Source organism: Brachionichthys hirsutus, chromosome 5 (assembly GCF_040956055.1).
Source record: "Brachionichthys hirsutus isolate HB-005 chromosome 5, CSIRO-AGI_Bhir_v1, whole genome shotgun sequence".
Taxonomy (NCBI): domain Eukaryota; kingdom Metazoa; phylum Chordata; class Actinopteri; order Lophiiformes; family Brachionichthyidae; genus Brachionichthys; species Brachionichthys hirsutus.
Window position 1 is genome coordinate 5,308,216 of NC_090901.1, and position 121,896 is coordinate 5,430,111.

The following is a 121,896-nucleotide window of genomic DNA, read 5'->3' on the forward strand; positions in this document are numbered from 1 at the left end:
CACTGCAGGGAAAGAATCCGGATGCGTCCTCCGGCCTGTTTTTCCGAGACGGGAAAAAGCGCATCGACTACATCCTGGTGTACAAGAAGTCCAGTCTGCAGGTGGAAAAGAGATGCACCTTTGAGAAAAATTTCCGTGCAGAAGGTCTAATGTTGGAGAAAGAGGTAAAAGAATTGGTTTAGGATTTAGTTGGAAGAGTTGATGTTCCATCTTAAATATCAAGCGTCTGTTCCGTTTTGAATTTCAAAGCCCTCGTTGACGAACAACGACATCATGTTTGTGAAGGTCCATGCTCCTTGGGACACGCTTTGCAAATACGCAGAGCAGATGAACATCCGCATGCCTTTCAGGTAACAGTTATAATCTGGTGTTTACGTTAGCTTTACCGTGGTTTAAAACTTCAACAAGCTCTAACTTGTTGTTTTTTTTTCTTCTGTTGTTTTTAAGGAAAAAATGTTACTTTACAGACTGGAAGAGCAACGCGTTGGGCAGGTAGGTAGATATGAGATATGGGATACCTTTTCTCTGGTACCCTCTGGAGGCAGGAAGCTGTAAACTCGGTGAGTGGTGGTGCAAGGCTTCAGTGGCGAGCTGGAGCTGGGAGCTGTGCTGGTGTTTTAAGATTAAAGCTATCAGTCACTTCCATGAGGAATGCAAACAGGGGAAATGTGAGTCAAACAGTGATCGCTATTTTTATCGCAGGATTCATTAGTCCAGCATTAATCAATCCTCTACGCTGTCTTGGAGTCAAAAAAAGGCTGTTTACATTCTGGGGATTAATTTAAGGTGGTTTGAGAGTCATTAAAAAAAAACCTGAAATTAACTGAAGTAGATTTTGTGGGGAAACATCGTGTTTTCTTTGTTTGAATGAATTTGACAAAGATTTTGTTTGCTGAGTTACGCATTTGGGTTCGATATATCAAGAAAAGTCCTCTTTCAACAACACACACGCACACACACACACACACCTACACACACACAGGGCTTATGTTCATGCAATGGCGAGAGAATGGTGGAGTAATGAGCAGCCGAGTGGCGCCGGTGAGGAGCAGTTTGTGCTTCGGGGGCTTTCACCTCTGCAGTGATCAGTGGACTGAGCTATAGATGCGTTTGGGTTTTGAAGCTGCACCATTTGTCAGCCGGCGCTTCGGTTAAAATGCTCCATTTGTGTTTTAAGTCTGTCAAATCTAGGAAGCATTATTAATCTCGTTAATGTTATTAATCTTAACATCCTGCTATTATCGACGCAGGTCGTACAAGAGCTCAGTCTCTTCTGTTAAACGCTGAGATTGATACAGTGACTGTCAATCAAAGTCACCAGCGCTCCACATACAGGAGCTCTCAGGGTGGAAGTGGAAACAATAACGCTTTTATTGATGTTATTTGCCCTTTCCATTATCTTAACATTTTAATGACCTCCTCAGAGGGTTTGCACACGCACTTCCTCCCCGAGCAAATGATCACATGGGTAATTGTCACTCATGCACCCATCCAAGCACTTCTGTGAGAGTGATCTGGATCATTGTGAACTGCGACGGCCATTATGTTGTCTGCGGTCTTTCACTAAAAGCTGCTCTGCAGAGAGCGATCTGCCCGAGTCGTGAAGGTGCTTTTTGTGTTTTTGTGAGAGTGACTCACGGCTGCTAGGGTGAAGACATTCAGAGGTTTCTTCTGCCGGCTTGATGTCATTACTGTGTGTTCGGTGTCTGCCCCATTCATCAGCACTCGTATGATTGTCTCTGGCGTGTTAACAACATTATTCCCATCTGCATTCATTCAGTCGGCAGCGGAGCAGAGCCTTACCGAAGGGATAAATTCAGCTAATGTTGAGAAGCGGCAAACAAATAGTACCTAAACCGCTGACTTAGGGATACTAGAAAAAAAGAGTGAATGTGGAAAGGAACTATAGAGATGTGTGTGTGTGTGTGTGAAGCGTGTTCAGCAGTGAGGCAGTGGAAAAGATCAGAAGCCACAGATCCATATCAAAGAAAGCAATCCTCATGTTCATCCGAGCCGTTAATCCAGCACCTCTTCTGCTGCAGGTTTAATTTGAGATGGAGTCAAATGAAAAGTTGGCTTCCTAAGAATCCCATGAAGCTGGACAAAGAGGCTCTGCCTGACCTGGAGGAATCCCACTGCTTCACAGCCCCCTTCAGCAGAGCCCGCATGCACCAGTAAGGAGATCCATCCCTCCTGGTATCCCTGCTTTCCTCTCTTCTATCCTATCCCATCATATCCTGAACTCGTCAAATTTAGAAGCCAGCAGTTATAAAGTGCGCGGCGACGTCTTGTATATTTTGTTTCTCTCAGCTAGAACAATAATGCCATGTAGATGATAAATAAGATATTGAGCTAGAGCAGCAGATGTCCATGCAATAATTACCCCCCCTCATTCCTTCCTGTTTTATTTTTTTAACTTCCAAAAACTCCTCTGTCATTTGATTCTCCCTTTTATTTGTCTGTCTTGATGCTTTTTCTTCTTTACTGCTGGAATGAATATTTTAATTAACTTTCCATCACTGGTTCAGCTGCCAATAACATAGAAATAGAAAGCCTTTATTGTCATTGCATAGTGGATATACAACAAGATTAGCAGTTTCCCCCTCAATAACGGGAGGATATCGACGTGCTGAATGATGAATGTCTGAATCTGTGTCGTTTCCCCTCCAGCTTCACTATCAACAACAGAGAGACCTTCTTTTCCAATTCTACCAGAAGCAGAATAGTTCATCATGTCCTGCAGCGCACCAAGTACGAGGACGGGAAATCTAAGATGGGTAATTCTGCTAACTCGACTCACTTCCCCGCTATCTAAACGCATACTCATTTTAATGGACGCATAGCCATCGTTAGAGTCCAGATAGTTTTGATCTGTGGTTTTACTCACTAAAAACTTTGGTGTAAAACTTGATAAATAATTCAGGCCAGTTTAAACAAATAGGAGGGCTGGAGAGGATTTCACATTAATATTTTAATGTTGTTGACCACTCTACTTTCCACCAAATAAGAACAGCTCTGCCCCCAAGAGTGGAAAATCCATTTCAGATCCAGCCCTCCCTGCTCCTACCCTCGCCATCAACGGCTGCAGGAAGGGGATGACAAGCAAACAAACAAACAAACAAAACAAACACCCTCTTCTTCTTCTGTGGAAAATAGCATTTTATTCATTATTGCTTCACATGCAGCACATTTAGTGTATTTAGCGAGGCTCTCACCACATGTTTAATGGCCCAGGTTGTTAAGAGTGTTTTTAAGTCTTTAATGCAGCTTACAGATATATAATGCAGTAAATCGTAATGACTGTGGAACGCAATTGAATCTCTCTCTCCGGACTGCTCGCTCAATTGATACAGACTTTTTAATGTTGTGGTGGCGTCTTGTGACATGACACGCTTTATGCCGCTGCAGGTATCAACCGGTTACTGGGCAACAGCACATATGAGGCTGCATTTCCTCCTCATGAGGTGAGAAGATTTATTTTTTCTTTGTGTGTGTAGAAAAGCTTCAAATTGTCAGACAACATCCTCTCCTCGTTGTCTCTTAGGGCGGTTACAAGAGCAGACACCCAATTAAGACGCATGGCGCCCAGAACCACAGGCACCTTCTCTATGAGCGCTGGGCCCGCTGGGGAATCTGGTACAAATACCAGCCTCTGGACCTCATCAGGTAATCAGCTGGAGACACGGCATCAGCAGCTGCTCTTTGAGCCTCATTCTACCCTCCGTTACTCACAAAGATGTGTTGTATAAATAGAACAAACTGCAGCCCAGTTGGTTTCACTCCCCTTCCGATCGCAGCTGTCTGAACTGTCTACTGACAATTTATTTTATTGTTCTCTTGGCACAGTTTGGTTTCCTCCTTTTTATCACCATTTAAGGACGAGGAGACAGAGTGAATTATAGTTACTTCACTTTCCTGCAGTTGGATGGGAAATTTAACACCTCAGTAAAGAGCTGGAACCAGGAGGCGATGAGTTTTGAACTTGCATAAGGGACTGGCAACGTGAAACAATGCTGCAAAATTCATATTTATATTTTTGGTGCAAACATATAAGTGTGAATTTCAGCTGACAAGTTCAAGTAGTTGGCTTGTTTCCAGACCGGATCTCAAATACTTCTGCATATCTTTCAACAAAAATAAAAAAATCTACACAAGTTATTTATTTAGTTGTTTATGTTGGTTCTACGGTTTCAAGTTGTTTCTGTGACTGGGATTTATTTAATACTTAACAGGGTTGCTGGGATGCTGCGTGCATGCTAACATGCTAGGAGCTGCTTCATTGGTGCATTTGTGAAATAAGAGTTGCTCGAGGGCACATTGGCAGCTGTGGTTTTAGAAGTCGCTGCAGCCATTGATTCATTCCCTCCACAGCTTTATTCTGCGTGACCTTTAAGTCTATCCCTATCCACTAGATTGCCAGGACTACATCCCAGCACACTAATTACAGCCGCAGCTTCACTGCAAGTGAGGATGGCCATATTTCATTCACAGTTTATCGGAATATTCTGACTGTTTCATCTCTCTATCCGCCATCCTTTCATCTCTTCCAGGAGGTACTTTGGTGAGAAGATCGGCCTTTACTTTGCGTGGCTGGGCTGGTACACTGGCATGCTGATCCCTGCCGCTCTGGTCGGTGTTTTCGTCTTCCTCTACGGGCTCTTCACGATGGACTCCAGCCAAGTCAGGTCAGCTCATTCAACCTGCAGCCCACCGGAGAACCTTTTTCTATTGATACGAATGTAGAACATGTAACTGAGAAGATGTGTATCCCCGACTGGTGCCTTCGAATCGTGATTCATCGTCTGATCAGTAAAGAGATTTGTGAAGCCAACACCACCACCATGTGTCCGATGTGTGAGAAGACCTGTGAGCCGTGGACGCTGAGTCACAGCTGCGTCTTCGCTAAGGTCAGATTGGCCGTCCGCTGTCCCAGAATTGTATCTGCCGACATTTAGCTCCATAAATTACAGACTCTTTATTCCATTTAAAATAAGATGATCACAGTGTTCGTGGAGTTGAAATGGATGTTGCTTAAATAATGTTGTTTATTTCCATTTTATATAGACAAAAAAAAGAAACGGGGGCAACTTTCTTACAAAGCTTCCTCCATAATAAGCGCCACTCTTTTACCTGCCGGAATGAAACCGCAACCAGCAGCCCTTTAGCTCATGTTAGGAACTAATTAATTCAATAAGTAATTCATAGCTATCACTTGTTTTGTTTTCCAGAATTGAAGGGTGACGCATCCTATTCAGTCAGCCATTGTTTCATAAACTGCTTCTCATGCTTGCTGTTTCTAGGTGACCCATCTCTTCGACAATGGCGGCACCGTGTTCTTTGCGATCTTCATGGCTATTTGGGGTAGGTGCACCCCGTTTTAAAAAAACAAACAAACACGCAGATATTTATTTTATAGCAATTGTTACTCTCTTCATGCAAACTCTCCGGGACGTCAGTTCTTTTATATAAGAATTTGTCAGGCCTTCTTTGCTTTGATTTGAACCAGTTTTTGAGGCAGGGGGGGGGATGCCTCGTAGTTTCTGAAGCATCCTTCTTTCCATCATCCATTATTGCAGCTATTGTTCTCACAGCTCTAATAAACTAGGAGCAACCAGAGCTAAATAGTTGAGGGGAGTCCAGCTGTGTTGTGTTTGTGCAGTGTGTGTGTGTGTGTGCAAGATGGAGATGATAAATTTTCTAGCCCTCGGGACTGAATGCAGACTGCTTGTCTCTCTCTTCAAAAGTGGGTCAAGTTATATTCAACTTCCACGTCTTTAGCAGCAGTGAACGTCGCTCTGACTGAAGAGTCATACTCTGGCACTTTTTTTAAGGTCATACTTACAAGTGCCTCTTAGAAGCAAATACCCAAAATGAAATGCCTTCAAATGGATTTCAGAAAAGCACATATAGGGATGCAGCCATAGGGATTATTGGTATATGTTGTTTTTGTTAAATGTATTCATAGAAATGTCTGTCACATTTCCTGAGCTAAAATATGCCACGATCGTGTTGTTCCAAACAGGAAATGATTCGGTTTACCATCCGTTCTTCAACCCCTGGGTTCATATTGGAGAACTAAAAAGCCAAAGTGAAACTATCACTTTCACCTCCACTGGAATCACTGCTATTCGTGCTTATGATAATTAATTGCAATAATCTGTTTCCGGGCAGTTAAATCCTTCCTATATGTATCAGAGGACAATAGATTTTAGATTTAATGATTACTGAGTAGTGTCTCCCTGCAGAAATTAATCTAACCGGTATCTCCCCTGTCCTGTTTATATGAATGTAGGACAGACAGGTCCAGCTCTGGACTGCTGGAGTCCAACCGCTCTTCAAGTAGGCCAAACTTTAATTGGAAAACTTACTCAGCAGAGCATGCGACTATCTTCCAGAGTCCCTACCCTTCATGTCATCATTTAATTTCACACATCCCCTATATGCACTCTCTATTAACCGAAAGCTTTGCCAGCACTAAACTGTGTTAGCGAAATGCAACGGCTGATTTTTGTCTCCTCAACATTTAAATAATTGTAATCGCAAACTAAGCATTTTAGCTTCCACAAACTGATCACGTACTTTAATGCATAAATTAACTAGAAAAGCATCTCAGAGAGTGCAGACCTCCGCCAAGCAGCTCATTCCCCTTCTAATTGGATTTACACTGTCCACATGGTGATCTGGATGCTATGAATAAGTGTTGTGCAAATGAAGCTGCTGCCAGTGATGTGACATTTACAGTGATGTTTTGCTAATTTTATTGCTCTCCTCAGCAGCCTGTGTGAATTCTCTTAACTTTTTATGTGTCTGTCATAAACCAGAATGTTTGAAAACCCGGAGCAGGAAAAGCTCACAAACACACATCTCTGTTGTTGTGTGCAGCTCAGACTCAAAGGAAAGGAAACACCATCTTCAGACTGCATCCTGCCCACAGATCCATTTCCCTCTGGAAGTCTTTCTCATGAAAGGGTCACTGTCTGACAAAGACATGATTTTGGGGGCGGGGGGGGGGGTGAAATTCTTTTTCACTGAGACCACTTTTCTTTTTCTTCAAAGCTGAGATGGAGTCAGAAATAATGGCGGCAATCAGCGTCAGTAATGGGCCCAGCTTGTCACTGCGGCGTTCCACTCTGGAAATACGATTGCAAGACCGTTTCCAACCACATGTTTATCAATCATACTGATCAATAATATGTTCTAATCCTGGCTACAGCCACTGTGTTCCTGGAGTTCTGGAAAAGGAGGCGAGCGGAGCTGACTTATGACTGGGACCTGATCGATTGGGAGGAGGAAGAGGTATGTCAGCAATATCCTCAAATAATCCATGTTCATGCAGCACGCCTACTAAATTACATGATATGAAAGTATTGGTCAGGCAGTTTAATCATTCACACTGGAATGCATGTTGTGAAACAGGAGGAGCTGAGGCCCCAGTTTGAAGCCAAGTATTCCAGGATGGAGAGATTCAACCCCGTATCTGGCAAACCAGAACCGTTCCAGCCCTTTTCAGACAAGCTCAGCCGGCTCATGGTGTCCGTGTCCGGAATATTCCTCATGGTAAACCTTTAGATTATTACCTGTTTGGATTCGGTATCACAGTGAGGCCATCATTTGTCGTTTTGCGTCCCACCTTCGAAGCGGCGATTTGCTGGTGCTGGCGTGAGCGCCCCATCTGGTGGAGAAAGGCTGTAACGATCTGGCTGTGAATTTCACCTCATCCGTGATTACATTTGAATATTCTTGCGTTTACCTGGATATTTTTAATTGACTCTCAGCAGGTTTTCCTTTTTTATGCTGCAGCGTTTATCTGCTCATCGTCGTCATTGTCATTCCTTCCTCTGTCCTTCCTCCTTTTCACCACCCGTCTGCTTAGATCTCCCTCGTTCTCACAGCCGTGTTTGCTGTGGTGGTCTTCCGTCTCATTGCGATGGAGACGTTTGCATCCCTCAACTGGGATTTCGTCAAGAAGAACTGGCAGTTTGCCATCTCTGGCACCGGCGTCTGCATCAACTTCATGATGATCATGTCTCTCAACGTGGTGAGTTTCTGGACGAGCATCATCTAGAACATTTCAATATGGTGCCTTCGTCCCAGGAACTATGACATCTGCAGCCAGAAAGCTTTTCCTCACATCTGCCTGTTTCTCTTGCCCATTTCTCTCCTCAGCCATTTCTCTGTTGATATTTACGAGCGCTCTCATTTTTCAGGTGTATGAAAAGGTGGCCTATCTACTGACAAATTTAGGTGAGTGATGTCAACGTGCTGGATACGCTCAAACCTTCGCTTTCTCTCTCTGTAATAGCTGGCAAGAATTGCGTTTCACCCTGGCTCACCCGGTTTCTTCCCCCCTCAGAGCACCCACGGACGGAGTCTGAGTGGGAGAACAGCTTTGCACTGAAGATGTTTCTGTTCCAGTTTGTTAATCTGAACAGCTCCACCTTTTACATCGCTTTCTTTCTTGGGAGGTAGGCTGGCGGCCACGATGCAAAGATGTTTGGGTTCGGACAGCCGAGTCTTCTTGTTGCAGAGTTCATTTTCGACCATTTACAAGTGCCTCTTTAACTATAAATGTGACCAAGCTGTGAGGTTTATTGGACATAATTAAGTCCTTTGATTTTCTTTTTCTTTCTCCCCCAGAGTTCATTAGTTTTCCTCTAATTGAATTTTGTGGATAATGTTGCCACTCTCACTCTGTCAGGTTTGCTGGCCGGCCTGGAAAATACAATAAACTCTTCAATCGATGGAGACTAGAGGAGGTGAGTGCACCATGATCAGCGTGTCTAGAATTATAGTCTATCCATCTAATGATCAATTTCTAATGATTGGTACGAATAACCAGTACTATAAAATGATCTGTCATGAAATATGGTCACAGTTTTTAATCTATTTCTCTCAGTGTCACCCGAGTGGTTGTTTAATAGATCTGTGCCTGCAAATGGGAGTCATTATGTTCTTCAAACAAATCTGGAACAACTTCATGGAGCTGGGCTATCCGTGAGTAATTTATACTAATCTGTAAACAAATCTAGATCCAGAAGAAACCGCCATTACTGAAAGTGTGCTTTTTGTGAGTGACTCCTAAACTAATAATGATGTCAATGTGAATCCAATTGCTAAAGGTTTGTTTTAAGGGTTAAATAATCTAAAAATATGGATAAAATAAATGTAGGACAATCATTTTTGATTTAAATTACAATACAGTATAGGGGGACTGAGATGCTTGGCGGAGGTCTGCGCTCTGAGTGCTTTTCTAGTTGGCATATGAAGAGAATTCTCTAATGCAAGGAGCACATTGAATGCAGTAGAATGGTCCCATTCAGTGCTCAGAGCGTTGTCAGAAATAATTGCTGTGAGATGACAGGGAGCCCCCCCCCCCCCCCCCCCCCGTCTGCATCTCCAGTCTGCTGCAGAACTGGTGGTCTCGTAGGAAGATGAAGAAAGGAGGAGGCGGAGGGCAGAACGTAGAGAATAAAGCGCAGCTTCCTCAGTGGGACAAAGACTGGAATCTGCAGCCGATGAACGCCCATGGGCTGGTGGACGAGTACCTCGAAATGGGTAACGCACCACAGCCTTTTTGAAGTGACCTAAGGAGAGGAAAGGAAAGAAATATCAAAGTGATGTTGAGATGGAACATCCTCTTCATGCTGCAGTTCTCCAGTTTGGCTTCACCACCATCTTTGTGGCAGCGTTCCCTCTGGCTCCTCTGCTGGCTCTGCTCAACAACATCATTGAGATTCGTCTTGACGCGTACAAGTTTGTCACTCAGTGGAGGAGGCCGATGCCCGCCCGCGCCACAGACATAGGTCGGTGTGATCGCTGATGTTCCCCTTAATGTTCTCGTCTTCTGTGTCTGTGCTGCCAAAATGCTCCGCCTCCCTTCACCCCGTGCGGCACCCTCCCTGCTGCCACATAACACAAGACCATATGTGTCTGGTGGCATCCTGCCCGGTCAATAAAGGAAGAATTCACCCTGAATCAGAAAGCCTTAAATCAACACTCGATATTTATCCTGGAGAGAATCTCCTGAGCGTCTCTGAAGGACTAACTGGCCAATGAAAAATCCAATGCAGGAAAGACGGCAATGGCTTTCCTCTGCCGTCAGTAAAGTGGTCTCAGCAGACTTTATTTTAGTGCCACAAGAAACATTCAGACTGTTGAAACTCATTATGGAACGTTATTAACAGGAGAGAAGCGAATGGAGCGCGCTGAAAGACACAATTCATGTCATAATTAAAGGGTAGAATTTTCCTGTTCGGTTTGCCAGTCCTTCTCTTCAGCCGGATGCACGTTAACGTTTAACCAATAAGAAGCTTTTGCAGCTTTCCTCCTTGACCTTTTCTAACGTTTGTCCTCTGGTCTGGCCGTCAGGTATCTGGCATGGGATCCTGGAAGGCATTGGCGTGCTGGCAGTCATCACCAACGCCTTCGTCATCGCCATCACCTCAGACTACATTCCACGCTTTGTTTATGCCTTCAAATATGGGCCGTGTGTGCACAAGGGACACCACCACGGCAACGAGTGAGCTCCAAATGTCACGTTTAAAAGCAGATGCAGCGGTTTGTGGTTTGGCCTGATAGCTTCCCCCTTTTTCCCCCCCCTCAGATGTTTGCGAGGCTACATGAACAGCAGCCTGTCTGTGTTTGAGATAAAGGAAGCGAACAGCAGCCAGGTCCTACTCTGCAGGTACCGGGACTACCGAGCTCCGCCCTGGAGCACGGGGCCGTACGAGTTCACCCTGCAGTTCTGGCACGTCTTGGCTGCCAGATTGGCCTTCATCATCGTCTTTGAGGTCTGTCGGCTTTGTTTCTTTCTTTTCTGTCCTCTCGAGTCTGTTCATGTCTTTTTGCTCACTTTTCCTCGATAACTGACTCGATACCAAAAGATTAGGAGTCATGTTTCTTCGTGATAATTTCCTCCTGACCATTCAGCCTCCTGCACTGATTAGATTGTACAATGAGAATAACTGGCCTAATATGCACCTACAATGCATTGCAGGTCCTATAAATGTCTTTATTGAGGTGCACGCAGTGTAAAATGTTCCATTATTCACCTATACAGCATGTAATGGCCAATAAAGTGTGTGACTTCTTTGTAAGGTAACTCATAAATGACCGATGCCTCCTCCAGCACCTGGTGTTTGGAATCAAGTCCTTCATAGCGTACCTCATTCCCGACATGCCCAAGGATCTCTGCGATCGTATGAGGAGGGAGAAGTACCTAATGCAGGAGATGATGTACGAAGCAGAGCTGGAGCACCTGCAGAAGGAGAGGAAGAAGAACGGACGGCGTTATCACCACGAGTGGCCTTAGTTTCCCCCTCACACATCGCGCAGCGCTTCTAGCACAGCCTTCCACACATGCTACTTAATGTTAGTCCGGCTTCACTCCGCTGATTCGGTAGACCAAAGACAACCTCTCCAGAAACCAAATCCTGTTCCAAACCTGCCTGTCTCTGGGCTGTCATCCCGGCCAGTCCCTCGCCATCTGCTCGCACCTTCAGCGTTGCTCGCCGCTCCCACCTCCCCCCGACCCAGATCCTTCACCCATCATGGCCCTAATCTGAGCTGTGTCATGATCTATCCTGGAAAAACCTGTGTAATTGTAACGTCTTCTATGCAGATCAAGTAAACCCAAGCCCTCCTGCACTCTCTCTGTATGTACTGTATATGGCAGCTCCCCCCCCCCGCGCAGTCAGGTGCAGCTCGCAGCATGGTCGCGCATCAGCACGGCTGAAAGCTCTGCTGGTTATGTAGCTTTTCTTTTTTGCAAAAGTTAATTCTGCTGATGTTGCTACCAAATAAAATGTACACCCTTCTTGCAAAGTGACCGTCTATTGCCCTTGAAGCATGCGAATCAATATCTGCGGCCCTTTTGTCAACAGCAAAGAGAAAAAATAACATGTCGTCATCTGCGTTTGACCTGACGAATCCCAGTGACGTCATATAAAGTGCATGCTTGTATTTTTTTGTACCTCTTGATAGACGAAGCCCCCAGTCTCGATGCCTGGACCGTGTGAGTCTGTATTCGTGACCTGCGTGATAATGTTTTCTGCGTGATAATGTTTTCTGCGCTACTGCTGAGCTTGACTTGCCGTGAGTTGAGGAAATGTGAACTTGATTGTGCCTACAGTTGTGCTCACCACAATTGTGTCACCAACATCACGTGTGCCTGCTTGTGCTGCACGTGCTTCAAGTGCAATAAATATTCTCTCTCTCTCTCTCTCTCTCTCGCTTCACCCTCTTTTCCAAGCTCCTGTAAACTCTCTGAACCTTTCTGTAAAGGGTTGCTTTGGACCGCTGCACCTTCTCGGGTCTCAGCTAATGGCTCTGAAACGTTCCGATGTATATGTTGTAATTCTACTCCCGTTGTGCACGCGTTCGAATGCTGGGGCCACAAATGTGCTATTCCGTTTTGCACTGGCAGCCTGTTTTTCATTTGCTGCTGGGAGTCCAGAGGCATTTGGGTAACAGTTGGATCGCTTCGACATACCTGTGGCTTGGATGTTTGATTTTGCAGTGAACATCCATCCACTGTTCCTCATACCAATAAACGTCAGTTCTAGCCCTTTGCTAAGCACACGGAATGAGTTTTGGCTCCTCGCTGACTGTACTGATGTGACGTTGTGGAATTGCGCGAGTGCAGAGTCGTGATTTTTTTTTGCCTTGCTTTGGTCTGTTCTGATTTAGAGTCTGGTTTGGAGAACTCAGGAAACGAGCGGCTGACTCATCTACGAGTCAGAATCACAGCTTCCTTTGTTATTCATACTAAGATGGACAGCTGTGGCATGAAAACTGTTGAGGGGGGGCTATATGTCAGGTAGATCAAACAATGGTGAATAAGAGTTAGATTTAGCTACATTATGCACAGTAAACATGAAAAAGTCCCTTAAGTGAAGATATTACTACTCTGAGTGTACATTAGTTACCTTATTTTGCATTCTTTATTTTGCCGTTGATTGTAAATACATCTTATGAGGTACGTTTCTATATTTTGTATGTCCTCAGCATGTTACGCAAAGCAACGTCCCCATTCCTCAGGTGTCCTGTGAATGTTTGTAGATGATCGACTTTTCATCATCTCTTTTATCATCCTGCTTTCTTTTTGTAGAGATCTATTTATGCACTGCAGCGTATTTGCATGTCTTTAACTGCACACTCACAGTTCATGCAAAACAATCACACAGTTAGATATCGTAAAATATATATATATATATATATATCGCAGATTTACCGCGATGCTTTCAAGTCCCGTCTAGTAATCATTTCTTTTAAAGAGAGAGATATTTGTTGCAGCGCTTTGGAAACTCATCCAAGTTTTCTTGCTGTGTGACTACTGAAAATCTATGCATGTTGTAATCTTGGAGTGATGCACTTATTTTGGACAAATGCAAATGTGAATGTACAGGCACATCTGTACTGTAGAGTATGCATGACCACGCCTGCTTTGAGGATAGCTGACTTCTGTTAACAGCGTCTCAAACATATCACCTCCCTTTCTTTGGTCATCTTTTGGTCTGGACAAGACATTGTGTTTCTTAACGTGGGATAATTTTGTACTGTAAGAGTATTTTCTGAAAAACAGCTTGGACTCTAGAATGATTGATGGAGCCTGGTCTGGACAGTCTGATAAAACTGGGATTCTGAGTAAAGTTCAACACCCAGCGGCTGAAATGTTCAAGCCGATGGCATGGGGATAGTTTCATGAATGAAAACCCACATGACTGCCCAGCTTCTAATCATTCCTGCTATCGTCTTCTCTCTAAGAGCATCATTACACCCTCTCAATGAAATAAATAATGCACAGTGGTGGAACGGTGTTTCTCACACCTTCTACTGTTGGTGATAGCACAATAAGATATTACATAATAACCTTAATATAGCAGCCCTGAGGGGGGGGGGGGGGGGATTCAGCTTTCTGTTCTGGACTACGCCTCCTAATAGGATTGTGCTTGAGCAAGAGATGTACTTGAGGAAGAGCAGTGATTGACTTGTGCAATAAGAGGGTATCAGTGGTGACATGAAGTGTATCAATAACATTGTTTACTTCATTCCTGTTTACATGAAGAAGAAAAAACATGTCAAAATGTATAAAAAATAATATTGTAACATAAAATCATTTGGATATCACTCTTTTCTGTAATAAACCATGGATTGTATCTTTTAAATCGAATCTGCTGTCTTTGCTTTTGTGACGGTTTTCATCTGCCTCCAGAGCAAACCGGAGACGATGAGTGCAAAATGATTTCCCAAGACAAACCACTAATCTCACCATTTATGTAACATAATTATAAAAGGATTGAGTTTCTATTGCAAAACCCGCTATTTAAGAATGTTCGGGTTTTCCCCGCACCATTATGAGGTTATGCCTGCCACTGCTGCTCAGCCTTCACTGCTAACTGCTTTTCCATTCATGTCATGTCGGTTAACATGGACGTCATTTTATTTCAAGCCAAATTAAAACACTTCAAACACACAAAAGTTTGGTTCAGTTTGACAGAAGACAGATGTTAATTTTTTTTTATAGTTCTGTGGTTTGTCTGACCGCTGGATGCTCACAAGATATTTCCTTTCACCTCTTTGACCAACAGACGTCACATAATAACATAAAAAGATGTGGTTTTACGATTAGATTAAAGCATTTCTATGTTGTGGTGCTCACATATAAAAATAGCATAAAGGACAGAAGACGTTGTGTGGCTGGCTGGAGAAAACTTTCAGCTGTGAGCAAAATCTATATAAAGAACATTGTATTTGTCAGAAAATGAAGAAATTAAATCACAACCAAATTGGGGGGAAATGCCTTACGAAGAAGTCATACAAATCTTCCAATCAAAATCCAGCATAAGTTATCAAACACAAAAGTACTTTTTCAGCAAAATAAATGATTTGACTTCTCTTTTTGTGACCTCTTTGTGGGGGAAATTGTTATTTGGCATCTTTATTAAAAGTTCGTAATCAAAGAACGTACCTTTCACTAAAATCTGAACGTACAGGCTTATCCTGATCATGCATCTTTTTCAACCGTTGTCTTATTCATCCCTCTTGCTGTTGTATCGCTGCATTGGTTCTTCTGCTAAAATGTGTGATGTGACTCTTTTGGTCAACAATTCCACAGGGTATCTTAAATAATTTAGTACAAATGACCTTTTGATGTTGGGAGTGCACTTTGGGACAGCAGGATTTGCTCCTTGCAAAAAGAGAAAAGCTCTGATTCAGCTCAGAATTAATTCGCCAGTGCGGTTTCACATAGCTGAAGCAGTTGGGCTCTTTCTGCAGGGCATCTGAGTTAAACCTTTGGGTTTGTCTGGGCCACAAAAACAGAGTCATTAGTCACATTTTGAGCAGAGCGGTTTTCCAGAGCTGACACGATTCTAGCCACTGTCTCGTATATCAGTTATGTTAACCGCTCTCGCTTTTGTGCAGACAACTGCAGACATTGGTTCTCTGGGCGCCGCCAGGTGACTGATTCATACAGAACTGATTTACAGAGTAGGTTAGGGAAGGCAATCGTTTCCACCGAGGCTGTGCCCATAAATCCAACGGCACAAAGGCGGGCATTCAAGTGTGGCCAGCAGGGGACAACGGAGTCGCTGGACTGACCTCCACAAATCATCAGATTGCTCAGCATGCAAGGAGCCATTTCCAACATTACAGAAGGGAGGTGTTCTCCAGCCCATAAGCTGCGTTCAAGTTAGCATGCAAAAGATCTCTTATGACAAACACTTGGCAAATATGGCTAATTAAAATTCTTTCCAGTGGTTTCAATGAGTGGAAGCAGCGTGGCTTGATGGCAGGCTGTGACAGTCCTTCAGTCGTCCACTAGACTGCAACAAAACATGCATGCATGGTACCCAGAGGTTAAACCCTACCGACTACTAGAGGGACCACATTTCCCAGAGAGGTCACTTTTCTTCCTTCAGTAAGACCTATATACTTTTCACCAGTCATTCCTTGCTTGCCATTGGCTCAGTAGATGTCAGCAAAGACACATAACTGAATCTATTATTTCAAAATTACGACATTATCAATGTTGAAAACATTGTAGGTGAAACTTCTTCAATTAGCTAAAGCAGCATTCCCCAACCTTTTTGGTGGTGGCAGGAATCCAGAAGGATTTGAACCTGTGACCTTCTTGCTATGAGGCAACAGCGCTACCCACTGTGCCGCCGCGTTGCACATTCTTTCAAATTATTTCTTTTTAGATTCCAAGGGCTTATCTTTTAATCCCGGGTGCTTGGTCTCCGTGTGCCAAAGCCGTTTTGAAGGCTTTGTTGCCGCATTTGCTAGCTTGTTGCGACAGAGTGGACTTTGTGCATAAAAAAAAATCTGCTATGATCACCTTTATTATCATTTTCATTCGTTTTTGCAGTAGCGATAGAGCACTGAATAATAAATGTGTGCTGGCATGTTGGAATATATAGCTCATGTGGCGTGTAGAGGCGGTGTGACAGTTTAGTAATGTTTGCATCATGTTAAAGGTGAGATAATAACCTCCATGGCAGAGGCACTTATTGGTTAATAGATTTCATTTTAATGATTGGCTCACAACTAAACTTGGCCTTAGTGCTAATAACTAGAAACAGAAAGTGAAAGGAATTATCCAGTCCATTATTTGACAATCGTCAAATAATGAGATCGTTAAGATTCAGTAAGAGACGGTGAGTCCATCTGCCTGGCTCTGCAGCCTCCCACGCAAGCCTGCAAGGCCCCCCACCCATCCAGGCCTCACTGAGCGGAAACTCACCACCATCTGCAAGGCATCCGTCCAGACGACAGCCTTATATACACGCGTATACACGCACAGTATACAGCAGGGGATCAGCGTCCCCATCCAAGTCCAAAAATATTTGCTGCTACATCTGTTTTCAGGCAGCTTTGCCCTCTGCGAGTCTCCTCCCATTCAGCTTTGGCGGGCTGGTCGGTTCACTCCATCAGCGTTTATTTTGAGTGGCGTTGTGTTTATCCAGGTGTTTGGCTTCAGGAGGAAAAGGGAAAGCTTAGTTAGACGCTGGGAAGCCTCAAGCTGTCTTTGCTTGTATCCTTCACTTAACCAGTGTGTTCAGCAGTACAACTGAGGTTCGTGTTTTTTGGGAAACTCCTCTTCAATGATCCAGTTACACAAAGCATGTTCATTTACAGGGTTTCCAGCACGTCTGCACGCAAAATATTCCCACGGCTTCTGATTGATTATTATTATAGTAGATCTATCATGAGCTACTGTTGGGCCACGAGTCTGAAATATTACAGTTACAGATTCAGCACAAGGGTGCATGCGAGGATAAAACTGTAAAGTGGTAATAATTAACGCGTTAATATTAATGGAGAATATATTGGATCACGTTTAAGCCTTTTAATAAGAGGGGTTTTGTTTGTGGATATAAAACCACAGATAAATATGACCCTGCAGTCTGGAGCATTTGTCTCTTTGACTGTTTTGGTTCTGCCGTCTTGTTCTCCTTATACACACTCCTTACACAAGAAATATATATTAATACAGCACCCACGAGTGAAACCATATTATTCATGCTGCGAATTCTCTTGAAACTTGTCTGAATGAGCCGTTTTTACAATCTTCCCGCGGTAGGGGTCGTCGGGGCCCTCTGGGGTCCCCGCAGGATCTCTCCTCATCTGAACCAGTAGTCTGCGCCTTTTAGCTGACGGGGGGGGGGGGGGGGGGGGGCTGGTGTAACATGAGCAGGAGGTGAAAACTGCGCCGGAGCCAGCTCCCAGCGCAGATGCTGTTTGCCGAAGAGAGAGAGAGGAGGTGCACGATGATTCCAGTCCCACTGCTGCTCATCGTGGTCGCATCTTTGCCATTGAACACAGCGGCCTACAACGGGCCGCTCCAGCCGGAGATCTCCAATGGCACGTTCCACCATTACTTTGTTCCGGACGGGGATTACGACGAGACTGAAGATATGGAGGAATGCCAAATGTTATTTAAGTTCTCGGACGTGTATCCGTGCGGTGCATCTGAGGAGAGTGACTCGGTGATGCGGGACGACTTCATCATCACCAAGATGCAGACGGAGGACGCGGCGCGGCTGCTGGAGGGCATCGGCCGGACCGTGACGCACGACCTGGACGGAGAGGACACCTACGGCGAGCTCCTCCAGAGGGAGATCGCCCAGATCGGCGAGGCTTTTTCAAGCGTGGAAAAGTCTCTGGTGGAGCTGGAGGTGAAGTTTAAGCAGAGCCAGGAAAGCGAGCTGAGAGAGGAGCAACAGCTGAATGGCTCCGTGATGAAGCAAGTGGGCGACATCAGGGACACCCTGAGAGGCACGGCGGATGTCTCCGCGGGACTGAAGGACAGACACGAGCTGCTGTCTCTGATCATCCGCAGCCATGGGACCAGGCTGAACCGCCTGAAGACAGAGTATCTCCACGTCGGCTCGTAGAGCTGCTTCTGCGCCAAATGAGTTTTAATCGCTGCAGGGTTAAGACGAGTTCAGGGACCTGGTTCTGGTAAGCAGCCAAGTGGTTTAAGGGGTGATGAGAAACATCAGATATTGCTGATTTGGCTTATCCCCCCCCCCATTCTTTGGACAACGTGTTGTCAAATAGAGATGGAACAAAACAAAACCAAAAACAATCTACTTGGTCCTTTGAGTCAGGATGATAGAATAAAAGTTTTACCGGAAGAGATTATGAATCTAAGTGGATTTATCAGCCTTTTAATCAATAACATGTTTGCATATGATGTATATAACACTCATTGTACAATTGTAGGTCATTACTGATGAAATCAGTGCTTAATGTTAATCATATTTCTTCATTTTCCCTTACTTTGGAGTTTCTACAGCAAATCCTACAGCACTGTAGGATTTGCTGTAGAAACTCCTACAGAAGAAAATGTTGAAAATGTTAAAAACAAAAACTCCATCCTTTGAAGCTCGGCATGACCATAAACACTGACAACCTTTGAACTTTTGATTGTCCTGTCATGTCGCCACGTCACTGTGTTGTTGTTGGCGCTATAACGTGACACAGCCGACCCGTCCTGAAACGTGCACGTGGACGGTCGGGGTCTGAAGCCTGCCACTGCTTCCCACTACCATCTGGAAGCCATCTACTCATGTTAGGAATCTGTTTGCCTGGAGGCAGCCACCCTTGGCTTCAGCCGCTCTCTTGTCTGTCACGACCTATAAAGTTTGTAGTGATCTACGAAATGGTTCGCTGTTGAAAGTTATTGTCTCTTACTGGCCGATGTTTTGTTTAAACCTCTGAGGGGAAACTGCTCATTTTCTCTTCTGCTGTGTCGACATACAGCATCTTATTTCAGACATGGAAGGAAAGTTGTTTTTAATTTACTAAAGATATTAACTCTCCAAACTGACCGATCAGCAGAGTGAACTTGGTAAGAGTCTGTATAGCTTTAAGTCAGGATGATTTAACAAGCCTGTTCCAGCCAGCTACCAGAAGTGCCCTCTTTTTTTTTACAGCGATAATCTGCATATTTGTGGGAGCCAGATGGGCGAAACTGGGTGTGATTTCCTCTGTCTGGTTTTCCTTGCAGCCCCGCCTCCCCTGAGGGACCCCAGTTTAAAAACAGCTCTCTGTCACTAGCCAGAATGTGAGCCGACCCTGGTGGGATATCTCTGTGTAGGCGAAACTCTATATGGCCGCATGGTTCTTTGTTTTCAGGGCCGCTGGAAGGTCCCAAAGGTTTTGATTAAAAGATTTGGTTAAAGTTTGCTGTGAGGAAGTGAAGAGATTTGTTTCTGAAGTTTAGAAAGGCCTGAGTTTTGGTAGAATAAGGTGATGTCTTCTCTTGCATATTTCACAAGATGGTCAGGAATGGCCTTGAAAACACAAAGCCTCATGTCTCTGCTGTGCTGTGAGATTATATTAAGATTAGAGCCACTTGAATACTGCCAATATAAACTCCTGTTTAATATTAACACCACTGCGATCCTTCTGATCTGCCGATGGACTTGATTCTGTAAGAGTCCATGTTTGAGCTGATAAATAGAATAGATAGAATAGCATTTGACTAAATAACTTTAACTTTCAGAATCCACTGAGTATTGTTTTTAGGAGGAACTGTTATGGTTTTCATTAGATGTCAACATAAGAGTCTTTCCAGGAGCTTTTAAAACAACTCCTCAACAAGAGAGAAAACTGCTAGTGATGAAGACCATGAGATGAGGTAGTTTATTTTTAAAAAGAGAGAGAGAGAACCCCTATTTTTAAACAACAACCTTTCAGTTATCAAGGAAAAATTATCTTGAAATGAATATACATCTTTATAGTGTCATAGAAACAGCTCAATATTAACTTAAGTGAGTGCTGATCCCAAGTAGAGGGTAAAATGGTTTTACAAGTCATATTGTGCAGCGTCATTTGTTGGAGGATTTCATTCTCTGGCTCCATTCATGTCCAGCCTCAGCATCACTTTAGTCTATAACAGTCTATAAAAGTATGTTTATATTTTGAATGCTTAACCAGGACCTGAGAATAAATTTGTGGCTTGAAAACAGCAATATTTGCTTGGTATATATAAAAAGCAACCAAAATATGGTCAGTTTTTATCAACATTAAGTATTTAAAGTGGTGTGGGGTTTTGTTAAACATGAATATTTCTTTTAGTGCTTATTTTTATTTGTCTATAAAAATGCATTTGAATATTAAAGGATGATATTCATGCTTTACTGAGGAACTCCTGTTCATCATTCACCACTTCAGAATGTTCCTTTTAATATAGACTTTCTTTCTGCATTTATTCATATTAAGGATTTAATTAATGGCATCATGAAGTTAATTAAAAATGTTGCTTCCTTAGAGTCATTTATTCTTTTTCGTTCAGTTTTGGTCGCTGACATTTTCACATTTAATGGTTAACAACAGAAATAGCAAACAGCTGCAGGTGAAAGGTAACACTGTGAAGGCGGGTTGGGTTCATGTCAAATGTGAACTCTTGCATGGATGTTTCATTTTTCAAAAATATTTTTGATGGGATTAGACCTCAAGAACAACAAAATATTTCCCTCAAACACGGTTTGGTCTTAACGCTCGATATTTTTCATTGAATAAACACAAATGCATCTGCATACATACAATTCAAACAGCACATAAGCCTACATGTCTTGTTTTGAATGGGTATATAATGACACGCCGTTGTCCCATTGAAATGCGATGGCACGCATCCACAATTCGATCTTCAATACAGGATCTCAAAGCTGTGCTATTGATTTTCTGCCGGTGTCTCTTTTCTTTCTTTTTTTTTTTTGTTTCTTCTCGACCCGGCAGGATTTTACGAGAATTGTTTTTGTATTTTCCTCTTGAAGAGCAAGCAAAAACAATAAAGTTCATTAATTAAGAGGGAATGAAAAAAGCACAGAGGGAACTGAAACTGTCTTCAGTCAAATGTCACCTCCTTTTTCATTGTCATGGGAGTGTCCTGTGCATTCCCTGTGTCAAGCTGTGAGGAGGTTCTCTCCCTGTGCTCCGGCTCCCGGGTGAAACTGTCCCTGGAACAGGGCTCGCCACCGTTCCAGGGATGAGACAAGTGTCTGTTAGATGAGGGCTGGCCCGTCACACACAGCCGTTCTCCTGCCTGGGCTTGTGCACCACGGGGGTTTGTGGAGGATAGAGGGATGGAGCAAGGGTGCACAGGAAACCCGCCAGCAACGTGAGGCCCAGACCGCCCCACGCACAAAACATGGACCAGCCGTATCCATGACTGATGTCCTCTGGAATCCCAAACATGTAGCGAGGGTAGCGAGACAGTTCAAAGTTGATCCCAGCCACACATGTGCAAAGGGAGATTATGCAGCATGTCCCTGCCAGAGAGAAATGTAAAAACAAGTCAGACTTGAGAAACAGCCCCTCTCCTCCTGATGCATCGTCTCACCTCACTCTTGTTACTAAAGCTATTGCTGCCCCCCTGTGGCGATGCCGCGCAGTGCTCTTTAAGTCATCTCACCTCCCATGAGAAAGAGAAGTCCAGCGACATACTGCATCAGATCGTGATCCTTAAAGCAGCCCAGCATCCCTATGATCCAGCCGAACAGGATGATGGATACGGCCATGCCTATGAAACTGGCAGTCATCCTCTGGAGATCTGCGGAATGCAAGGAAGACGTAGCAGCGATGGTTGGAGGATAGTTAATCCGTCAGATTATGGGTTACAGTATTTAAAAACTGAGTGGGGGGGTGACTCACGGAGTGCGTGCCATTCATCCTGCCTTATAGTCTTCGTCAGATTGATTGGCAGATTTCTGGGCAGCGCTGAGGAGGAGTAGTAGTATTTTATTGGTGTGCACCGCGGAACCAATCCTGTGGATGTAAACAACACAAAGAGGATGCCACATAAACCCCCAGATCAGATGATGAGAGTATCACAGAGCTCTGCTTCCACCCCCTCCCTAAACACAAAGCACCATCCACCCACACCACCGTGGAATAGCTATTACTGCAGCTTGCCATTGTGTTTTGCGTCGATCACACAGAAAGTGCGTGCGCTCCGCGTTATCGCTGCGTAGGCCTGAGGCTCCCTGCGCAGCATCAGCACCTTGGAGAGCGCATTCCAACAACGATGGCGCCTCGCACAGAAACAGCACACAATGTCCAAACCAAGCACATTACATCACGGACAGGTGCTGTCCCAAAATGCAAACCTTTGAAGATCAAATCCTCCGTCTCCAGGTCGAAGCCCTCCCGGTGGCACTTCCTCCACAGCCCGGTGATGGTGGAGTTGTACTGCCGACTGCAGAGGGACTCCATGGCCGCGGCGGGAGGCAAGAAGTGCCGCTTCCCCCGCAGCAATAGGCGGGCCCCGACCCCGGAGCCCCCTCTCTGTGCGCCCGCATCCTTCGGTAACATGCGAAGTGGAAGGTTGTTGTTGGAGATGTAGATGTAGCCCGGGTCGTTTCTTTTGTTTGAGTAATTCTTGCAGCGCTCCCGGTGCCTCCTCGCGTCCGTCTCGTACCAGTTGTCAGTGCTGATCGCGACTGCGATCAGTCCCAACGCGCAAAACGCCAAGAAGAGACCCGCCACGGTTAAAGTCCTCATAGCAGCCATGCTCCATGCGCGTCTCTCGCCCCGGCGCCGCGATGATTCCACGGGGCGGCAGGAATCCGCTCCTGGGCAGCTGCTGTCAGTGTTTGAGGTGGAGAGGAAATTCAGCGACGTGTCCAAATCTGAAAGGCAGACAAAAAACCACAGCCTTCATTTCTTTAGATTTGTCAACCAGCGATGAAAAAAGGGAAATGAATTTGGGGCTTGAGGAGCTATTTTTGTTGTCTCCTCTCAGTGTAGCCTGGATGCTGGTCGGTCCAACATGTCTCTCCTGTAGATGGAGACAAAGCAAATGTTTGAAAGCGCAGCAAGCCCGAGGCCTGCAGTTATGCGCATGATCCAAAATGGAACCAAACATAAAAAACAAAAAATTATAATTAGTATTTGATTAAATGTACCCCCCCCCCCCCCCAAAAAAAAAAAAGAATTCATGAATTCAAAAATGTCAAAAGATGATTGCTTAACCACAACCAGAGACTTACTGTGTAAGAGTTCAGCTTTATTTGCAGCTCAATCTTATGGCGATGAGTTTTACTCAACATGTTTGGAGGTCAAGCTACGACAACACAATAAAGTTACTGCTCCAGATTTTTCCGTTTGTTACGATGGTTTCATCCTCTTCGTGGTCGATAGTTCCTCAGTTGAAACCGTAATGCTCAACTGAAAGAGGAACAAGCCAGATTCCAAACTTCACTTTTGCTTTTGTGTTCTGTGTTCAGTAACTCTTTAAAATTTCCTGCTCAAATACATCTGAGGTGGATTTTCTGTGACTGAGAGAAAACACAGCACAGCCTGATTTTCTATTTTGTGTTTAAAGTTTTAACGTGTTTAATGAGGCATACCGTATCTAGGTTTTATCTTGTGTTAGAATAGAGCAAATGAGGCTCATCAATGAATGTGTTACAACAAATAATGGACATTTTAAATGATGGTGACTTTTGCAGTTTGTGGTGGATCTTAATAATCACTCCAAAAATTCAAATTTAAAAAGGCAGCAGCACAGTTGGTGTTTTTATGCTTTTCTCTGGAACATATTAGAAATATATTTGATTAATTACCAATAATTATTCTGGAATATTGTGCGTTTGTACCTTTTAAATATGCAGATAGATTTATGCAAGTATGATTTGCTTACACTATCCATGGTCACCAGGAACTGGCTGATCACTAGAGTTTGAGAATTGGATGATGTACATAAACATTTTAGAGTCCAGCTGATTGCCACTTCCCATTTCTCGGGCGAAGCCAGTGCTCGGCAACCGTTCGTGTTTTTCTGTGAAGCATAAAGGAAGAGTGAACGTTCGCCACAAGTTCAAGAGCCAGGATTCTCATGTGTCCCTCTTTACATGATGGACAGGTATATTTCATCAGCTGTAAGTGTTGTGATTTTTATCAAATCAAATGAGGAGCGCAGTTTTTAGGCATTTAAACTTATTTCTGTTTTGTCTGAATATGTTGCTAAAATAAAAGCTACCCATGTAATTCTAAGTCGAATTGGAATTAACAATGTACCATGTAAATGTTAAAAGAACAGGAAGACTTGCTCTTTTCAGTTTTTCAGGTGTTTGAGCGAGCATTCATGTGGATATAAATTTATGTTTATATCTCCTGTAGTAACTGAGATGTTCCCATACTTTATTCTAATCATTTTCCTGTCTTTATATTTGAAGCAATATAAACAAGCTTTAAAAAAGGATAATGAGTAGAATTTTTCCAGTGTAACAATTAATGGATGTATTGGGCTTAATGTCTGCAGAACAAAGAGACTCCAACTTTTACTTTCTCTACAACTTCAGAAGAAATCATTCCACAAATCAATCCAAATGAAAGAGAGGATTTTCGACCGCCTGCAGAGCTGTACGCCTACCTCTCTAATGTGGGGGACATTTATGAGGGTGAGGCGGCTGAATTAAACTCTTTTAAATAGCAAAAATCACAACAGGAAACAGCGACTTACACCCCGTCTCGCATTTTAGACCACAAATGCACCTTCCACTTTGACCGAGTCCAGCCGACAGACATGGATAATCACCTCACAGAGCTCCAGTCTGTGTCTCCTCACCAGCTTTTAGCGCCCTACTGCTACAGCAACGAGTTGCTGCCCCTTCACCTGGACCCACCACTCAGGCCGCTCTCTGTCTCACCACAGGTGAGTTCTTCTGTATAAATGAGTGATGTAACAAGTGTGAGAAGACACAAACCCTCGTTATGTGATTTGAAATGCTACAAAGGTAGAATAAAAATGTAAAACACGCACAGATGCAAGAAAGTGTGTGGGCAGCATTGAATTTGGCTCTATTAATCATATCTGCAAGGTACATAATATGATTTACATAAGTGGTTTAATTTAATTAATCTAAAGAACAGCAGCTAAAGTATTTTATATATTAAAATTATTTTACTTATGTATTGTTTAACTACATTTAATTCTGCCTTTCTGTGAGACGATTATCTCAAATTAACATGTTGAGTTTTGTTTGAATTCTTTGATCAACAAATCGATGGTCAATCATCCAATTCTTTCATTTCTATTGTTAACTTAAATGTCAACAGAATTGAATGTTAGGCCAGCGTTCTATTGATGTGAGCAGTCTGCAACACGTGTTCTGGCTCAGCATTGAGTTCTATTTTGGTAGTTACTTCCTCTTTTTGACCAATAACAAATGTTTAAATGAAAATACCAGACAATGAGTAAATGTCACATGCCATTACAGCTCTATCTCCATGACATGCATTTTATTTCTCTTTAAGATCCCATATTACACCCCGTCCCTATACCAGTACCAGCCCTCTGCCATGCCTGACCATTACTACTCAGAAGTGGAACAAAGAAGAATGAGCCCTCCGCTCGAAGTGTCAGACGAGGAGGAGGAATTTGAAGTTGACAAGGCCTCCTCCTTCTATAAAGATACCAGTGAGTATCTGCAAAGTACATTTCCTGAAACAGAATGAAAGTCATGTTACAGTCTGAAAAACTGAAAGCCACATAGTGGGGCTTGAAAAATAATTGTGCTTTTCAATTAAGGCAACAAGAAGAAAATCCGGTTGTACCAGTTCCTCCTGGATTTGCTAAGAAATGGTGACATGAGTGACAGCATCTGGTGGGTCGACCAGGATAAAGGCATCTTCCAGTTCTCCACCAAACACAAAGACGTTCTGGCCAGCCACTGGGGTATTCAGAAAGGAAACCGCAAAAGAATGACTTACCAAAAAATGGCCCGAGCCCTGAGGAACTATGGCAAAACTGGGGAGGTTACCAAAATAAAGAAGAAGCTAACCTACCAGTTCAGTGAGGCTGTGCTGAGGAACTTCTACTTCGGTCAGCATCCTCACTGATGAGGGAACACCGGTTGTCAATAATGCTGAAATCACTAAATGAGCCAAAAATTTAGTTTTGTTAGTTTACAATTTAACTTTTAATTTAAGTTATCTTGTCTATTTATTTGTGATGTACCCTTTCTACAATATTTTCTTCCGTATAAACTGCTTACTTTGAGACTGTGTCTGTGTCTGTGTATGAGGATCAGAGGCAGAAAAATTATATAAGTATATGAATAAATATTGTGTTTCAAATGTTTGTCAAATTACTCGAATGAACTAAAACTGCTTGCAGACAAGGAAAATGTTGACACCTTTTTATAATTCATGAAAGTGAGCTGAAAGGTTTATACATCATTGTCAAGTATAGAATTAAAAGAGGAACGGCAGACATGAGGTCCTCATTTAGGGCAACCTGCTGTAATCTCACATGGGCAATACAGATGTTGATGAATAGTAAATATGATACACAGTCAAGAAAGACAGAGCAGAGATGTGGCAGATAAATGGAGTTGTGTGAATTCAAGACACAACAAAGAGTTTAAATAATATACAACTACATACAAGTAAAAACAGAATTAGATCAATCAATTGATAATTCCATTACCAATTACATAATTTTTTGAAGAGGAACTTTAAATACAGTTACATAAACACAAAGGATGTGCAGAGTTAAGTTTTATTTTTAACCTTTATTTAACCAGGGTGACAGACTCTTCTTTGCTGTCGCTTTTGCTGTAGTTTTTTGGCTCGTTACTGCCACCTGTGGACAGCACTTGAGCGTCTTTTATTTTGCAGGAAAAAACTTAAGATACCGCCCCCCATTACCTCTCCTGGTGACGTCATCAATGTCAGCCATTCAGCGGGCAGATACTATTTCTGTGCAACATTCAAACGTCGGAGAGTCGACACACGAACTGTTAGCGTTAGCCCGACAACTCCAGCTGCCAGCTAATATTTAATCGCGTTTGCGTTACGGACGCTTGCTTTTTCCAGTGCAGTTTATCCGTCTGAGGTGGCATCATGAGAATGAGGTTAGTAACATTATGTCAGCTGTTTATTCGACGTACGATACAATAGTATGCAGCCTAATGGGTCGTACAGGTTGTAGTTAGCAGGAGCTAACTTAGCATCGCCAGTCTCAAGCCCGGATAAATGCAGAGAGTTGCGTCGGGAATGGCATCCGGCGTAAACATTTGCCACAACAAAACATGCAGATCAGCGTAGATAAGAAAGTCATGCAGCATCGGTCGAGGCCGCAGCTAGCCGCGTCGTTAGCCCACTGGACGCTGCTGGAAATTGGGCTAAGACGGAGACGACGACGAAGAAGAGGAGGAAGACAGATGCATCAGCAGCGAGAGAAGAAGGAGTGGAAGAGTTTAGGACTGAGAGAAAAGCTAGAGGACAGGTGGACATGATGATGAGGAGGGAGGTTTATGTGTTTGTGTGTGTCCAGGTGGAAAGGAAGCTAGGCTGGAAGCTTAGGAGCAGGATTCAAGTTGTTTTATAACGGAGGAATGGAGGTGAAGAAGTGATGGGCAAGTTTGGTATTCAGAACAGGAACCAAGAAGGACAGATGGCTTTGCCAAAGGGATGGAAATGGCAGTGGTTAACACTTATTTTCAGAAAAGACTAGAACTACTTTTAAGTCAAATGATGGTGTGTTTTTTTTTTTTTCCTCTTTCAGTGAAGTCCACGCAGCAGAATCTGTTGCCTACCTCAACAGAGCCCAGGTGAGGCTGCAGGATATTTGGGAAGAAATTGGGATCTCAGAAGAGCAGCGCCTGCAGAGAACGAATGAGGTTCACAAGCACATTAAAGTGAGTTCCAAACCAATTAGTTTGCCTTTTGTTTTAACAAGCCTATTCAGAAATCACGTGTTTTTTGCCATTTCTACTCCGACAGGGTTTGCTGGACCTCATGATTGCGGAGGAAGAGGAGCTCAAGAGGCGACTGCTTAAAGACCTCGAGTCCCACCTGAAGGAACTGCAGATTTTATACAGTGAGCTTCAGATTCCTGCATTTGAGGTATAATCTACTCGAGAAACATTTGGTTGCTTTCTAAATCCGCTCTCGGAGACACATTGACACATTTTTTTTGTGTGTGTGTGTGAAGGAGAAGGGTGGCTGCACCATGCTGCAAATGGAGAAGAATAGCCGCACACGTCTGGAGGCGTTGGTGGAGCAAAAGATGCAAAGAATGAAAGAACTCAAGGGCCTCATTGCCGAGGACCGAGAGCTGTGTGATATTATGTGCACCACCCCATTTTGCATTGACCAGAACTCCACCCCATCGCTCCAGCAGCTGGAGGCCTACCATGACTACCTGGAAGAGCTGACGAAGAAGAAGGTGTTGCCGAGTCTCTGCTGTTCTTATTTACTTTCCATTTTCCCAGTAGAATTATAACCAATCCACCTTGTCTTTTCAGGAGCGCCGACACGATGAATTCATGACTATCAAACGGGAGATCGTCACATGTATGGCCGACCTGGAACAGGAACCGGACACCAGTTTTGAGAAAGACGTCATGTGTGAGGACGAGGAAGCATTTTGTCTGTCGGAGGACAATATTGCTGCTCTTAAACTACTTCTCAGTCAGGTGTTTGGTTTTTTTTAATATAGAAATGTGCATCCAAAGTTTTGTTGACCTGATTCATTTATGTCTGTAACACCATAATGTACCGGTAATGGCTATAATCGTTACATCGTGCAGTTACAAGTCCGCAAAGCTGAGAATGAGCGCTGCTGTTCAGCTTTCCGTACGAAAATCCAGGAGCTCTGGGAAAGACTCCAGGTTCCCCAAGAGGAGAGGGAATCCCTCTTTGAACATATGATCAAGTCAAAGAAGAGAAACGTGGAGGCGGTAAGAAATCCCTCCAATGCATTTACACGAGTGGGTTCAAACACCTCAAACATCACTTTAACAAGTTTACATGTGCTTCTGTCTATGCAGCTCCAGGCTGAGGTCCAGCGTCTAGAAGTGCTGAAAGTTCAAAGCATGAGACGCTTCATTGAGGCCATCAGAGCTGAGATTGCAGTCCTTTGGGAGAAATGTTTCTACAGCCAGGAGCAGAAGCGAGATTTCATTTCATATTCTGCTGGTGAATGTTCTTTTGTGACCTATGATCTCAAAAAACCTTAAACTTGGATGTGCATGGTAGCTCATTGTGAAAAGTTTTCTTTCACCAGATGATTTCACCGAAGAGCTTCTCAACCTGCATGAGGCTGAGGTCAGGAATCTGGTGAAGACTTACGAGGACCATAAAGAACTCTTTGACGGAGTCACAAAGTGGCAGGAAAACTGGACCTTGTACTTGGAATTTGATGTAAGTATAATCTGTATACCGTAATTGCTGAACTATTATGCGCACCTGTGAAAAAGCCGCACCCACTGAATTAAAAAATATATATATTTTGTACTAAAATAAGCCGCACATATTCGTAAGCTGCAAGTGCATTGAGACAAATGATATTTAACGGAACACGGCTCGTAACGATATCCGCAGCAGGTCTCCAAGGTGAACAGCCTCTGGCATGTTAGAATAAGGGAAGTCGGCAAATCAGATCCGTAACTTCGGGATAAGGATTGGCTCTAAGGGCTGGGTCGGTCGGGCTGGGGTGCGAAGCGGGGCTGGGCTCGAGCCGCGGCTGGGGGAGCAGTCGCCCCGTCGCCCTCCCCTCTCCGCCCGTCGGAGGCTGCGCGGCGCGCGCGCGCGCCTGGCGGGGTGTCCCCGTCCCCCTTGCCCCCGTGCCCCTCATCCTCCGTCCGCGGGAGCGTGGTGCGGCAGGGGTGGGGACGCCCGGGAGGTCGAGGGGGTGGGTTCCTTCCCCGCTACGCGGCGCGTCCGACGCCGCGTAGCGGATGGCGGACGCGGGGACCGGGGAAGGAACCCACCCCCTCGGGGACCGGGTACGGCGGTCCGGCGGCGGCGACTCTGGACGCGCGCCGGGCCCTTCTCGCGGATCTCCCCAGCTCCGCGCAAGCGGGGCTTTCCCTCCGGGCGGGCGGGCGTTAATTTTGTAACGAAAATAAATAGGCTTTAACGAAACACGGCTCGTAAAGAAAGTGGGAAAATATACGTAAATTTGCCGCGTCGTTGCATAAACCGCAAGGTTCAAAATATTGGAAAAAAGTAGCGGCTTGTACACCGGGAATTACGGTAAATGTAATGTGGAAGGCAATCATCATTTGATGATGTAACATGTGGAGAAATGACTACATTCAAATCTTAGAGAAAGGCTGATGACCCCACAAGATTCAACAACAGAGGTGGGAATCTTCTCAAAGAGGAGAAACTGAGATGTGACCTCCAGAAGAGTTTGCCTAAGGTGAGAAAATGATTTAAAAGTGATGTTTAATGATTTAAACATAATGTTGAATTGCAATTTATGGAGTTTACCTGTAAGAGAAGCTGATAGTCATGATTAAAAAGAAAACATTTAATCGATACAAGAGAAGCTTAAATGTAGTGCATGCTTTACTGAGTTCAGCCACCAGCTGGAGACAAGAAACCTTTATCATCTCAGTAGACATCAGTGCAACAAGTGTCTCCTGTATGTTCCAGCTGGAAAAGAGTCTGAAGGCCCAAATTGATATCTGGGAGCATGAGCATGGCAGGGAATTCCTGGTAAACGGACAGAAATTTCTTGACTATGTGCAGCAACAGTGGGATGATCACCACTCTGAGAAAGAGGAGAAGAAAATGGAAAGGGTATGCTATTTAATTTGGAAAAAAATGATCCAGGCTTTAACGTCATCAAGCAGTGTTGGCAAAATGACTGCATTCTTTTTGTTTGAATAGCAACTGAAGAAAACCAGGCAGACGCAAGAAGAAATGTTATACGGTGCTGCAAAGAGAACACCGTCTAAGTGGCGCACAGCAGGGACCCCCACACCTGTAAAAGTGAGAAAGGTAAGTCGCTGAGGCAGTTTTGATAGTTGTGTTGTGATCGTTGCATTTGAAGCGATGTCGACTACCTGGATTAGCAACCGTTTTTCTCCTGTCACAGTTCAATGGCACTTCAACCATCTCCACTCCAACCAGTTTACTGAATTCAGGCGTCACTGGAAGCTTGTGCCTGTCCTCCATCCAGAAACCGCCCCTGTCCGCCAGCAAGGTAACCCGTGTCCTGGCATTTACAGCAGCTTAGACATAGACATTTAAACTATAAATTCTGAGTGGATTCCATTTATTCTGTGGTTGGTCTTGTAGGGTCTTGGCCTGCGAACGCCTGGACATGGAAAGACTTCCCGTGCACTACACCGAAACAAGGAAAACATCTCCTGTCAAAATAGAAATACTCCAAGTGGCGCACTAAGGTCTCAGGATACTCAAGATTGCACCTTCACCTTTAATTCTGTTGCTGCCTCCTATTCGGAATTTGCGGTAAATTTGGCTTCTCTTTATTTAACCTTTTATTTAACCAGGTAAGTTAATTGAAAATTAATTCTTCTTTGCAATAATGACCTGGACATAAGTTGCATGTTTTTAGTGGTGGGAGAAAGCCGGAGAACCCGTAGAGAACATGTAAACTCCTCACAGAAAGGGCCCCAAGTCGGGTTTGAACCTGCGACCTTCTTGCTTTGAGGCAACGGTGCTATCCACCGTGCTGCCCTATATCGTTTCTAACTGCAAAATACCAACAAATCAAAGAAAACAAGTTTTCTTGAATATTAGCAGCAAAAATGGGGAACAATTAAGAGTACGATAATTGGTGTTTTATTTCCTTGCTTTGTAGAAACTGATCTCCATTTAAATCTGGTATCAGACTACATACACACAATGTTACACAAACCAGATTTTATTCCCCATGTCGGTTCGATGCTTTCCACATTAAAGCGGCCCAAGCGGTTGACGCTGACTCACCAGGTCACGTTCAGGTTTCCCCTGTTGTTGAGCTCCCACGTCACGCTTTGTGTCGCCGATGCAGTAACGCGTTCCTTCAGTGGCCTGGCCGACGCGATGACATGAACAAACGTACTGATGGTTCCCTGTTTTTCCAGAGGAATCTCTCGGAGGCGACTGTTAAATCAGGACAGCTGAACTCCACCGTCGGTCATCAGTGAGTCCAAGCGGTGGTTCAGCAGCAGAAGCGAGTTTCACCGCGACGACCAGGAGGGACTTGAATGTAAACTTCCAAAAATATTTAATCGGTTGTGTTCTCTTAAAATCTACTTTTGACATACGGTAACTTTATATTTGTGTCAAGGCTGTTGTGACCTTTTAGTTGACACATTGTTTTACAACCGTAGCGTTGGTTTTATTGCACCGTTGGAATGACAGCTCAATCTGTTTTTCAGAATCTAAATATTTTGAATGCTTTTTATGAACTGTAAATAAATTTCAAAACTAAATCTGTTGGGCTTTGTTTATTTTCTTGTCCGAATTTCATGTTTTTGGATGAGCTGCGCAGGTTTTTGTTGAAGTTAAAGATGGATTGAGTGAAATCTTTATTACAGGTTTGCTATTTTCATTGTCTGTTGATATTTTTGTAAAGATAGCTTGACTTCAGTCCGCGATGTGCTGGAGACGCATTCAGCGTGTGTCTCGCCCACAGCGAACTGGGATTGGCTCCAACAGCATAACCCACAAAGCAGGAAGAAAGCAGCAGCAAATGAAGGACTCCAGTTTTCAGATATTCACTGGGAATTAACAATCACTGTTTTGTTCATTGTTTCAATAAATACAACAAAAATACTTCCATAGAATAAATCGGACCCAAGCTTTATCATTGCTCTTGTCCAGTTTGAGGAAAACAGCATACATAGAGCTCTGGACATGAAGACATGTATGGTCAGGAAAAAACTAAATTACTGCTGCCACCTGCAAATGCAGATTATTTCCAAATCTTTGTAATATTGCTAATGCAGATGCTACAATAAATTTAACATAATTACATTAAACATGCAGAAGCCCTGGTTAAGAGTAAAATGTGACCACTTCTTCGTCTTCTCCATTTGCAGCATGGTTCAGCCACCCTTCTCCTTTAAACACACACACATATAGATGAGAAACTAATACTTGATCCACGCAGACTAGAATCAGTGAATGTTCATTTTTTAGGCCATGCGTGTCATGAGTTCTTCCAGCGCTCTCTCGCGGTGATTTTCGTGGACAAGCAGCACTTCTTTGATTCTGCTTTGCTTGAAGCCCATCTCATTAAACTGAGTCAGAAGGCGCAGGAACTCAGCAGCCTGTAACAGAACTTAAAGTGAGTGCACTCTATGCACATGAGGCTATGATGAGGTATGCCTCGTGGTGTTTTCCTTCACCTTGCTTTCACAGTTCTGAAACATCTCCAAGGCTTCCTCCACCTGCGCTTCATCGTAGCCCAGCTTACACAGACGATCACTGGCCATCAGGTATTTTAGGATCTGAGAACAGGATCATGAGTAAAATGAGTTTCCATCGTTCTATCGTGCCTGTAGGTTATGAAGTATTCTATTATCATTGCTTTACGAATCCAGAGTGGCGTCTACCTTCTCTGGGCTGTGGTAGCCCGTCTTCTGGAGCGCCAGAATAGCCGTGCGTAAAGGGTATCCTCTGTCTGTGACGGTCTCCAGCAACTCCCTCTCTTCCTGGCTGAGCGCTGACAACAACTCTGCTGCCGAATCAAAGAAAACGCCACAGGGGCCGCCCGTCCTCTGGGCCTGGGGGGGTCGAGGCAGGAGGAGACGAAGACAGTGAGTTAGGAAACACAAGTATGACAAATAATTTTTGAGGTTTAAAAGAAAGTAGACCTGTCTGCGGTTTTTAAAAATGGGCCCTGCAGAGGAGGGTCGCTGCAGCCTGCAGGGGGAGGGACCGTCAGGTGGTGTGTTTTGTGAGAGCGTTCTCCCCACAGTGGCCTGTGGACGCCGCTTCTTCTTCTTCAGGAGGGCAGGGCTGTGCTGCTCCAGCGCTCGCAGATGTTTCCTGTCCCGGAGAAGCGGCGAGGGCCCTCTGAGGCCCCCGGAGGAACCAGGGTGTACGGCTTTCACTCTGGAGAACGGGTCTTTGGGGGGCCTCTCTCTGCTCTTGGAGGGGTGAGGTGCGTCCTCAGCGGAGGAGCCTTCGGTGTCCTCGTTGTAACCTTCTTCATCATCGGAGTCGGACAGGAGGAACCTGACAGTGCGATGGCGCAGCCAGCGAGTGTCTACAGAGTTCAGGCTGTGACTGCGGGGCCGAGGGCTCGGGCCCCACGCGTCGTCACTCCTGTGGTTGGCCCTGTGACTCTGCTGGGGGGTGCTGAACATCAGCCAGTAGGGGGGGCAGGATGGGGCCGGACAGGCCGATTGATGTCCTGATAAAATACGTTTCTCCAAGTTGAATCCGTACTGCAGTAAAATGCCAAGAAGAGGTTTTCATTTCATTTTACACAGCATATATCTGTGACAGAAGCATTAATATTTTCAATAATAATGTGAGATTCACGCATCCCAGTAACGACAGTAACACCCAGACACAGAAGCAGTCTCATTCCCATGATAAAAATAATTAACCAATACAGTAAATCTAAACTTTCACAAAAGTAAAAGACTAAAGTGATCTAACATCCAAAATACAATCAGTAAGAAGACATCATTTCAAATTTTATATTTCCCTTAAATTGCCTCTTGACCATCTTAACATTTTTTAAATACATAAATATAAATGAAGTACCGTATGTTAAACACGCAGTAAAAAATACTGCGGTTGATAATTTGATGTAATCTCATCTGCGCTCCAGTGAGAATCACCTGGAGTGTTTTTGACAATTATTTTAACAAATCAAAGTTTTCATTTACCAACATATGAATTGGTAAATAATAAGAATGATGATTATAATCAAGACTTAAATCAGTATTCCAGATCACAACAGATGAAACTAGAGAAGCCTGACAACTCATTCGGGGCGTGCGACCTCAGTGGCTTGCAGTATCTGCCGTCGGTCCGGTACGGTGATATCTGGAGCCGTCACAAGCTGCACCTCCTCCTCCAGCGGGGCCAACGGGGTCTGGAACGGGACATCCTCCAGAGTGCTCATTGTGATCAAAATACACCAGCAACCTGCAGAGGAGTCGCGCAGTTCTTCAGTTTGAAGGTGGAGAACCAAACCCCCATTAGAACCACGACGAGGCTCACCTTGATCGGGTCCTCGGCTCCCTGAAGCGCTGACGGGCGTTTGGGCTGAGACGCAGACACCTGACAGATAAACCTCATCACCGCTAAGCCTCTGACATCATCTGAGATGTTTACAATAATAGGCCAGGTGCCATTTGTAATCCTTCCCTCAGAGGTGCAGTAGCAAATGGCATTTGAATATAAACACGCAACTACTTAAAAACAATTTACAGTAGCAATAATGATCGTGATTTCCCATCAGTCTTTCCTGAATTTTTTGCCCACATCCAAACATTTCAAGCCATGTGAATGTGGGCGTAAAGAGGGATCAGAGAAATGCTGAGGTGTTTGGAAACGGGGAATATCAGGAACGTTAGAGATTATCAGATTATAGAAAGGTGAGGGAGCAGTCGCGTGAAAACATTTCACCGAAGTGACTCCAGCAACCAGATGACAAGGAAGCATGCATTCTGTCGACACCCAACCTTAAATGGGAAGAACAACTGAATTTCTGTACAGATATACATTTTATTTATGTATTTTTTTTTAAACAATCACAATAGATTTAAGATGACAAACTGTGGGGAGGGGTGTACAGGCTTTTAAACGCACGCACCTCACAAAACAGACAAAAGAAGGTTTTGAACCTCTGCTAAAAGAAAAGGAAACAAAGCAAAGAGATCAGATCGATTTTAATCCGATTAGCAAAACTAAATTCAGAATACAGCCGCGTGGTTCCGTTCAGTCAGAGCATATCAGGTGGAGGCTCGATTACATCCGTGTGTACTGAAGAAACATTTAACGACCGGATATTTGATCACTGAGGGCGAGGCGGGTTTCCAATATGCCGGGACACAAACAGAATAAAACCAAGACGAAGCTTAAAGTAGCGAAACACTAGAAAGTAACCATTCTGGCTGCTTTTAGACCTGCTGTGTTTCGTGTGCTGGTGCATTACAACACAATGCATTCCAAGTAAAAAGTCGTGTCGCACAAACTGCTCACAAACTGCTCACAAACTGCAGTGCATCGCACTATTTAAAGGCCGACTCTACCGTGAGCACCATTATCACAATGGTGGTTAAGAACATCAACGTATTGATGTGCTCATGGAATATTACACCCTCATAATAATATAAGGCATTAGTTGACATCTACACTTCGTTTGCACCCTTCCTCTTCAAATGTACAGTATGATCCCATCATTTCAACACACGCCCGTCACCACAGAGAGAAAACTACTCAGCTAGCTACAAAACCATTTTATTGTATTTGTTTAATTATAAAATCATATTGTCTTTCTATTGATAAAATGTTAATCCCCAGAGATTTAAATATTGGATAAAGGTCCACCCTGCGACTGCTAAGCTTGTGAATTAACATCTGATGAATGGGACCAAATGCTTGTGGGAAGAAAAACGCCGCTCAGAGAGAATCTGTAGCTTTCATCATCTCTACTAACAACGATGTCCGTATCATTTGTCAGGGGTGATCATAATACCCGGTTTGGTATCCAAGACTTCATAATAGTTCTAATGATTTCTGCGACTGGCCTCCGGTGAAATGAGCGATGTGGTTCAGTTGTTGGCAGCGTCTGCCTGCCGAGGCCAGTTGTCCTCCTCGATGCCAGAGTCGTATTCCTCCTCTGGAGACTCCTTGGCCGGAGCTCTGAAATTCAAACAGAACATCCGCTTCAAGGTTTCAAGCCGCGGCAGACTCGCTGATCTTCAGGAAAACGATGCCTGACATAACAGACAGGAAGCACTGTGCTGCAGGTAAAGACGCTGACCTGATGTATCGGGGCTCTGATTTTCCCAGGACAGCATCTTTGTCCAGCTCAACAGCCATGATGTCAGAGTGTGGCACCTCGAACATCGGCTCCAAAAGGAGCTTTTCCTTTAAAAAACAAAAACAAACAACAACAAAAGGACATGTTTAAAGCTTGCATTACACCCGCTAATGGGTGAGCTACCCACAACAAAAACAGGAAACCAACAAGCGCCTACCATGATGGATCTGAGGCCACGAGCTCCAGTCCTTCTCTCCAGAGCCATCCTAGCTATGGCCCTCAAGGCATCTTGATTCACAATGAGTTCACACTGAAACAGAAAACAGGTGTATTCTAGCTTCGGTATAAACAGATGCATTCGGTTTCTGGAGATCTGGGACATGAAATGTTCCGGGAAGCGTGAGACGAGAGAATAATTAAATCTTGCCGCACATCCAAGAGTGTTCAGGCTGCATGGACTCTGCATGGCTGTTTATAATACTGTGAAAAAGGGATTTACATGTCCGAGACGTGACCTGAAGGTCAACCTTCGGTCAGAACATTTTAATGTAAACAGCAGAAACACAGCGTTTACAGAGAAGTCTACCAGGAATGTAAATCCAGCGCTGTGTCTGTCTGAACTGTGATTTCATGTGATCTCACCTTGTCCATGCTGAACAGCGCCTGATACTGCGGCAGCACGGCGTTACGGGGCTCCGTCAGGATCCGGACTAGCGTGTCTTCGTCCAGACTGTGCAGAGAAACGACTACAGGCAGACGGCCAACAAACTCTGGGATCATTCCGAACTCGATCAGGTCCCTGGCCTCCACGTGTCTCAGCAGCCGGTCCTTCTCCTCTATCTCCGCCACAGTGTCCATCTCGCCACTGCTGTTAGCCAAATCTGCAGCAGCTGCAGCACGGCGACCCTGCCCCAGGTTGGAGGGAGTTCCAAATCCTAAGTACTGAAGAGCCGAGAAAACATGCGGGTGAAGAAAAGCAGCCGAGGAGTCTGCAAGTATGAGCCGTGTTCAATTGACCTTTTCATTCTTCCTTCTGCTAATGATTCTGTCGAGGCCGTTGAAGGCGCCCGACGCGACAAACAGAACGTTGGTGGTGTCGACCTGCACCGTTTCTCCTCTCAGTTTCCTGGAGTTCTTCTCAGGAACATTGACGACGGTACCTTCCAAGAGTTTAAGCAAACCCTGACACAAAAAGAATACAAGTCTAGGTTAACGAGAAATAATAGAAACTCACAAAATAGAATGCTAGAGATTAATGTCTATAAGAAATTCTGATTTATTTAGTGGAACCGAAGATGAAGACAGACCTGCTGGACTCCCTCTCCTCCTACGTCTCTCAGCTGATGGATGCCAGGAACGCTGCCGATCTTATCGACCTCGTCCAGGAACACAATACCTGCAAAGAAAACACACGGAAATTCACAAACATATTTTATTTTACCGCCTTGTACAATTATGCTCCTGAATTTGACACTACGATTGACATAGTTGTATGAAAACTTTGCCATTTTGGGATTTCTTTAACCCTTTAAAGCCCGAACAATGAAGTAATCATCAGAAGACTCTAATTTTTGGAGGGGTTAATAACTGCTGCCGGGATATTTGGATTCGTTCTTTCGTTGTACAATTTAATGTTCGTCTTCACTATGTTATAGCGACTCACCAAAAGTTGAGTCACCCTGTAGATCATTAATGACGTTAATCCTTTGTGATATCGAACTAAAAAAATCTCAAGGACAATATATCTAGAGTTTGACCCGGATTGATTTTGTAAATATGTATGTTGGCACAGCTCTAAAGAGTGGGAAAGTTAATGCGATCAGAAAAACCTGAATGGATCATTCCCCAGGAAAAAAAGCTTCAATGACAGGTGATAGAATCATGAAAGGGGCCTCCTCACAACGAAGGTGGAGAGAGGTTCCCCACTCTGAAAATCTGCGTGGACAAATAATCCAACAGTGTCAGCCTCCCGGTCAGCCGGATCACAACCGTAAATTCACAACCGCCTTGTCTGAGTTATCTGTCAGCTCCATTTAGTACTTCCTGCAAAAAATAACTACATCCATTTCGTATTCATTCATCACTACGCTGCGTGCTGCTTTCATGCCTCTAAAGTGGGACACGTCCTCCAATCAGGAGTGATGTGTCCAACTTTGATAAGAGATCAGAGTGGATACTTCCTGTAATACATTTCTGCTGTAGAAAACCAAGCGACATATGGAAGGATTCTAACACCGGACGCCACGTTCATTGCAGTCACCTTGCTGTGCTTTCTCCACCGAGTAGTTGGCGTCTTGCAGGAGTTTGGCGATGACTGACTCGATGTCTTCTCCCACATATCCAGCCTGAGTTAGCGTGGTGCAGTCACAGATTGCGAAGGGAACATCCAGGCAACGCGCCAGCGTCTGCGCCAACAATGTTTTCCCTGTGAACAATTCGAGGATTCACAATAAGACGAGATGGAAAGCCTCTGCGAAGGCGGAGCATTCCCTACTACAAGGGTCCCCTCTCTCAAAAAGATATACGCTTCACGTTGAACTTAGATCAATTCATAGGTTTAGTCACCAACCTGAGCCAGTTGGACCAAGTAGGATGATGTTGCTCTTATCCAGTTTGATTTCAATGTGGGCGGAGTCCAGGATATCCCCGCCCCTCCTCTCTTGGGGAGACTGCAGGCTCGCCTGCTGCTGCATTGATGCTCCCAGAGCGTTTCCATGGGGGCTGATCCCTGCGATTTGCAGCAGCTCTGCAAAAAAAAAATGAAGTCACAGATTGTGCTTTGTGACCATTGTCCAACTTCTGTAATTTAGAAACTGTCACAAGACAGTTTCTGTTGAAAAATCTGGTGATTAATGGTGGGTTTTTTTTTTTACAATATGCAAATGTAACCAAGTTATTTGAAGCGTTGAGACTTTTGAATAGAGCCGCTGAAGATGACAATGCTGAACAGGACTGGCTACTTACTTGTGAATCTGTACTCATCCTCTCGTCTTCTCATCTCTAACTCTACAGGGAGGATCAAAGCGCTCACATCAATATTATCAGTCATCATTGCCTTTATGACATTATCAATACAGTCCTTCAAAACATTAAAATCAGGTGCAATAGAATTATTGAACAAATGACATCCTTAAATTTATTGCTGCAATATTTAAAAACCTGGAACAGCTCAAGCTGTAGATACTTTAAACTGAAGTATAACTTCTTTTTGATTTTTAAGTTAACTCAAGGAACTTTAACAGGTAGATGATGGAATTATTTTTCTTTGATGCTTTTCCTAACTTTCCATTGTCTTTCCTATTTATTTATTCTAAAAATTAATTCTTAGATTCCATGTTAATCTTGATTACTGGTAGTTATGGTTCTGACCTAATCTGAGATAAGAAAACTAGTCGTAACAAACAATACGTTAAACATTAATTTTTTTAGACATTCAAAATAATGTAGTCTAATTGAAAATAAGCAAATTGAAATGAAATCATGAGCAGCTGTACACAACAACATCCAGAGTCAACTGACCACGAGGTGTGAGAGATGGCTGTTTCTCCACCTCTACTTGCTGTCGACTTCCAGCAGGGATGTTGTTGTAGAGGCGCTTGTAGTGATTGTATACCGCCACCGCCAACACTTTCTTTGCATGGGACTGTCCAACAACGTACTTGTCAAGGTAGGCGTAGATCTGAGAAGAAAAGGCAACACATCACTGTTAAAGTAGCACAGACACAACAGAAAGTATAACATTTCGGAAAACGTATTCCGACAGCTTCAGTTCACAGAGAGTTTCTCACCTTCTTCGGCGGCGGGGGAGGTTTCTGTGCAAAAGCAAGTTTCACCGCCTCGGCAGCCGATTCTGGCTCTTTGTTTAGCCCCTTCTTGGAGTCCGTTTCAGACAGAACCACAAAGAAGTGATGGCATTTCTCACATTTGACAAATCGCGTTGATGCTGCAGAAGAACACATTTGATATTCAACTATTTCACAACCAGTACAACAAAACATTTCTGAAATTTATAATTATAAGAACTTCAGTCTTGCAAACTAAAAAGCAATTTGAACAAGTGACAGAGTAAAGTGTGACAATGCTTGACTCAGTAGCCAAGGAAGGCCAGAACACATACATGTTTAAAGGCATTTACTCACATACAAATGTCTCCACATGTGTGCAGGGATCTCCACATTTAGGGCAGCGGAGCTGGCTTCCCCCAACGCCTGATCCACCAGAGCCAGACAGTCGTTTCCCCTCGCTGACGTTTTTCTGCGAGGAGACAAATCAGTGAGCAAACACAGACCTGCATGACTAACATCTGCTCCATGCACCCAACCTAATGGCTGAGCAGGTTTAAGTTTTGTTCCATTTGACCGGTGTAGAAGCTTAACCTCCCTTAAATTCATGCAAACAGCCCCAGGACAGGCAACTGGTTCAGCACCACACAAAGAAATGCGTCTGTGGTTTGTTGCAGGTTCTCCTGTTTTAACATGTTGCTTATTATAATACCTAAATAAAAAGGCTTTGTTTTGATACTAATGATTTCACATTTGAAATGAGTGAAATTCAATCCTAATTGATTGCGGTGCTGCTACAGTCCAATTTATGGACCTGATGGGAGTGGAAGCCGGCAGTGACTTCCAGTGTTAAAATGTGATGGAGCAGACCCAAGTTTTGGGAAGTCCAACCCAAAATCATAGTGGACAATCCTATAATCTGACGGCTCAACAGTACAAGCAGTTTCCATCTTTTTACCTGGCATCAAGAATTATGCTGCCAGAAAACAAAATCTGCAGGAAAAACAATATTCAGCAAATGGGCTGTAAAAATATATAATTTACATTATCGATTAATCGGACAATTATCTTCACTTAATCTGTAAAATTTAGGAAAATCTCTAATCTAATCTCTTTTAAAAACCTCTCTTTGGTCCATCGAACAGACCAAAAACCAGATTTTTAAAAGAACAGAAAACCATGTGATATCTAAATGGCGTTCATGGACCAAACAGCGATACGTCACAAAGTTGTATCCTTCTACACCGAAACACAACCATGCAATATTCAACCCCGTGTCCAAATGCATCGGAATGAGGATCAACACTCCAAAAGATTACCTTTCCACCATCACTGCCACCGTCCTTTGTCGTTCCATCCTTAGAGACGTAGCAGACAGCGCTCTCTGAAAATGACCTCACCCGTGCCCAGGGAGGCGAAGGAGTTTCCCGGCATCTCTGACGAACCAGTGAAAACAATTGGATTCGGGAGCAGGATATTCCTGTAACAGTGGCGCATTGGTCCATTTTTAATTAATTAAACATGTTTGTCAACAATGAGCAAAGGTCTCGGATTGCAAGGTGTATAGCTAGCTGAACAATTACTACAGAGCATGTGTGTCTACCTTTGTAGATTGTTGCTCTAAAAAGTCAAAGCTACGCAACCATGAACAGCCAAGTGATGTGACAACAAATATTTAACCCACGCCTTTAAGTGCCTTTTTCCACTTGCGGTTGAAATTACGCAACAACCTGCAGCAATGTGGGTCAGCAGGAGACCCACGTCTCAAGTAGACACAATGTCATGGAGCTCTGAGCAGCTGGTGAGGAGTCAAATGTCAATTTGTTACCTCTGTGGGCAGTATTCAGGAACAACCTCGCAGCCGAAGTGCATGGGCAGGACATCACTCGTGTCTTGTCTCAAAAACCTGAAGATAAACACAAAATTAATTGGGGGGGGGGGGGTAGCTAACATAACAGCAGTGGCCAGTCAGCAAAACACATTTCATAACTTCAACGTCACTGTTAGCATTAGCAAAGCAGCAGGTCATCTACTAGTGAAGGTTTCTGACCAAAGCAGATTATTAAATTTAATTCATCGATATGCCAACAAATCCAGCATAAACGTGCACCGCGCTACATATCTAGAAATCGATAGCAGGAATAAGCAATAGGAGTGTCCTGGTTAAATAAACAGGTAACTGTTAGCTGCTTGAGCTAGGCCTGCGCCAGATCATGCTTTTAGATACAGTAAACAGCCCCAGCTAAGCTAGCCAGCCGACGTTACACGGCGATGAAGCCGTGCGGCTCCGGGGCGCAAACATGCGTTAATCCGAATAGAAAAACGCTCACTTTATCGTACTTGTAAAAACCCCAAACGATCGTGCTCGTTCTCTCACTCACAGCGCACGATGAATCGACCGCACAGCTCCTCTGAAAGTCCAATCTGTCAAGTCACGGCAGCGTTCGCGATTGTGTTTTAGTTCGACAAGTCACTGTTTCATTGTAACGTCGCGGAGCCTCCTGAGTAAAGAGTTAAACGCTCCCCGACTCAGCTATTTCACAGGTGGGATGTGCAAAATGTAACGCTAGCTGTTATGAACTAGGTCGGATACCCGTTAGCCAGCTAGCTAGCTAGCCAGCCTTCCTCTTTGGGTACAGTAGTGGACCATGTGATTTATATATTGTATGTGACCTACGCAGTATGGCGCCCAACCTAAGTCTATGCAGGTAACGCCGATCCACATATGTGCAGATCTACTGTTCCAGAAGAGGCCCGGCATAGACGAGTTTTGGTGCGTTCAAGAAGCTTCGTAATTTTGGGATTTTGTTGCGTTTGCTGTTTCTCGTAAAATTTTAGGAACTCGTGATTTATGAGATATTGATTGCCCGACTTGCTTCTTATCTCAAAATTAACAATAACAACTGGTTAGAGTTTTGACATAAATAAGAGCTTGAATATTAACATTTTGTTTATTACTATTTGGCCACCTGTCTTTTTCTCTGACAGATAAAACCGCTATATCCGGTAAAAATGTTTCATTATGCTCTTTTTCCGAAAGAAAAGCTCCACATAACCTGTGTGTGTGTGTGTGTGTGTGTGTGTGTGTGTGTGTAATATGCATTATATTTCTAATACTAGCAAAAATCGATTTTGTCCTTGACCCCTGTACTCAATGAATTAAACTCATACTAATCGATCGTGCTCTTTGACCCTGATACACGACAATTTCCCAAAGTGTAAGTGTGATTAAATTATATTTAACTTTGACATTAATCATATTACTTCACCTTATAAAATCAATTAAGTAACTGATCACTTCATTTGCATAACCTCAACCAGCACCAGCTTGGTCCAGCTCCTTGTTTGTGAATCTTTTCTTCTTACCAAATGTGATGGTAAATATTGACTATCTCTGGCTTTGGAATGGCCAGCTTGCGTTCTGGGAACTAAATTGAATTTTTTTCTACATTTTACAGCTCAAACAATTTACCAAGAAACTAGCTGATTAACTCATATGAAGATAAGTGTTAGTTGCAGCCTTTGCAATTGATAAGTTTGTAGTTATACATCGATCCGGTAGCCGATGAAACTAAACAAAGCAGTAGCGCCCCCTAGCGAAATGCCTGTTCTCAGCAGGGAGTGTGAAAGCACCCAAGGTCCCTCAGCTGATCATAAAAGGAAAAAAAAGAGAAAACGTTTCTGTTAAAAAATGACAGCAATCATTTTATTGCTCTCCTGCGCTGGCTTATACATTCCAGAATAAATAATTAATAAAACTGTCTGTAATATTCACAGCTACATAAAAACATCCAGCTTTGCATTTCTCCTGCAGCGGCGGAGCTTCTCCATCGCTCCAGCCTCTCCTTATGTAGTAGACATTATTTGAAAATGTATTTTATAAAGAGGCTAAATTCTAAAGATGTTTTCTCCTCTTCCTCCTGCCTGATCTGAACTGCTGGGTAAATCCTTTTTTTTTTTTTTTTTACAAAGGTCAGTCTGACCCAGTTGATTAGTTTCCCCCTTTAAAAAGCCTCCTGGGTTGATGAATTAGATGGTGGGGGGTCTTTCTTTTGCAGAAAGCTAAACGCGAAGTAGGCAATTCTAATGAAATTCATGCAGACTACAATCGATGAATGAACTGTGAGCTTCACATGAAAAGAAAACGGGTTTTGTCCGTGGTCGAAGCCGCTTTGTGTTTTAGATGTGCACTATTATCTGGCCTGCCATGTGAGTGCTGTGGCACTTGTAACCCCAGAGTGGAAGTGTTCCTAAGCAACCAGTGAAGTGAAGGCTGAACCAAAGCTTTATAAACACTCGAATGAGGGTGATATATTTGATAGATGAATGTTCCTCATCTCTGAGACGGGTGAGATTCCCAGGAGAAGCTTATCAAGTCAGAAAGAACGAGAGACGTGAGTATATTTGCTCTGTTAATTTCTCGCTAGAGATTTTTTTAAATACCTACTTTTAAAGAGCCAAAAAAAGAGTATATTTTTTTGTTAAACACATCATGATACTTTGTATTTTGAGGGATTATAATAAGGAAATTGACTTTTGCAGCAATTCAAACTGTAACTTGATTAAAGAACATGAACATAGCTGTTTGACTTTGTATTTGGGGCCCAGATTGTGCTGACATTTTAATATTTTTAATTCATCATGTTCTTTCAAATTCGGCACAATGCAGTCTATGATAATTGGGGGGGGGGGGGGGGGGGGCATTTTCACTGTTTTCTCTGTTGGTTCAAGGAGACGGAATCTTTATGAGCACAGGTCAAAGCCTGCTGAGGAGTGGGAGCTTGATGAATGGGATGCTGCCACCGGAGATACTCCACCTCTGCCCCACAGCGGCTGACATGGCGTCTGAAGTCACCGTGCTGCTGCTGCTGCTGCTGCTGCTGCTGCTGCTGCTGCTCTTCATCACCTGGAGACGAACAGAGAAGCCTCACATTCCAGGTAACAGGTTGAATGAGATAATGCGGCAGTTTCCGTGCTCATTCAAATCTCGCCTTTTCCACCAGGTCCTTCCGTCTTGGCAGGACTGGGTCCGATCCTGTCCTATATCAGATTCATGTGGACTGGAATTGGAACAGCTTGCAACTACTACAACAACAAATACGGCAGCATCGTCCGAGTCTGGATTAACGGCGAGGAGACGGTCATTCTGAGCAGGCAAGTCCTTTGAGGTAAAGCTTAACGCTCAGAATGCATCCCAGGATTCAGCACTTAGTCAAAGCCTGGCTGCTCTTCCAGGTCCTCTGCGGTGTATCATGTCCTCAGGAGCGACCACTACACGGCCAGGTTTGGGAGCAAAGCCGGGCTGGAATGCATCGGAATGGAAGGAAGGGGTATTATCTTCAACAGTGATGTCCTACTTTGGAAGAAATTGAGGAAATATTTTTCTAAAGGTGAGGAATTACCCAATACAGAGATAATGGAATAAACAGTATTTATTCCTATATAAACAGTATAAAATAGAATAGAATAGAAAGCCTTTATTGTCTTTGCATAGTGGCTATGCAAAGAGATTAGGAGCGCTGCTCCGTCTGGTGCGTCGTGCAACATACAGTTCAATAATCTCAGCCCACCACTGGTCGTTTCCCCACTGGCCAAGGAGGCTATGTTTTATCTGTCTGACTGTCAGCAACATGATTGAAAAAGTTATGGACAAATCTTGATGAAGTTTTCAGGAAATGTTGGGAATGTTACCAGGAACGGAAGATTCCATTTTGTCGATGCTCCAGAACAGATCCTGGATTCTGGATCACTTTATGTAATTTGACACAGTCATGTAGGGTGGGGCTCTCTCGTTTACCACTGAATTTCATCCGGATCGGATCCAGATTGAGGACGTTGTCGAGATCTTTCTATAAATGGGTGTACACTTGTGTTTGGGGGTCCTCCTCAAAAATTGAGGAGGGGCTTGTTGGAGCAGAATCCCAGTTTGAAGAGGAATAATTCTTAAAAGTGAAATTCTCTGTCCGCACAGAGGATAATTTTAGTTGTAAGTATTTAATGTTTGGTGTTGTTTTACAGCTCTGACAGGCCCCGGCCTCCAGAGGACGGTGGGCATCTGTACGAGCTCCACAGCCAAACACCTGGACTGCCTGCAGGAGATGACCAACCCCTCTGGACACGTGGACTCCCTCAATCTGCTGAGGGCCATCGTGGTGGATATCTCCAACAGGCTTTTCCTTGGAGTCCCCCTCAACGGTGATCTACTTGTCCACCGTCAGTTATTAACATCTCTAGTTCCTGCATCGACACCTGCAGCTGATTGGTTTATTGTTCTGTTCCTCAGAAAAGGCCTTGCTGAAGAAAATCCACAGCTACTTTGAGACTTGGCAATCAGTTCTAATAAAGCCCGATATATTCTTCAAGATCGGATGGCTGTGCAACAAGCACAGGAAAGCGGCGTAAGGTCCCCTACACATAGGAGGACTTCATTTGTCCCGTGATAGATTCAGCTTAATCAATGCGTTTGTTTTCCGCCAACAGCCAAGCCCTGCAAGATGAAATGGAGAGCCTTCTTGAAACAAAGAGAAAGATCATAAGCGAGTCTGAGAAGTTGGATGACAACCTTGACTTTGCCACAGAGCTGATTCTGGCCCAGGTTGGTCTGCCGTTTTTAGAACTCTCTCTACTGCCCGTGTCACAGAGCTGATGTCTGCATACCTTCCCCTTCCCTTGTAAACAGAACAAGGGAGAGCTTTCACCAGACAACGTCAGGCAGTGTGTGTTGGAGATGGTAATTGCAGCACCCGACACGCTGTCTGTCAGCCTCTTCTTCATGCTAATGCTGCTGAAGCAAAACCCAGACGTGGAGCTAAGAATAGTGGAGGAAATGAACGCCCTCCTGGGTAGGCGAATTGCATCAGAGCAGCATTAGTTGCACTATTTCCATTATGAAACACAGAAATTACATTAATAGTAATTATCGAATGCTGCTTTTTTCCCCTCCAGGCAGAGAGGATGCAGGAGACATTGATTACCAGAGTTTGATTGTGCTGGAGAGCTTCATCAACGAGTCTTTGAGGTTTCATCCTGTGGTAGATTTCACAATGAGAAAAGCACTAGAGGACGACGTCATCGAAGACACTCAAATCTCAAAGGGAACCAACATCATTCTCAACATCGGTCTCATGCACAAGACTGAATTCTTCCCCAAACCCAAAGAATTCAGTCTGACGAACTTTGAGAAAACAGTAAGTTGTATAAAAACACTGATTGCTTGAAAGACTGAACAGCTTATGAGCGTTTACCGTCTTGTTTGGCAGGTGCCCAGTCGTTTCTTCCAGCCCTTTGGCTGCGGGCCTCGATCCTGCGTGGGAAAACACATCTCCATGGTGATGATGAAGGCCATCCTGGTCGCTGTGCTGTCCCGCTACACCGTCTGTCCTCGCCAAGGCTGCACGCTCGAGAGCATCAGGCAGACCAACAACCTGTCACAGCAGCCGGTGGAGGACGAGCGCGACCTGGTCATGCGCTTCATCCCTCGGACGACACAAACTCAACACAAGTGAACTCTGGGATATTGTTATCACCACCGAAGAGGGAATTTCTCTCTTTGTTAGCAGGATTATGGAAAAACTACTGGATGGATCTTGATGAAAAAAAAATTGACAATTGGTCTTGGTCTAACTTAGATCCCATTAAATTTTGAGAGCGATCCGGAAGCCCGTCTGGATACAAAAAAAATTATGGATTTCCACAATTACTTATAATGGAGGCTTTCCCCCCAAATATCATATCCTGTAAAATATTTAATTTAATTCACTTACCAAAAATGCATGGATTCAAAAATCAGTGAAAAATACATCGACTCTGATTCACTTTTACTTTTCATGGTTGGTGTATAAAGATACCAAGAACAATTTAGAACCTTTTGATGATGATCCAAATCACCATGTGGACGGGGTAAATCCGATTAGGTGCTCGGGCCTAATTACGGGGGAAATGAGCTGCTTGGCGGAGGTTTGTGCTCTCTGAGTGCTTTTCCAGTTTAAGTAGAAAAATTAAAATCTGAATGAGATGTGCTTTCCTTTAACATTTCTAGTCTAAGGGAGTTTATTACAATATTAGTTATTAATAAAGTTAAAGTATTACATCAACACTTGTTTCAATAATTAAATGTATTTTTAAAAATTCCATGTAAATAAATATTATTAAAGACTCTGATCTGCTTTGTAGTTCAATATCAGTCAAACGCCAGATCAGTTTACTTCGATTAAAGTGCAAACTGTGTCTCAAAGTGATTTCTAGGGTGTTACAAATCAATATCAGAAGATCTATTTTATGAATAATCACAGAGCCAATATTTCACTTAAGTGTTCTGAATTTATTCTTAAGTATCAGAATGCAGTGACAGGCACTCCAAGAAAAAATGCTTTTCTCTGTACCACAGGCACAAACCTAACATGCCTCCTCGGCGCTGGGTTTCAGTTCAGGTGCGTCGGCTTCACTCTACGGTAAACTGGCTTATCAGTTAAAATCTGGTTCACCACAATCAAGCAGTACATGAAGCTCAATGCACATTTATCCTTTCAGAGAAATTAATAATAAAAAAAAACTTTCTGTAAGAATATAAATCCATTAAATATTTTAAATACTGCATTGATACAAAAATATTATAATGACCGCTAAGTTCGACCTCAACCCAGAAACACGTGCGTAGTTAACCACACCGCACAGGCAGCATCCGCCAAACGAGGAAACGGAAATGCTCCACATCGTGACGATGAGTAACAGGACATCTTCATCACATCCGAGACAAAATACTTTCATAACAGAGGTAAAGAAAATACATGTTTCATTTGCAGCTTCATATTTGCACAATGTAAATCCTTTACACAAACAGGGATGTAAACCTTTTCCCTCAGCAGTCAAGATGAGCAATTTCTTCATAGCGCTTCTTGTAATAATAATAATTACTTTTAGTTTCAAGTCCTTTAAATTCTCTTGAAATGTGTCCAAGTCCAAATCAGAAATAATGAATTGTGTTTTTTTTGTTTTTACTTTGAAAGAATACAATTTACAAGAATTTGTGTAATTTTTTTCCATGTAATTCAGTGCTGCTTCTGTGGGGACTGATGCATTAAAATAATTATGAAACATATTCCAAGGAGAAATTGAGATGAATCTTTATGTCTAATAAAAAACCAAATGAGGGTGAAGATCATTCCAACTCTCTTTCTCGGGTCGGGTGGTGCCGCTCAGTGGGGTTGTTGTTGCGATCGAGGCTCAGGGCTCTTGTAAAGCTCTCTGGCAATAATAGACGAGACAGTCGGGCAGGTCGGGCACTGGAGAGCGCAGCCACGCCGCCAACATTCCTGCATGCACACGACAGTGCATCAGGCAGGGCTGATCCCGCAGCAGCCGGCAAGCTACGATGCCTTCCACTCCTGCAGAGGGATTCACAAAGCTCACTCCACTCAGTAATAGCATGACAACACTTCTCACGGATCTGACGGCCCCCCCTTCCTGTTCCAACATGACTGCAGCGCTCCTCGGAGGCGCTCAGGAGCAAATCAGTTTCCGTTTAGAAATAAAAGCTTACCTATGATTTCCACCACATGAATGGGAAGTTTTTTCCTCAGGGCGCTCAGGGTGGCTCCGACAGATTCCGGGCCATCGCTGATCAGTGTCAGGTTCTGCTTTGTATCATGAGAGAAGGCCAGCCACATTTTCCCATACTCCTCCGTGGACACAGTCAAAGGTCTAAAGAAAATGTGAAACATCGGTTAGCAAATAATCATCTCAGGCAGACTTAGAATACAGAATTTAAAAAAAGCATCACCTGATGAAGCTGATTAGCGGTAGTTTGTACGAGAACGGCACCGAATGAGGCGTCCCAACATGGAACTGGTAAGACACCTTCCCAACCAGTTCAACGTGGACAGAAGGCTTCTTCACAGTTAGGGAATACTGACACACGGCGACGCTGCGGCTTCTCACCTCCTGCCCCAGACCGTCACGAACACAGGATACCTGGAACACGCAAGACACCATCGTTTAATATGTCAGGTTAGGGGACGTTAGGCGCCACTAACTTTCTGCTTAATAATCACAGTACCTCAAGTTCATTAGAGTCAAACTCGAGAAGTATCTGCCGAATGCCAGAGTGAGACGAGTTGTGAATGAAAAGGACGAGCCCTAAGGCCTCCTCTTCCTGCACATGACAGGCGGAGAGATCCAGGCCTTGGCTGGAGCACAGAAGAGTGATTTCCGAACGGGAGAGTCCAACAAGTTCTGCAGGAAGAGAGGAACTCAAGTCTTTCTCCCTGTCTGGTTCTTCATCTTCATCTTCATGTGGTACAGGAACAGCGTTATCCCCAATCAAAGAAGAGTCCGTTCCCTTTGTGTCGCTGCCATTTAACGCCTCGCCACAGGTGCCATTGGCATTAGCGACTGCGTGAGAGAGCGTTTGTTTGGGTGAACTCAGAGTCAGTTCCGAGGTGAAGGGGTCCAGGAGGTCGTCGCACAGCAAGTTAGCCACCGCTCTAGGAGCAGAGACGAGGGAGTCGGATGTTGGGTCGGTGGCGCCCAGTGACGAGCCTGACCCTTTAGCTTTTCGTCTGAATCGCTGATTCAGATTCGGCTCAGATTTTCCCATCTGTCAAAAGCAAACGTTTGTTTAAACAGATGCATTTGCAGTAAGGCAGGCTGCAGCATTTATTAAGTTATCAAATGCATCAACACTTAGCAACTTTACTTCATGTTGTGCTGCTGTACATCAAACAAAGACTTTGAAAAGCGCACCAGACACACGGAGCTGCGGGAGCCCAGGCCGACAAACAGGGAGGAGGCAAGCTGCTGCTTCTCTTGTTTGGGCTCAGGAGTGGGAGTCTGGCTGTGGGAACCATCAGCCTCCCCCTGCTGGATGGGCGACCGGATGGGACTGGGAACCTCAACCTGGGCAGCCTCCTCCCCAGGCTCCCTCTGTGCCAGGTAGCCCTCCCTCCCCCAGACCCTCTTCACTCCATCCAGCTTCAGAGTCGCAAAGCTACAGCAAAAAAAAATAGTTGGATTTTATTTTGTGTCTGCCCGTTAACCATTTTACTTTTTTTTTTAAACTTCAATAAGCGCCTGTGTCTGTACCTTTCTTTGTGTGAAACGTCATTGCTATCCCCTGACAGACCAGAACTCATGGACAACGGTGTAGGAGACCGTCTGTCACTGACGCTGCAGGATGACAGGCTGATGGGGAGAGACAGGCCGTAGGGCTCCAGGCTCAAAGCTGAGGCAGAAACCGCAGTCAGGACCAAACGTCAACGAGGCAGCGCTGCTGCGCAGGCCGAATACTTCCACCACTTTTACCCTTCGTCTGTGCCAGTTCCTCCTGCCGCTGATGAGGAGGCTTGTACGGAGCAGCGCCAGAAGCCAATGCCTCTGACACAAATCCATCCAAGAATGACAGAGAGGAATCCACCTGGAAAACAACAACAGCTACATGTTTAGACTCCCCCCCCCCCTTTAAGAGTGAGAAAATCATTTGGAAAACTTCCATAAGCTACAGACTTCCAAGGACAAGCTGGGACAGTTGCTATGACTGACAGGGACGGTCTGTATTCTGATCATCGGTCTGTCAGGGAGATCAAGTGTCATTTTTCCAATGGCAAAAATAAAATCTTTGTCTTATTCTACCTCTAGGGGTTCCGGGCTGGTGTTCCGAGGGAGCACCCTGGCTCGGAGCTCAGGATTCTGGCAGAGATGCTGCAGCTCTTGAGCCTTCTGTCTCAATACTGTATCCAGAGAGTCGCTGTACATCTCAGAAACCTCCTGAGCCACAGAAAGGCCTTCTCCACCATCACATATCTTCATAACTGCCATGAGGATCCAGCTCTTGGTTTCACTGCTGGTTTTCTTCAAGTCCAATAGGTTGGCCAGCAGCTTCAAGACTGAGACTGGTTCAAATTCTTTACTCAAGTGTGAGTATTCGCCAAGGACCTGTAAACCGCACAAAGTAAATATAATCTCAAAGCACGTAGCCTAGCATGTAGAAATGTACGAGGCAAGAGGAGAATTACAATGAAATATTTTCACTTTTAAATGGCATGAAAACCACTTGAATTTCTAATTTGTTTAAACTACTGTGAAATTTTGTGACTCCATGCAGGATAAGAATATATTAAATATAAAACTCAGGATCGTGAATAGTTTCGTAGAACTTAGTCTTATGTTCATTAAAATGCATTTTAGATCTGTTATTGATTGGTAATCCATGCTCAATGTCATTGGAGTGTGTGCTCATGATGCTCGCTGTACAGACAGCACTCACCCAACTGATGACCTGGAGGAAGCGCTGTGGCAGTTTACCAGGCTCCCCTTGCAGCAGAGTTACATACGAATCAACAGCAAACAGCCTCAGCTTCCTGTCCTCCTCCCCACTGTCAAACCCTGGGACATTCAAGAGCAACAACCATCAACTAGGATTTGAAATACAACAAGGGAACAAGCTGAATGTGCGTGGTTACCTCACCCTCAGACAACAATTTAAGGAAACTGTTGGGGATGTCAGGCTCCATCATGTCGCCACCCACTGAAAACACCGTGTTCATGGTCTCAATGAACCATTCATTGTCTGGTGCATATGTATACAGGTTTATAGGAAAACAATTAACAGAATAAATAGAAACAAACAATTAAAAAACTATTAGAGGAAGCCGTTTAAGGACTGGAGTTCTATTACGACCAAGAACAAATTTAAACGTTATGTTTATTTCAACTTGATGAGTTGCTTTAGGATTGATGCTATGCTGCAGCTCATCAGGATAAACATACTGAGGAGATTAATTAAGGCATAATGTTAACACTGATAAAAACCGTCTCAAATCATGCAATCACAATAAGATCACGTCTGATCTCTTAATGACGTCTGTATTAGAACAATAAGGGCAAGATAAAGTTGATTCTGCTTCTGAAGAACCAAACCATATGATCCAGTTATTTGTCACTCGGCTTGTTTGACCCTGTTTTTTAAAGGTTTGATTAACTGATTATTTCATCAGGTGGAGCAGCCCACCAGAGTTAAACATGCATTCAATATTTCTGCTCACTCAAAAGGATATTTTTCCGCCAGCTCGGCCACCTTCCCCACCAGGTCAGTGGTCGTGTAGTCATCTTTACTGATGCACAGAAACTCCAGCATCTTCTCAACGATGACTGTGACATTTTGGGCATTAGTAATCCGAAACAGTAACTCCAGGGTCTACAAAAATGATAGAGCAAGTCTCGCAATGCTGTAAAACCACAAATCTGTGAATCACAAATCCAGCCAATATGCCAAGTGCTTCACCTCACGCTTGATGATGAGGTCGGGGTGCTCGAGACACTCGATGATGGTCATCTGATGCTGCAGGGCCAGTTTAGGATCCTGCTGGACCACGTAGGTAAGAGCTTTCAAGCCTACAGGAACACCAAACAATTTACAACAATTATCTGAAATATTAATCAAAATTATTAATTTCAAGTTGTTGGTTTTTGTTAATCTTACCAAGATATTTGAGATTTATTTTTGGGGACAGAACAAAGTTGCCGATGCACTTTGCAGCTTTTTCCAAAAGATCGGATTTAGGATGAACTGTGTAAATACATTTTACACACTCAAATAATATTGCTGCAAATGAAGACAAAGTTCCGTGAGTAATGAAAGTACTTAAATTAAAAAAAAAACCTTGACATGTGACATACCGTAGGTGATATTATGATTCAACTCTGCTCTTCGTAAAGACTCGCCAAGGACTTCATACATGATTTCACTTGTACTTTTAACAGAAAACAGATTCAACATATTTGAGTACAGAGAACAACCACATGACAACATACAGGAAATAAAGAGACAAAATAAGAAATAATTACTTTTGGTCATTTTTTCCAAGTACAGACAGTATTCTAAGAAGTTGGATTTGCAGCCATGGAGCAGGAACACTATGATAGTTAAAATCCATGGGCAGTTTTCCTCCAACCACTTGCTTCAGTATTGTGACAAAACTTGCCGTCAGATCTTTATAACCTTCTGGATTCTCCTGTAACAAAACAGAAATATGTGCTACGGAATTAAAGTTCACAAAATCAAATTCAGATGTTTCTAGACTTCATATCAATAATAGTTGACGCTGTTTTGAGTTCAGAAAACAAATTACCTGAATAATGCGTAAGTAGATGTGTAGAGAAGCTGTCATTACACCAGGATCTTTGTCACATAGAGCTTTGCGAAATTTGTTGTGGATGTGTTGAACTTGATTTGGTGCCATCAGGTAGAATTTATACAATGCCAGGACCGCTTTTCTTCTAATGATTTCTCTACAATTATGGAAAGAACAGAGTCAATTTTGATATTCAACCAGATTTTTAAGATGAAAAAAAGACACTTAAAGTTAAAAAAAAAATCTTACTTTGAGTGATTAAGTTTGTCCTCAACCAGAGGAAGGATGGCAGGGATCATATCTTTGGGGAACATCTGGCTGACAGCAGTTAGAGCCATGCACACTTCAATAAGGTTGGTGCTCTGAAGATCCTGAAAACACAAAACACTTGTGAACCTTTCCCTTCATCCTCGCTGACACTCTCCTATCACAGAGCACACATGGGTGATTCTCATGAAATCAAGATTTAGAAGGTGTCAAGCATAAGAATTTTTAACATGCCCTTGAATATTTATTTTTTTGTACATATAAGATTATGGGGTGAACTAACTAAAAAGTATATTTTAAGAATAAATAAAAAAAATCTCCTATATGTTTATCGACATTTCTTAGATGAAGTCCATAACAAATTATCATTACCGCAACTTAACATTACATGAAATATATGGTTAAAAAAGTTTGGCCCGTGCGTTGATGACTCCTGGCTTTGAGGATGTCACCTGATGAATCTTCAGCGTCCCAGGAACAGTTTTTAGATTGGGGGGAATCAATTCGCTGCTGGTATTTATCTCCTCTTCTGACACTTTAAACAGAGTCACATTCCCTCCTTTATTGGTTTGTTTCTCATTACCGAAACATTGTATCTCTAAGGGTGTTGCGGTGGATGAGTGACAATAAACGTTTATGCTAACGTAGCTAGTACATGATGTGCTAGAAAAACTATTCTTAGCTGTTAATATTTAGACCATAATTGGGTATATAATAATAATAAATAGAATCATTAACTTCTTTTTTTTAACTTCAAAACGTCACGTTTCGGTAAATACTGGTCAATACTGTCCCCTCCAACAAAATTCCTTGCAAATGTAAGCTTCTTGAGGACTTAAACAATGATTGAAAATTGTTGCGGAGAATGAGAAAATGAGTCTTGGACACATTTTTATTCCTTGTTATTTTCACTAACTTTACTAATATTCTTCAAATACCACGTCTCTTCACTGTAACTGTTTATAGCACAACATGCACTAAAGTTTATTCTTTTTTATCTTTCTTAATTACTAATATTTCCATCTCATAGAACCCAAATCCAGTTATGGACACGTTGCGGTAATGAGAAATTTACCCTTAAATGTAAAGAAAAACAACAAAATGTTTATTTATTATGGTAAATTTAAATCATGAGCAAACAGTAAATTAAGAGATGTCTATAATGGTATCCTTATTATTTTGATAGCATTAAGTTTTATAATCAAAATGCTTCATGCACCCTTGTTAGTCTGGTTTCGCGAGAATCACCCACCTGATACTTTCCTCCACCCGTTCCAGCCCGCCTGGACAAGATTCTTCGCTTCAACAAAATACTGTATATCAATATTCCTTCTTCAGACACATCATAAATGCTGTAAAAAAATATATAACTCACCTTTAATACAGTGTTAACAAGGAGTACAAGCAGCTCATGATTTTCATTCAGAAACAAGGACACAGCAAGATAACCTGTAAACACAAAAGTATGTTATGTTATGTAACCAGAAGCTACACTACAAGTTATGCATGTGATGATGATGATGATGAATATATTTATGATGAATATATTTATTAGATAGAATGTTAGAGTACAAGTACAGTCACATAGTAGCATGTATTACAGTACAAATAAAGTCAAACATCCTGTCTAAGAGGAGCATTTAAAAAAAAAGCCCTTGCGGTCTTGTTTCCGTTGAAAGTCCTTGGTACATAAATCATCGACATTTAACGATACAAATGTAACAATACAGATAAGAATAAAACCAATATTCAATTACTCAATTGATGCAAAGTAACATTAGAAAAATAAAATGATTTTACACCACAGATGCAAACTAACAATAAATCTAAAATAAATTACACCACAGAGGCAAAATGGCAATGAATGACAATAAAATACAATAAATTATAATAATAATAAATTACAAAGCCACTTAATATGTGTAACTGTCGTGCTGATTGCCAAACTAGAAAAAAACATACCAACTCTCTTCTCCAGGGCAGTGCCTTGTTGAGTCAGTTTGATGGCATGAATGTAGCTGAAAGAAGCCTCATAGCCAAGCATTTCACAGTAGATCGCCCTCACCATCAGCTCCTTCATCTGCCTCTTAAGGATAATATGAACACATTAATAATGTCAGGTATTAAGTTACTGCATTTCTTGAGCAATCCAAAATTAGAAAATCCTTAGAACCATACCATGGAGGTGTTGGGGGAGGAAACCTGTTCTTTGATAGATTCTAGTTCACGGTGAATGAGCTTTTCCTCCTCCTGAACGGTGGGAGCACAAATAAAATCAAGTGTTCAGACTGCTAGAGATTTGCTGACTTTATTATAGCTGCTGACCATGTTATATCCTCCAGCCCACAAACTAAATATGAAGACCGTAAAGGAGTGTTTTCAGAAACTTACAACAGGCAGCAAATGAACTCAATCTGCATTGTCAATTAGGTAAAAATGTGCCAATTATCTATAGTTTGCAATATTCAGATTACAAAAGAACAGTTTAAATAGCTCAGTACAACAACAACAACGCTAGCATGTGGCATGAAGACACCTTCCTCACAGTTAGCATAACAGCTAAGTTGGCTAACACTAACACTGGCGTAAGAGACCATCAACAACTGTGCTCGTCTTACTTTAGCCGAGCTCTACTTGTTTTAGGCTAGACTCACATGTTTAGAGGTCAGCTCTGTGATGCTTCTGACGAGCTGTCCTAGCTTTGACGTGGAGGATAGTTTTGCAGCCCCAGGCTGCGAGTCTAAGGACAGTAGGCTAGGAAGAGCTGTTAAGGTCTTCTCCACGACATCGCTCATTTTGGCATTAAAAAGAAGGGCTTGGCAGCGCTTTATTTCCTCTCAATGTAAACGCACTAAATCATGCATGACAGTAAATGTTTCTTAGCCAAAGTCAATGCAAAACTCCGCTAAACATTTCAAGAGACTTGTCCAAAGCTCGCCAGTCAGCCATTGTTTTGATTCCCGAAGGCTGCGCATGCGCAAACCGTGATAATGACGTAACATCCGATTGTATTGTAAAACTTTATTTGTAGCCTTAATCCAAACTTTATTCGTAACCTTAAACAAAACAGTGACAATAAATTAATAATCAACTTTTCTTATAAAAAAAACATTTACAAAATGTTGGTATTCAAAACTCAATTTATTATGTTTGTAATGATTTGATAAACAGTCTTTTGTATAACTGTACATGTAACTACAATAAAATAATCACAATAAATGTGAAATTACAGCCATTGGACAAATGTGTGGCAAATCATACATTTTAAGAATTTAAAATAGGTTTTATATATTAGTATTTATCTTGTTCAGGGTGTCTGCTAATGAATTGTGTACATACAGCAGAATTGAAATGTAAACAATATCTTTTAATCATATAGATTGAAAATTACATGATGTATTTTAGAGTTACCTAAAAACGTGCTCTTTTTTTTTACATAGGAATAATATTGGCAGGCAAGTTGCTGTTGGGAATTGAGGAGAAGGTGCAGTGTGGAATTAAAATATACACAAATTCACAATCTATTTCCATCTTGATGAACTCTAAAGTTGTTATTTCGTTCATATTGTTCTGCCAATATTTCTGACATTGCACTATTTTTCAATTTTAAAACTAATATTGATTGATGTCTACATGCCAATCTGAACATCCCCACCATTCCTCTCATTGTATTTGTATTTTGTATTTAGTTATTTATTTATTTATTTCAGGCAATGGCAAAATAAGCAAAAATCAACTCCACAACCCGTGCCACATTGCACCAACCACATTTAAACAAATAATATGCCAACTCTGCCGGAAAGGGAGTGGGAAGAAGAAAACGTATTTAATCCCACCCCTATTTCTCATAAAAAATAAACATAATAAGCTTCACTGTTACACTGTCATTCAAAGATGAGTTATTAACCCTCCTCCTCCTGACCATCTTTATTCAGTCTGTAAAATGAGCAACTAACAGAGAAGCTGAGGTCACCCACTTCTTCTACTGCAGCTGTATTTTATTTCCCATTTTCTTCCATTAACTTTTGTGCAAAAACAAATTAATAAACTAGTAATGTATTTTATGTGGGCACAAACAGTACATCACTTTATTGTGTCACTTCTACCGAATACTGATGCTAGTCACTACCAATGTCATTTTCTCTGTTATACATTTTACATTTTATGTTGTAACCATAAGTTCTTCTGTGCAATTTTCTTCCAATCATATTGTAATACAAGCGTGCTATTTGGTTTAATGCTATTGATATGCCCTATCAACCAAAACTGAATCTGTGTGATCATTGTACTCTAGCAACCAGAAACATTGGCGTTTCTCTACCATTAAATGTTCAGCTTCTTCATACTTAAGCCCAGACCTGGAAAACAACAACAACAGACATTATAAGAAATGACCAGACAAAGTTGTGAGATCAGAAAAAAAAAGCACAGACATCTCATACCCGAAGAGTGTGATCCCAGGAACCTGTACAGAACGCTGTCCCATCTGGAGAAACCCGCAGCGTGCTGACACGGTTCTCATGTCCAAACAGAATAGAGACCCGCGTTCCTTTGAGAACATCCCAAACATTTATGGTGTAGTCATTGTAGCCACCAAATAGTAGTCTTCCTGAAAGATGAAAACAAAGCAGACGTTCTCCGCTCTAAAGATCAATGTGTTATTTAATGGAAAACGGACTAACGGTGAAATGACAGATTGTATTTCTTACCACTGAGAGAAAAATCTACGCTGGAGACCCCAAATATGATGCTCTCTTTTGAATAAATAGCCACTTCTCTGTCTGCCCTTAAGTCGTACAGGCGGCACTGTAATAAAGGTCAGTGTCTGAATTTCAAAGAGCATTTTCAACGTGTTTCTGAGTGGTGAACATATGATCACTTACTGTAGCATCGTCTGAGCCGGATGCAAATGCATCGCCACTGGGATAGTATCTATAAAAGAACAGTCACATAAATGACGCTCTTAAAGCCTAAATGTGAAAGATTGCATATTGTTTATACATGGAACGTTTATAGATTTGAATATTATAGTAATAACTTGAAGCTGATGGCATGGTTTAAAATAAAAATGCTAAATAAATAGATTGTAATATTTTTTATTTATTACCAAGGAGGTAATGTTTTTGATGGCGTTTGTTTGTAACCTGTATCTACATTCACATCAAAATTGAAAGTCGACAGAGCCATCTGAAAGCGATCACTTACCGTACACTATTTATGTCTGATTCATGAGTTTCAAAGGACTGGATACACTGTCCTGAACGCATGTCCCAAACATTGGCCTTCTTATCACAGCCCTACATCAACAGCAAATATGCAATTCAGCAGAAATCTAAACAGTCAGCAGCAAGAGCGACACCAGAGGAGGAAGAAGAGGTGCGCTCACCCCTGAAACAAAGGTGTTTCCGGTCTCAGAAGGGGCCAGGTCCAGGCATAGCACGTCTGCTGCGTGCCCGTGGAAACTCTGCAACAGCTGACCGCTCTCAACATCCCATAATGCACAAGTTCCATCCCCACTAGACGTCAGGATCTTGAACACGATGAAGAAGAATAACAGCTGTTCTTAGGTTTGGTGAAATGTGTGAAACATCATGTGACCACGTTGTAAAACAAAGTTCTTTTGACTCTAATATGCAGGCAGGGTGGCAATTTCCCATTGATAAGAAAGGGAGAGACCGACAGCAAGAGGCCCCGAGTGAAATACTGGGGGAACGTGAAACAGACGTGCGCTTACCTGCATGTCCGAGTTGGTGAAGCTGCACGCAGACAGGTAGTTTGTGTGCATGGCCACCGACTTCTTCTTGGCAGCCAAGTTCTCGTTCTTGTCCAGAGACAGCGGATACACTGAGCATTTGTTGTCCAGGCCTCTGTGGCCGGAGCAAATCCAGTCAATAGAGAAAAGCAGGAAACGTCCCAGATTCCAATGGTTCTAGGCCGTTTAGACACTCACCCACAAGCTACAGCACAACCGGAAGGGGCGTAGGCACAGGCCATCACCCAGGTGCATGGCATCGTCACGGCATGCTCCTAATAGTCATCAAAGGACAAAGTGCATGATATAGATCTAATTCTTTGGGCGTAAATAAAGCTGGATAGGAAGCTTTAGGGTGTTAAACAATAAATATTCACAGTGTCCCAGTTTGTGCGCTTAAAGAGACATTTTTGACATTTTTTTGTACAGTTCCCAGCTATGACGGGAGATTCAGGTGTCCTTTCTCCTCCATCCTTGTTTATAAAAAGGAGACAGCACCTTTGGGATCATATTAGACTGTAAATATCCTGTTGTGGAAATTCTCTATGTAGGATTCTACCTATAATGCTTGTTAGATTTCATCATTTGCATGAGAAAGGAGGCAGAACAAATCCTAATTAGATGCTTGACTCTTAATAATAATATATAAAAACAAGATTCCAGTTTATCTGTCCTAATTGTATTCATAAAGCAAAGTTTAGAATTTGTATGTAGACAGATTTTTGTCTTGTAAATGTAATTATATTCTTACAATAGCATTAACACCACATGTTACATGGTCATAAAATAGTGAGTTGGATTCAGATAAATTGTTCCTATTCTGTGGGTTTAGAGTCTGAGAAACGTCTTTGTTTCAAATTTAAGCTTGTGGAAACACATTTTAATCCTTGCAAAACAATAAAATCCAAAATCTGAGGACATTTTTTTTTGTCCATGTTGATGAGGGCTCAAAAGAATAAATCTTAAATATCTATGAGAATGATCACAAGCAAAAAAAAAACATCATTCTAATCCTCTGTAAATTTGTAATAATCCTTTATTGAAAAAGCTGACATTACCTTGTTGGTAGTGAACGCATCCCAAACAATCACCTTTCCATCCTGCACCAAGAAAATAGAAATAATTACACTACAGAACATATTTTTCTAATTACAATGCCTCTCTGATTAACCACACGAGCAAATGGAAAGCAGCAGGATCAGATGGTGTGTGTGTGACCTGCGAGGAGCTGACGATCCTCCTCTTGTCCTGACACCAGTCCATGCATAGAACTTTGTTTCCATGCCCCTTCAGGGTTCTCCGGGTCTTCATGACGAATTGACCCAGCCCCTCCACCTTCTCTGCCACCTGATGTACTGCACAAACCCACACAAACACAAGAGAATGCACCTTCATTCCGCTCCCAGGTGCATCCTGTAGGATTCAACCCCAGCAGGCCTGCACTAAAATGATCAATCTGTTACAGCATGTAAGGCCTATTAATTATCATTATTTCTATTCTTGTTGCTGAGACGTGATTGGACAAATCCACCACGTGAACGCACCGCAAACAGGCAACCTGCGTGCGTTAATGTCCGGCAGATAATCGGTTAAAAGTCACGCCGCCCTGTGAAACTGGCTTCACCCTAACCCTAACCCGAACGAGACAACGCGCGGTCATTTGTCCCGTCGCGCTGTAAACGCAGCGGGTGAATGGAGGCCTCTCCATTTTTTTTACACTCACGCTCGACATCGTGCAGCTTCGCTCTTTCCTCCTCCAGCTTCGACTTCAGCGTCTCCGACTCGGTTTTGAGATGCGCCAGGGTCTCGTTCAGCTGTACCTCCTGTGTCGCCATTGCAGGGGTTACAGGGGGTCTCATATATTTCCTTCGTGCAGGCAGCGATCGGCAGCGAAAGGGCTTAAAGAGGCGCTCACAGCTGATGCTGCTGTCATGACGTCACAGGGAGAAGATGCTCCTCTGGGAGGAGGAGGAGGAGGAGGAGGAGGAGGAGGAGGAGGAGGAGGAGGAGGAGGAGGAGGAGGAGGGGGAGGAGGAGGATGCTCCATAGTGGTAACATCCCCGGAGCAGCATGATTGATTTAAATTTACAGGAATAAAACACCAAACTCTAAACAATGTTGAGAAAAGTCATGTGGAAAAAAACAACTTTTGTATGTATGGTAATATTTGTCATATCTACTTTTTATTTAAAAAAAGAAAAAGTAAAATGATATATACAGTGTATACAGTATGTACAGTATATATGCTAATATATACTGTATATTAATCATCAATTAATAAATAATTAATATAAAGAATATATAATTTTGCATCAAATTTACATTAATATTTAATAGATTTTTATTTAAAAAATAATAATAATAGCTCGCATCCAGGACCTTACTGTAAGCCTTACAGTAAGGTTCTGGACGCTCCTATTATTATTATTGAGCTGCCTTACAGTGTAAGGTAACAGTGCTACCCACTGTGCCACCTTAATATTGATATTAAATAGAGCTTCTCACTGGAATAGACTTTTGTGCTACCACCAAATGTTTTTGAGGGTGGACAGCTTGGATGGCAGTAGCCCTGAGGTTAGAGAAGTGGACTCACTTCTCTAACCCCGGGGCTACCTGCCATTCAAGCTGTCCACCTTTAAAAAAAAATGTTCACCTTTATTTAATCAGGTGAGTTAATTGAGAACTAATTCTCATTTGTGATAATGACCTGGATCTAAGCTGCATGTTTTTGGAGGTGGGAGGAAGCCGGGGAACCTGGAGAGAGCCCACGCAGACATGGGGAGAACATGCAAACTCACAGAAAGGCCCCAAGTTGGATTTGAACTTGTGACCTTCTCACTGTGCATGGGGCAACAGCGCTACCCGCTGTGCCACCGTGCTTGCCCCACCTATTACTTCCACCATTCCCACCACCTTCTTGTCTGTATATGGAGCGTGAGATTCTGAATTTTGCTTGTCAGTGTATTTTTGGAAGTCTCCAGTGTATCTATTAGCAGATCTTTCTTAGTCATTTTCCCTGCTTGCGCTTTAAGTAACTCATCTTGAGTGTGTTGCACTTTCTCCTTCTCTTGCAGTTGGAATTGAAGATCACGCAAATCTTTAGTCATCTTAGTCATCTTATAATTTTGCATGTTTGCCAGTGACTCAAGTGAATCTATCTCACTGGACATTCTGCCCATCTGCCTCCTGAGGAATTCCTCATTTTCCTTCAAGTGTTTTATTGATTTCATACACCGTTCGGCTTCCATCACTTTTTCCTCTGTGGATTTGATATACTCTTCCAGGTCATGAACCCGCGTCCGTAGACGACCGATTGTTTCATCTTTTTGAGCCGTTTGAAATGTGGCCATTTGATCTTCCTTCTCTTGCTGAACATCCTGCAGTTCATTCTCAAGGTTGTACACTCTTGCATTCAGCCTGTCAATCTCTGCATGTTTTTTCTTCAAATGAAATTCGAGCATGGTGAAATCAGCAGCGAGTCTATCCCTCTGCTCCCTCAGCTCTTCTGGTGCCTCATCCACGATGTCATGGAGTCTAAGTGTTTTCACGGGCATCTTTAGATTGCACATGTCTGGTTGCTTTGGTATACATTTTTGAAGTTTAAATAAAGCAATGCGCTTTGATCTTACCCCAAAGCAACAATTATCAAAGAAAAGTGACATAGCTTTTTTTTATGTCTCCTTCACTACCTCAGACTGTGATGTAGGGGCGGAGCTATGGATGGGCCTGGGTGGACACAGGCCCAAGTGAGAATTACGAAACAATATTTTTTTCATTGTTGATCACTATTGAACACGCTGGAATGGTGGTGCTTCTTTTCAGATGTTTTCCATTTGCCACACTTCCAAAGATTTTCCAGATTTTCCAGAAAAAAATTCAGGCTTTGACTTTGATGACATCCTCTTTACCTGTCAGGCAGCATGGTGGCGCTGTTACCTCACAGCAAGAAGGTTCTTGGTTCGATTCTACCTGGGGGCTTTCTGTGGTTCTCTTCCTTCCACCACCAAAAGCATGCAACAGCTGAACTGTACCTGACAGGTAAAGACCGCAGACCAGTGGGTGGAAGTGAACTGCTGGTGTGTTTATAGAACGAGATTGGATGTAATAACACAACATGACACAAAAATATTAAACAATAAGATCATTTACATTGTGTTTGGCTCAGTCATATTTATTTATTTCAATTCTATCTTAGATCATAATTTTTACTTTCTTTTATTTTAATTTACTAATGTTCTGTCTTAAAATACAGAGTTCTATTAATATCACTTTCACATTTTAACACTGAATTTTATAAACCTGGAGAGGATTGTCATACTAAAACTAAAATTAAATACACAGTTTGAAATCCTCTTTTAAGTGTTTCAGTATCATTTCAGGACATTTTTTTGGATTAGCTCTCCGTTGCAGATCTAATCCTCTCAACAAAAATATGGAGGAAATAAAAGACCAAAATATTAAAACAGACTTTCCTTCGGGGTGGTGCATTGTATCTTAAAATCCATAAGGACAGCCAGGAATCTTTAAACATCTGTGGTACATTAGTAAATAAAAATGAGTAAATATCCAGGTGCACAGTAAGATGCAGCCGAAGGCCAGAGAACAGACATTGGCTGCGGCTCACATCCTGGCGAGGAAACCCAGCCGAAGGCTGCTTGGAAGCTGCAGCAGCTCCAGAGCTTGCGAAGACGGACAGAAAGGAAACGTGACCTGGAAGCGATAGTCTGAGTCCAGCATCAGTTGTGTGGATCCGTCACGATCTTGAAGTAATGACTGAGAAAGAAGTAGTTAGGCGCGTTTCATGTGGATGCCAGGCAAGCAGGTATTTCATGATGTTAAAATGAGAAATTTGAGCTCACCTGAACTTTGCGGACAAATGACGATGTCACCCTTTTCTCAAAATCATCAATGGGTGTGTAGGAATTCAAAATCTTGACAATCTACAAATGTGAGTCTTGCTTCATTAGCATGGCACTGGAGTTTCCCGTGTGAAAAATACAGCATTTGGTGTGAATAAATTACCTGAACTGGGTTGAGTTCAGTGCATTGTTCGGTGATCTCCTTGGCGTCGACATCAGTGGACTTATTGACTTGCAGTAGCCAGGCGGCCTGAGACAGTGGCTTCAGAGTGTCCATAGCATTGGAGGTCTGGAGTTCCTTCTCCTTCAGCCATTCCTCCAAGTAACTGATGTTGCACCTAAACAGAGAAGCTACAAACTTAGTTTTATCTGCCCTTTAATTCATTTTCTGGTCATGCAAATGACCACAGACCTTATTTGCATTCCTTTCCTGCAGGAACACATGTCTTTGCGGAGCATGATGTTGTTCAGGGTGGTCGCACCAATTAGGAAGAACAGTTGTTTGGCAGCCTGCGCAACGAGGATCGGCGGCATGCCGTGCTGGCTCACGGTGGCGTGGAAGACGCTGAGCTGCTGAACGATGGAGGAGATGGTGTGGGTCTCAGAGTCCTCGTAGGTGCTGTTGGAGCGCTTGCGGAATCCAGTCGGCTTCATGCTAGAAATCCCCTGCAGGCTCTCGTGCTCCAACATGCCAGGCACTGCCAGACACGCAAGTTGCAGCTTTCAAGTTTGAACGCCACCAAATGTGAACGTGATCCACGGTGTGAGATACCTATTGCTGGAGCGAGGCTCTTCTCCGTGACGGTGATAAACTGATGGTAGATGTGGATGGCAAGGTCGCTGAGAATCTGCCGGTGTTCTGACAAATCGAAATGCCGCAGACAGTTCTTGTTTTGCCGAGGCGCGTTTTGTTTCATGAACTCCTTTTGTGAGCAAAAAAGCAAACATGATGGGATTGTGAAAACATAGCTGCGTAACACAAAGATCAAATCCAGAACAAGCAGAGCAGATACGGACCTCCTCCCCGCTGTACTGCTTCATGCAGTTGAGTAGCTGAAATGTGTTTGAGAGCCAAAATGACAGCAACTCAAAATCCTTGACGTGACTCTGAAACCCCAAAACAAAATGACATCGTTCAGTTAATATTGTTTTTGCTTCGATCAGGTTCGGTTCATTTCAGGCCATGTGACATGATGTGACCTGTGAGCAGGCGTGCATTTTTTTTGCATGAACAGTTTGCAACACCAACAGCAAATCGCATGAGACGGCATTCAAACTGACATGGATGGTTATTCACGCACGGATAGTGAGCGGCTGATGATCTAGATTTCTGTGTCCACAAATCCAAAAGAGTCCAGAATCTGATTTGAAAATATTTCCGAATTCACACAGACCTGTAATAATAATAATGAAGGAAAGAAGATCGCAGCAGTCGCTTCAGTCTGGCAACATAAAATAATGAAAGAATGAATCTCACCAAGACGACCTGTTTGATGGCACCGATGGTCGCGTCCATTAGCGACTTGAGTTTAGCTTCGTCGTTCACATAGTCAACGTGACGGATGCACATGAAGAGGATGTAAGCTGGCAGAGCAGGGATCATGTTAACCACCACACCTCTGGGCTTCATGTCTGTGAGGAGGGAATGTCAGCTACTTATTACCGATTCCTGCTCAAACTCGCATCTATTTCAAGAGAAAGTAAATAACGACAAATACCCAGAATGACGTTATGAATGAGCTTTGGTTCATCCTCCCGCTTGTACTTCAACATGCCCAGGTACTCCTTAGGAGCGGCCGGTGCAGGCGTTTGTTTGGCTGTGTGAGAAACAAAGTCACGAATGAAGAGAAGTCACGTTTTACTGCACACACACACACACACCAGTCCGACCTTTCTGCGATGCTTCAAGGCTCTTCATTTGACTCTGAAGTTTCTTGACTATTGTGCTTTTCTGGGCAAGCTGCTCTTCTAAGTCCTGGAAGGAGGTCGAAGCGTGTCACACAGACTCGTGCATGAACAGCTGCACTGTAGCCTTCTTTTGAACCACACACACCATAATCTCAGCAGTTAAAAGAGACGACTCCTGTGTGAGTTTGCTCTTAGCCTCGTCCTCCATCAGCTGCTGCCTCTTCAGCCGGTCGTTCTCCTCTTCCAGCTCCTCCACTTGGCTCTGGAGCGACCTTTTAGACTTCTCCAACTCTTCAACTTTCTCCTCACGGTGCCTCAAAAAAAAAAACATGAAAAATTAAAGACTTCAGAAATACTTTAATAAAGAAGCACATTTTAGTCCTACCTGCTTCGTGAATCCTCTTCTTTCAACTTCTTTTGAAAAATATTGATCTCCTCCGTTTTTTCTTTCAGGCGATATGACGGAATGTCAAACAAAAGACATAAAACACTTCTTTGCAAAAGAGTTCATTCTGGAATAGTTTTACCAGCTTTACCTGCTAGCGCTGTGCTCTTTTCTTTTGCGTGAGCCTCCATTTCTTTGTTTAGTCTCTGCAGCTCTGAAAGCTGCAGCCTCAGCTCTGGTATAACCTGTGGATCATATTAAATGAGATGACGCTGCTCAGATCCCAATAAGGTCTGCATCTCATTAGCCTTAATGAGGGAAGGCAGAGCGCACCGAGTTCTCACTGCTGAGCCTCGACACCTCTTGGCGAATCGACTCATTGACATCACTTTTCTCCTGAAAGAGGTTTTGCAACTGGCTGTTCTCATTTTCAAGGTGGTCCACTTTCAATTTCAAGCCCTCGACTTTTGTCTCATAGGTTTCCTTCTGTTCCTTTGTGTGGTTTTCCAGTATTCTGTAGTTAAAAATGGAAGCAAAGGCTCGTCACGCGCGTGCACAATGCCAACATGGAGTGACGAGTGCGCTCCAATAGACCTGGTAGCTTTGTGTAGGCCATCAAAGATGTCCAACAAATCTTCACCGTCACAAATCTTCTCAGAATTGTCTGGAATCAATCTTTAGAAAAACAAAATGTGAGATTACATTCGTGAATGAGATTCAGAACCGCAGGAGGGAACTGCTGGGTTTTTTTTTACGATTACCCCAGAAGAACCTCGTCTTCTACAACACCACTGAGAAGTTGTCTTGTGATGCCGTTCATTCTGGCTGAGGAAAAATATTCAGTCATCATCTTGTAACTACTACTTATCTAATTGCACGTCAGTGTGCAGCGTTTTCACAACGGTCGCCTGTACCTCTGGCTTCTTCTGACCGCTGCTTCATCTTCTGGTCCATGTTGAGTCTCTGATTTTGCAGGCTGTTGAGATCTCTGTGCAGATCAGGAATAACCTTGACATGTTTGGAAAGCTGGATGACCTGTTCCTGCAGGTCGAAGTTCACCCGTCCTGTCTCCTCGACGGTTCTCCTCAGATCAATTCTCTCCTCTTTCAGTCTCTTTATCTCCTCTTTGAGTGTTTCCACCTCCGTCTCCTGGTCCTGTCTCAGGATCTCAATAGTGTCTTCTGCAGTCCTGGCAAGAAAAATTGTTTTTTTCAATGAACTCAAATAAATCAATCAAATTAAAAATGTGCTTTGCTTCGTATTGCAGTTTGCACATTTTCATGTCTTACCTTCGAAGTGTTGCTTCATATTCTTTTTCTTCTGAAAGGTTCTTGGTCATTTGATCAAAGCTATCTGTAAGAGCGTAACACTAGTCACAAATGTGTTGTAAATCATAATGAAAGTAGGAAACCCCGACCTTTATTACCTTGTTTCTGTTTGGCGAAAGCTTCAAACCTTTTTTCTAAATTCTGTTTTTCAAGGTTCAGTGTCTCCGTTTCCTTTTGAAGTCGTGCAAATATCTGTAAAGAGAAATCTCATTGCATCTGATTCATGTGCAAAAAAACAACAAAAAAACCCCCAGTCTTAATATTATACAGCATCGACTTCACTGACCAGGCCGGCGTCTTCCTTCGCTTTCTTCTCTCTCGCCTCCACAGACGCCTTCTGGCTGGTCAGTTTTTCCAGCTGTCCCTCCAAACCCTGAAGCCTTTCCACAGATTGAAAGTGGGAGTTGGCCACACTAGCCAATCTTTCCATCAAGCCACGGTTCTCTTTGTTCTGAGTGGACAAAGGGATTCAGTTACATCCGATGCATGAAAGCCACGGGGGGGGGGGATGCGAGAAACTTCTTTACCTGCTCCTCAATCTTCTTCCTGAGCTGCTGCACCCTGTAGGAGAGCTGGACATTGAGCACCAGCCGACGCATGGATTGAAATCTCCGCCGTGCCAGCCACGCTCTGGCATACTTCTGAAGGACCAGAGCTTTTTGCTCCTCAATCATCTGAGAATTTAAAGAGATGGCACAGATCACAGTTTTGAAATGACTGCTTCATTGATTGGCCTTCGGCTGCTGACCTTCTTGTAGCGTTTCCGGGCGAGCCAACCCCGTGTGAAGGCCTGGATGGTGATGGAGGCCAGACGGACGAGCTGGTAGATCTGTCTCATGCGGTATCCTCTCCAGTATCTCTGGATCACCATTGACGCCCAGCCCTGCTTCAGCGTCGCAGCAGTCACCGTCTTACTGCACAGCAAAATGAGAACATGTCAGGAGTCCAACACGTAAAAATCGCACTTTCAAAAAAGGTGACAATTTTGTAGTTAAATAAAAGTACAAAGAAAAAAAGTTTGAATAGTTTCATGGTAGTCAATTAAATGTTCTTTTAACCCTGTAAATTCAAATGGCTTGTCTGGCTAAACAAGACAGAAATTGCTCAGTGAATGTCTCTAACCGGATTGTCCTTTTTCCACGGATGTACTCTTGGAGAACGATGGCCGCCGCTCTCGTTCGCAGGTACCTCCTCCTCCAGCTCCACCCGCGGACATGCTTCTGGATGGTCACGCAGGCCGCCCTCAGCCGGTCCAGGCGCAGCTTCTCCAGATAAGCCACCTGACCGGCTCGGAAGAAGATCTTTGTCCGACCGAACTTGTACTGGTTGGGGTCCTGGAGATGAAACCAAGAGGTCAAATTGCAGACTTTTAGCACCTAATAATAACGCATGACCATAATGATTTAGAATGCAGCGAATCAAACCTGAATCAACCTCTGCAGAACATTCTTGCAGGTCTGTTTCTTGTCGCTGAGGTCCAACTCCTGATGCGACATCAGGATACTGTATCGGCTATAGAACTCGATGTATGTCCACCTGCAGACATCATTATATGATGTCACTGAGTGAAAAGCATTGTACGTTGGCCTAGCATAGATTGGGGCATCACCTGGATGGGTAGCTCTGCGCGCTGATACGAATGGTTTCAAGGACCCCGCAAGCTCGCAGCTGCTGCACCACCCGATGGGAGTCGTACCTTTAAAAAAAAAAACAGGAAAACGCTGAATCAGAAACCACGAGAGCTCAGAGCAGATGGTGTCAAACACGATTCCATGATTACTCACTCAAACGGGAGCTTTTCATCGTTGGGTTTAATACAGCGCACGTAATGAGGGGTGGTTGCATTCAGCGTTTCCATCAGCAAAGAGAGGGAGCTGCTGAACTAAACCGCAACATCTACACGTCATTCTTTGGCACCGGTAAATACAGATTACAGTTTTACAGAGGCGGTCAGTCAACAGTTTCACCTTATCTCCCACAGAGGTTCTCAGCTGCTTATTGGTTGGCTTCACACTGGGCCGGGCAGGCCTCACTTTGACACCTCTGCTGTTCCCAGAGTTTTGCTCTTCCTCTTGGAAAAAGTTGGCCAAGAGAGGAAACTGATCGCATTTGCAAACAGGAGAATTGGATTAAAACACACACACGCAGATTGGATGTAAGGAAAACGGAGAATTGGAAGCACTCCAATATCACCTTGCTGACTCTCATAATGTCGACCAGCTCTTCATACAAAGTGTCTCTGTTCTTTTCAAGAAAACCTCTGCATTGATATTCAACCTGCAGATAGAGAAATGTTTATTAAAAAAGGCATCTATCGGGGGAAAGGCATTACTAGAATATCCAGATAATTATTCCTTCTGCTTTATGCAGGGAGGGCGAGTAGGCAGCACCTTGTCTGCAAAGTGTTGAATTACAAAAGCCTCATTTGATAACCTGGGCTTCTCAAACAGAGGGTTGACCTCCAGGTAGTTGAACAGCTTTTGCAGCCAGCTTTGATCGGTGCCTTGGGGAAACTGTAAAGAAGCAAAATCGAGCAAATCACAAAGACAGAACGATAATAAATAAAGGCAACAAATAGATAGAAAATAAATCCTATTACATCCTTTCCATTACCAAACACTCTTCGTCGAGCAAGTCAAGGATCCCCATCTTCGCCTCGATCAGGTCAATGACTGGCTGATTGTCATTGAAGTCTATCAGCGTCCACGGGATGTCCTCTTTCATATACTCCTCTTGTTCCAGCTTGAACACGTGCTGATTGGAGAAAGAGCGCCCCTTGAATCGATAGGAATCGCACGCTCGGCGCTTTGTGATGCAAGACGACGGCGGCGCATACCAGGTTGAACTGCTGCTGCAGCTTTTCATTTGCATAGTTAATACAGAACTGTTCGAAGCTGTTGACGTTGAACGTTTCAAAGCTGAGGACAAAGGTCACATTAGGAACGGCAGCCGAGGAGAGCCCGGTTGGAGGAAATGCCATGTCTGCCTCACCCATATATGTCCAGGACGCCAATGAAAGCGTGTTGCTTCCCTGGAACCTGCAGCGCTTTGTTTATCCTGATTAGAATGCAGTCAAAAAGGTGGGCATAGATCTGCTTGGCGAGGGCGTCTCTGGCGTTCACTGCCCGCTCCTTGGGCACCGGCTTGACAACCGTTTCAGCAACCAGAATGATCCGCCGACGGCACAGCCAACGCGCCAGCCCTTCTGCGTCAACGCCCAGCAAGTCACAGAAGGTCACCAGGTGCGGATCGCCGTGCTGGAAGATGTGCACATCAAGTTTGGTGCCAAGTCAGATTAAAGCGATTCATTAATCAGATTAAAGACTCACAGAAACTGATGATTTGTCGCCTCCAGAATCTCGGATTTCCACGTTGCCCAAATGCAGGATGGCCGCCAAAACTTTGAACACGTCTGACTGAAGGTCCTCCTGCAGTCCTAAAGAAGCAGAAAGAGGAGACCAAGACAAACACTTCAAGGTTTAAACGGCACAAACGCAGTAACGTCCGGCTCCTACCCAGCAGACAGAAGGTCCGTCGAGTCTCTTCCATGGATTTCCTGTCGTCTACGCCTTCTATAGTGACCTCACCACTCATGCAGGTGTAACGGAATCTATCTGCACTCACTTCAGAAGAAAGGAGAAATGAATTAGGCACCATCTAGATGAAATATGCCAACCCCCCACTGAGTCCTGGGTCGCTCCCAGAAAGCCTCCAAGGCTCGCTTCTGATGAAACAATCCCACAACGTCGTCTAAGACTAAGAGCTCAGGCGTGCGTTCTGAATGGATGGGATCAGACTTACAGAGTCTTAGATTCTGGAACTCTGGCAGATGAGAACAGGAACAGAGCTGGTAGAATATGTGATAATTCCGCTCGCTGTCGGCCTGAATAAAACAAGAGTGAAATTGTTAACAACCTTTTTGGATATTTGGGATCTTTATCTCAGGCACTACCTGAAAAACCACTCTGGATTTCTCGAGGAGATAGGTCCTCATGTTTGCCCCGATGATCCGGTACTTCTTGTCAAAGCTGATCTCTGTGTATTTCCCGAAACGGCTGCTGTTATCATTCCTTGTGGTCTTTGCGTTTCCTATAGCCTGGAAGAACGTCACCTCAGATCACTGATTTCGTTTGAAGATACGAGGTGTCCTAATGAACGCACCGAGGGTGCGATCGTTTGATCGCTGCCACGGCGCTGCGATCACAGCGACATCGGCCTCTTCAAATTCATACCTCTGTGAGCGGATTGGAGGCCAGCACTTTGTCTTCAACCCGAGTCTTACTTCCAGATTTGCTCACAACGGCGAGGTACCTCATCGTGTACCGAGCAGACACCGTCTTCCCAGCGCCAGATTCCCCACTGATGATAATAGACTGGTTCTTATGCCTTCTGAGAAAACAGAGCGTGCTTCTGCACTGTTATGATGGGACCGCATACGCTACCTGTCACAATATACGTTATTATTCCAGTTCTCATTTACCTGGCCATCTGCTTGTAAGCCTCCTCCGCCACTGCAAATATATGAGGGTCCATGTCTCCCATGTTCTGGCCCGAGTAGGCGTGAATGATTGCGTCTCCATAGATATGAAGCTGCTTGTATGGATTTACAGCGACCAGTATGATACCTGCAAATGAGGAAACGGAATCAGGCTGAGCCGAGAGTCGCAAAGAACTGCTGACAACCTGCGCCTGAAGTATAATCGCTCCGGCAGTACCGCAGTAGGTGTAGATAATTCCAGACTCCACAAATCGCACTCTGAGATTGTGCAGCACCGCGGGTTCGTGCAGGTAGCTGAGAGCCGTGAGGTCATTCTCCCCTACCAAGATGTCCGGGTTGCGGAGGGGAGGGAGGAGAGGCTTCAAAGGGTCGACGGGGTGATCCTCCTCCTGGGGGGTGGCATGTTATGTCAGGGTGTCAGTAGTTGCTTTTCACCATCATGAAGTAACTTTATTTTATTTTTTTTTACTTACAGTGCCATCTTCAAGAAGAAGCTTAAGAACATTGTCCCCAAAATTAAAGTCTCCTATAATATCTGCAGATTTCCACACATATTCTGCATCTGGTATCCAGACTCTGTTGTACTGCGAGAAAATACACCAATCGGTGAGAATAATGTACAAGTGACGTGTCCATATGTCTCTGTTAAAGCGCTGGGCTCTCTGAAACGGAACGAGGACAGTGCTTTCCTCTCACCTGGGTGTACAGCTCCAACAAAGCCATGACTGAGCATTACGCTTTTAGACGTCTCCTTCGGCATTAAATTCGTTGATCACCTGTTGAATCACACTACCTTTCAGCTTGGCATCGTCTGTCCTCCCAGCACCTGGAGTAAAGGTGGATCACGTTACCCCCGCCATTTCCGGTGTGACGTTTCAAATTAAATCATTTAGATTTATGATTCAACACGAAGAACGGCATTATGTCAATGTTCCTGGTGGTTTTGGTGGACTTTATCCATAATTTAATTATCTCGGTGTTAAACATTATAATCAAGACCAGGCCTGATTCCTTTTTTTCTCGTCAAGCATTAAGTTTGTTTTAATTTTTTTGAGTTGGCCTAATTTAATTCTTTATCTTCAGTAAAATATAAAACAAAATGAAATGTTTCAAGCAAATTATATTTTAAAAATATATATTTTCATGGCTTTCTCTATTTAAGCTACATTTAAATGCAATATACAACAATAAATATGATTCCATGAAGTCCATGTGGTAAAAGAAACCTTTATTCTGAAAAGCCATATTTCCTGTTCCAGGTTTGTCTCCTGCTTTCCTGTTTGACTTGTTGCTCACCTGCTTGTGACTCCGCCTTCTAGTCTTGTGACACGTGGGAGTGCTCGTTTGATCAGGGACTATGACAACAATAGAAACCGGATACAGACCCGTCATCTCGCAAGCAGGTGGACGAAGACGAACAGGGGGGGGGGGTAAAGATGACAACACGTGTTGAATCTAGAAAGCAGGGAAGCTCAAAACTGTCTAAGATAACATCAATCCTGCTGCGCTCAATTGAAAAGCTTTGAACCAACTAATTACCAAACGGTAATTTAGTATTTGAAAAACAAAGCAAAACTGCCCAGATGTATTATTTTGATGAGGTCAAAGGTCGCTGGTCTAGATGTGGGTGAGGAAGCCCAGGCCGAGGCTGGCAGGGAGCTGGATGGCCTCCAGAGCTACAGGGGAGGGTGTGAAGGCCAGAGTGACAGAAAAGACCCTCTTGGTGTCCATCATCAAGGTGGATGGTTCGATTCTCTCTTTCAAAAGGTTCTGAAGGGGGGGGGGGGGGCATAGATTTGTTGAAATATAAAGGACACGACGGCTCACACTTAAAAACGTTCCGGTTACTCACTTTAACCGCTGCAATGAAAGCGCCCGACACCCGCTCTTCAAACTCGATCACAGGCGTGTACAAGGTCAGCACTTTTACGATCTGTAGACACAAAAGGAAAATGATCAAGTCGCTCGGTTCCAGTGAATCGCACCGCCGAACGTCTCCTGATTGGTGGACCTGAGCTGTGGTGAGCGCGCTGCACATGTTGCAAACGGCCCGGGCGTCTGCTTCCGTCTTCTTGTTGGCCTGCAGCAGCTGAGCGGCCTGAACCAGCGGGTCCAGAGTCTCCGATGCGCCGCCGTCCCCCAGCTCCCGCTCGGCCAGCCACTCCCTCAGCTGCCAGACGCCGTACCTGATCTGCAGGCCTTTGCTCCAGGAGCACATGTCCTTCCGCAGCAGCAGGTGGTTCAGCGTCACGGCACAGATGGCGTAATACTGCTGCTTGACCACCTGCTTGACGAGGTCCGCGTCCATCCCGTGCTGACTCATCGTGGCGTGGAAGTGACCGAGATGCTGCAGGAGGTCTTCCACCGTAATGAGCCCCTCCTCCGAGACGCCGGTGCTTCTCTTCCTCAGGCCGGTGGCTTTCGACCCCAGAGCGCCCTGCATCGTTTCGGGCTCCAGCATGCTCGCCACTTCACGTCAGACACAGATGGAGGGAGGATACATGTGACGCGATGCGGGTCGCTCGTCTGCATGCGGATTATTAAACACTCAGAACCAAAATGGCCACCCCCTCCCTTGTTAGAATAACCTAATAATTACAACAACAAAAAAGTACAAGGCTCATGTTATTGGTAGTCTGGAGGCGGGGCAGTTTACCACACCACTGGTTAAATGTTGTATACTCCAGATTTGTCCCTTTTATTAATATGATAATGATTAAAAGTTAATAAGGAATAACGCCCCCCCCAAAAAAAAACAACAACCCAAGATTATCTTATTTACTGAAGGATGCAGTTTTAGATTTTTAGATGACGCTTCCTCACCAATAAGGGGCTGCAGGATTTTCTCAATGCATTTAATGAGCTGGCGGTAAATTTGGACGGCGAGATCTCCCAGAACGTGCTGGTACTCGGACAGCTCGAAGTGGACCAGGCAGTGCTCGTTCTGCTTGGCGGTGTTTAGCCTCATCACGGCCTGCGACAGGAAGGTTAGAGAGACATCCGGCGTTAGTTAAAGGACATGCACGAGACAAAAGAAGCCTCCGACGCTTACCGGGTCGCCGCTGTACTGCTTCAGACAGTGCATCAATCTGCACGTGTTGGCCAGCCAGAAAGACACCACCTCAAAATCACTTCCTCTCCTCTGTAGAAGTATTCATCCGTCAAAAAATACTTTCCAGCGTCACACCGTCAGTCCGGACTCGGGCTCCGCACTGACCTTAATGACCCTTCTGATGCTGTTGATGCTGCCGTTGAGCAGAGCGCTAACTCTCTGATCATCATTCACGCTGTCTGCGTATCGCAGACACATGAAGATGACGTAAGCAGGAAGTCCAGGCATAACGCTGACTGCTACCCCACGAGGCTTCAGGTCTGGGAAGATCACAGATTCAGATTCTCATTATGTGAAACTCCTGTGCAGAGCACCTGAAGCCCTTCAGAACCGGCTTGAGGAAGCCGCCGAACGCACCTGTGACCACATTCCTGAGCAGGTGCCCCTCGTCGCCCTCCCGGTACTCCAACATGCCGCGGTATTCCTTCTCCTTGCGGGTAATGTTCACCACTCTGACAGGGGCGTTCATCACAGAGGCGTTGCTCTTCTGCTGAGCGCTCACTGAGCACGGCAGACACAACACAATAAACCACATCATTAATCAGGCGTTAGCTGCGTCAAAGAGGCGCAGAACGAAACACTGCATTCGGGATTACCTTCGAAGTCTTCGACTTTCCTCACGTACAGTTTGAGTTGCTTCCTCAACTTGCGGATGGTGTTCTCTTGTTTCTCCTGCGCTGCCATGAGCTCCTAAAACGATGCGGACACACAAGATAAGTGCTGCTTCCTGAAATAGGCCCGTTCCTTTCTAATTCTGTCCATCTGAAACATGAATGAGAGACATCTTTTCCCACTACGAACTACTAGAACGCTCGACCCAACTTTTGATGCAAAAAAAATGTCAAAGCATAATCTCATTAAAGAAAAACGTAAATCACTACTAGAGGACCCCCTCAAACACAGACATGCAGCATTTGCAAAGATATTTCTTGACTCAGGTGGAGCTCTGTATAGTGAAAATAGTGACCCTGTCGTAGAGGGGGTAGACTTAGCAGGCCCACCAGGTTCTCATGGGTGAGTCGTGTGATTTCATGATTCAGGCCGGCCTCAAAGCGAGCATCTTCAGGCAGGAGGAGACTTTGAGTCAGAAGCTTCTGCTGTTCCTCCTTCTCATTCTTCAACTTCTCCACCTCCTCCAGAAGCACGTTACACCGGTGGCTGTGCGACGATTCCTCATCCTGCATCTGGAACTCCAGAAGTCTGGAAGATAGAGGGACGGCTTTCAGTTCCTTCCAGCATGAATGGCATGAACGCAACCACAGAATAGCATTTCACAACCTGTTGGTCTCTTTCAAGCCTTCGTAAGCGAGCCACAGCTCTCCATCTTCATTCAGCGTGTGGACGTCAGTGGATCTGAGGAACAGGCTATTTAAATAAGTCTCATCTGAACCACTGGTTGTATTCATGCAGGTGCCACCCTGCTCTTACCTGTCAGGATCTTGAAATGAAGGCATTTCAAGATCTAAATTCACCCCCTCCCCGAGTACAGAGCCCTAAGTAGATATGGGACAAAGTATGTCCAGGTTATTTGACATGTTTGTATAATGCAAAATACAAAGTAAAAAAATGTACTGATTTGTTTTCTCGCCTTGTGTTTTAGAGCATCTTGGCGGACCATATGTGAACGGAGGAGCAGCACTTCTTCTTTTCGCACCTCCAGCTCATCGTTGGAAGACGCGAGTTGTTCCAGCAGGACGGTGTAAGGCATCGTGCCGGGGGCGGGGGGCATCAGATCACTGTCTTCCCCCATCAGAGACGTTCTCAGATCATTCAGGTCCTGCGTCAGCTTCTTGGTCTGGGACTCCAATTCGTGCCTCTGAATCAAGGCACAAACAAATCGACCGCAATACAAACACAAATTCATTCATTCATCATAATGTTTGGATAATAAAAATAAAGGCATCATCAGACCCAAATACTTAAACTACTACCCTCAGTCTTTCCAGATCCAGTTCTGCTCTGCCAACGGATCTCAGCTCCTCCTCCTCCTTTTTGGAATAACACACAAAATATAAACAACAAGCACCAGATTACGGCTTCAGTACGGAATCCCTGGCATGCAAGTGAGGAAAATTGATCTATTGCTTCATTTTTTATTTAAAATTCATCATTCAGAATAATTTGAAAAGATGCAATTGATGCAATCTTCAGCATAGCCAGGAAGTTGAAAGCATTAACTCACACACCATCTGAGGAAGTTGGATTATTCTCTACAAGCTGCCGTTAGTCATTTTAAACAATCTCCCAGATTTTCATCGGTATGAAGGTGAAAAGATAAATTTGTCTTTTTCCAGTCACAAAAGGTCTGCATATATTTTTGCCACTCGCTCTCACGCAAGAACCCGACCAGTATTCCAGTCCGTACTTTTGCCTTTTCCTGTTGGACTTCTTCCTTTTCGTCCAGCTGCTCCCACAGCGACTGTTTGTCCTGCTCCAGTTCTTTCACTCTTCTCTGGAGTTTCAGAAGAACCGGCAGGTCTTCCGTCGACTGGCTCTCCTCCTAGCAAACGACAGCAAGCATCAGTTTATGAATCACTTCTTCTTAGGATGCAGAACTAACGGGATTACAACGCAGACGAGGCCAGGGAGAATGTTCTCACACATCCCTTTAGGCGCTCTGTAAATACACAGATACGACCACCCCTCAAGAAACCTTCTGACGCCCAGTTTTATTGCGATCGTGATTCCATCACCTGTTAGCAATGAAACTCTTCACCTGTGGATCATTCCACAAACTGTCCCAGTTTTCTTTAAAGATCCGTCTTTCTACTCTTTTCAGTTGAGCACACATCACAAATCATTTTATCAACCTCCGATCTCATTGAGGGTCCGAGGCGGCAGCATCACCTCTGCGGCTACAGAGCCATCTTCTTCCTCCGTGGAGCCGGAGCTGCCAGTAAACGCAGAGGAGCCGGAGCCTCTCCTCTTGTCACTGAATTGGTTTGAACCCTGGTGTGGAAAAAAAAAACACGACACATTGGAGAAGTAGGCGGACCTAAAGTTCTTCCATTGTGAGGAACACCGAACTGCTTCCTGTTTACTGGAGGCATCAAATGGCAACACTGAGCATCCTCACAACGCTAATGCTCATCTCATCGTTCAGGTCTCTGTGCCGTTCCTCCAGACTCAGATGTTCACTCAGCAGAGTCTGGTAGCGAGAGCGTTCTTCAGTTAAGTCCTTCTCCAGCCGTCTGGCGTCCCCCATGTTGCTTCTCAAATCTGAAATGAAGTCATTTTATTTATTCACCGTGATCGAGGCCCTTTCCGAGGGGCCGAGGAGGCAGGCGGTCCGTACCTGCTAACTGTTGGTCTTGCTCCAGGGTTAATTTGTTCAGTCCATCTTTTTCGCTGTCCAACAAGCTGTTCCTCATATTAAGATCTTCTATGACCTGATTATGAAAGAAAGCAAAATCATGTGCTCTTTGTCTAAAGTCCTACGAAGGCCTGAAAGCGAACGCTGAAGAAATGTCTGGAAAATTACCAAAGGATAAAATAAATCTATGATTTTGTTTCTTTCTTTCATTTTAAAGCTGAAATATTTCAACCAAACAAGTAAATATGGCGCCATCTACCCTACTGCCATTCAGGTAACTGAAGAGAGCGCTATGAAAATCAAGGGTTACTATGGAGACACTGAGGACAAATCTACACGCTGTGCAGGCCCTACCTGTTGCGTTTTCTTCTTGTAAACCTTTGCCTCCTCTTGCAGGTCCTCCTTCTCCTTGCGGGTGTTTTCCAGCTCATGCTGAAGGAAGGAGAGCCGCTCCAGCAGCGAGGGGAGCGTCTCTGCCTTGGCGTTGGCCTCCTGCACTGATCTGCGCAGGCTTTTGATCTCTCTGCTCTGTTTCTCTCTCTCCACAGACACAGTCTTCTCCACGACGTTCCGCTTCTCAATGAGCTCTCTGTTTTCTTTTTGCTGTTGGAGGGCACAAACACACATGCTGCGCATGTGATACGGACACTCCCGAAGTCCCAACATTTCTGTCACAACAGTTATGGTAGAAAGTAAACGCAAAATCTCAGATGTCTGAAGACACAGCTGCTTCTGCCGCTGGAAAACCGTAGTCTGAGCTGATGTGGATCGACCCTAACCTCCAACAGCAGGTCTCTGGGAGCAAAATGAGAGGCACGCTCACCTGATCATTGATTTTGAGCTGCAGCTCTATGATCTTGTTCTCCATTCCAAAGTTGAGTTTTCTGAAGTGCTCCACAGATCGCGCCTCCACCTTCAGCTTCTTTAAGTCCTTCTTGGCCCTCAGGCGACGCACGCAGCTCTGCAGCAGGACGACCGCTGCCAAGGTGCGTCTGTAACGCACTCGCGCCAGCCAGCCTCTCGCCCACGTCTGGATGACCACAGCTTTCTGCTCAAACATCAACTGGAAAAAAAGATTGTTTTTACACCTTTAATATCAAACTGCATATGAAGAAGAGGTGAGGTGAACGAAGGAGGAAGACACAGGTCATATATCCTTTGACGAAAGGAAGGCCGCTCTCAAATAAAAGAACACACTCCTAAGAACAGCGTATTTACATAACAGGAAATAATATATTAATGCATCTGTTTGTTATTTATAGACCTTCCCTGATGGATAATAACTGACTATGGATAAATGTTTTTGATAGCACCTTATACACATACTACTTAGGTGGACTAGTTACTCCAAATTATTAATTAATTATTAATAATTAGATGAAGTCTGTAAATATTTCATTCAAGGTGTGATATTCTAGTATGATCAAATCTGGGTCACAGTAAATCAGAGACAGAATGAGAAACAGATCTAGTAATGTGTTCCAGGGATATTAAACGTTCTCATTTCTCCGGTGAAACTATGTTGATCAACACATTTTGATGCTACTCGTCAACAAAAGTAAATACCAGGGGAGCTATCAGGTAATGGCTTCTTTTTTATAGCTTTGATAAGAATAACATCAGCCAAGAGGAAGTAAACGTGGACCAAAGTGGTTACCTAGCAAGGTCAAATATTAAATAGTCATAAATATTAGTTCTGTTCTGTTGCTTAAAATCCTACAGAACAATCAAGATGGAGGTCGACCAGCGTTCTGATAAACTCCTGAGACAAGGCTTCGCCACCTCAACAATGTTCCTTTTGGAATCTGACTCGTCTGGGCTTCCTGAGCAGGAAACCCAATCAAGAGGCATTCATTCCTGTTTCTATGCTGCTGATGATCAAATTCCGTTCTGGCAATTGTTCTATTCAACTATCAAGTTCCTCTATGGAATGAAATTCCTTTTAAAGTATTTCCACCAAAAACAAATTCAAAACAAATACTGTAATATATATATATACACAGTATAAAAAGAAAAAAACACGACTGACGCAGTAAAATCTCCTGCTTTACCTTGTAGTACTGCTTTCTAGCCACGGAGGCCCTGAAGCAGCTCTGGATAGCGATAGCTGCAGCACGCTGCTGCTGGAAGCGTCTCCTGGTCGCCCACATGCGCACGTTCTGCTGAATGACCACAGCTGCTCTGGTTCTCCGTAGGACCGAAATATAACTGACAGAAAAGTAAAAAAAAACAAACATTGAAGAATTATGCTGCAGTTGCGTTCTTTGATTCTGCTGCTGCCACTCACCAGCGTGCCTGGTGACCCCGGACATGTCTCTGTATGGTGACGGCAGACGCCTTCATCCTTAGGTACTTTTTACGGGCCAGCCAGCAGCGGATGGTCGCCTGGATGCTGACACAGGCCATGCGCAGCTTGTCAGAGCGCAGCTTCTCCAGGTAAGCCACCTGACCGGCCCCGAAGAAAATCTTGTTCTTACCAATTTGATATTTGTCACGATCCTAGTAGCAAAACAGAATAGCAAATTTACATCCTGCAAAGAATTAATGTCATGTTGTTAGTGCTATTATGGAAAAGCTTTCAGACATACCTTTACAAGTTTTCCCACGAGACTTTGGCAAGTTTTTTTTCTATCAGGAAGGACATCCTTTTTCTTCATAAGGACCTGATAACGGCTAAAGAACTCCTGATAGGTCCATCTACAACATCCCAACACATTAATCAAGTTGGATTAGTCATTTTTACATTTTATAAACACGCAGCAGTGTCCACAACCTTCCGTGGACCTGCGCTCTCTACCAGATGCAGATATTCTACCTCGATGGGAAGCCTGCCGCTGAGATCCGTATTGTTTCCAGGATGCCACACGCTCGAAGTTGCTGCATCGCCCTCCACGGGTCCATGCTTTATGAGACATGACAAGGAAACAGCCTTTACCAAACAAGAAATGCATTACTAATGTATCTGTAATTGTTGATATAAGTGTGTGAAATGAAAGAGCGAAATCCTCCTCCTCACATGAACGGTGCCTTCTGGTCATTCGGCTTGATGCAGCGCACATAATGAGGAGCTGTAGCATTGAGTGTGTCCATCAGCAGATGCAGGGACTGTCGAAACTGAAGAAAACCACTGACGCGTTACATTACATGTTATTTCCACAGACATAATAATCACACGTCACACCTGCAGTCCGACAGTCTTCTTGTTAGCCCTCCGAGCCGAGCCGGAGCGCTTGCTGGTGGAACTCGGCATCTTCTCCTCATCCTCAAACAGCTTCAGCAACAACTCCAACTGAAAAGCAGTCAAATGCAGACTTCTCATTGAACAGCAGAGGGAAGTGTTTTCAATCTGAAAATAAACAAAGTTATGGTTTAACTATTAGGGTGTGCCAGTGCAACAATTGCAACACAAAATCTGCTTTAAAGTCATTTGTTCTCACATTAGAAGCTGCTGACTCTGAATTCCTTCCACCTCTCAAAAAGAGAGGGTGAGGATAAAAAAAAAAACTATTTCACCTTGCAATTTTTCAGCACATTTATCTGCTCCTCGTTGACTGTGTCCTTGTTTTTTTCCAGGAAGCCCTCACACTGGTATTCCACCTGAACAAAAAGGGCCGAGTCACACAGCATTCTTTAGACGAGAAAAGCAAAAGTCGTTTTAATCATTCAGAGCCTGAAGCAGCCTCAACATGACACACATTCACCTTGTCTGCAAAGTGGTGGACGATGAAAGCTGCGTTTGATAACCTGGGCTTATCAAAATGAGCATTCTGCCTCAGCAGCGTGTTGTACAGCTTCTGGGCCCACGAGCCGTCGGAGCCTTGAGGCATCTACGGAAAAAGGAAACACTGACACATCAGTTAGTCACCGCCTCAGTCATAGCCTCCAAATATAATTTGGAGCAGTTTTCCTCCACTGGAAAGCAGCTGAACGGGCCTTTGGTGAGAGAAAACATTTGATATCACCTTGCACTCTTCATCCAGAAGGTCCAGAACCCCCAGCTTGGCCTCGATGAGGTTAATACACGGCTGGTTGTCGAAGAAGTCGATCAGCGTCCAGGGGATCTCCTCCTTCATGTATTCTTCTTGCTCCAGTTTGAAGACGTGCTGAAGGGAACGTTGACAGAAAATGATTTTGGATCCATTTTAAATGCAGAAATGTAAATGTTGGCCGAGAAACGGACACATACCTGGTTGAACTGTTGCTGAAGCTTTTCGTTGGCGTAGTTAATGCAAAACTGTTCAAAGCTGTTCACGTCGAACGTTTCAAACCTGAAACAGAGTCAACGATGAGATTGCAACACATTTGCTCTTCCCGGGAACAAAAAACTGCAAAAGCACAACATGGGAGCGAAAAGCCGACCCGTAAATGTCGAGCACGCCGATGAACGAGTGGCGTTTCATGGCCGACGCTAAGGCGCTGTTAATCCTGCCCACAATCCAGCGGAAGAGTGCGGCGTAGACATGTTTAGCCAGGGCGTCTCTTCCATCGACCGCATTTATTTTGGAGATAGACTTGATGTAGGTTTCTGTGGTCGTCTTGATTTTCCTGTGACATAACCAGTGGGCCATTTCTTCACAGGGCACGCCAGTCAACTCACAGAACGCCATCAGGTGGGGATCGCCCGGCTGGAAACAGAACGACAAATAGCGACCGCGAAACAGCACAATATCCTCAATGTGACGTTCCCATAAAATGAAATGAATTTAAAAGATAGAATCCTCATCATAGGGGGGGTTTACCGAGATGCTGCTCGCGTCTGCTGACTGATGTGTCACCTCCACATTGCTAAGATGGAGAAGAGCGGCTAGAATTCGAAATATTGCCATTTGATCACTTTCACTGATCCCTAGACAGAAAAACAAAACAAAGCAAGTGAAGATCGGTTCAGTCAGGAGAAACAGAAACAACTAGAAAGTGCAATTCTGTCCATTCAACATGTAAATTCTACTGTCATTGAAAAACATCCGACACTCACGTAAGAGTGAGAAAGCCCTCCTGGTGGCACACAGCTCTTTGGCATCATCCAGCCCATCTATGGCCGGGTTCTGACCCTGGTTGGTGTAACGGAAGTCGCCTGCACAGCCTTCACACATTAATCACATAACATGTTGAATTAAAATCATCAGGTTGTGACCTGTTTCTCTAATCGTTTGCTAAAATGGCTGATAATTTAGTGACTCTCTTACCTAACTTTAAGGCTTTGAACTCGGGTAAATCTGAAGAGGCACACAGCTGATAGAAAATGTGGTAGTTCCGTTCTCCGTGGGCCTAAGAGCGGTGCAAACGATGTCAAAAGTCAAAACGCATGTTTGACATCGGTTAGCTGCTCGGAAACGGAAGATCGACAGTTTGGAGCCGTCCAGACGCGATCCAGCAATGAAATTTACCTGAAACACGACTCTGGATTTTTCCAGCAAGTAGGTTCTCATGTTGGCTCCGATTATACAACGCTTCTTATCAAAACCAAGCTCGATGTACTTCCCAAAGCGACTGCTGTTGTCGTTCCTTGTCGTCTTGGCATTCCCCAGCGCCTAGGAGCACACATTAAAAGGCTTATCAGTGGCTTTCGTCACGCCTGACGTCGTGCTGCCATTTGAAATGTCACCTCCATGATGGGGTTGGAGGCGAGGACGCGCTCCTCAACTCTGGTCTCGACAGACGAGCGGCTGACGGTGGCAAAGTAGCGCATGGCGTACTTCGCAGAGACGGTTTTGCCAGCTCCCGACTCACCGCTCACGATGATGGACTGGTTTCTTTCATCTCTGTTAGAAAAGATATGATGGACGCGTTCCAAATGCCAGCTGTCATAAACGAACCATGTTTGAAATGTTAAATTAAATATATTTAGAGCCAACCTGGCCATCTGTTTGTATGCTTCCTCTGCTACTGCAAATATGTGGGGGTCCATGTCTCCCATGTTCTGCCCACTGTAGGCATTAATGATGTCAGCTTCATAGATGGGCAGGCTCTCGTAAGGGTTGATAGCAACCAGGACAATTCCTTAAAACCACACGGAGAAAACGCTGCTCACACTCCCCTCAAAAGATGATGAACAACAAAGCGTGAAATGAGTTCTTTGAGTGCATCATCTACCAAAAATGAATTAAATAAAGCTTCCTTTGTAGTGTGTGTTCCTTTAAGAGCAAGCTGCCTCACAGCAATCAGAAGAGCATACTGTAGATGATGTCAGATCATACAGTTAACGGGGCTCCAAAGTCTGCAGAGATAGCGCGAGTCACGTGAGATGAAGGGCATTACCGCAGTACGTGTAAATCAACCTGGAGTCCAAAAAGCGCACTTTAAGGTTGTACAGCACTGCAGGCTCGTGGAGGTAGCTGAGAGCTGTGAGATCGTTCTCCCCAACCAGGACGTTGGGGTTTCTCAGCGGAGGCAGGTTGTTGCTTTGCGGATCCATTTTGTACTCCATCTCCTAGAAAGCCACAAGTAAGAATAGGATGAGCCTGAAGATACAGAAAACACACACAAAAACAGACAGGGTGTCGAGCACACGGCTCTGATCATCAGTGCACTGTAAACGTTTCACTGATCAGCATAGCGGCAATCCACTCATAAGGTTAGGGGTTCGAGCCCCGGCCCCTGCTGTCCACATGCCAGTGTCCTTGAGCAATATACTAGACGACAATAGATTCAAATACAGTTTACATGTACATTTACAGTATTTTACTGAGAAAACTACACCCAGTATCGTGTTGTTTACATACAATAATACAGAAATGAACTGTACATGTATTTATAGGTATATACTGTAATTCCAAAATAGTGTAAACAAACTTTAAAGATTACAATTCTTTCCAGGTGAGAGTGCTGTCAGTTGTTTTTAGGTTTTACACTGCAACAAGGATTCCCTGCGTTTGGCCTGTTGGCCTCGTTTCCATACCTGAGGACTCAGAGCATGCCCAAACTCGACATCACGTCTGCGATGGAGCTACAGCTCAGAGTGGAAAACTCTCAGGCGCCCTGCCTATGCATGATCAACCAATCCACCTACTGGGAACGTTCCACTGGATTCTTGGATTAAATGCGTCGCACAGAAAGACATGAGGCTGTGAATATGTGTGCAATCCCCAAACATCACAGACTCACCCACGGCACCCATTTCCACATCAGTGTGTTTATGTCGTGTCTCACCGTGCCATCGTCCAGCTGCAGAGTGAGCATCACGTCCCCAGGAGTGTAATCTCTGATGAGGGTCCCTGACTTCCACACCTCTTCTGCATCTGGGAGCCACACACGGGCAAACTGGGGGAGGGAGCCGAGTCATTCAAACAGTGTATTAGAGTAAAAACAGCAGTGAGACATCAGGGAGGGGGGAAAAAAGGCTCATTTTAAGCCAGCAGACTGGAGTTATGCGTGAAATGTGGATGGAAGCGATAAATTGAGCATTTTAATCCTTTGAAATATTTCGTCAACATGTCTAAATGAGTGAAAACACTGTGGAAATGTTTGCTAAACGGAGAGTGAACTTAGTGAACGGAGAGTACCCACCTTGGAGTAAAGTTCGCAGGTTGCCATGTCTGATAATTCCTTCCGTTAACCCTCAGAAGGTTCTCCCGGAGAGAAGGCTGCTCATTTCTTTGATGGCGGATGGTAAAGTTTCCGGGTCTCCTCTCATCTCCTCGGGCTCGAGAAGCTCCACCGCTGACAGGCAGCGTCACACTTCGACCACATGAATCTTCAGCGCCTCCTAGCGGCCAATGTGTGTTTCACTGACATGAAGAGTGGTAAAAGTATTTGATTCCTCTCTGTTCAATAGTTTTTTGAACAAACTAGTTCACTAAATTATTAAGTGCGTAAGTGATGCGTCGTGAACATACCGACCCAAACACAGACACTTATTCCTATTCCCATACCAGGAAAGTCCTTTTAAGATGATTTTGTGGAGACTTCCTGCATTTGTTCTGTCGTGTATGGACTACCTCAGTTACAGCTAATGGGGAAACACATAACCTCTTTCATTTTGTGCAGCCTGAAGCCACTGATCCTCCTGGGGAACATGTGCCTCTCATTAAACCGCTACCGGAGCAACATTAGCTTTTTAGTGCAGGCAGTTTAGGCAACATTTCACAGTACAGCCTAAACGCCAAAATACATTCAAGTGAATAAATTCCATACTTTGCAAAATTATTTTATTTACAAAACAAATGGCACAGGGTGACCACACAGTAAATACACGTGCACACACTCCAGACATGTCAGTTTCTTTCCATAAAATACAAAGTGACAGACACTTCAGGCAAAATCCACATTTACAATTCTCACTGAGGGAGCAAATATTGCTCAAGAAGTTTCATTACCGGTACATTTAAGGCCATTTTCAAAGTCAGGATGAGATGATGCCAGCAGCAAGTTGTTGTAAACCAATATCACTAAAATGAATAAATTTTAAACTGACTACAAAGTGTGTGTAACATAATCATCAAACTTTAGCTTCACAGCAAAAAACATTAAATGATTAGTAAATAGAAAGCGCTACTTCACTTTTCACCATCTAAATAGACATGCCTCCATGTGAGCAGGTAAATACACAAAATGGTTTCCATTTGAAGGCTTATCTACCTAAAGCACTTGTAGTCATAACTAAAAGATGTGCTGTTTCTGTAATTATCAGTAACATGTTGAAACAAGATTCCTCTGTTGCGTTGAAAATAGATGAGCACAGGCTCTTCAGCCGCTGTTCAGTCTTTATGATGGCATGTACAATCGTAGAATTTGAAAATGTAAGATGGCGCCAACACACATTTCTACTCACAAGTGTGATAACGTGTTCAGAAAATACTCCCAATACAGTCTCGAGACATTTCCAGCGACTACTTTGTTGGATTTAACAAACAACAAATTCAGTGTTTGACTTGGAACAACAGTGGGAGAAAAAAAATGATAATTTAAACGGCAGGCAAATATGAAGTGGGAGTTGGAATGGTAAAATAAGAAATGTAAAAGCATCAACCAGCCAGTTTGCTGGCCACGATTGATGTTTTTCTTTGCGGCAGGTCTTGTGGGGTTGGGATGTGCCCACCTGTGATCTCAGTCTTCTCTGTTGGGGCAGACGGCAACTGTTTATTCTTCATCTTCGCCTTGGCCATATTGTAGTCGCCAGAGTCAAAATACTTTTGCTGTACAAAAAAAGAGAAAGAAAAAAGAAGGTACCGGTAACTGTAAGAGCAGAATTGTTGAAGTGAGCAGCGATCCAAGTTTAGATTCGACACGCACCCCCTTCTGCAGCCGTTTCCTCAGCAGGTCTGAGCCTCCAGGCTTGGCTCCTAGATTGGGATACTTGGCCTTGAGTTTGGCCTCCTCCGCCTTCTCCGGACTGATTACTTTGTCCTCCATTTCCTGTTGAAATAGGGCACACAGCGCATGGATGGACAACGTAACAGTGAACGTGAGCTAGCAGCTGCTATGACACAGGTGATTTGAACAAATAACAAACCTATGTTTAGTAGTTGCTAGTTATGCGTGTACACATAATCTGCCGGGGCAGCATTGGAGCATATTTTCGAAGCTACACCAATAGGCTAATTAGGTGGCTAGAGTCGGGTCTTAACTTTCTGAAAAACCTAGGAAGCTAACGCTGCTCTATAACGATAGCATCGTTTGTTGTATTAGCTTAGAGCAGCGTGCTAACTCTAGCTAACTAGCTTCGTGCTAACAGCCAGCTATATAACCTCAGCGATGTGACATTTTCTCGTCAAGCTTTACCTGCCGCTCATCAGAAGTCTTCGTTTCTTCGGCTTCCTCGGACATAGTTATATCGGGACCCTGCTCTGGATGAGAACCTCCAATGAGTCTTCCTGGAAGATGGACGGCGGTGCTGCTGCCTGACAGCGACTAGGCGGCGGGAGTAGCAGGCTAGCAGCAGCCTGTCCGGCAACAGGCTGACGAATCGATGTCAGAGACGCAGATGAGGAACTGGATCAATGCACGACTAATGGAGGCTGTTCTTATATACTGTAACTTATACTTATAATACATTAAGACATTTACGCCTTGATTTGACACACAAGTCTTAGTTTGTCCAAATTATATCTCACTTCCAAGATAAATAGTACCTATTGGCCCATTCTTTTTGGAAAATGTGTCAGATCTAAATACGTATAAACATTTATAGGGGGAAATATTTTCTCTGGAACATTGAATATTGCACTTTTAAAGTTTTTCACTGTACTGGTCAAGTTTCTGCATAGTGGTTAAAGCCCTTTTCACAGCAGTAATAGAACCAACAGACCAGACAAGATCTTCAGATTAAATAGTTTTTGTCAGTATGTACAACATTTGATTGATTTAATAAATGACACACACATTAATTTTGTCTAGAAAAACAGGCAGTCTTGTCTCTTTTTTTGGCAGAATTACATGGAACTCTTTGAATCTAATTCGTCAAGTGCTGCACTCTTTCCATAATGTTCCTAAACTGCAAAAGAATCAACTAAAATCATCACGCAGAAATAGAATTTTCAAAAGATGTTTTATTCTTTTTTTTTCTGGAATAATTTGACATTTTCAACATTACTATGCTTTAAAAATGATGCAAAAGGATGAAGTAAATTCTTCACAGCTGCTGCTTTGTGGAGAAATTTGTTCAGTCAAGGATTCAGTGGTCAGAGAGTTATTTAAAACTGAAAACATTATGGTGTCCGTCATCAGTTAATTGTAAAGTTTAATTTCCATAACAGACTATGGTTTACAATATAAACCAAGGTCAACTTTCTCATGAATTTAATTTCACAAACATTTTAATTATCATCTGCCATGTCCACATCTTCTTGTAACTTCTGCACCATTTTTGCTTCCATTTGTTTGGCTTTTCCTAAAAAAAACAAGTGATCAATGTCATAGTTTCACAATTTTATGAATGATTCCAAAATTGTACCGAATAGCATTAATATTTTGTGGCTCTAAAATGTCTTACCTGCATGTGGAGCCTTGATAAGGTGAATGTTTTTCTTCACTTCGGTGATGGCCTCTTCTTTCTCCAACTCTTTGCCCTTCTTTAATCTGTAAAATTGAGATTAACAAAAGTTAAGGTGAAGACAACACCGGCAAGAACAAAGTCACAATTTGTAACGGCAAAAACAAATACGTCCCGAGAACTGACATGACTCACTCACCTGTTCATGATGAATCTGGCCTGTCGCTTCTGCTTTATTTCTTCAACCCTCTTCATAGCTTCCACTGAAAGAATTCAAAGTGACACACAAGCTTTGTTCAAAAGTCATGTCACAAAATTATATTCATGGCGAATACACTTGGAAAATAAAAATAAACATTACTTGTTTTCCCCCACAGATCCCTGTCGTATTTAACAGGTATGTTTCTGCGTTTCTCAAACTCCAAAGAGTTATCCTAAAGGAGAGGATGTTTGTCAGATCAGTAACAGTAAAACTAAGGAATGACTTGAGAGACGTGCTCGATTGATAACCAACTCACCACGGTCAACTCTTTTCCTGAAGCCTTCCTAAATGCTTTGGTCCATCTCGTTTTTCTTGGATTACGTTTCTTCTTGAAGCTTCTGATGCATTTTGATCGGCAGAACCTGAATGACTACACATATTTAAGGAGATAGACAAATAAGTTTAATAATGGACGAAACCACAGAATTTACTGTATTTAAATTAAACTGATAAAGGTGTAAGCTGTTTACTTGCATGGAGTGTTAAACTTTAACTCTACATTTATTTTCCACTATCATTTCTATAAATCCATACCATACAGAGTTTATATTATATTTATCCAACGACACATTTTCAGTAGACACCATATTATTATTTTCTCATTGGCATGGCGGATACTGTATTCAGATCATAATTTAATAAGCAAGTCAAAAATGTTGCACAATACATTACAGTAAGTCAAAAATAGTAAAGAGAAAAAGAGGATTAAACTATATAAACAAAGCTTACCAACACTGAGTCTTATGGGACTTGTGTCATGACCCACAATGACCCACTGAGACAGTATGATGGATATAGATATATTTAGGCTTTAAATCTGATGCAAATAATTAAGATATCGTTGAAAAGCATGTCAGCAGAGCAGACACTCCAAGCTTCAGACACAATGTAAAAATCGTCAATGAGCTGTTTGTTCTTTGACAGCCTTTGACTCCAGGCTAGTGATATTTCTACCTGCCGCCAGAGGGCGCTATGACTCCTTAGGCTTAAAGCCAAGGCCTGCGTGTTGAACGTCCAGCAGCGTGGTCAATCACATTTTACGCACCACCTCGCTAACATAACGTTCTTCCACGCCACTTTCTACGTTATCCAACAATGAAACGGACACACTATACCGCTGAATAATTCACGCTGCAGAGGCTGACAAAACCGAGGTCCCCGTCCCACGTGAATTAAACTGTCTTGGCTAACCATAGCTAGGTAGCTAACTTTAAAAACAAGATACAAGCATCAACCTCAGTTGAGTCTACGCGATTACTCAGACAGAACGCGTCGTACCTTACAGTCGTTCCGGACAAACATAGCCCCGTGTCCAGGGTACACCGGTCCGGAGCAGAAATAACACTTTTCAATACGCATTTTGTGGCTTCGCGTAAAACTGCCACACACAGACAAAAACCACCCAAAGAAGACCGCCTCGTTTCTTGTTCGCCTTGCTTAATTCTGGAAGTCAAACCATCGGAAGGAGATTTGCTGCCCCCTGCAGGACATTTTGATTACGCGTCAAAGTTTCCACTAACGTTTCAAGATCGACTAATGTTAACCACACTAGATAAAAGTAGATATAAATATAACCAAGTCAGAACATATCATTATTAAATAAGTATAATATGTAAGTGAACCAAAATTTTGAATTGATTACTGACAGAAATCAAAACCTTCAATTGGTTTCGTTTGATTGACAGCATTCTATTTTTGGAGAGTAATCTGTTATTTCAGTAAAGTGACTTTTATATTTTTTATCATCCATGACTTCTGTGTTGTCATATATCTCTACAAAATCAGCTTTCAGCCAGTTATAAAAACATGGATAGGGAAAATAGAAAAACACTTTATATTTAGCTCAGTTGGAATTTACACTTTAGAGTATTGTATTTTTGATGGATGTATATATTTATATGGTTATTTCTTGCTTATTAATCAAGTTGCTACTTATCAACATTTACGAGTTTGTTCATGTTTCTGTTTCATTCAAGGAATGAAAGGTTTTATAAAACAAATTCCTACAACAGGTAAACACAGTTTACCCGTTGTTATAGAGTTTTTGTTATAGAGTAGCGTTAGCTTCCACAAGGTTGTGGTATATGGTATAGTATATTCAAGGATACACTATATTAGATTAATGCCTAAAAGGAGTTTTTTACAAAACACACACACACTATGTTCCAAAAAAACAAAAACAAAAACAAATATTTTTCCAGGAACAATTTTATTATGTCGTATTTGGGATCTTGAGTGTATCAAAAAGTCTGTTGCAACATTTTAAACCCTGAAATTGTTGTTGTTCACTTTGGTTTAAAAGAAACCACAACTTAAATAATAACAGTTAACGCTACACTAACTCTAGATTTGACACCTGAGTTAAGTCAGCTGTGGCTTTCTTACGACCCCTTTAACAACAAAACATAGCACAGATAAAATCTGAACATGAAACCAGCTTCCTTCATTTAGAAACATGTCACATTAATATTGGGATTCTTTTGTTTACAAGCTAAAAAAAAGACAATCTAAATTAAAACATCTGAGGTAACTATGCATCATTCAGGTGAAATATCATGGCGTTAGAGAGACAGCAGAACAATTTGACATCTCAAGCTTTAAAAATCAAAATGGAAAAAGCCTTGTGAGTAATAAAAATCATGAGAAATCCTATATTTAAATGTAGAAAATGTAAATGAAACCAAAGAAAATCACTAAATGACAGACTTTAAGTTTCTTTGGTTAGGATTATTTGTGTTACATAGATATTAAAATTGATTATGTTGCTCTTCACACATAGGGTTTAAGGCTGATAGTCAGGATCCTTCATCGTCACACCTGGACAGGAAAAATGATGGAGAGGGAAACACAATTCTTCCTCATACAGCAATATTGGTGAAGGATGACTGATGACTCTCTAAATATAGCACCCACGTCATCATCTATCACTGGCATGACACGCTGGATCTTTGGCCTTGTGTCAACGATTTCCCCATCACACTGAATGAAAAGCCACACCCGTCTGAGGAAGAAGACAACTCTTTGGATAATAGCATCGGCATCACCGCTGCGTCCAGCAAAGAAGGCAAATGGAACACAAGCCACAGAGACTTGTGCTCAAAGCTTTTACCAGAATAAAGCATCAATAAAAGTCTCAAACCACATTCTAAGGAAAATGTACATCATTGGCAAGAATCATTTTTGGCAAGCGCACCATCAATGCACATTCAGTATATATTTAGTAGCCTTAGAATCTCTTTTGTGTCATTAAAAACTCTTTGGGTACAATATTTTTTTTTTGTCTTTGGATCTCATCTTCTATAATATGCAGATCCCTTTCAATATTAAGGCCATGTTAAAGCTTTGAGTTTAGTGCACTGAAGATGTCGAACCATAATTTGTGATAAAGCTCAAAGAGTTTGACAATATCTAATGCACTTGTTATTTTCACAACATAGATCATTTGTACAATGTGAAACAAAACCACTTTTAAGAGGCTACAGAGATGGTGAAAACTGAGAACTTGGTATAAGAACGGCCTAACAGACATGGCATTGACCCCTGAGTCTGAGATAATACTGCACCATAAGCCATGAAAAGGAGGTAGTAGTGTAAATATAATAACAGGACATGGAGGTAGATACTAAGTAAAAAGGGCTCAACAAAGCTCTCTGCTCCAGTGGAACTTAGTTAAAGACAACGACAATGTATCACAGTAAATGTCTGACATTCTTTTAAACATTCATCATGGTGAGCTTCGGTTCAGGCCGGACAGAGGCAGAGAGGTAGAAAGTTTCAATAAAATGGAAATAAAATGTTGTAACAAACATTCATACGAAATCCTGAGGTAGATCCCAAGCAAAAGCACGCTTCCTACATTGCAGCAGCTGGCTTCCTGTTCCATTGTGCCTCAGGAAATAAATGAAGGGCTCAAACTCAGGAAGCTAACGATGTAGAAGGGACTTCGCTTCAGCAGTTGGAGATAGATCCAGGCCAGATGATGTCAGGAGCTGACTGCTTGAGATGTGTGCAGAGCAGGCTGGGAGCCCTCCGAGGAGCAGCAGAGCCTTGGAGCATTAAGGGACGGGCGACGGAGAGGACGGCCCTGCATCTCCTTATTTCCCATTTGAAACGGCTGCTGAGGCTCATCGGCAGAGGTAATATCATCCGGCCCGAAAGATTCAGGTCTGGAGCTTTGGCTGGTCGAACGGTTGCTCATTTCTTCGTTGCTTTCTTCATTGGAGTATTGTCCGGAGTCGCCGGTCTCTTGGCTGCCTTCGCTGGCGTGAGAGATCTCAGAGTGAGAAGGTCCATAGATGATGTCCCGTGATGAATGGGGCAAAGGCGCCGAGTGTAAATACTCTTCGTACCTCAGAACAGTATTGCCAGGCTCATACAAGCTGGCTCTGCGCTCAGCCTAAAGACAGAGAGATGACATCATTTCAATCATGAGGAAAAAGAAAGCTGATGTAACCAGAATAATGCCGATCCACTTACGTCAATTCCACTTGGAGTCGTGACGGAACTCTTGAAGAGCGCCCACCTCCTGCTTTGCCTCTTGCTGTTGACTGGACCGGCACAATTTATGATGATGTCAGATCCAGCCTTGAGCAAATGAGAAAAATATGACTAAGCATGTCAGTCTGGAACCTAAACATTCTCTATCTTCACCTTGTTTCTCTTTGTCTCACCTTAGCATCGATAAACGGAGCCCCCATCATGGGTGCGAGGGCCTCAACGTTCTCCGTAAAGCGTTCACTGGACGCGGCCAAACCGGAATGTGGACCTTCAGCTGCCCCCACAGCAATGACTTTGTGATTGGAGGATTTTCTGTTCAGAAAAACAACAGAAATATCAGACGAAAGCTCACCGTTTATGTTTTTCATCACAAACGAGAGCATTCCCTACCTGGATCCGCCCTTGCTGATGAGGATCAAGGCACACATAACAATACAGGCCAATGCGATGCTCACACCGACGATGATCCCCGTCATCGATGTCTGGTCTATGTGGTAGCGGCCATCGGAGAACACTGGAAGAGGGGAAGTTTATTACACATTAAGCACCACAAAGACAGGGGAGCGAAAACAGATTTCAAGCGTTCGGACTGTTAAAATGCAGTTTGTCAGACATCTGGACTCAAACTAAGCCTGAATGTAAACTGAACTAAAACATCTGCTGATGACATCACTCACACGAGAACAGATTTATGTATTTCTAGAAACACTTAGTTTGTATTTCCATCTCCATCTTGTATCATGATGGTGACGATAATGACAGTATAGACAGAGAAATACCATTTGTTCAACATTTGTTTTAAATATATATATATACCGCATATATATATATATATTGATATATTAAAAGAATCAGGCTTGCCAAGACAAGCGTCCAGTGTCTTGTGATAAATACCTATTGGGTCCGGGACATTGTCAGAGTGCCTGGGGTTCTTGCTGCGGTAGTTGTTCCCATGCTTCGGCCGCAGCTCCACGATGTCAGAGAAAGGCCCGTCGCCCACCTGGTTGCAGGCAGATATTTTCACCAGGTAGGAGTTCCCTGGCTCGAGCTTCTCCAGCAGAGCCATTGTGTGGCTTCCTGCAAGCAAGAACACACCACAAGTGTTAGAAGAGCGATGCATCTGTACTTTTCATCATGTAAGACAGATGTAAACAGCATGGAAGTAGACATGGTGCAAAAACTGTACACAATAGCACAATAATTAATAAGGGTGGCCCCCGGTGAGCCTATGAGCATATAGTTTGGACTGGATCTGTAAGTGCTACACTTTTTTACGTTATTTATCTGTGTAATGTTCTGCTTTTGCACGTCACCATAAACCTGTGATATGATTCCTTTAGCTGTTTGTAAGAGGCGGTGCGAGGCTACGTGACCCAGGGCACTACTCACCCTCCTTCTGCATCGTTTGCCAGCGTCCAGCCAACCAGGCTTTCTGGGAAGCGTACAGGATGGTATAGTGTTCAACCACCACACTAGGTTCTGAGGGTTCCCTCCAGGAAACCAGGGCGGTGTCATCCTCAATGAGAGTCGCTCGTACTCCTCCAGGCGGTCGGCTTGGAGCTGTGCACAGAGAAATCGTGTTTATTGTAAACTAAATATGATGAGGAGATTGAAAGTAAAGAAAAATGTGCAACACAGAAAGAAAACAAAGACACGACTTAATCAGAATAATATTTAGATGAAGTCAAATCTATTACCTGCCGGCAGAGTCCGATGGTAAACCACGGAGCTCCAGGAGCTCGACACCTGGCCCACATGAAGACGCACGACAAACTCATAGCGAGTGTTTGAATACAAAGTCTGAACCTTCACACTCTGCGTGGTGCTGTTGAAAAGGAAATTGTTCTGCATTATCTTCAATATGACAAATAAAACTCTCGGGTAGACTTAACTGTAAACAGCCAGTGATATAAAATAAAAGGAACATATTGATAAGTTGTTGTTTTATTGCAAACATGCAGTGCAACGTGATGCAATTACTTCTGTAACCACATTTGAACATGGTTCTCAGCTCACGTTTGTAAGTAGCGGATAGCAGAGGCATTATGGGTGCCCACGGGTGTGCAGCGGACTGTATAGCTGACGGCCTTTCCAGAGGGGAGAGCAGGGCGGCTCCAGCGCAGGGAGACTGCGGATGAATTGCTGGCCGACACAGTCAGGTGGTCAGGAGGCGGAGGGGATGCGGACAGCTGATCTTTAGCTGCTGAAAGACAGAACCGAAACACATATTTTTGCCACCTATATCAATTTGAGAAAAGGTTGTATACATTTTAAACTGTAATATTATAAGAACTTACAAACACATCCTGGAGTTGTGATTGTTTGGTCCGTCTGAAAGCCGTCCCCAGCTTGGCTGACAGCCAGAAGCTTAACGTGGTACTTTCTTCTTGGATCTGCAAAAGTAGTGCTCAGTGTTCAGCCAGTTCCACTCGTGATTATGGTTGAAGACTTTTGAAACTGACTTTATAATAAATACAAACATGTTTTAACAAATGAGGCATACATTTAAGACACCATTAAAATAACAAAAACAATGGCTGAGAAAAAAAAGGTCAGTATATATTTCATAATCGACTGACAGAATAACAATTAGCACAATGCAGGGGTGGGGGGGGGGGGCATTACTTGCCAGTGGACAATGATGGCCTCCTGGCTCATCCCACTGTCACATCTATCATTTGCCATTGTGTGTTAGGAGCGTGAGAATGATCAACCAGCGCCAGAGTAAGTAAATACAGCAAAACACGATCAATAAACTTTATGAAGGGTATCTGAAAGTTATTGATTCCCCTTTAGAAAACCAGATTTTACAATGATAAAACAAGAAGATAAATGTTGTGCTTACAAAACCGACCACTATTGTATGACGTCGCTGTACCAAGTGCTGGATGAACGGCCTGGGGGGGGGGGGGACGACGACTTTCATTTGATAATCTATAACAAAGTACCGGTATGTTATTTTGATATGAAAATGCTACCGTTGGTACAATCAGGATGTTTTTTATGCCTCTGCTTGCCTGTAGGTATTGACCACTGGAAGCGGTGTGTTCAGGCCCGTTGTGGGGGGGCTGGGCCAGGGGCAGCATTCAGCTGCTGGGGATTGCAGGCCCATGGGATTGGGGGGGTTTGACTGGGGTCACCAGTTCAGGCCAAGATAGAACAAGGAATCTGGGTGTGGGACTGTGGGATCTGAACCCACTTTGTTCCCTCTTTCATGGTCTTCCTCCTGCCCTCGTGTTGGAGACTTAAATTTGGAGCAACACAGAAAAACATGGCTGCAAGATACATAGAGATCAAACCGCTAACTGCAGCTCATCAACACTGAAGGATACTTTTACAATCTGACTTAAATGATTGGAGCAAAAACATTTAAAAATAAAAATGTTTACTCAAATCAACTCCTGTCTTTTTTAGATATTAACTTAGTAAGACACTTTGCTTGAAGACTCACGACACATCTGACATCATATGGTGCTGCTTCATGGTGCTGGTGATTGCTGTGGGTTATTAACATGGACAGCACAGATATCCAGGGGGGGGGGGCTAATACAATGCTTCTGTCTCACGGTTAGAGGTCAGAGGTTCGGTCCAGCTCTGGCTAATCCCAGAGGGGCTCCAGTGTCCAGCAAAAGGGGGAAGTGGCCAGGATCTTAAAGGGAAGGTCTAGCCCAGAACACAACACAATAGCCAGGCGTAATTATGCAAGGCACCGAATGGGCAACGGTGGTGGGAGGGACATCTGGATCTTGACCTCTAACCCTGGGAGCCTGATTTCACACAACACCACGGCCAGATTTCAGAGGGCTGCTGGTTAGGCAAAAGGGGTCATCCCACATTGATTAGGGCAGAGAGTGAAAATGCAAATTCAACCTCCAACTGTCCACTGGATGAAGACTCATTACAACAAGAGCCCACCGGTCTCCACAACAAAACCTCCAGCCTAATGGTAGAAATATAACATGGGCAATGTTGTATCTTCTCACAGCTAGAGCACTAAGACAACAATTCTGGGTCACTCACCGAGGCCACCGATGGTGTGGGCATAGATCACGGCCTGCAGCTGGATGGCGGGCTGCTCTGGTTGGCTTTCCTCGTGGTAACACAGCCGGTAACCCTCGACAGCCACAGATTCTGGGGAGGTTTGCCAGCGTACAACAATGGAGGTGCAGTTCAAAGGCTCAAGATGAAGAATAGGGGCTGAAGGCACTATTGGGGGGGGGGGGGGGGGGGGGTGCAGAAGGCAAAGGATCAATACACACATGTTATATTTAAACACAAAGGAAGACATTATTAAAATAAAAATAAAAAATATGGAGGGATTGTCTTCTAGACACAAGGATTTGTAAAAATATTTTTTTTTAAATTCAAATTAGGACATAAAATAAGTTTTCTAATTTAAGGTGTAGCTATACAAAAATAAAGATTAGGAGGCTGTTATTTCACTATTTATTTATTATTTATAGTATTTATGTTTAAACCCCAGCTATGGTGTGCTACAACTAAATATATAACTAAACCTTTGAAAACAAGAATTCCAGTTTGAGTGGACAAACAGCCTCCCCCAACAAACCGAGCCATGAAAAGAGGCTATTCTTTCACCGACGTAGATGCCGGAGGGCCTCTTTTTATGACCCGTGACTGAGGCCACTCTAACATCACTGACAGGGAAGGGCAAAGGTTCCTGGGTAACCAACACAAAGACTGTGGGACAATGCTTCAAGAGCAAACTCTAGTCATAAGTTGGACACTCTGCATGGGCTCTAGTGAATCTCCTAGCATTCTAAGAGCAACAGAAATATGATTATAGAAAAGCAAATGTGCAATGTTTGTGGGGATTCTCAGTCATCCATGTCATGGTAGGTCCAGTTGAATAAAGCCAACTGGACTTGTAGGAAACACTTGATGATATTTTACCAAATCTAAAATGCGTCTTCAACTCTCGATCAGTTGACTTTATTAAACACATCCGTTAACGTGACTATTTACACCCATGTGTGTCCAGTGCAAAAGATAAGAGTAACATGAATTTAAGCATACGAGAACCAATTTCCTTTTCATTCTTCTGCAGGTTTACCTTTGCTGCTGGAATTCTTGGGCGTACGATGTGAGGTCCATGCAGGGGGCTCGCACCAGCCCACGCGGGTGGCTGCAGCCATACGGAGCAGGTAGATGGTATCAGGCTGCAGGTGATCCAGCAGATGATCGGTGCTGTTCTCAGGTATCTCCACAGAGGTGACGGTGCTATCTGCAGCCGTACGATAGGACAGTCTGTACGCAGACAAGCGGCCGCGGCTCACCTTGGCAGGGAGCGGCTGCCAGCTGACTTGTATATCTGTGGAGCTGTGGCTGGCCAGACTTAGCTCTGGTGTACGCAAAGGCACTGCAGAAAGATGAAGACATGAACATGTTTTACTTTATTCAGATATACATTTTGCCATTAGTGAGTACAACGCACAAGAAAGAACCAACAGCATCCCCCCCCCCCATGCCCACTAAAAACCGTGTATGGTATACACATCAGTTGTTTGTAGTTTAGCTTGACCATCAGTGAATTATTGCAAGGAATGCTGGGAGGCCGAGTGGTTTATGCTTACCATCCTCCAGGGTATGCTGACTGACTTGGTCTGACATACGACTGGCTCCCATTGGCATATAAGCTACGATGTAAAAGCTGTAGTTCCGAGCTGGCTCAAGGTCATCGATGATATAACTGGTTGTGTCGTTGCCAATAACAACTTGGTATTCCTCGTTGTTTAGACCTGATGTAAGTACAAAGTACATTAGAAAATAACTTAGAATGACGTAAAGGAGGATTCTTATGCTTTGACGAGCTTAGCGATCATCTTTTCCATGAACATGGGTAATGGAATGCACAAAAAAGGATGAAAAGGAAATGTAACACTGGAAACCAATGCCTTTTTAACTCCAGGCAGAATAAGCTGGGGAGCAGACAATGGGCAGGCTCAGCCCGTTGTTATTGGGAAGCTGGTTTTCTTCTTGAACTCTGTTCTGTGCAGCAACAGATTGCCTTCACCAGGGAAAGTTGAGAGTAAGATAGCCGATTTTCTGACTTTTTCTGAGCTGAAGGAAAACATTTGAAACAAATTTTATTGTTCTTGCTCTCAGTCTCACCTTCGGCCTTCATGTAATGGATGGAGTAGGCAATAACTTTGTCGGCGTTGTAGAGAGGTTTCCCCCAGGCCAGTAAGATCGCAGAGCTTGAGATGGTTTCAGCATGTATATTCCTTGGAGCACTGGGCCTGTCCTCGGACATGACAACAATAAGGCGAGCCAAGGACAGCACAGAACCCTGTTCATTCTCCGCCAAGCATTGGTAGATGGCATCATCCTCAGGAATAATCTGGGTGATCACCAATTTACTGTGAAGCATAAAAAAAATATTAAGGATAATAAGCAATAAGCAATCTCAAATATTTTATTTTTAATGGTTAACTTTTTCCCCAGGTTTTTATTATGTGTGGTTTTTGCTTGATACCTGCTGTACATCTTAATCCTCCCATTTAAATGGACCTCTTCCCCATTCTTTAGCCAGCTAATGCGTGGTGGTGGCATTCCCTCTGCCTGGCACATAAACCTGGCAGTTCCCGCTCTTGGGCGGGTTTGGCTCTCAGGCCTCTCAATAATGGTTGGCGGCACTGAAACAGAAGTTTAAAAAAAAAACTGTATATTGTTCACCACCTATTAATCCACAAAACAAAACACAACTCCATTAAATGAACAAAATAGTCCACATTTGGAAAAGCCTTTACTCTGGAATACGGAATAATATATAAAATACTGTATGGAATATAAGAAGCTGTATGAGATGTGGTCTGAGCGTTTACTATACCTTGAACTGTGAGGTTGGCTGCAGCCACAGTGTGGTTGCGGGTTCCAGGGGTGGTAGCCCTGCATAAGTAGACTCCACTGTGCTTGGAACTGACATCAGCAATAATCAGGTTCCCATTGCCCATCACTTTGGCATTGTACACATCAATAGGTTTACTGTCAGCTCGGCTCCAGGAGACGATGGGCCAGGGGGTGCCTGTGGCCACACACTCCAAAACAACCGTTTGGTGAAGAGAAACCGTGACATTCTGAGGTCCAGCAATAATTCTAGGCCTCTGACGAGGTTTGGGGCCTGCACCTTCACAAGAAGAGGAAGTATTCATTAGGAAATGTATGTGTAATGCTAATTATTAAAACCCACTCAGTGACGTCGTCGTACCTTGATCGACTGTCAGTGTGGCCTCTCTACTCTTTAAGCGGCTACCGATGTTAGTTGCCACACATCGATAGTGTCCAGCATCTTCTAGTTGTACATTGTAGATCTGAAGAACTCCATTGGGTAAAACTGTTATTCTGGGAGCATAAAAAAGTAGCATTACGGTCATACTAGAACGTATATTGGGACAAAAAAAACTGCTTAAGCGCTGTTACCGGTACTATGTTAAAAATATCTGCTAAAAACAAGTGAATCACATGATGACTATATGAGGGTATCTGAAATGACTCAAGACATGCCGATGTGTACCTGTCCGTCTGTAGTGGTAATGTGTTTTGATTGAACTCCCAGGTGATGGTGGCTGTAGGCGTGGAGGTGACCGCACAGGAGAATCTCGCCACTAAGCCCTCAGTCGCCGCCACAGGCACAGGATGAAATATAAACTCAGAGATACCTATGTAAGGAGAAAAAACTGATTATTATCAGTCAATGACAGAAGTATGAGCAGTTATTAACAAATAAGTGGTTTTCAGCAATGGCTTTATTCACAATGTTTAATTTTGCTGTTGTTTACATTTGTCAGTTTGAAAAAAAGAGCTCTAGTTTTGATGAATTTTGGGTGTTTCAGTGAAAGGAATTGATCTTTTTGAGACATAATGATTTTGTTTTAGTGCAGATGAGTAATCAGTTGAAAGACCAGCTGGTAAATGGATCAATTAAAGAATGACATTGAATGATGCACTAGTATACTTTATACACAGTCATGCACTTTGTATTCAAGGATTGCAAGCAACCACTAGTTACAAATATATTTTTAAAAAAATGATGTATTTTTTGTTGCAGAAGTCAGAGATGACACTAAAAGTCGGAGAATATTGTAAATATAAACTTGGACATATCTTATATACAAATAAATAATCCACCTACGTCCTGCAATAAAGTCATTGATTACAGTGTCAATATACTTACTTTAAAATTGTGAAAACAACTGGCCAAAATTTACTGAATGACATTCTGTTAATGGTTTGCCCAATAATTAAGACAAATAAGCAACCTCCAATCCGCGTTTACTTCCACAATATTCTGTGAGATATGACCAATGACCTTCTTGCATTAAGGTGATAACTCTCTGCCCCCCCCCCCCCCCCCCTTCACAGGAAAGAAGTCAATATCATTTAAAGGAAATCAATACGATGTTCTCGCACTGAAACTCCTCTTTAAAGAGCAACCCTTTAATTCAAGACCTCTCATATCAATACCACTTAAACAATCCCTTTTAGTTTGTTTGTGAATTATTACTGTGAAATAGGCTTCGGTTTAGGGTTAGTAAATACAACCATATCCGATTGGCCAAATTCATTTGATTACTAATAGTCAGTATCATTTGAGGGCAACAAGTGAGCATCATGTCAAGCTCTGAGAACCTGAACAGAAAATCAAAATAGGATGTTTACTCTCCATAGAGCGATGAGACTCTTGTTAGAATTGGTGATGAAGATGGCAGGCGTGGCCTGCAGAGCCCAAGCCTCTAATACCTAATACGGTCTCCTCTTTTGTAAAGAACGAATCAATGTCGAGGTCAAACAGCACAAAGGTTTTTCTAAAGAGGTCAAAGTTCAAGTCTACACCCTGTCCATTCAATTTTGGCCCAAACCGGGAATCAAATCGAAGACAGTTCACAAAATAGACTAAAGTGATTATTAAATTGTTTTCTTATCCACTACTGCGTTAATAATAATAAATAATGAAACAACAAAATCACATATCTTCTTGTTTGGAAAATGTTCTGAGACAGTCATAAATAGATATTTGATAAGTTCTGTGAATCTGTGAGGTGCTGAAAGTATTGTTGAAGTCGTAGCCCTACAAGGACAAAGATTACTACGACGACTAATCCTAATTCCTGAATGTGAACAATTTAAGAAAGGATCAAAACTTTTTACTGGAATATTGGGCATGCTGATTCTCATGATAAACTGGCCTTTCTTCAACAAAAGGGCTCTGCCTGACAGGGCAACAGAGGGACAGATCCAATGAAAGGGATTGTGGGGCTGGGACAGAGAACAGCAGGGCACCCCAGCCAGAGCAGGCCTGTGACACCACAAAGCCTTTCCCTGCTGACCCCTGACCCCCAGGATCTCTGGACAGAAGGGGAGCATGGTGGAGGCCCATCCTCCACTCTCCACTCTCACACTCTTACCAATAACCTTCAACCCTTTCACTGACAAAGGCTGGACAATGGACCAAACTTGATTTTTGTCTTGACCTTTAATAAACTGATAACAAAAACTGCCAGAACTGGTGTTGGTTGAGTCAGTGTACGTAGAGGACGATGAAATGTTTCCATAATAAAAAAGAAAAAAAGAATTGTAGCAGAAACTGGGGAATCCTAGAGAGAGAGAGAAATTGTTATATATTTCTTATACATAATGCTGATTAGGATCTGTCCTCCATATATCACTGTGAAGATCAGTGTATGTTAAAGGCGAGCCTGGTTTCCATGACACCACTTATGGGACATCCGTCTTAGTCTCTTAGACCCATGAAAAGTGTCCATGGTAGACCAGCACTATTGAATTGCCACAGCTGTCCCGTCCACTGATATGTGGACAAACAAATGCCCTGAAAACTAAGCCTTTTCTTCAGAGGCAGCCAGTGTTACGCCAAACAAAGGCTAAAAGGGCAAATAGCCTTCCGGAGATTCCTCTGTGTAGCCGACCATTCAGCAGCTACACTCAGCCTCAATCTGCAGTGACAATCCGATCACACAGACGAAAGAAAACAGACAAATCTCATTTCTAATCTCTGCTCGCGTTTCAGTATTTTCATTGGTGTGCAAATGGTACTTTTCTCAAAAGAGAGTGACGTTCTCAGATGCAGGGCTATTTGCGGAATATTTACGAGCTTTTAAATTGACTCTCCATTTATCTTTAACTGTCTATTAAAATGAACCAACTGATGGCTTTTAACTCGAACAACTTCCAATAACATGGAAGAGAGCTTTTCACCCAAAAACAGTGGGTTAAGGTACATCTGCTGCCAATCTCCAAATTAAAACCCCATGAACTTGCCCTTCTAATACCTGAATGTTGACACTCCAATCAGCAGCAACTTTGACCCATACTCATATTTGTCCCAACAGCAAAATAATAAACAGAAATAAGGTTCATTTTAACCCCAGAAAATTACTTTTTCTCTAAACGTCATACTCACTTGCGATAGTCAGATGTGATCTTTGGCTTAGGATAGCTCCGTATTTATTCTGAGAGAGGCACTGGTAAAATCCTTCATCCGATTCTTCTGCGGTATGCTTTATCTTCGGTATGAACAAGGAACCGTTGGGCAGAAGCTGAATGTGCTCACTTTCCACCAGCTTAACTCCATTCTTCAACCACTTGATGGTGACTGGAGGCTGGCCGTGAGCCTGGCAGTCTAAGACAACAGGGTCTTGTTCTAGTGCAGTAACATCACTGGGCTCCGTGATGAAGGACAACTCGCTGAAGCACAAAACTCCTAGAGCAAAAGACCAGGAATGTGGGTAAGTAATGGATGAGTTACACAACAAAAATTACACAGATCACAACAGGAAGAAAACTAGTTAAAATTACTAGTCCAGAAAACTATTTTTTTTTAAAATGGCATGCAGTTTTTTGCAAATACTGCATACTTAGTAGAACTGCTACAATACATGTGGTTTAAGACATTGTCTAGTATTTCCCTTCATGATCACTGATCAGCAAATTGAAACGTTAGTAAGAAAAGAAAAACAAGATAATTACCTGTTAAAGGAAGAAACAAAACAAAAAGCAAACATTTCCAGTGGCTTTTCATCTTAAACTTCGCCATTTATCCGCTGCGTTCTGTCGTTTGTCTATCATCAGCCGCGGAACGCGCTGTCCGTTCATCCCCCGAGCCGACTTCTGACACAGCGGAGCACCGACAAGCCAGCGTGGGCACACCGGGAGCTCGCCCCCTGCGCATGCGCAGACAGTACACTCTAGAGAACGCGTGGTTTGGGGGGGCCACAAGGGCTCCCTGGAGGAAGTGTCCTAAAATGTGCAAGAAGAAATCCTGACAGCATTTATTTTCTGTTTTTCTGTCACCGCAGAGACATAAGGATCAACTCGATTCTCAACAGAGCTTTGCTTGGAGTTGAAGCTGCCGGATATTAATTTATTCTCCTGAAATAATCTTGGTTTTTGTGCTGTTATATCTATTAGCATAATTTGGGAACTTTGCCACAGTAAATAATCAAGAGCTCAAAAAAAACACTGTCTATGAAACACATGATAATCTTTGATCAGATCTATTGACATCCACACACGGTTTTCTTTAAGATGCAAACTTCTGAACATTCTTGTAATTTTGCCTTCTCATTTATTCTCTGTAGATCAGACATTTAAGACAACAAAATAAATTGCATTACCAGAGGCTTTTAGTAATAAGGTCACTCTGAACAGCATCTGTTTCCAGCATAGAATCTAATAATTAGGAAGCGATATTGACGTTTGCATGTCAGCTGCCTAATGAATTCAGATATTGATCCAGTGGATGAGCATTTTGACAATGACCCTGCCGGTTCCCAGCCCTCATTCAGTAGCAGCACAATGGGCTCCAGCTGCGAAATCAGCCATGCTACATCAGCAAAGCACTCATTCGTTGGTACAGCTAAATGCAGTCATCACATTCAGACTGGAGAATGTGTTCTGGCTTCCAAAACATATTATGTAACTTTAATTCACAGTAATATCTATGGATGACTGCATAATGACTTTAGCGATTACTGCCATAACGATGCACCTCCGCACTTCTATATCCAATCGAATAAGAAGTGTGGAGGGTAATTATGTATTGATTAGAGCCTACAAACTATTCAATCATCTAACAAATGACAGAAATAAAGCTAAAAAAAAATACAAAATACTTTGTGTGACATTAATAGCAGTCCAAAATTCGGTAGTTTGATTTAAAAACATTTTTAATGACGATTCTAAATCCATACACCTGCTTCTGATATTTCCAAATGACCTTATCTTTGCAAGGAAACACATCTAATGTTGATTAGTCAGGACCAATGAACCACTCCACTGAAATCAAGTGTGTTTAGACCGTCAATGCGAATCATTTGGCATGGAATAAAAGGTCCTAATACTTTATTTCGGTAGACGACTACGGACTAGTGTTGTGAGAAGGACGTAAACATTTCTAAGGTAATCAAAAGATTAATCTTTTGGAATCCTGCCTCATTTGATCTGTAGTTTTTACATTATTTAGATATTGATAAGTTGTATACAAACTGGAATCATGACCCGGCATTGGAAAACCTGTTGGTTCATTAAGTCAGATGTGTTGTGGAGGTTGGCGCTACCACCGGGCGGCATATGGTTTAAGGTTAGGCTGTCCGGCTGTGATCAATAGGGTTAAGGTCATTAACATGTTATGAATAACACGAGACCCTGGGAAAGCAGAGCAGAGGACCAGTGAACTGGGCTCTGATTGGCTAGTGCTTGTCTCTAGGAGAGGCCACCCCCCCGCTGGCCTGACCTGTCATTTAAAAAGATGATGACCTACAACCTCACACCAGAGGATGGTAAAAAGGTTTTGAATTTGCATAAACTTGACCACTGAAATAAGAAAAGTGTGTGATGTTGACCAAAGAAATATCCCCAAAACATTAGTCTTTGGAGAAAAATAAAAATATCAAAAGCTTGACAATAGAAACAGTTCAACGAGACGACCTCAATCATCCCACCTAGAGCAACTTTATCCGTCTTGCCGGTCCACGGGTGTTGCTCTATCCTGTCCCAGTTTATTAGGGGCGCCGGGGTACAATTTTTCCCATAGAGAGGACAAATAAGCCATAAAAAAGTTGCTTCTTATGAACTGAAGCATCTTTTCTTTATTGCAATAAAATACAAAATCATGAACACAATCACACAAGGACATTTTGTAATTCTTTACAAAAAGTTTATTGGCTTTTAAAACCACTTTAAAAATCTCACCAGTGAGTACTTTCCATTGAAAAAAAAGAAACAACAGGTTTGCAATATTAACAAGCTACTGTACATTAAGCAGTACACCAGACAACAGCACAGAGGAGGGTTTTTTTTTTCTTTACTGATAGAAATGGACAAGATGGTCAAACAGAGTTGGTTCTGGATCAGCCAAAGGTAAAGAAACAGAGTCACTGCTTGATGGAGCTCCTGTACACATAAAGAGGTGCATTTCCTTCATTCAAATTCAAATATCAGTGCCTTATTGTTTAAGAAAACATTAAGAGAAAATGTTAAGTTTCTTCACAAATGATTTATGCAATATAGGAATATGTAAAATTGGAATAAAAAAATCCAAACCAGTTATTAACATAACAGATGGAACAACATTAACTTAGTAAACAGCACACAACAAAAGTAACGTAACTTACTTGGTTAACAGAACCTGCCCAAATCACAGAAGACAGTGGTTACCAAAAATACAACATACAACAAAGTCATCACACATGCGTGCGTACAATCATTTATCAACATAATGAGCATGTAGGTTTTAAAAGGTTATTTAACTTTTTTTTCCCTCAATGCTTTATATTCTCATGTATGAGAATGAGTAAGAAATGTGTATCTCACTGAGATTAATGCACATTTTGCTACAAGACGGTTAGTCATTTTTACGGTAATTTCCCTATGTTGTCATAAAAAAACCTTTCTTTCTTTTTCTGTGGGCATCCATCCTTAACATTTGTCTATCAAGATGTGGCAACGCCATGTGCCATAAAAATTTAGTGCAATAATGTGACCCTCCAAAGTTTGCTGAAACATGAGTTTTTTTTTTTTTTCCAGTGTCTGCTGAAATGGCTTTGAGCACAATGTCTGTCACAGAGATGGCTGCAACCAGCTAACAGTATCACAACATTATTATCTCAATATACCATGCTATTGATCCTGCTTAAAGCATACGTCACTTCTGCAACAGCAGAGACCTATTTTCTTTGGGGGGGGGGGAGGGAGTAAAATAAAATCAGCAAGCGAGACCAGACAGCGTTACTTTTACGACACATTGAGCCAGAAATGTAACACACAACATACAGTATCTTGCCGACTATAGATCTGTTAAGCATTTTTTTTCCTTTTAAACTGGCACATATTTAGCTAGATTAATGGCCATAATATAGTGTCTTGATACGTCAAATCTCTATGTATCTATCCTATTTACAGATGGAGCTTAAACATGACTTTTACAACATTGACAATAGCCAAAACTCAAGCAAGCGTCCTACTGTATCACGCTGCCTCGCCGGCTAGCTGTGATGGCTTCAACATGCTTTCAGGTCCATGGTTACCTATAGAACATAGGACAGTGGCCCTTTCATAACTTTATACATACTGTACACAAGATTTATGCAACTTGATTCTTTTACTCAAATGCAATCTCCGAGGCTGCCAGTTGCCACGCCGACTAGGAGTGTGTGTCTATGTGTGATAATCTCATTTGTTAATCAAAACGCATGATCTTTGGTATGGAAATAAGGCTGAATTCACAACAAATATTATTCTCCTCTTTGTCTCAAGATGACAAAAAAAATATTTGTCTGCTTGTAACCTTCAGTGTAACCAAGCCTTCTCCATACCATTGATATTCTTACCCAAATTTTTGCACGCTCTATCCAGTTGTTCTAAATCCACTACTTATTTGGGCACATGCAGCGTAGTTGTTAGAATTTACAATATGAATGTACTGTATATTGTAACACTGTAAAAAAAAAAAAAAAAAAAAAAAAACCCACAGACATTTAGAAATAGCACTGAAAATATCAGAAAAACAGCTGCCACAATATAAAGAAGCTCTGGATGGGTCTGACGATTCTGAACGTTATACTATATACAGTCACTCCACAGATGGCATAAGGCCTTGGACTTTGGGAATAAGGCAGCCAGTTGTTGATTCCTTTCAAAGTGTAGTCCACAAAGTGGCCTGAATTCCCATCAACTCCCATTATAAGATATCAAACAACAAGTACAACAAGTTTAGGCTTTAAGAAAATGTATTGGACAATGGTCGTGTGAACCAGCTTTCCACTGATTTGGTATATGGTGAAGTATAAAGATTATGTCATAAATTCAGCACCTGGCAGCATAAGATGCCACCGTTTTTAATATTCAGATATGGCAGGTAAATGTACTACAGCTATGATGTGCATATATTATAATCCCAATATTCTCTCCTTTTGGTTGAACTTTAACTGCACACACTGAAAACAGCACACAACAGCACACGTTTTTGGTATTCTGTGCCAAATTACCGAGCCGTCTCGCTTTCATTAAGTGTTTGTTAAAAATATTGCATTATCGATTGGGTATAATAAGGAATATTACGTTGCTCTTAATGTTCATATCATACAAAACCGGCTCTTTCTAAGTGCATGCTGCCACAAAGTACTCACACATTTGACTTAAAATGCTTATATGTCTGATTTATGATGGGGGGGGGGGGGGGTTAAGAACTGACGCTGGGAAACAAATGAAAAAGGAGAGAACTAACAAAACATCAGTAGGAGAGATTTTCTGGCAAGCCCGGCACTTTCGACGAAACGGATGGCAAAGTCCAGACAAATCCGAACAAACGATATTTTAAAAACAGTTACTACGTACTCACCGAACACACAACAGAGATCAGAAGTCTTACAGAATAAAAGGTAACATTAGCCCAGCATCTCCACTGTAGTCGGCTGGTCTTTGCTTTCCAGCCAGTCAAAACCAGAGTTCACAGTATCACTGCATATCTGCTGAAAAAGCGGGTCGTTCTTCAGTTCCTCCAGTGTTGAGTCTTCATATTGTTCCTGCTGTTGATTTGGGTCAAACAGCAGGTTTGTGTCCAACGTGTTCAGGTCAGTAATGCTACTGGACAGATCTGAGGTCAGTCTGATGTCATTCGAGAAGTCGGACGCCACGGCGTTGAGCTCAGAAGCTACCTGGCCGACCAACTGGGAACTGGGGTTGAGGCCGTCGTCGCCCAACAAGTCCTTGACAGTGTTGTTGAAATCCAGCTGTTGCTGCTCGTCCTCCGCTTCCTGCTGTGTGCTCTGGAGGAGGAGCTGTTGTGTCTGCACAGGATTCTCCTGGAGCTGCTGTTGGTGTTCGTGCTCACCGGTACCCGCTTGTGCTTGGCCGTCGCCGGTGGTGAAACCCACCTGTTTCCCACTGCCCGCAGCGAGGTAGCCGTGCTGCTGGAGCTCAAAAGCAGCCGGGCTGGAGCTCACGGGGAACTGAGCCTGGTGAGCTGTTCCTCCGGCGAAGCCAGGAGTGGTCTCCAGGATCTGTGTGAGGTTCATACGGGCTGTATAGTTCGAGGGGAGGTTGTTCATTCCCAGGCCGCGGACAGAGTCGTCTCCTTCAGCTTCCATCTTGCTGAGAAGAACGTTTGTAATTTTGGCGGCGTTGCTCTGACCCTGCACAGGAAGCATCTCGCTCTGCATCATGATATTCAGGGGTACAGACTGGCTACGCTGGACCATGCTGTGGACAGAACCGACCGTCTGGTTGTTGGACAGAATACTGAGCACCTCGGATGTGAGCGGGGAGTTAAAGGGTGAAACCGCTGCTCTGGTGGTGGTGGCGGTGTTTGTGGTCATCGTTGCAGGGCCTGTATTGCCGCTGAAGTTTCTCTGACGCACTGCAGGGCTAACGCTGCGGCAACGGAAAGTACCGGATGCGGATGAGGTTGACGTCTTGTTGTCCAACGGCGCCGGCACGGCAAAACTCTCCTGTTTATTAGGGGCAGCTGCCCCCGTTACCAGCTGCGGCTGTTGCTGCACTGGGGAAATTGGGGTCAAACGGCCAAAATGAGCAGCATCCTGTCTGGACTGCGCCTGAAACGCCTGGCCAGGGATCGCAAAGGCATGCGGTTTACGAAACTGGTCGTCTACCAGGTCTTGGTAGCTCGGCAGAATGCCAATGCTATGGTTGGACAAAGGGCTTGCAGAGTTGCTGTTGTAACGATTGTTGATCCACTCGAGTTTGGCCTTATCGGGATGCGTTGCCATCGGCCTCTGCATGGGCTTAACCGGGCTGCTGGAGACGATGCTGGCCTCGTGGTAACCTGTGATGCTCGAGTTTATGGGCGTGAACGCAAACGGGTTCCTGCACTCTACTGGGCTGGGCGGTACGCTGCTGCTGCAGTTGGACAGCGGTGTGCTGATGGGAGTGTGGCGACCCAAGGCTCCGTCCACGGGAGTAATTGGAGCCATGCGGGAGCAGGGGCTCTCTCGTGTCAAGTTGTGTCCAAGAGTCATTTCAGAGGTGGGGGTGGGCGTCGGGGTGGGAGTTGGCGTTGGCGTCGGAGTTTGGACAGGGGTAGTACTGCTGTGGGTGGATGGGTAGAACGTATTACCGGCCTGGTGAGCATTTAAGAGCGAGCCCTGACCGCTGGCCGGCTGGCCTTGTAAAGACACGTCGACGCAGCTGCCAAACAGACCCTTCAGCTTCATCTGCTCCTCCATCTGAACAAGCTCCTCCACGATGCTGTCCTGGGTCATGTCGTCATCGTTGAATGGAAAGTAGTCCATGCTGGGCTGAGAGCCGGCGAAGTCAACCATGTCCTGGGTGAGGGTGAGCTGGCCTGAGGCCTCGGCGGCTTGAGAAAGCGGGTCAGTTGGGCCTTGTTTGTGTTCTGCTGGTATCTGCTGAGAAAACGCCTGTTTACGGAGCTCGTCAAGCTGTCCCTCCTCCCATATTGTGCTCTTCAAGTCACTCATCACAGAGACTTCGTGTGCTCCTGAGTTGGCTGGTATGGCACGAGGGTCCCCAGCGATCTGCTGCAGCAACACCTGATTGGCCGTGTCGGTTCGGGCTGCTCCAGCGCTGGTGTCGGTGCTGAGTGAACGGCCTTCGTGCTTCACTGCCAAGGCCTGGGGCTTGATAACAATCTGGGACCCGTTGTGGTGCGTGACGGGTGAATCGGAGAGTGCAAGGATCTGCGTCAGCCCTATGGAGGTGTGTTTCACTGTCACTTTGCATGGGGCGCTCTCTGGTCTGGCAGGGGTTCCTGGTCTGGGAATCCTCTTTACTGCGGCACTCACTCCGAGTTTGGGATTGTCAACGACAGCCACTGGCTGCTGGGAGATAAACACCCTCTTCACAGGAATCACGTGAGACTCTCCGCATGAGCCCATGCGCTTCCTGGGGCTCTTAGCGTCTGAGGAAGGATCTTTTGATGTCGGGTTAACAACGGACGAGTCATTGGATGACGTGCAGGAGATGTTATTATCAACAGTCAAGTACAAAGTACTGTCATGGCAGTTACTGTTATTGCTGTCCTGAGTCCCGGCTACAGATAGTGACATGGGAAGAGACATGAGATCGTTTTTTATCCTCGCACCTTTGTCTGGAGTGCATTTTACCAGGAAGCTTGGTTCACTGGCAGCCCTGAACTTGGCCACTCTGTCCTCCTTGGCCCCAACAGATGTCCTGTCGGCGCCGTGGGCGGAGTTATTATCACTTCCACCCTCAGATTCCACTTTGATGTCGGTGGAATGGCTCGGAGTGGAGACTGTGGCACAGTGTCTGATCGCAGGAGACTGAGGGGCAATCGAACCCACGACGTGTGGCTGGGAATCGTCTGAAGCGGCGGCGGTACTCACACCGGCCGACGCAGGACGCACGGTCGCGCCGCCGCTGCTGGGAGCCAGAGCAATGGCGGTCATCTTAACCACATTGACAGAGCTGACGTGGGGAGTGGGCATCACAGTTTTTATGGGGCTGTTGGTGATGAGCAGGGTCGGGGGTGAACGCAGCGTGATGGCACTGGTGGCGGAGGGCTTGGGTAGAATCTGGGCGTACCGTGTACCGTGCCGGGCCAGCCGATCACCCACAGGACTGGCTGAGATGTTCTGGGGCGTTTTGGGGGACTGTTTAAGAGACTGAGTGACAACTTGGAAATTCAAAGGCAACACTTTCCCTTCTGCGGTCCCGATGGGGCTTGGCGAAGTCATCAACTGTCTGCTTCTCTGAAGAGAGAATTTAAAAACGCCATTTAAGCACATAAATCAATAATAACTCCAAGTATAATGAAAGAGAGAAATGAGCTACGTACGGTGACTGCGCTGGGTACAGTTGCTACTACAATGCCTATAGTGGGCTGTGGGGAGAGCAGAGCAGGGCTGCCGCAGGGCATGGTGGGGCCGGGAGTGCTGACCTCCGTTCTCTTCATCTGGGTCTCGCTGGGCAGCGGGGAATGGAGTTTCTGCTCCTGCTGCTTCTTTTGGATTTTGCGTTGCAATTGCTGCTTTGCATCGACCGAGGGAGAGGGCAGGGTCTTCACCTGCGGCTGGAAAGCGTTCGCCTCAGCCGTGGGCACGAACGCAGAGGCTGGCGTGGGTGTCTTCATTCCTGTCGAACGAAAAGAGAAAAGCCCTTCGGACAAATAGGACAGCTGGATTGTTCTGTGCTACATACAACTGAGGCACATGCAATGCTAACGATGCTAACGTGAGCTCCCAGTTACATGCATTATTTTGTGTCTTCCTGTCGCTTCTCAATAAATCAAAATGATCCAGGACACGACGGCGACACGGTGGCGACGACTCCATCCTTACCTGTCGGTGTTCCAGTCATAACAGTGAGGGCAGCCATGGATTTAGTGCCAATGTAGTGGCTATTGAGCAGGAAGCGGGCCAGGTCCTCCACGTTGTCAAACTGTCGACTCAGAACCTTTTGAGCCCACTCACAAACCAGTCCACACGCTGCAGACCTCATTTCATCTTCAGCGCTGGGGGACTGGCCCGTGGACTCCATCAGCTCACACTGAAGGCAGACGGAGGAGAAGCAGACGATGGATGAGCATCAGACCTCTTTCGGCAAACGTCTGACATCTCCTGCAGTGTAACTTACTCCATCACCAGATTTCTGCAGATCCAGGTTGGGTAGTGATGGCATGTGAACAAAGGCTTTCTTCCTTAACCCACTATAACAGTATGTAAGAAGAGGTCAAGGAGTGTGAAAGATAAAAAAGAAAGACTGGGAGTATTCTGAAAAGTCTTCTGAGCGGAGAAACACAGCCGCCTCAAATGGCGGAACAACATTGACTACGCCGCTTATAGGTCGACAGAAAACATGGTGAAGATTTCGGCTGACTGTTGCCGGGTTCATCAGAGTTAAAGGATATTTGGATTTGCCCCTCATGCCCAGTCGCCTTGCTTTCATGTTAGGAAAGACATTCTTCATGATCTTTCCAAAGTCTGCTGCACTCAGTGGATTGTAGCCGAGATTGTCACAATAGCTCCTGGAAGAGAGGAGAATCCGTCACCAGAGTAAAACAACATACATTCTCCCCTGACGCCATACACTCACTTGTATTCATCATACACCTCTTGTTTTGGAAGGGAAGTCTCTGGGTGCTCTTCTAGGTGATTCCGTATCCAGTTGAATGCATACATCTGCTGAGTTCGGCTGGACGACATGGAACTCTGATCACTAATATGGGTACATGAGAGAAAGAAATCTGGTGGTGCAGGGTCCTTGACTTGTAGGCATCATTTCTTGTTAATACAGAAACTTTAATACCATAATCCCGGAGTGGAGGACCCCCTCTCATTCTCAGTCCAAATGGGCAGAATTGGGGGGTTGGGTTGATGAATAAATATAGGGAAACAAATGAAACACAGACAGCTAGGTATAGCAAAGGTCTACATATATCAGCGGATTGCTTTATAATGATCATCAATCATACAATTGGAAAATGAATGATTATTTTCCAGATTAGTTGCCAACCCCCCCCCCCCCCCCCTTCCTCAAATGTCAGAAGGCAAAAACAGTACTTAAAACCCAACTGGATTTTAGGAGCTATGAGCATGAACTGTGTGTGTTGCAGCCAGTGGATTGTGATTTGAATTTCTGACAAGCAATGAGACAACAGCGGCAATAATGTAATGAGAGCCACAGCAGAGCAGCCGTGTGTGTGTGTGTGTGTGTGTGTGTGTGTGTGTGTGTGTGTGTGAGAGAGAGACAAAAGCCAGGCCAAAGAGGAAAGCGATCAGCACGACTTCAGCGGCGCTCTGAAACGCACCTTTTATCATTGCCGCTGCCGGGACCAGAAGGCAACTTCAGGTAGAGGTAGAGCTTTTCGATGTCTGTAAACTTCTCAACATCTTGCTACACAGACAAAAACACCACACAGATATACTTTTTTAGTATTACAGTATTCATTTTTTTATTAAACTGAATTTCAATTCAACTTCAATACTCACCAATATGCTGTCCACTTTTGATTGTACAGATTTGCTGCAACGACACAGAACAAAAAGCAAATAACTTGAGATTCTTGAACATTATCATGTTTTTTTAAATCATCATTTACATTTATTAATGCCATCCTGTTTGTTAAAAGTCTTGTTAACCTGCATATCTGAGAAAAAGATTCCAAATTAAACTGGAAATTTGTGACCGCTCCTGGAAAACACTCTGTGCTGATGAGGATTTTCTACAAACTCTATCATATATAAATGACAGGAAAGTCACTTAAACTCAAATGTGACCCCCAAAAAAGTATATATATATATTGGGTGGACTATATATATGTATAAGCATTAGATACACAGCTTTATGCTTTAGGCCCCCTACAAAGCATGTGCAAAATGTCATTCTGTCATACAGCTGTGCAAATGCATGGCTAGACAAGCGCAACACAAAATAACAATAATAATAATACAGAAATCAATTAAATTTATATTAATTATCAATATAAACCTCATCAAAGGAGATATGTATATTAAAAAAAATTACAAACTATAACACCACTTTTGAGTACCGTCCCAGAAACCCTCATCTGAGACAAAGTCCACCCAATCTCAACTTCTAAATAGCAAAGGCTACCACTTCAACATGTGATGGCTTTTTATGAAATAATATAAAACAGCTTTTAAGTTATTCTTGGAAAAGATAATAGATGGATGTCCAGAACCCGTCCCTCCATCCATACCGTACTTTACTTGCTATGGAGGATAATAATCGAGATATTGAAGTGGCTAAAATGAAAGCAGCAATTATTCATGTTATTACTATGCCAGAGCTTTTCCTTTAGTAAAAGGAAAATTGTTATTGTAATGTGTTTTATGTAACTTAATATATTTTACAGTAGGGCTCTTATTAGAACAGTGCATAAGTCAGAGAAGCCAAATTAAGAAGCTGGAAACATAAATAATACAAAACGTGTACAAATAAATATAACAAATTGGTTTTAACAGGATTTTCAGACAAAGAAAAATAGAGATATCTCAAAGACAATCAAAGCAAGTACACAAATTAATGCATAGCAAGAATTCTAAATTAAATCAAATATTATTGAAATATAAATAAAAACTACTTTTATAATATTTCCCAGTTTATTCAAACCAACTTACAAGCCGTCCATAAAACGTCTGCGTTTTTTTTATTTTTTTTAATTCAAGCTAAAATGACATTACATCTGACCGTCATAGATTTAGAAACGGAACGGGAACCCAACTTGTTCTGACTGGCTATTAGAGAATAAACATGTAATTACACAGTTAACGCCGCATTGCCTATAAAAACAGCGAGGCCGTCATCGCGGCGCTGCTTTGACACCTGTCACCCCGAGCATCAGTGCCTCCGCTGGGCTTGTCATCTCATCACATGGCCTCCCAAAGCCCGATGCTAATGATCCCAGCTACTAAATAACCCGACATTAACGCGTTATTAACGCACGCACATGCAGCGGGCAGCGCCATTGCCTCTGTGCTGTCGTGTTTTGGTTAAATATCACGGGTGTGATATTTCCATCAGCTTTTATGCGGCACAAATCCTCCCAGAGAAGCTACATGCGCTAATTATGCGACTATAGCTAGCGAAAAGGACAGTGTGGATGCCCCCCACCCCCCGGGGGGGAGCCATTTCCATCCTTACCAAATCGAATTCTTTATTTTGAACTGCAACGCGTTCGCCTCGGGCCCCTGGAGTCCTGGCACCAACGCCGGGAGAGCGCCTAATCCCGACGCAGGCTTCTGACCAGGTTGTTGTTGATCATCAGCCATCACGATTGAGGGGTGTCGGGGGGGGGGGGGGCAGGGAGCTTTAACAAGTAGGCCTCATCCCCGGCTGTGCGCTGCACCGGACCCACCGCTGCTGGAGCGGCTCAGTGAGCTAGGACAGCCCGCTGAATCCACCACAAGGCATGGCTACAAACGCTGTGATCGGACCCCCCCGCCCCCCCCGCCCGCAAAACAAAACCACAAAACACCCGCAAATACAAAAAGGCATTTCGCAGAGATCGCTTCGCTGCCGCAAATAGCACGCCTGCAGCAGCCAGAGCAGCTACAGACGGGGCTGCTGACGTCAAGTTAGGCACAGGAAGCAGAGATACACCCGGAAGCGCACCTGGGCTTCACTATCAAAATAAAAGTATGACTATATATATATATGTTTTTGTCTTCGTGGGATGGTTTCATGTTTAAGAATGTCTGTATTTAAACATATGTTTAATATACTGACAAAAATAGTTTACATGATTTAATGTCTGATGCATCTCACCAAATCTAAGCCAACAACTAAACCATGAAATACAATAAGGAAGCGTTAACCTCAGTCATTTCTGTTATTCACATTGGCTGTCCCCTAAGAACATGCACATATTTGAAGTAACAGAACTCAATCACCCACCTTATAATTTATAGAATTCTGAATAAAACTAAAACAGGCACCTTGAGCGTATGTCCAACAGCATTTCAGTGCCATGCTGCAAGTGTATATAACAAATAATCTCAACATAAAATCACATTAAATGTATATTTTCCAGTTCTTTGTGCCAGGTTTGTGACACTGTAAAAGAGAGAATTACATATGTTTGACTTGCGGTCAGAAACGAGACTGGTATTCTTTCTTTCAGCAAGGGAGAATGGCTGCTGCTCTCTAGCTGGGTCGATTCTCAGAAAGAGCTCTCCCCCACATGGTTTTATTAGCAGATAAGAATGTGTACATGCGTAAATCACACAGACATGAGGACGCCAACCTTGAGCAGATAGCTCTTTCACACAATACAAGAGTGATCACCTTTTCAGTCTAGTCAGCATATATCAGATATAAGATTGTCACACACTTTATGATTATACATGGATATATAGAGTATGATTATAAATCATTATTATAAATGGCATTAAAAGAACCATGTGACATGGGTTTGTAGCTAATGCGACAGATTGGTGAATTAATGATAAACACCTAAGCAGATTTATCTAACACTTTGTCATACAATAACCTCTCTGTGAGTGGTCATATTTTTTTGTTATGTTTTACATAAAGATCCTGAGGAGGATTTTAGTTTAGATGTCTCCTGTAACTTGACATTGGTCGGTGCGCTGCAGTTCTGCTTTATCAACCGACAGGGGCGCTGCTGCTGGTCGATCAGATAGTGACAATGAGAGTAAACAGCCAGAATGAAATGACTTCACCGTGTAAACCGGTTATTTACCAGTTTATTCCCTGTACGGACCTGTATGGAACGATCTTCTAATCAGATTAAATGCTCATCACACAGCTTGCCATTTCTTTCCCCTTCATCTGAAATCTGAGACACAGCTGACGGGAACAAATAACCCAAGAGGAATAATTAGACAGAGACGGTCTGCACCAGATATAATAGAAATATAACATTCAATCATGTAACATTAGGAAAAAGCTACTGTAAATGATAAAAAAAAAATGGTTGTACAATTAGTTTGACTGATTACTGTTTATAACCCACCAAGATTTAACAAGGTTTTGTTGATTCCTTTCATGAAAACATGAATGTGAAAATTCTGCAGAATGAAGCCACAGAGTCAAGAAAAACAAGACGAAAAAAAAAAGATTCCATCATAATTTATTTCATGCTTTCATCTGTTGATTAGAATAGGTAATGTTGCTCCAGTGCTCCACGAGTGAAACATAATGCAGGACAAACGCGTGGGGAAGGCGTGCACGTACAAGCATGCAGTAACTTGGATGACGTCTCCTGATGAGATTAAAGAGGATCAGGAGGAAATAATAGAAGTGTTTCTGAGTGGATTATCTTTGTCTGCAAGGTTTGACCTTTATATTTGCTTTTTATGTTGTTTTTTTTCATGCATCAAGATAAAGAAGAAAAACCTAAAAAGTTGAAATACATTTTGTTAACATAATAACCTCAGCTAAACTTGGATAGTTGTCTGAAATTTGGAAAGTATTGTCAGAAAAAAAACAAGAAAAAAAATTACAACATTGATAATGATAAGAATAATAACATGGAATACTGTTAGTCTATCCATCACCATGGCAAACAAAAACGGGCCCAGAGCTGATCCCTGGTGTAATCCCACCTCCTCTGTTACTCCTACTGCACACTTCACAGTTCACAGCAATTACTCTGTTTTGTAACATCACAGAAATAGCTCGTCATTTTATACTCATATCTGCAGATATTG

General features: G+C 43.5%; 16 protein-coding genes across 16 annotated transcripts in view; 5 read left to right on the top strand and 11 right to left on the bottom strand.

Moving 5' to 3' along the window:
- ano3 (anoctamin 3) overlaps positions 1-11,311 on the top strand; it is a 19,199-nt gene extending 7,888 nt beyond the window's left edge. Inside the window, exons 4-25 of the mRNA XM_068739468.1 lie at positions 9-164; positions 250-350; positions 448-492; positions 2,043-2,174; positions 2,671-2,777; positions 3,409-3,464; positions 3,545-3,666; positions 4,551-4,685; positions 4,811-4,907; positions 5,301-5,361; positions 7,214-7,296; positions 7,417-7,557; positions 7,874-8,038; positions 8,208-8,244; positions 8,354-8,465; positions 8,699-8,756; positions 8,897-8,994; positions 9,401-9,555; positions 9,651-9,803; positions 10,369-10,519; positions 10,604-10,790; positions 11,129-11,311. Of these exons, the coding sequence (XP_068595569.1) occupies positions 9-164; positions 250-350; positions 448-492; positions 2,043-2,174; positions 2,671-2,777; positions 3,409-3,464; positions 3,545-3,666; positions 4,551-4,685; positions 4,811-4,907; positions 5,301-5,361; positions 7,214-7,296; positions 7,417-7,557; positions 7,874-8,038; positions 8,208-8,244; positions 8,354-8,465; positions 8,699-8,756; positions 8,897-8,994; positions 9,401-9,555; positions 9,651-9,803; positions 10,369-10,519; positions 10,604-10,790; positions 11,129-11,311 (2,535 nt within the window). The remainder of the gene's footprint in view (positions 1-8; positions 165-249; positions 351-447; positions 493-2,042; positions 2,175-2,670; positions 2,778-3,408; positions 3,465-3,544; positions 3,667-4,550; positions 4,686-4,810; positions 4,908-5,300; positions 5,362-7,213; positions 7,297-7,416; positions 7,558-7,873; positions 8,039-8,207; positions 8,245-8,353; positions 8,466-8,698; positions 8,757-8,896; positions 8,995-9,400; positions 9,556-9,650; positions 9,804-10,368; positions 10,520-10,603; positions 10,791-11,128) is intronic.
- Positions 11,312-17,771: 6,460 nt separating this feature from the next.
- fibina (fin bud initiation factor a) lies at positions 17,772-18,398 on the top strand. The gene has a single exon (XM_068739487.1). It carries the CDS (start codon positions 17,772-17,774, stop codon positions 18,396-18,398), a length of 627 nt encoding a protein of 208 aa, XP_068595588.1.
- A 3,136-nt stretch (positions 18,399-21,534) lies between these two features.
- tmem276a (transmembrane protein 276a) lies at positions 21,535-23,022 on the bottom strand. The gene is made up of 4 exons (XM_068739484.1): positions 22,620-23,022; positions 22,165-22,278; positions 21,926-22,063; positions 21,535-21,782 (listed from the first exon to the last, which is right to left on the bottom strand). The coding sequence occupies exons 1-4, from the start codon at positions 23,020-23,022 to the stop codon at positions 21,535-21,537; spliced, it is 903 nt and encodes a 300-aa protein (XP_068595585.1).
- A 1,343-nt stretch (positions 23,023-24,365) lies between these two features.
- spi1a (Spi-1 proto-oncogene a) lies at positions 24,366-26,469 on the top strand. Its single transcript, XM_068739485.1, has 5 exons — positions 24,366-24,392; positions 24,776-24,914; positions 24,996-25,168; positions 25,771-25,933; positions 26,045-26,469. The coding sequence occupies exons 1-5, from the start codon at positions 24,366-24,368 to the stop codon at positions 26,353-26,355; spliced, it is 813 nt and encodes a 270-aa protein (XP_068595586.1). The 3' UTR covers positions 26,356-26,469.
- Positions 26,470-27,548: 1,079 nt separating this feature from the next.
- LOC137894465 (protein regulator of cytokinesis 1-like) lies at positions 27,549-32,651 on the top strand. Its single transcript, XM_068739944.1, has 14 exons — positions 27,549-27,745; positions 28,025-28,157; positions 28,243-28,365; positions 28,454-28,687; positions 28,767-28,937; positions 29,052-29,201; positions 29,292-29,439; positions 29,528-29,664; positions 30,572-30,667; positions 30,904-31,050; positions 31,141-31,251; positions 31,349-31,456; positions 31,552-31,725; positions 32,343-32,651. Exons 1-14 carry the CDS (start codon positions 27,549-27,551, stop codon positions 32,403-32,405), a joined length of 1,992 nt encoding a protein of 663 aa, XP_068596045.1. The 3' UTR covers positions 32,406-32,651.
- Positions 32,652-33,008: 357 nt separating this feature from the next.
- LOC137894021 (ubiquitin-associated protein 1-like) lies at positions 33,009-35,344 on the bottom strand. The gene is made up of 5 exons (XM_068739480.1): positions 35,222-35,344; positions 34,080-34,655; positions 33,819-33,989; positions 33,612-33,713; positions 33,009-33,533 (listed from the first exon to the last, which is right to left on the bottom strand). The coding sequence occupies exons 1-5, from the start codon at positions 35,342-35,344 to the stop codon at positions 33,399-33,401; spliced, it is 1,107 nt and encodes a 368-aa protein (XP_068595581.1). The 3' UTR covers positions 33,009-33,398.
- Positions 35,345-36,094: 750 nt separating this feature from the next.
- On the bottom strand, positions 36,095-43,605 carry clpxb (caseinolytic mitochondrial matrix peptidase chaperone subunit Xb). The gene is made up of 15 exons (XM_068739470.1): positions 43,374-43,605; positions 42,821-42,898; positions 42,312-42,472; positions 41,350-41,464; positions 40,999-41,153; positions 40,730-40,889; positions 40,175-40,216; positions 39,780-39,956; positions 39,471-39,635; positions 38,518-38,606; positions 38,228-38,392; positions 37,853-38,152; positions 37,428-37,520; positions 37,211-37,317; positions 36,095-37,089 (listed from the first exon to the last, which is right to left on the bottom strand). The coding sequence occupies exons 2-15, from the start codon at positions 42,873-42,875 to the stop codon at positions 36,999-37,001; spliced, it is 1,875 nt and encodes a 624-aa protein (XP_068595571.1). The 5' UTR covers positions 42,876-42,898; positions 43,374-43,605; the 3' UTR covers positions 36,095-36,998.
- Positions 43,606-45,776: 2,171 nt separating this feature from the next.
- On the top strand, positions 45,777-48,497 carry LOC137894019 (aromatase-like). Its single transcript, XM_068739476.1, has 9 exons — positions 45,777-45,930; positions 45,996-46,146; positions 46,228-46,382; positions 47,011-47,187; positions 47,276-47,390; positions 47,473-47,587; positions 47,672-47,834; positions 47,938-48,179; positions 48,252-48,497. The coding sequence occupies exons 1-9, from the start codon at positions 45,777-45,779 to the stop codon at positions 48,495-48,497; spliced, it is 1,518 nt and encodes a 505-aa protein (XP_068595577.1).
- An 801-nt stretch (positions 48,498-49,298) lies between these two features.
- Positions 49,299-58,180, bottom strand: ap4e1 (adaptor related protein complex 4 subunit epsilon 1). The gene is made up of 21 exons (XM_068739462.1): positions 58,040-58,180; positions 57,564-57,635; positions 57,348-57,471; positions 56,761-56,834; positions 55,368-55,489; positions 55,116-55,275; positions 54,832-54,998; positions 54,664-54,737; positions 54,467-54,589; positions 54,269-54,378; positions 54,042-54,181; positions 53,453-53,565; positions 53,252-53,370; positions 52,618-52,920; positions 52,291-52,402; positions 52,072-52,210; positions 51,733-51,976; positions 51,047-51,586; positions 50,771-50,961; positions 50,531-50,691; positions 49,299-50,375 (listed from the first exon to the last, which is right to left on the bottom strand). Exons 1-21 carry the CDS (start codon positions 58,178-58,180, stop codon positions 50,215-50,217), a joined length of 3,390 nt encoding a protein of 1,129 aa, XP_068595563.1. The 3' UTR covers positions 49,299-50,214.
- A 1,641-nt stretch (positions 58,181-59,821) lies between these two features.
- Positions 59,822-62,996, bottom strand: gnb5a (guanine nucleotide binding protein (G protein), beta 5a). Its single transcript, XM_068739483.1, has 10 exons — positions 62,861-62,996; positions 62,356-62,492; positions 62,196-62,237; positions 61,336-61,412; positions 61,120-61,252; positions 60,772-60,915; positions 60,591-60,682; positions 60,269-60,317; positions 60,095-60,191; positions 59,822-59,994 (listed from the first exon to the last, which is right to left on the bottom strand). The coding sequence occupies exons 1-10, from the start codon at positions 62,994-62,996 to the stop codon at positions 59,822-59,824; spliced, it is 1,080 nt and encodes a 359-aa protein (XP_068595584.1).
- Positions 62,997-65,355: 2,359 nt separating this feature from the next.
- Positions 65,356-74,838, bottom strand: myo5c (myosin VC). The gene is made up of 40 exons (XM_068739460.1): positions 74,812-74,838; positions 74,589-74,699; positions 74,333-74,504; positions 74,098-74,242; positions 73,850-74,006; positions 73,570-73,713; positions 73,419-73,500; positions 73,133-73,240; positions 72,947-73,053; positions 72,609-72,874; positions 72,454-72,535; positions 72,231-72,371; positions 72,008-72,130; positions 71,811-71,894; positions 71,585-71,716; positions 71,402-71,499; positions 71,227-71,313; positions 71,042-71,153; positions 70,740-70,951; positions 70,366-70,531; positions 70,145-70,291; positions 69,904-70,068; positions 69,716-69,809; positions 69,579-69,642; positions 69,204-69,478; positions 69,051-69,114; positions 68,884-68,964; positions 68,623-68,803; positions 68,441-68,534; positions 68,290-68,350; positions 68,050-68,218; positions 67,887-67,971; positions 67,715-67,813; positions 67,474-67,628; positions 67,014-67,103; positions 66,769-66,919; positions 66,409-66,694; positions 66,160-66,334; positions 65,997-66,077; positions 65,356-65,910 (listed from the first exon to the last, which is right to left on the bottom strand). Exons 1-40 carry the CDS (start codon positions 74,836-74,838, stop codon positions 65,758-65,760), a joined length of 5,226 nt encoding a protein of 1,741 aa, XP_068595561.1. The 3' UTR covers positions 65,356-65,757.
- A 496-nt stretch (positions 74,839-75,334) lies between these two features.
- Positions 75,335-88,073, bottom strand: LOC137894002 (unconventional myosin-Va-like). Its single transcript, XM_068739459.1, has 39 exons — positions 88,047-88,073; positions 87,690-87,800; positions 86,799-86,970; positions 86,396-86,540; positions 86,146-86,302; positions 85,928-86,071; positions 85,727-85,808; positions 85,516-85,623; positions 85,280-85,386; positions 84,900-85,165; positions 84,727-84,808; positions 84,503-84,643; positions 84,242-84,367; positions 84,054-84,137; positions 83,722-83,829; positions 83,557-83,654; positions 83,356-83,442; positions 83,129-83,237; positions 82,828-83,039; positions 82,592-82,748; positions 81,364-81,603; positions 80,895-81,143; positions 80,523-80,616; positions 80,304-80,446; positions 80,075-80,176; positions 79,593-79,727; positions 79,159-79,215; positions 78,816-79,043; positions 78,656-78,720; positions 78,506-78,580; positions 78,229-78,427; positions 77,824-77,917; positions 77,585-77,728; positions 77,333-77,487; positions 77,168-77,257; positions 76,939-77,089; positions 76,127-76,584; positions 75,968-76,048; positions 75,335-75,885 (listed from the first exon to the last, which is right to left on the bottom strand). Exons 1-39 carry the CDS (start codon positions 88,071-88,073, stop codon positions 75,733-75,735), a joined length of 5,436 nt encoding a protein of 1,811 aa, XP_068595560.1. The 3' UTR covers positions 75,335-75,732.
- Positions 88,074-88,677: 604 nt separating this feature from the next.
- arpp19b (cAMP-regulated phosphoprotein 19b) lies at positions 88,678-90,396 on the bottom strand. The gene is made up of 3 exons (XM_068739491.1): positions 90,261-90,396; positions 89,772-89,894; positions 88,678-89,674 (listed from the first exon to the last, which is right to left on the bottom strand). The coding sequence occupies exons 1-3, from the start codon at positions 90,303-90,305 to the stop codon at positions 89,504-89,506; spliced, it is 339 nt and encodes a 112-aa protein (XP_068595592.1). The 5' UTR covers positions 90,306-90,396; the 3' UTR covers positions 88,678-89,503.
- Positions 90,397-91,007: 611 nt separating this feature from the next.
- rsl24d1 (ribosomal L24 domain containing 1) lies at positions 91,008-93,160 on the bottom strand. The gene is made up of 6 exons (XM_068739489.1): positions 93,011-93,160; positions 91,989-92,102; positions 91,832-91,904; positions 91,670-91,733; positions 91,471-91,556; positions 91,008-91,368 (listed from the first exon to the last, which is right to left on the bottom strand). Exons 1-6 carry the CDS (start codon positions 93,089-93,091, stop codon positions 91,295-91,297), a joined length of 492 nt encoding a protein of 163 aa, XP_068595590.1. The 5' UTR covers positions 93,092-93,160; the 3' UTR covers positions 91,008-91,294.
- Positions 93,161-95,714: 2,554 nt separating this feature from the next.
- LOC137894466 (protogenin B-like) lies at positions 95,715-107,300 on the bottom strand. The gene is made up of 19 exons (XM_068739945.1): positions 107,234-107,300; positions 106,668-106,967; positions 103,764-103,908; positions 103,458-103,591; positions 103,080-103,376; positions 102,726-102,885; positions 102,362-102,609; positions 101,824-101,988; positions 101,304-101,609; positions 100,250-100,435; positions 98,527-98,622; positions 98,246-98,432; positions 97,927-98,054; positions 97,619-97,789; positions 97,124-97,306; positions 96,620-96,743; positions 96,403-96,541; positions 96,209-96,316; positions 95,715-96,128 (listed from the first exon to the last, which is right to left on the bottom strand). Exons 1-19 carry the CDS (start codon positions 107,298-107,300, stop codon positions 95,715-95,717), a joined length of 3,558 nt encoding a protein of 1,185 aa, XP_068596046.1.
- A 4,814-nt stretch (positions 107,301-112,114) lies between these two features.
- On the bottom strand, positions 112,115-119,493 carry LOC137894068 (DNA-binding protein RFX7). Its single transcript, XM_068739538.1, has 10 exons — positions 119,366-119,493; positions 117,691-117,724; positions 117,511-117,595; positions 117,008-117,047; positions 116,795-116,917; positions 116,610-116,726; positions 116,336-116,420; positions 116,041-116,248; positions 115,539-115,834; positions 112,115-115,452 (listed from the first exon to the last, which is right to left on the bottom strand). The coding sequence occupies exons 1-10, from the start codon at positions 119,491-119,493 to the stop codon at positions 112,150-112,152; spliced, it is 4,419 nt and encodes a 1,472-aa protein (XP_068595639.1). The 3' UTR covers positions 112,115-112,149.
- Between the last annotated feature and the right edge of the window lie 2,403 nt (positions 119,494-121,896).

Excerpts from the sequence above, each read along its gene's own strand:
- LOC137894019 (XM_068739476.1), top strand. The coding sequence starts at position 45,777 with ATGAATGGGATGCTGCCACCGGAGATACTCCACCTCTGCCCCACAGCG. Across the intron at positions 46,383-47,010 it reads GAGGAAATATTTTTCTAAAG|CTCTGACAGGCCCCGGCCTC; the intron begins GTGAGGAATTAC and ends GTTGTTTTACAG. Across the intron at positions 47,391-47,472 it reads AACAAGCACAGGAAAGCGGC|CCAAGCCCTGCAAGATGAAA; the intron begins GTAAGGTCCCCT and ends TTCCGCCAACAG.
- LOC137894465 (XM_068739944.1), top strand. The coding sequence starts at position 27,549 with ATGCAGATCAGCGTAGATAAGAAAGTCATGCAGCATCGGTCGAGGCCG. Across the intron at positions 29,440-29,527 it reads TTTCATTTCATATTCTGCTG|ATGATTTCACCGAAGAGCTT; the intron begins GTGAATGTTCTT and ends TTCTTTCACCAG. Across the intron at positions 30,668-30,903 it reads TCCAGAAGAGTTTGCCTAAG|CTGGAAAAGAGTCTGAAGGC; the intron begins GTGAGAAAATGA and ends TGTATGTTCCAG.
- gnb5a (XM_068739483.1), bottom strand. The coding sequence starts at position 62,996 with ATGAGACCCCCTGTAACCCCTGCAATGGCGACACAGGAGGTACAGCTG. Across the intron at positions 62,238-62,355 it reads GGATCGTCAGCTCCTCGCAG|GATGGAAAGGTGATTGTTTG; the intron begins GTCACACACACA and ends TTCTTGGTGCAG. Across the intron at positions 60,318-60,590 it reads TCAGACATAAATAGTGTACG|ATACTATCCCAGTGGCGATG; the intron begins GTAAGTGATCGC and ends GTTCTTTTATAG.
- rsl24d1 (XM_068739489.1), bottom strand. The coding sequence starts at position 93,091 with ATGCGTATTGAAAAGTGTTATTTCTGCTCCGGACCGGTGTACCCTGGA. Across the intron at positions 91,905-91,988 it reads CAGGAAAAGAGTTGACCGTG|GATAACTCTTTGGAGTTTGA; the intron begins GTGAGTTGGTTA and ends CCTCTCCTTTAG. Across the intron at positions 91,369-91,470 it reads TATCAAGGCTCCACATGCAG|GAAAAGCCAAACAAATGGAA; the intron begins GTAAGACATTTT and ends TGTTTTTTTTAG.
- arpp19b (XM_068739491.1), bottom strand. The coding sequence starts at position 90,305 with ATGTCCGAGGAAGCCGAAGAAACGAAGACTTCTGATGAGCGGCAG. Across the intron at positions 89,895-90,260 it reads AGACTTCTGATGAGCGGCAG|GAAATGGAGGACAAAGTAAT; the intron begins GTAAAGCTTGAC and ends CTATTTCAACAG. Across the intron at positions 89,675-89,771 it reads GGAAACGGCTGCAGAAGGGG|CAAAAGTATTTTGACTCTGG; the intron begins GTGCGTGTCGAA and ends TTTTTTGTACAG.
- LOC137894002 (XM_068739459.1), bottom strand. The coding sequence starts at position 88,073 with ATGGCAACCTGCGAACTTTACTCCAAG. Across the intron at positions 82,749-82,827 it reads CGGGGTCACCAGGCACGCTG|TTATATTTCGGTCCTACGGA; the intron begins GTGAGTGGCAGC and ends CTTTTCTGTCAG. Across the intron at positions 76,585-76,938 it reads AATCCTGCAGCCCCTTATTG|TGGCGAGCATGCTGGAGCCC; the intron begins GTGAGGAAGCGT and ends TCTGACGTGAAG.
- LOC137894068 (XM_068739538.1), bottom strand. The coding sequence starts at position 119,493 with ATGGCTGATGATCAACAACAACCTGGTCAGAAGCCTGCGTCGGGATTA. Across the intron at positions 117,725-119,365 it reads AAAATAAAGAATTCGATTTG|CAAATCTGTACAATCAAAAG; the intron begins GTAAGGATGGAA and ends GTGTCGTTGCAG. Across the intron at positions 116,727-116,794 it reads GAGGTGTATGATGAATACAA|GAGCTATTGTGACAATCTCG; the intron begins GTGAGTGTATGG and ends CCTCTCTTCCAG.
- spi1a (XM_068739485.1), top strand. The coding sequence starts at position 24,366 with ATGATGGACAGGTATATTTCATCAGCT. Across the intron at positions 25,169-25,770 it reads CGCTCTCTGTCTCACCACAG|ATCCCATATTACACCCCGTC; the intron begins GTGAGTTCTTCT and ends TTTCTCTTTAAG. Across the intron at positions 25,934-26,044 it reads CTCCTTCTATAAAGATACCA|GCAACAAGAAGAAAATCCGG; the intron begins GTGAGTATCTGC and ends TTTTCAATTAAG.
- myo5c (XM_068739460.1), bottom strand. The coding sequence starts at position 74,838 with ATGGCTTTGTTGGAGCTGTACACCCAG. Across the intron at positions 73,241-73,418 it reads GTTCCAGAATCTAAGACTCT|TGAGTGCAGATAGATTCCGT; the intron begins GTAAGTCTGATC and ends TTTCTTCTGAAG. Across the intron at positions 68,535-68,622 it reads GGCTCAGCAGTGAGAACTCG|GTTATACCAGAGCTGAGGCT; the intron begins GTGCGCTCTGCC and ends TATGATCCACAG.
- fibina (XM_068739487.1), top strand. The coding sequence starts at position 17,772 with ATGATTCCAGTCCCACTGCTGCTCATCGTGGTCGCATCTTTGCCATTG.
- tmem276a (XM_068739484.1), bottom strand. The coding sequence starts at position 23,022 with ATGGCTGCTATGAGGACTTTAACCGTGGCGGGTCTCTTCTTGGCGTTT. Across the intron at positions 22,064-22,164 it reads GGATGAATGGCACGCACTCC|ATCTCCAGAGGATGACTGCC; the intron begins GTGAGTCACCCC and ends TGCATTCCGCAG. Across the intron at positions 21,783-21,925 it reads ACTTCTCTTTCTCATGGGAG|GGACATGCTGCATAATCTCC; the intron begins GTGAGATGACTT and ends TCTCTCTGGCAG.
- LOC137894466 (XM_068739945.1), bottom strand. The coding sequence starts at position 107,300 with ATGGCGAAGTTTAAGATGAAAAGCCACTGGAAATGTTTGCTTTTTGTT. Across the intron at positions 102,610-102,725 it reads AGGATTAAGATGTACAGCAG|TAAATTGGTGATCACCCAGA; the intron begins GTATCAAGCAAA and ends TATGCTTCACAG. Across the intron at positions 96,542-96,619 it reads ATCAGCAAGGGCGGATCCAG|AAAATCCTCCAATCACAAAG; the intron begins GTAGGGAATGCT and ends TTTTCTGAACAG.
- clpxb (XM_068739470.1), bottom strand. The coding sequence starts at position 42,875 with ATGTCCTGCCCATGCACTTCGGCTGCGAGGTTGTTCCTGAATACTGCC. Across the intron at positions 41,154-41,349 it reads ACATGTGGAGACATTTGTAT|CATCAACGCGATTTGTCAAA; the intron begins GTGAGTAAATGC and ends GTTCTTCTGCAG. Across the intron at positions 40,217-40,729 it reads GCCATCTCTCACACCTCGTG|AGTTAGAGATGAGAAGACGA; the intron begins GTCAGTTGACTC and ends TCCTCCCTGTAG.
- ap4e1 (XM_068739462.1), bottom strand. The coding sequence starts at position 58,180 with ATGAGCGATGTCGTGGAGAAGACCTTAACAGCTCTTCCTAGCCTACTG. Across the intron at positions 54,738-54,831 it reads CTTGGAAAAAATGACCAAAA|TACAAGTGAAATCATGTATG; the intron begins GTAATTATTTCT and ends TTCTGTTAAAAG. Across the intron at positions 50,962-51,046 it reads TTGACTCTAATGAACTTGAG|GTATCCTGTGTTCGTGACGG; the intron begins GTACTGTGATTA and ends TGCGTGTTCCAG.
- LOC137894021 (XM_068739480.1), bottom strand. The coding sequence starts at position 35,344 with ATGAGCACTCTGGAGGATGTCCCGTTCCAGACCCCGTTGGCCCCGCTG. Across the intron at positions 33,990-34,079 it reads TTTTTAAAAACCGCAGACAG|GCCCAGAGGACGGGCGGCCC; the intron begins GTCTACTTTCTT and ends CGACCCCCCCAG. Across the intron at positions 33,714-33,818 it reads GCTACCACAGCCCAGAGAAG|ATCCTAAAATACCTGATGGC; the intron begins GTAGACGCCACT and ends TCCTGTTCTCAG.